General features: G+C 37.7%; 10 protein-coding genes across 22 annotated transcripts; 5 read left to right on the forward strand and 5 right to left on the reverse strand.

Moving 5' to 3' along the window:
* Positions 1–5,072: 5,072 nt before the first annotated feature.
* Positions 5,073–18,045, reverse strand: LOC127797481 (uncharacterized). 2 transcript variants are annotated; one of them, XM_052330417.1, is made up of 7 exons: positions 17,767–18,045; positions 15,616–15,725; positions 7,485–7,690; positions 7,308–7,399; positions 6,328–6,430; positions 5,687–5,829; positions 5,073–5,378 (listed from the first exon to the last, which is right to left on the reverse strand). In XM_052330417.1, exons 1-7 carry the CDS (start codon positions 18,028–18,030, stop codon positions 5,280–5,282), a joined length of 1,017 nt encoding a protein of 338 aa, XP_052186377.1. In that variant the 5' UTR covers positions 18,031–18,045; the 3' UTR covers positions 5,073–5,279. The 2 variants fall into 2 exon arrangements, with proteins under 2 accessions (XP_052186377.1, XP_052186376.1); XM_052330416.1 differs by having other exon boundaries at positions 7,485–7,696.
* A 781-nt stretch (positions 18,046–18,826) lies between these two features.
* LOC127797479 (protein EIN4-like) lies at positions 18,827–23,426 on the forward strand. 2 transcript variants are annotated; one of them, XM_052330413.1, is made up of 3 exons: positions 18,827–20,943; positions 21,058–21,407; positions 22,684–23,426. In XM_052330413.1, exons 1-3 carry the CDS (start codon positions 19,656–19,658, stop codon positions 23,227–23,229), a joined length of 2,184 nt encoding a protein of 727 aa, XP_052186373.1. In that variant the 5' UTR covers positions 18,827–19,655; the 3' UTR covers positions 23,230–23,426. The 2 variants fall into 2 exon arrangements, with proteins under 2 accessions (XP_052186373.1, XP_052186372.1); XM_052330412.1 differs by having other exon boundaries at positions 18,828–21,407.
* Positions 23,427–25,128: 1,702 nt separating this feature from the next.
* On the reverse strand, positions 25,129–52,947 carry LOC127797478 (myosin-9-like). 2 transcript variants are annotated; one of them, XM_052330411.1, is made up of 38 exons: positions 52,514–52,947; positions 52,213–52,341; positions 51,833–51,976; positions 51,585–51,730; positions 51,339–51,495; positions 51,121–51,179; positions 50,747–50,906; positions 50,511–50,660; positions 50,274–50,410; positions 50,032–50,178; positions 49,794–49,895; positions 49,624–49,681; positions 49,437–49,538; positions 43,694–43,731; positions 42,111–42,237; positions 41,857–42,027; positions 41,598–41,729; positions 41,409–41,518; positions 41,191–41,251; positions 40,763–40,940; positions 40,305–40,510; positions 40,104–40,223; positions 39,737–39,835; positions 39,229–39,450; positions 37,512–37,639; positions 28,557–28,668; positions 28,429–28,476; positions 28,085–28,339; positions 27,836–27,988; positions 27,536–27,742; positions 27,260–27,403; positions 26,929–26,999; positions 26,747–26,846; positions 26,547–26,603; positions 26,391–26,447; positions 26,015–26,095; positions 25,811–25,893; positions 25,129–25,611 (listed from the first exon to the last, which is right to left on the reverse strand). In XM_052330411.1, exons 1-38 carry the CDS (start codon positions 52,514–52,516, stop codon positions 25,488–25,490), a joined length of 4,578 nt encoding a protein of 1,525 aa, XP_052186371.1. In that variant the 5' UTR covers positions 52,517–52,947; the 3' UTR covers positions 25,129–25,487. The 2 variants fall into 2 exon arrangements, with proteins under 2 accessions (XP_052186371.1, XP_052186370.1); XM_052330410.1 differs by having other exon boundaries at positions 41,191–41,254.
* Positions 52,948–53,660: 713 nt separating this feature from the next.
* Positions 53,661–57,808, reverse strand: LOC127797480 (zinc finger protein VAR3, chloroplastic-like). Of its 3 annotated transcripts, none has more exons than XR_008022234.1 (6): positions 57,252–57,808; positions 55,771–55,888; positions 55,287–55,645; positions 55,119–55,217; positions 54,087–54,731; positions 53,661–53,999 (listed from the first exon to the last, which is right to left on the reverse strand). XR_008022234.1 is itself a non-coding variant. In XM_052330415.1 (5 exons), the coding sequence occupies exons 1-5, from the start codon at positions 57,731–57,733 to the stop codon at positions 54,620–54,622; spliced, it is 1,170 nt and encodes a 389-aa protein (XP_052186375.1). In that variant the 5' UTR covers positions 57,734–57,808; the 3' UTR covers positions 53,661–54,619. The 3 variants fall into 3 exon arrangements, 1 of the variants encoding a protein (XP_052186375.1); XR_008022233.1 differs by having other exon boundaries at positions 53,661–54,012; XM_052330415.1 differs by having other exon boundaries at positions 53,661–54,731.
* Positions 57,809–59,876: 2,068 nt separating this feature from the next.
* Positions 59,877–67,736, forward strand: LOC127797949 (cyclin-SDS-like). 3 transcript variants are annotated; one of them, XM_052331189.1, is made up of 7 exons: positions 59,877–61,227; positions 61,307–61,474; positions 65,272–65,438; positions 66,324–66,452; positions 66,708–66,888; positions 67,276–67,320; positions 67,443–67,736. In XM_052331189.1, exons 1-7 carry the CDS (start codon positions 60,247–60,249, stop codon positions 67,470–67,472), a joined length of 1,701 nt encoding a protein of 566 aa, XP_052187149.1. In that variant the 5' UTR covers positions 59,877–60,246; the 3' UTR covers positions 67,473–67,736. The 3 variants fall into 3 exon arrangements, with proteins under 3 accessions (XP_052187149.1, XP_052187147.1, XP_052187148.1); XM_052331187.1 differs by lacking the exons at positions 67,276–67,320; positions 67,443–67,736 and having other exon boundaries at positions 66,708–67,214; XM_052331188.1 differs by lacking the exons at positions 67,276–67,320; positions 67,443–67,736 and having other exon boundaries at positions 61,316–61,474; positions 66,708–67,214.
* A 1,677-nt stretch (positions 67,737–69,413) lies between these two features.
* On the forward strand, positions 69,414–71,529 carry LOC127798191 (protein IQ-DOMAIN 19-like). Of its 3 annotated transcripts, none has more exons than XM_052331568.1 (4): positions 69,414–69,969; positions 70,217–70,483; positions 70,587–71,189; positions 71,298–71,529. In XM_052331568.1, exons 1-4 carry the CDS (start codon positions 69,544–69,546, stop codon positions 71,322–71,324), a joined length of 1,323 nt encoding a protein of 440 aa, XP_052187528.1. In that variant the 5' UTR covers positions 69,414–69,543; the 3' UTR covers positions 71,325–71,529. The 3 variants fall into 3 exon arrangements, with proteins under 3 accessions (XP_052187528.1, XP_052187529.1, XP_052187527.1); XM_052331569.1 differs by having other exon boundaries at positions 71,304–71,529; XM_052331567.1 differs by having other exon boundaries at positions 70,587–71,529.
* Positions 71,530–71,721: 192 nt separating this feature from the next.
* LOC127798192 (uncharacterized) lies at positions 71,722–76,815 on the reverse strand. 2 transcript variants are annotated; one of them, XM_052331572.1, is made up of 7 exons: positions 76,587–76,815; positions 75,374–75,420; positions 74,135–74,282; positions 73,815–74,013; positions 73,160–73,289; positions 72,339–72,515; positions 71,722–72,250 (listed from the first exon to the last, which is right to left on the reverse strand). In XM_052331572.1, exons 1-7 carry the CDS (start codon positions 76,762–76,764, stop codon positions 72,080–72,082), a joined length of 1,050 nt encoding a protein of 349 aa, XP_052187532.1. In that variant the 5' UTR covers positions 76,765–76,815; the 3' UTR covers positions 71,722–72,079. The 2 variants fall into 2 exon arrangements, with proteins under 2 accessions (XP_052187532.1, XP_052187531.1); XM_052331571.1 differs by having other exon boundaries at positions 74,126–74,282; positions 76,587–76,814.
* A 1,554-nt stretch (positions 76,816–78,369) lies between these two features.
* LOC127797992 (probable calcium-binding protein CML25) lies at positions 78,370–79,411 on the reverse strand. Its single transcript, XM_052331253.1, has one exon. The coding sequence runs from the start codon at positions 79,271–79,273 to the stop codon at positions 78,719–78,721; it is 555 nt and encodes a 184-aa protein (XP_052187213.1). The 5' UTR covers positions 79,274–79,411; the 3' UTR covers positions 78,370–78,718.
* Positions 79,412–89,205: 9,794 nt separating this feature from the next.
* On the forward strand, positions 89,206–106,356 carry LOC127796448 (microtubule-associated protein 70-2). Of its 3 annotated transcripts, none has more exons than XM_052328600.1 (12): positions 89,206–89,810; positions 89,935–90,020; positions 101,328–101,393; positions 101,479–101,649; positions 101,770–101,940; positions 102,063–102,218; positions 102,321–102,467; positions 102,756–102,827; positions 102,920–103,459; positions 103,541–103,728; positions 105,829–105,888; positions 106,305–106,356. In XM_052328600.1, exons 1-11 carry the CDS (start codon positions 89,534–89,536, stop codon positions 105,866–105,868), a joined length of 1,914 nt encoding a protein of 637 aa, XP_052184560.1. In that variant the 5' UTR covers positions 89,206–89,533; the 3' UTR covers positions 105,869–105,888; positions 106,305–106,356. The 3 variants fall into 3 exon arrangements, with proteins under 3 accessions (XP_052184560.1, XP_052184561.1, XP_052184558.1); XM_052328601.1 differs by having other exon boundaries at positions 106,308–106,356; XM_052328598.1 differs by having other exon boundaries at positions 89,207–89,810; positions 105,829–106,356.
* Positions 106,357–107,197: 841 nt separating this feature from the next.
* LOC127796449 (phragmoplastin DRP1C-like) lies at positions 107,198–120,170 on the forward strand. Its single transcript, XM_052328602.1, has 16 exons — positions 107,198–107,555; positions 107,640–107,703; positions 108,055–108,159; positions 109,121–109,222; positions 110,307–110,357; positions 110,450–110,511; positions 110,616–110,706; positions 110,847–110,911; positions 111,142–111,336; positions 111,450–111,569; positions 111,683–111,753; positions 113,325–113,550; positions 115,232–115,282; positions 117,914–118,154; positions 118,447–118,586; positions 119,653–120,170. The coding sequence occupies exons 1-16, from the start codon at positions 107,424–107,426 to the stop codon at positions 119,776–119,778; spliced, it is 1,842 nt and encodes a 613-aa protein (XP_052184562.1). The 5' UTR covers positions 107,198–107,423; the 3' UTR covers positions 119,779–120,170.
* Positions 120,171–122,091: the final 1,921 nt, after the last annotated feature.

The following is a 122,091-nucleotide window of genomic DNA, read 5'->3' on the forward strand; positions in this document are numbered from 1 at the left end:
AATTATATTCTGATATAATCTTATCTTATTTATTTTAACAAACGCTACATACCCAAATCAATTTTGCCTTCTAAGTCCGTCTCAAACACAAATATACCAAATATAACACAATAGTCTTGACAACCATCAAAAAGCATGACCCATCTACTAGCATTCAAGTCTTAACTATTAAGGCATAAAAAATTGGATCGTGCTTGTACATAGTGGCTTACACACACGTGTAAAATGACAAAAAACCCCATTCATTTGTCGCCTCCTATCTGTTTTCTCTTCCTTGTTCGCAATAGATGAACCCCGATTGGCACGAGGCGACAGTGATGAGGTGACAGTGACGAGGATGAGTGAGGATTCAACGGTGACGAAGATGCATTGACAAGGTGGCATGGGACGACGATGGGATGAGGCGAGGCAGCGATTGCTGGAGGTAGTCATAGAAATGGAGAGAAATGAGAGAGGAGGCCGTCAAGGGTAGGAGTGATGAATTTGTAATTGGGTGAGGAGTATTTTTGTCATTTCAATATGTGTTTGTCAACTTGTTCGTTAAGCAATTTGTACAAGTAGCATTTCTTAGAAAATTACACCATTGCAAAGGGTTGACAAGACGCATTAATTAGCCACACTATAATATAAGATAACTTTACAAAAAATTAAGAACAAAAAATTAGGAAATATTTTAGCCACTCCTAGCAAAGAAAAAGAAACCTCTCTCCCTTAAAAAAAAAAATTTCATTTGATATATTAACTTAAGTGTGGAAGGACATTTTTGAAAGGCCCAAGGGCAATTGAACTTTGTTTTAGAGGTTTTGCCCTCCTATCAAATGTAATAAAAGTGGTTTTAACTTCTCACAGAGTATAAATTAAGTGGTTAGATCACGATAAGCTAGAATTCGCACTGATAGATCGCGAGTTCGATTCTTATCTTGTACAGTGAAACAAAACATCCACTTCCAATTTATCTCATCTACCGAAATTGAAAATACGAGAGGCGGGAGACCTCGCAAGAACAGTAATCCCAAGAGTGGTTTTAACGGGTACCAAGTGGACTCCTTGATCAAAATATTTATTAGTGTGAAAAGTTACACAATTAACAATCACTGCTTCTTTTGCCCTTTCACATACGTTAATTCTAATTTTTAATTAAGGGAGTGGTGGTTGATGTTAGGTGATCAGAAATGGTTAATCTTCAAATTTGTCATATTGGTTAATTATTTAGAAAAAAAAGAATTAATTAATGACTTCTAATCCCTATTTAATTAATTAATTATATATGGATGGCATTTGTTTGGTCAAATAGTTGCCGCCTTGTTTAGTTTGATTGGTTCTCTCTCACCATTAATTGTTGAATTCATTTAATTAGCAGTTCGAACCTCCCCATAATTATATATATATATATATATTAAATATTTATCTTGACTACATGCATACCAAATGAAGTTACAACCAAAGTTTCCATGGACGTCTCCAATCATCAATTCTTAGATAGTTTCTTCATTAATTCTCCAAGTTTTCCTCATAGAATAATTCTTTAAAAATAAAAAATCTGTAAAACTTGTGCAATATATATATTTATGTTGATAATAATGATGAAACATTTTAATTTCATCAAAAAATATGAAAATTTTTATCATTCGATCAAAAATTTTCATGAAAAACATCTAGTCAAAATACATCAGACACGTTAACTAATGAATAATTTAGATCTATCAAATCCAAACCCGAACTTAGATTTAGACCCACACTAGTTCTCATCAAGGCCAACACATGGGTTTAGAACCACCCTCCACTCCATGGGACATGATTGTAGTCATCTACTAGGTCTACATCCAATTGTTTGTATGGCACAATCGTGGTTTTCTATCGACTTCACAATATGCCTATATAAGAATGAAAATTTTCAAGAGTCGCGGACCTCATTAATTTTATCATTATTGCGCCATTCTATCTTGAATTTTATAATTAATTTGATTGTTGAAAGATTTACATGAGATAAAACCTCCCCTTCCTTTTGCAAGTTGAGCTAATAATAGATAAATTTGAGATTAGGTACGACTAATAATAACTCATGCCAAAGAAAATATAATCGAGTGTACAAATTTTGTCAAATTTGACGAATCAACTCCAAAACATGATAAAAGTTTCTCTACCTTCTTAAACGAGGCAGTAAATGATTTGCTTAATTAATTAAGTTAAAAAAAGCATTATATATTATATTAAGAAAAGCACTTAGCACAAGCTTGATTAGCCACACTCAAAGAATCCGAGAGTGTTTTGCAACATGGAGGACCCTCTTCACATGGATTCACATGTCATAGCTTATAGCAAGATTAAGATTATAATTAATTAATAAACCCTATTCCATAATCAATCACATACGACATTCCTATAGCAAAGCAACGTTGTCAATGGAGCCCATCTTGGCTTTAATCGATAAAATCTCCTCGATTATAATAATAATATATCTTGGCCCAAAGACTTTGAACAACCATCGACAAATCCCATAATTTTACAGTTTTCTTTAGGCACCAGCTGTCTTTAATTAATAACATTGAAAGGGAAGCCTCAAAACCTGCATTAAGGAAACATGGACCACACAGAAATTAATTAATTAATGAATAGTTTATGATAATGGTGAGGGGTTTGATTTGATGAACATTATCAGTAGTGGGAATCATGCATCAGCAATGCAAGTTTAGAAGCATATATATATATAATCAGCTTTCCGACGTTAACAATATTAACATCGATGCTTAAGGGGCTGTTTGACCCGATCTTAATTCATATAAGTTTTCCATCGAGTCCTTAATCATATATATTCATCCCCCGGCCAGCTAATTCTTAATTAACTAAAAACTTAATTTCTAGCTCAGTAGAGATTAATTAAGCACAAGGTGGCATTAATCTTAATTGCCTTCAAGTTTGTTTGTTAATCCTTGATTAATATTCCAACATGGGGGGAATCAATGAATTTACTAAGCTCCTTTTGACTACAAGTACAAATAATAATCCCCTGAAGAACCATCAACTTCTGTCAAAATTTGTACATCGATCATCTGCTTAATTAATTACTTGCTGTACCACAAGAACTAGTTATTTGGGCTTCTTTTGATTTGATGCATCTCTGGGAATGGAATGAACCCTTGTCTGCAAAATTTGCAATCCAATGGGAAAGGAATTTTGGTGAAAGGGGAACCACCTGATGGAGCATCTTGTAAGAACCCTAAACATAAGCATCAATTGCACAAAGTTCCTCTGGTACTAGGCCACCCCTGGGTCATTGAAAGGCCAAAAGTAAAGGTTCTTACAGGTTTCTTCTAGATTGTAATTCATTTTTGGATCTTATTGACAATGGTCGGAGCTCATCACCTTCAAGTTTGTTTAAATTTGAATGTGTTCACTAATTGTTTTTGATTTTAAGGTTGTTCAAAACTTCCTTGACCTATAAAGATGATACTTGATCTATTGGTATAATCTCCAACAATCAAGTTAATTTGAGTATCAAGGGTAAAGTAAGAGTAACGATATGCAATATATGCACTCACGCACGGACATATATGTTGATAATATGAGCATATTAATTTATTAATGTTCATACATAAACCAACATATATATGATATGTTACATCATATTATCCAAATTATGAATTTATTCTCTTGGCTATCAAAATTCAATATAAATAATTTACTTTTGGAATTAAGATTTGTGGGAAAATAGTAAATTTTGATCTTATATACTTAAATATTAATGATTTTATATAATCTTTGGGTGGGGGGGGGGGGGGGGGGTCCTTTAATTTGCAGTTAGTTTTTATATATCATCTAATTAATTCCATAATTTGTATGAGCTATCATAAAGAGAAACTTGTAAATTCGATTTCTAATTTATTAACTAAGATTCAACACTAGAAATAGCTAAGGCTTACAAAGAAATATGAGATTTAGGTTATGGATGAACTCAAAATCTCTATAAAAATCAAAATTATTAACAAAATATAAAATGAGATGACATAGTTGATGATATTTGAGAATTGATTTATGGGTAAATCTCGCTTAATCTTTGCTCATAAGCCACATCTTGTTTGGCCTCGACTTGCACAATAAACCATATTCAACTTCAATATTTCATCCCAACTCAAATAGAGAAGCTTTCATAAATTTGTAGATAATTATGTCATACTTAAAATCATATTTTAAAATTTAGTCATCAGTTCAAATTCAGATGACCTTAAATAGACGACTTCTCCTAAATCTCAAGAGATCGTTCTGCAAAAGTAATCTTAATCCTCCTAATTTATCTAAAATAACGACTCCTAGAGGCTATTGAACAAAGACACATAATTAATTATCTCTAAAAATAAATTTAGGAGAATCTTTCATCTAGAATAAGCATATTGAATTCATTTTCAATCTTTAGTTATCTCACTCCTCCTCTTACTTAAGTGTTGGCATGAATTTTTTGAACAAGTCAAAACAATCTCATTGTTTTTTTTTTTTTTTTTTTTTACAGTTACTAGTTCTCTAATAATTTAATTAAAATTTCTGTCATCTAGTATATTCTCTTTTTATTAAATATATTAATAATTAATTTTAAGTATCATCAACCACGTATCCAAGTAATAAGATTTCTAAAAAAAAACAATAATAATAATGAGTAAAAATAAATAAATGAAACAAATAGAGAGACAAAAGGGTGGGGTGGTCACTGGTCAGCTCTCCAAGCAAACATATGAATTCTAGGAAAGTGGGTCCCACCCACCTTTGTCTGTTTGTCATTTCCAATCGAACACATCTGAAATGAAAATGGATGTCTGCTTTGACTGGCCTCTGGCAGCCGGGGTTGATCTACACGTGGCAAAGTTGACCAGTTCACCACCCGTCTTTTGAATAGGCCGGGTTCTGGTCATCCAAACCCATTTGACCAATTTCTTTTATTTTTTATTCTTTGCAACAACCAATTTGAACTCTATTACAACAAAAAGTATCATTTGTAGCTATGTCATCAGGAACACCAAATTTCACAAACACAAAACAAAACAAAACACATTATTTGAGCTTATAAGACAACACATTGAAGAGACACTGAACAAACAATTCTTGCCATTTTCTTAAATTCTAATTCATTTCTCAACATTTCAAGTCATGAAACAGATACAGTTAACTTTTTCTTCCACAAATTTATCCGAAACCCAACGAGCTAAAATTTATATAAACCGACCCATATAGGGAGAGATAAAGAGACATGGAGCCCAATACTGGGAGAAACTTGCAGCTGCAGGGCAGCTTCATGTGGGCTTCTGGAACTTTCCATGTACCCATATCCTCCGCATGATTTTTCCGTTCCGACGATTCACTGACTTGATGCAGCAATATTCAAGCTCAAGCTGCAAATTGCATTTGCACAGGTTAATGTATCACCATATATTGTTAATACCAGGCCTGTCATTGAACCAGCTGGGGTACTGGCTCACTAGACTACTTTTGACCAGTTTGTACACATCTCCTGTCTCAAGACTGGTTTTGGCGGTCGAACCAGCCACCACGGTCCCATTTTAATAACCATGTGTAAGACAATAGAAGGAACATAACATGTATAACAACATGGTCCCTATGAACAGGTAAGAGTTATACTGGCTGATAAAAATCTAGCTGCTACATGAGAATATCCAACTCGCATAAACAAGATTAGTACCTCGATGAAACCTGCATGCACAAAGAGATCCCTCACAGAATCCAAACAGAAGAAGTAAGATCGAGTTCCATCAGATCTCATGTACTCCCTGAATCCCACCTTCCTTTCGGGCCCAAACCGAAGCATAGTCATGTCATAGAGACCTGCGATTCACCACAGTGGCAACAGTTTCAGCAGGCTCTAAATATAGAGCAGAAATGAAGCGGTAACTGCAAAGGGATTTGGGGAGTGCAAACCCACGAAACCAAAGTTGGAACTTTCTTTCAAAAGGTTTTAAATATTTGAGCAGAAATAAATTGATAATTGCTAAGGAATCCCTGGTGTGTGGAATAATCCTATCAAAGTACCAAAAAGTAAAATTTAAGTGGTTGATCGAGATCTTTGACATAAATAATATGCTCAAGAAGGGCAGAATTTTCGTCTAACATATAATTAATAACAATTAGCCAAGTGGAAGTATAGCAAAAAGAAGATAATCTTCCCTGTTACATTTTCATTTTAAATGCAAAATTTTCGCAAGTTACCAAGTGGAAGTACATAAAATTCTTTTGAAACAATGATTCGCTCAAAAGAGTGTCATTATGGCATGTTTGCATTTAAAAGTTACTAACTAATAATGTCATTTGTTGTTCGGCAATTACCATAATCCCTGAATAGAAGTAGGCCGCCAGGTTTTAATATGGAGAAACATGCAGAAATTGCTGTTGGCATCCTATGGCGTGGTACTGCTGATAGTGTGAAAATCTAACAGTTAAGAAAACGCAAGAACAAACCAAAATCAGATGACTGAAGTCATTATATTCTTCACACTGTAACATATTTGGAGAGGCAAAAGATTAACATAGTTTACCTTTATCTAGCCAAAAAAAAAAAGGGGAAGATTCACATAGTTCCAGGTTTCAAGCTGGCAACTATAACTAAATTTTAAATAAATGATTAGAAAATGTACAAAGCTTTCATAAGTTCTTCATTGAACAGTCCAACTTGGTTTCTACTTTCCTGATTAAATGCAAAATCTCACTATCAAATAGAACAAACTGATGTTTTCTCAAATATCAATTTAAACCCACAGATCTTTTTGTCGGCATTAAACTAAAAATTGAAAAATTACATACGGCCATTAAAAAAATAGAAGCCTTCAATGATATACTGAAGAAAGGGGATGGAAAAATTAGGATGCGAATTTTTGGGTATAAGTAAAAGTTGTACAACACAACCACATGACAGACTCTAAATGAAGTTTCAAAAATAAAAATGAACATAACCCAAATGAAAGCATTACTTGGATCTGAACAACTTTTACACTCTGAAGTATCATGTCAATTGAAAGTAGGAAAGTACTTCATGCAACATGAAACAATAAAGGAAAGGAGTATTGATGATGAAAATCGTAACTATAATGAAGGGGTCTATTCAAATCCTAAATATTCACTTAGGCCTCTCTCTCTCTCTCTCTCTCTCTACACACACACACACACACACATAATACGTGCTAAAGTTCATCACAAAACAAGAGAGCTCTATGTAACGTACAAAATAATGCATCCATTTTAAAAAATACAAGGTAAGTCAAATGCCAAACAATGCATTAAGAATTGTGTTGGGAAAAATAGCCACATACCAAAGTAACAAAATCTACCCCACCATGGCAGCATTTCTTTTCTGACAAATAGGAAAAATCATTTAAGCCTTCCCTTCCCTTGTTGTTAGTGTCTGAAAAGTAAAGAGAAGTTGCTGAGTACCAGGTGACGGTTCACACAATATGAAGGAGCAGAAAACAATGTACAAAATGACTAACCTGAAAGGTAAGTTTCCTGCTTTTTCAGGAAAACTCCCCTGCAGGAGTCACAAGCCAACCATTTGGGAAACCCGCAAATAGAAAAATCACAAGTGAATGGATGGAAACGGTGTTTCAAGGAGGCTAAACCAGCCTCATCTATCACCTCTTCAACCCTTTTAAGAGCCTCAATGCTACAATCGCAAGCATATACGTTGATACTCCCTTTGCCACTAGAAGCAAATATGTCAAGAGCAAAAATTACCAGGCATAAGGCCAGAGGTATTTAGAATACTGAATTATCACTAAAAATTAACATGGCAGCCAAGATTGTCAATGATCCACTCTAATACAAAACTGTTTAGGAAGCCAAAGAATGATTCAGATAATCAAACTCCAAAGAACACAAAAGGAACATCTGATATGACACCTCAAGAAGAATATTAAACTCTTACCAATTGTTTTTCTTCTTAACTCTGCCTATGAATTGAGTAATCCACTGAAGGTGTTCCTTCTATTTACAGTTGGTCCTACGTCTGGATAAAGGAGGAGGGTTATTTTAGGTGGCTGATAGGCAGCATAAAACTCGTCGGATCAAGCATCATGAATTGTGGACAAATCCAAACCTATTGTTTTTCTTTGCAATTGCCACCCTATCTGCCACCAAAAAAGAAAACAAAATCTTGTTCCAGTCCATGGTGTAGGATGAACCATCACCAACCTCAGGAAATTTGAGAACACGACCCCAAGATCTGAAAATTTTGATTATCTTTTATTCTTTCCCCAGTGAACAGCTGCAGCTGTAGCTTTCCATTAAAGACCCCAAAAGAGGAACACCAGCCTAGCTCCATAAACAATCTCACTAGATACTGCCTTCATAGCATTCCAAAGCCTATTTACATAGGGTTGCAGGAATTCATGATAGCCCTGGAAGAGAAGAGCAGAGAAGTGGATGATACAGGTGTTTAACCAGATTGGGTATGTGTATTCTAGAATCACCACCTGGTCCTGATATTGGGAAAACTGATATCTAATTTTTAATACCTTTCCATCTGATACTGCAATATGAATTACATTTCAAGGAAAAGCCAAGTTCCCCCCCCCCCCCCCCCCCCCCTCCTTTTTTTTTGTAGCTGTTGTTTTGGGGGTTGGGGGAGAAGAATTGAACTCATATATATCTCTTTATTAAGGAAGTGGAGCACGAGCCACCAGGGTGTTTCCCAAGAAAAATCTGAAATTGTGCTTCACCATAAGGATGACTTTCAAGCAAGAAAAAATTACATGAATTGGAAGGAACAAACCAGTTCGCACAAAATGTGACTTGATAATACCCTTTAAATACTGGTCCCCAAATCTCTAATATCTTGATATGTAAATCTGTTTTCATACAATTTCCTAGCTGCACTAAAATACATGAAAGTTGTTCATGCTTCTTGTTACCATCACTGTGCTACCAAACCAAGAGAAAATGGCAATGTCTATGATGAATATAAGCTCATTATTATAATATGCCACCCTTTTGGATCATGAGGTAAAATGAAACTTGTCAGCAGACAGGAATTAGAGGTCAAAGTTTATTGAGAAATTGTGCGAACTAATATCATGTTACATGTATTCCTTATTTTTATTTTGAATGATAGCTAAGAATATATATCCATACATATATACATAAGGATATAGGCATCTTTGTTTTATGCAGAAATGAGGTGGCACTGTAAGGTGCTTAGTAATGATTATAATAATAGATAACAAATGGTAGAATTTTCTCATTCACCTCAAGTATTAAGGCTGTGCATAAACAACAACAAATCAAGCCTTTATCCCACTGTGTGGGAAGGCTGTGCATAATATGTATAAATTAACACCTAAAGGAGATGGTAGCTTTTAGTATGAATTTTGGAGGGAAAGGATTTTATGGTATTGTGGAAGAATTCATCCAAGTGGTGACTGCAGAATAATGTTACACACAAGAGAGTACTATGTGCAATAGACCACTGAGAATATGATCATCAATAAATTAATTGGGGGAAACTTATGCTATAGTGAAATATTTAATAGTACATGAAATAGACAACCCTGGAAATGAAAACAACTGTGTGGCCATCCGTTAATTTATTCTGTTTACTTTCGTATTTGCAGCCATCCATTAAAGCAATATATATATATATATATAAAACCTAAATCATAAAGCACGCATGGGGGGCAATGGGGATGGCTACCACAACACAGTGCAGCACCAAATTGAACAAATTAAACAAATCAAGTTAAAGGATGCACAAATCAAGGAATCTTGGAATCATTATGTATGTAGTTAAAAAATGAGAGCTCCCAAACCACTTTATTTTGAAGGCAGAAAGCTGCATCATTAAATCTAACAACCAAAGTTCACCCTGAAATAAGAGAAATCTGAATCTAAACATTGAAATCCCTTTTCTGATTTCCAAAACCCTACTTCCAGTGTATATCTTTTTTCAATTTAAAAAATATTATAATTTTATAAAACATAGTTCAATTGAAGGGTTGCATAAATCAGGGAATCTTGGAATCATTATGTATGTAGTTCAAAGATCAGAATCCCCAAACCATTTTAGTTTTAAGCTAAACAGTATCTCAAGCAGTACAATAATTAAAAACAACAAAGCAGGATTGAAATTCATAACAGCAGTGCCCACAGAAAATTCAAAGTTGGAAAAACTGTGAAAGAACAAGAATTAATCTTTCATATATCAAAACTAATTAATACAATCTAACTTATAACACACAAAGTCCTAATCCTTGAAGAATTCTAAGACTATTCAACCTCCTAAAATTTTCCTAATGTATAGGAGTTGATTACTCTCCTATAAATTAGGACCCCAACTAGATTACAACGACTCAAAACATTAATGAAATAAATCAACTGATAAATCCAATTGCCAACACTCCCCCTCAAACTGGAGAATGGATGCCCCACATTCCTAACTTGCTTACTAGATCTTCAATCTTTTTACTGGTAACACTTTTGTCAATATATCAGTAACTTGTTCCTCTAATGGAACATATGGTAGGTGAATGAGTCTAGCTTCCAACTTCTCTTTTATGAAGTGTCTGTCTATCTCAACATGCTTAATCTGGTCATGTTGGATTGGATTATGTGCTATACTGATTGCTGACTGCTTATTACACCAAAACTTAACTGTGTCTTGGACTGAAATTCTTAGATCATCAAGAACAATTCGTAACCATAGAATTTCACATAGAGCAAGGGCCATAGCCCTAAATTTTGTCTCTGCACTTGATCTTGCCACAACACTTTACTTCTTGCTTCTCTAGGACACCAAATTCCCTCATAGGAATACACAGTAGCCACTTGTAGATCTTCTATCAGTCATGGACCCTACATAATCTGCATCTAAAAAACCTTAAATGTTCAATTTATTTCCTGCTCTAAATAGGATCCCTTTACCTGGAGTAGTCTTGAGATAACACAAGATTTTTCTAACCGCTAGCATATGCTCCCCAGTTGGACTATGCATGAATTGACTTACCAAGCTAATAGGAAAGGCAATATGTGGTCTTGTGTGAGAGAGATATATCAATCTTCCAACTAGTCGTTGATACTTTCCTTTGTCTATAGACTTGCTAGTAGGGTCGTTCCATCGCTTGCAGTTAGATTCAATAGGAATTTTTGCCCCTTGTCCTCCAATTAATCCTATTTCAGTTAATAAATCAAGCATATATTTCCTTTGAGAGAGAAAAATACCTATCTTAGAATAAGCTACTTCAATTCTCAAAAAATACTTGAGCACACCCAGGTCTTTGATTTCAAATTCCTTAGCTAGACTTTCTTTAAGCTTTGCCTGTTCTCCTTCATCATTGCCAGTTACTATCATGTCATCCACATATACCAGTATCACAATAACCTTTCTTTCTGTCGAGTGTTTGATGAATAAGGTATGGTCCTCCCTGCTTTGATTGTAACCGATAGTATGCGTGGCTTTAGATAATCGCTCAAACCAAGCCCTAGGAGATTGTTTGAGCCCATATAAGGCCTTATTTAGCTGACATACCTTCCCACTGAGTCCCTCATGAAATCCTGGTGGTAAATCCATAAACACTTCCTCTTCTAAATCTCCATGGAGAAACGCATTTTTAACATCTAGTTATTGTAGATTCCACCCAAATGCGGCTGCCAATGACAGGAGAATACGAACTGTGGTCATCTTTGCCACTGGTGCAAATGTCTCTAGGTAGTCAATCCCATATGATTGAGTGTAGCTGTTAGCCACCAGCCCTGCCTTATACCTCTCAAGTGTCCCATTGGCCTTATACTTGACATTAAAAACCCATCTACACCCCACTGGATTAACTCCCTTAGGTCTGTCCACAATATCCCATGTATGGTTCCTTTTTAAAGCCCTCATTTCCTCAAGCATAACAAGCTTCCAATTCTGATTTTTTAGAGCCTCAATTACTGATTTTGAAATGATAATTGAATCAGAAGATGTTAGGAAGCTTTTATGGTTTTGGGAGAGGCAATGATAGGATAGGTAATTGGCAATTGGGTGTTGGGTGGTGCAACTTCTAACTCCCTTCCTAAGAGCTATGGGAAGGTTGATATCATCAAGGATTTGGCCGATAGAGGCTGGAGGTATTGTCTGCATGTGATCCCGACTTTGAATGGGAGAGGAGTTTGGAGCTTGTTGGTCTTCTAGGCTTGGTTGTTTTCGTTTATATACATAGGGAGACCCCTTGTATCTTCCTTACAGCTGTTGGCAGGCTTCTTGCTCATCAAATTTGGCCTGATCATCACCATGGTTAAGGTTGTTTTGAGTGCTAAGGAGTTGTAGAGTCAGGATTAGAGGCATGACTAGGTTGATTGGAGACCGAATGAGGATCAGCATTAAGCTAAAAAGTGGACTGGGAATATGGTAAAGGAAAGAAGATGTCACTTGGGTCACCATAGGAAGTTTCCCCCTGGTGACCAGCTTGGGTAGAGCCAAAGAATGGAGTAGTCTCGACAAATGTGACATCCTTAGAGACATAGAGCCTGTGAGTAGGAGGATGATAGCATTTATATCCTTTTTGTGTGGGGGAATACCCAAGAAAGACACACTTCACAGCTCTTGGATCAAGCTTATCCCGAGAGGATTTGGAAATATGAACGAAGGAAACACACCCAAATACTCTAAGAGGAAGAGTGGTGTGGAAATTAAAGTTAAGAAAGTGAATAGTGAGGCAAGAAAGAGGACTTTGTTGGTTTAGAACTTTGGTAGGCATGCGGTTAATAAGAAATGTGGCCGTAAGGACAGTGTCCCCCCAAAAGATTTTAGGAACGTTATGATGGTGAAGCAATGCTCGAGCTACATTAAGGAGATGTCTCATCTTCCTTTCAGCTACTCCATTTTGTTGTGGAGTATCCACACAGGAAGATTCATGGACAATCCCTTCTTGTAGGAAAAAGTGGTTCATATAAGAGTTAAAATAATCTCGAGCATTGTTGGTTCGAAATTTCTTTATGGGAGTTCCAAATTGAGTCATTATCATTTTACAGAAGCTTGGTAAGACTGTTTGGATGGCTGCTTTGTCTTTTAGCCAAAAAACTCATGTCATCCGAGTACAATCATCGATAAATGAGATAAACCAACGTGCCCCAGAATAAGTAGGAATTTTGCAAGGACCCCATACATCAGAATGAATTAATGCAAATGGAATAGAATGGAGTTTATTGCTAATTGGGTAAGACACACGATGTTGTTTGGATATAACACATACATCACAATGAAGAGTACTAGGATCTAAAGAAAGAAATAAAGTAGGAAACATAGATTTCAATAAAGAAAATGGTGGGTGTCCCAATCGGTAGTGATGCAGCCAGATTTGGTGATAGTTGGCTGTAATTTGAGAGGAGCAAGCCACTGGTTGCTGGTTCTTTGCTGCTTTCCTTGTTAAGCAATACAATCCATTTGTTTCCCTAGCAACCCCAATCCTCCTCTTGGTTTTCATTGCCTAAAACTCACACACATTAGTAGAAAAAACGGCATGGCAGTGTAGGTTTCTTGTGAGTTGAGAGATAGAGAGGAGGTTAACTGATAATTGGGGCACATGAAGAACATGGTTAAGGGTTATGTTTGGGCTTAGATAAACACTGCCATGTCTGATTATAGGGACTGCTTTGCCATTAGCAATGCAGATTTGTTTCGTGGTCTTAAGGGGTTGATAGGTAGTAAACACATGGGAGTTAGGTGTCATATGGTCTGTACCTCTGAAATCCAAGATTCAAGTATCATTCCTATCAGTGTTTGATGCTGGAAAAATTACAGAATAAGCAAACTTACCTGAGGGCTTACCGGAAGGGTCTTGATGAGCCAAGGAGCAGTTGCCATCATCTTGTATGGTCTTCAAAAAAGATTTTAGTTTGTCGATTTCCTCACTATTGAAAAGAGTGAGATTTGAACTAAAATTTTCCTCCAGCTTTGCTATAGCTCCATCCTCTTCTTGTCCCTTGTGTGATAGATAGGATTGAGTGCTAGGTCGAGTAGCTGTGCTAGGGAATCCTCCCATTTTGCTTAGGACTACTTCCTTTTCGTGGAGCTTGAAGCAATCATCTTGGGTATGCCGAGGTTTCTTGCAATATATACACCAAAGTCCTTCTCTGTTATTAGGCCGCCCTTGTGCCCCTGATTTTCCACCTCTTTGCCTTGATCCTTCTCCTTTGTTTGACACTAAAGCTGATCCATCAGTGAATGCCCCTTGCAGCATCACTGCCTGCCTGTTTTCCTCACTTCCTACCATTGCAAATACCTCATTGAGTGAGGGCAATTTCTCTCGGCCAAGAATGTGCACCCTTACTTGATCAAAAACCGAGTTAAGGCCAGCCAAAAATTCAACAATTCTATCCCTTTCCATGATCTTATTAAGGGTAGCAACATCAGCACTGCACACCATCTTAATTTTTTTGTATTGATTCCATTCTAACCACAAGCCATTCATGCTATTGTAGTACTCCGTAACAGTCATTCCCCCTTGTTTAGTACTACTTATCTTGGTTTTAACTTCATATATAACCAATGCATCTTGCACTTTAGAGTAGGTTTGCTTTGCTACTTCCCAAATTTCCCTAGCAGTACTTAGAAACATATAATTGCTACTTACATTAGGTTGCATGGCATTCCATAGTCACGACATAATAAGAGAATCCTCTATATCCCATACCTGGAAATTGGGATCAGTTGTTGCCGGAGAAAGAGAAGTAAGATGGCTGAGTTTTCCTCGACCTTTGAGGAAAGTTTGAACGAGCAGCGCCCATTGGAGGTAGTTTTTACCATCCAATCGATAGGGTAGTAGCATTCCGGGAAGCTCACTTACTCCTGCCCCAAAATCGGTACCAACACTCGAACTAACACCTGCTACATAATTTTCAATGGTTGCTTCTCCACTGTTCTTGTTGGAATCTGAGTTTTCTGCCATTCCTTTGCTAGAGACAACTTGCAGCGATCAAGGCTGAAGATAGGGGCAGCGATTAAGGCCGAATGGATGAACAAGGAAGCAGTGATCAAGGTTGAAGATAGGGGTGGCTGGAGGCAGCAGTTGCTACTTTAGATCTAGTGGCAACGGAAGAGAACGACGCGATTGCGGTTGAAACAGAGAGAGGAGAAGAAGGCAGTAAGAAATGCAACGGCATTGGGTGGCACGCGGCGGTCGATCTGCTCACAAGAGGTAAATCTGGCGACGATGATAATGGAGGAGGTGCAGCAAATGCGGGAGAAGGGAAGACAGGGAAGAGGCGGCTATGGTTGGGCGGCTGAAAATCCAATTGGAGAGTGCAAACGGCGATGGAGGCCAAACAGGGTAAAAACAAAACCCTAGAGGTACTACTGAAGATAGCAGCGATGAAGGCTATATAACCCTAGACAATCGGCTCTAATACCATGTGAAAGAACAAGAATTAATCTTTCATATATCAAAACTAATTAATACAATCTTACTTATAACACGCATACTCATAATTCTTGAAGAATTCTAAGACTATTCAACCTCCTAACAATTCTCCTAATGTATAGGAGTTGATTACTCTCCTATAAATTAGGACCCCAACTAGATTACAATGACTCAAAACATTAATGAAATAAATCAACTGATAAATCCAATTGCCAACAAAAACCTTTCTTACCGTAATATTGGTAAAATGGTACTTCCATTACCACATCCCACTTCCAAAAGCTTTGAGTGTTCATCACAAGATAGTAGTTCAGGAAATTCCTTTAACAAATATCGTCTTTCCTGCAAGCAACAATCAAGATTCGGTATTTGGCATATTTGCATCTACTTCAAAATACCAACAACAACTGTTTGTATCTTGAAAATTAATAGAAGTTCAGTAAGTTTAGAGATATACACCCAAATTAAAACAAAACCCAAACAAAAATAAAAAGAAAAGAATCACATTCTTCTAAATATATTCACATTCATCAAACTAAAAACAAAAGAAGTTGATAAATGTAGTGCTGTATGACTAACCACCAATAAAAAATGAAGGATCATTCTTAGAGCCAAGTTTCAAGAAAATGTGCCAAACGTAGGAAAATAATACAATTTAGGATTTTCAAACTCAAATTTTCCAATCTACTTTTTTTAGTTATTTATTGATGTTAGTCATTAATTAGATTATTCATTTTACCCCACAAAACAGGGATATCAAGATCTACTTAATGGGTCTTGCAACACCACTTGCCTTCATCCAAAATGCTAGTTGAAATTAATTCTTGATCTCATAGGACAAAGTATAATACCCAACCTCCCAACAATATCATCGTTGTTTGTACTTTCACAAACTCCTCTTTTTTCACATGTAACACCATGAGCAAGCTAAGATCAACTCGTATGCTCATAAAACCAAGTTATATCCCCATGGCCTTTATAGTAAACTATCTGTATGGGGGATTGAGTCATCACAAACTCTCATCCTTTTAGGCCCTAGCATCCTTTCCAAGCCAAAAATATCACTTTATCATAAATCTAACTTCAAGTTGGTCTCAAACACACCTAGCCTAGCACGCACACATTAGTTGTCCGAAGTTTGCTCTGGTAATACTTGTAATACTAAAGGCCATCACACAAAAATGCTACATAAAATTAACTCTTTAGCTAGAACCCAGTTTTATATCCAATACCTCCCGCAATAGACTATTGGTATGGGATTGGGTCAGTGCAAATTCACTTCATTTTCACTTGTAACACCATGAACCCTCACCAAAAAATGCTACCCACAGTCAAGTCTTGGGTTTATGACCAAGTTATATACCAACACTTCCCTAGTAGACTATCATTATGGGATTGGATCATCAAAAACTCCCTTTCTTTGAAACCCTATTATCCTCACTAGGTCACACATCTCATTGTTCCATAAGTATAACCTGAGGGCAATCTCAAGCAAACTACTTCGGCCTCACCCCAGAATAGTGGGCATGGATCAACCCTAATATTATTTGTTGCACCACAGACCCTTAATCAAGAGTGCTAATTGAAGTTAACATTTGGTCCCATAAAACCAAGTTAAATTCAAAACCTTCACAGTTAACTATTTAAAGTTCATGTTCCTTGACTCTGTTAGAGTAAAAAAACAATTTAAAAGAAAATGCTCCCCGATCAATCTTTGATTGGGGTTGAAACCTAAGCATATGGAACTCAAATTTCAATGCCATATGAATACCCTTACATAAAGAAATGGAGAACATGCGTTCCCTTTTGAAGCTGTGTCAATATTTTAGGATCACGAATATGCCCACAGCAGTTTTAGTTATCAACTGTTGTAATCAATTTCACGATGATTTAACTTGACACAAGTATGGAAGTAGACATATGTGAGAAAGAAGGGTCTTCGTGATTACTTCATAATGCTACTTTATTTCGAAATAAAAACTAGGCACATCCTTGGTGTGCGAACTCCAAACATACATGATGCAAATTCAAGGAAAAAATAGAAACGGATGCAGATAAGGACCAAATACATACATGTTATATCCACGCGCGCGCGCGCGCACACACACATACATATATTCATCTTGGTTTGTTGCAACAATATGAATTTGCAACAGTTGTGGGCGTATCTTGAATATTCATACGATTGAGTCTGTAAAGTATTAAATAAATTGGCATTCTCCCTTTCATATGTATTAACATGTATTCTCACATTTCACAAACAAAAAAAGGTGAAATTTTAGAGAAGAAGATAAAATCAACGCAGAATAAAACCCCTCCACTGACAAAAATTAAAGAAGAACTAGAAGAAACCCATGAAGTTACAACAGGAAAGACGGCGAACCTTGAAGAATTTTCCCGTGGAGTGACGGGCGTGAAAGTCGTTCCACGCATCCGAATCTCGGGAAGCCGACGACTCGGACCCAGAAAAATACTCAGTGGCAGAGGGATTGGTACGGCCATCGTCGACTTCAGGAGGTAGACAGTGGTGGCGAAGAGACGGATCGCTTTCGATCTCGAGCCTCAGTTGGTCCCATTCGAAGTCCTTGGAATAGTACTCGGCTTCTCCGCTCATCTCATGCCCGTCGGCGTCCACTCTTTTGGGCATGTTCGTAGTTTTCCCTCTTCACATAATAATAAATATAAAAAATTTATATTCTAAATTCATTTAACTATTTATTAAAATAAAGAATAATAAATAAATAAATATGAAATTGTCTGTTCGAACCTTTCATTCTATACCTCTTAATATGGACAGACAGACAGACAATTTATCTCATCTCAAGTCAAAGCTCAGAATCTGTCTGTCCTTTTAAGATAGATGCAGGTAATTGCATAATTTTATATAAAAAAAATAAAATTTATAATATTTTAAAATTTTAAACACATATATAACAAATTGTCTGTACTATTCTTAAGGATTGAAAAAAATATTTATGTATATATAATATATAAACACATTTATTTATCAAATAATTAAGATTGCCACCAACATAATTGACAATTTCAAATTTAATCAGACATAAAATTAAAATTAATTAAATTTAAAATTATTAGTTAACACACATAACATTTTTTGTCAAATATATTAGTAATTCTATGTATCCGGCTGCTTAACTAAATATTTTTTAATAAAAATATTATTTCAACATTCAATTATAAATTTATATATTAATTAATATATTATATATTTATATTAATATAATATAAAATATAATAAATAATGTATTAATATTACAAAAATATTATAACGACTGGTTAACTAATATTACCGTTTCCTCAACAGAGAGAGATAAAAGGCAACGGAACATGCATTTGTGGTCAAGGGGTGGGGTGCGTGCCAACTGACCATTTACGAGATTGAATTGCAGAGACACAGGGAGAGAGAGAGAGAGAGGGGGGGGGGGGGGGGGCTGTCTAAGTTCGCTTCACCTACAAAAGCGCGGGCCCCACCCATAAACCCAGTTCTCTCCATCGCAATCCGCCCAAGCGCGCACCCACACGCACATATATATATACAGACTTAGAGTCCATCATGACCTTTTTCTTCCTTTCAAAGTCTCGGTGATTTTGGGAGCTGATATGGATTCTTTTACCAGATATTTTTAGAGGAATTTGTTTGTCCCTGTTCATGTACCTTGGGAGTGGAGATAGAAAAAGGGGGCTGATCTGAGCACCCAACTTAGATCATCGCTCGGAATCTGCAGGCCTTTTTTTATTACTAATGGTGCCGTACTTGCTGTTTGTTAATGGTTTTTAGGTTGGTTTGCTTTACTCACTGGGCCTGACTTGGGAGAGTAAGGCCGGTTCTGGTTGTGGGTATTTTAGTTTCCAGTCGGTGGCGGTGGAATTGAAAGGTGTTTTTGCTTCAACTATATACCAGGTCTCTCTCTGTCTCTCTCTCATTGAATCTTATTTCTTCTAGGGTAAAGTTTACTTGTCTGTTTTCATCTTTTCTTGGGTGTTAGTTTCTTTTCTTTCCCTAAAGATCTAAGGGTGGAAGAGTCCGGAGTATGGAGCAAGGATTGGAGACTTGGAGGTTTTGGGTCGAAGGGTGAGTTGGATCTTGAGTAAAATAGGCGTGGCAGATGTAGAAATCAAGAATATCGATTTTAGGACTTCTTGATGATCCCGTGTTGCAGTCCTGAAGATTCTAGGTGTAGATGACGAGGACTTGAAATTTGGGTGCTTTTATACTTCTTTTTTTTTTTTCTCTCCAAGTCAGTTGGTGCAATGGTAAAACCATTTGCTTTTTTGTGGTTGGTTCCTTTTCTACTTGTCTGTGTTTCTGCAATTGACAATGGGTTCACGCACTGTCACTGTGATGATGAGGGGCTTTGGAGCGTGAACAATATTCTGGAGTGCCAAAAAGTGAGTGATTTCTTGATTGCAGTGGCCTATTTCTCGATCCCCCTCGAGTTACTCTATTTTGTGAGCTGCTCCAATGTGCCGTTCAAATTGGTACTTGTACAATTCATTGCATTCATAGTCCTCTGTGGGTTGACCCATTTGCTCAATGGCTGGACATATTATGGTCCTCACTCTTTCCAGTTGATGCTGGCATTAACCGTTGCGAAAATCCTCACGGCTCTCGTGTCGTGTGCAACGGCAATAACGCTTCTGACTTTGATCCCTCTTCTTCTTAAAGTGAAAGTGAGAGAGCTTTTCTTGAGGCAGAATGTGTTAGAGCTAGACCAAGAGGTGGGGATGATGAAGAAACAGAAAGAAGCAAGTTGGCATGTTCGAATGTTGACGCAGGAAATCAGGAAGTCACTGAATAAGCTCACTATACTCCACACCACCCTGGTAGAGCTTTCCAATACATTGGATCTACAAAATTGTGCAGTCTGGATGCCGAATGAAAAGAGAACAGAAATGCACTTGACTCATCAGTTGAAAAGGAGTTCTTCAACCAGTTATGGCCAATTTCTTCCAATTAATGACCCGGATGTGTTAGATATAACAAACAACAAGGGAGTGAGGATTTTGAGGCCAGATTCGTCACTTGGGTCTGCGAGTAGTGGTGGGTCTTCTGAGTTTGGTGCTGTGGCAGCAATTAGGATGCCAATGCTTTGTGTTTTGAATTTTAAGGGAGGAACTCCAGAGTTTGTTGAGACTCCTTATGCCATATTGGTTTTGGTTCTTCCAAATGGAAATGGTGGAGACTGGAGCTATAATGAGATGGAGATAGTGGAAGTAGTTGCTGACCAAGTGGCTGTGGCTCTTTCCCATGCTGCCGTTCTTGAAGAATCCCAACTAATGAGGGAAAAACTGGAAGAGCAGAATCGCATGCTACAGCAGGCTAAGCAGAATGCTATGATGGCAAGCCAGGCAAGGAACACCTTCCAAAAAGTGATGAGCCATGGAATGAGAAGACCCATGCACTCAATCTTGGGCCTACTTTCAATGTTTCAAGATGACAGTTTGAACTCTGAACAAAGGATTGTTGTGGACACGATGGTGAAAACCGGCAGTGTCCTCTCTACTCTAATAAATGATGTAATGGATATTTCACCCAAAGGTACTGGTCAATTTCCTCTTTCAATGAGGCCTTTTCGTCTGCATTCTATGATCAAGGAAGCTTCCTGTCTTATAAAGTGCTTGTGTGCTTACACCGGATTTGGTTTTGCTCTAGATGTTCAGAGCTCCTTGCCCAACCAGGTGATAAGTGATGAGAAGAGGGTCTTTCAGATCTTATTGCATATGGTTGGTCACCTACTGAACATCAGTGGCCAAGGAGGCTCTCTCACCTTTCGGGTAGTTTCTGATGGAGGGAATAATGGCAGGAAAGATAAAACTTGGGGAATATGGAGACCAACTGCAAATGAAGAGTATGTGACCATAAAATTCGAAATTGAAGTTGGTGATGGAAGTTCCCAATCAAGTGATAGTTCCATAACTACCATACATTTTGCTGGTAGGAGGCACAATACCAACAATTTCAAGGAGGGCCTGAGCTTCAGCATGTGCAGAAAGCTTGTGCAGGTCAGTGCCCCCATTACTTTGCTTATTATTCCTCATATTTCACGGTTTGATTTTATTACTGTGCAACTAGGACGAGTTTGGATTTCACTTGGAATGGGAACTGCAAATATATTTTGCATTGCATTTCATTCACATCATATTCAAGTCTCATAGCATTTCAATCACTGGGCGCATGAAATTTATACTTAGGTTCTTTGTTACATATTTTATTTGGTCATTTAACTTCATTTGCTGATGGCTAAAGTTCACTACAACAAAGGATGAAGATGGGTTTGTCCTTGAGTACAATACAATCTGCAAGTTGAATTAGTTGTCTACATTCATGGCAGATCCAAATATGCAGTGAGGGTAATGATTCCTTGTGCGAAGTGATGAAGCATGTGTATATCATGATACATGTGCCGGGGGACCTAGTTGTGAATCTTTTGATGCTCCCATGAGGCATGTGCATTGTGAAGTCGGACTTGCTTTATATCCGGATATATTCTCCTACAGTGATACATTGTAGAAGTCTTTTCACTACTTTTACTTTTCCCTTTGACTACAACAGCACCATAGGGACATTTTATTTCTCATTGTAGAAGTCTTTTCACTACTTTTACTTTTCCCTTTGACTACAACAGCACCATAGGGACATTTTATTTCTCATAAGAACTTGCAAGTTGCAATACTTGAGAGTGATTCTACCATTTTGCTGTATCTTTCATTTTTCCTGTTTTATGAATTTTTTGGCAAGCTTCAGAGTGAGGATTCAGCTTATAGTTACTGCTTTGTGCACCTGATGCAATGGCTGTATCTATATCCTGTCTTATCCTCTCTCCATTCATACTTGACAGGGTCTTCTTGCCAACAAAAAAGATTCAACTCTCCCTTATGTTTTGGAATTTCCTTTGGGTGTGTTTATTCCAATATAAATGCATCCAATGGTGCTTATTTAGTTATTTACCTTTCATTTTTATATCCGTAAATTTTATTTGATGTATAATTGAATATGGAAAATCCAAATGCAGGATGAAACATCTTGCTTTTTTACCCTTAGAGTAGATAACCTGTTTGGGTTGACGCCAACTTCATTACAATATGAACTTGGTTTTTGATGTGTTTAAACGTTTTTTCTTTTTCTCTTATCTCACTGGACTTTCTCCACATTAATACACTGACCAATCAATTCATTCAGTTGTTATATTCAAAGGGAACATTGAAACAATAATGATGATGTTTGTTCATTGATAATGGTTTTCCTTACAAACCATCTTTTGGTTAAATAAATTTGCAGATGATGCAAGGCAATATTTGGGTATCCTCAAATTTTCAGGGTCATACACAAAGCATGACTCTTGTTCTCAGGCTTCCAATCCAACCATCTCAGAGAGCTATTTTCGAACAAGGAAATTTGTTAGAGCAACCAAAATCCAACTCTATGTTCAGAGGCCTTAAAGTTATTTTAGCAGATGATGATGATGTAAACAGGACAGTGACAAAAAAGCTGCTTGAGAAACTTGGTTGCCGTGTATCTGCTGTTTCATCTGGATTTGAATGTTTGAGCGCTCTTGGCCCTACTGGCAATTCATTTCAAGTTGTAGTTCTAGATCTTCAAATGCCTGAAATGGATGGGTTTGAAGTTGCTATTAGAATCCGAAAGTTCCGGAGCCACAATTGGCCATTGATCATAGCCCTAACTGCGAGTGCCGAGGAAAATGTGTGGGAGAGATGCCTACAAACTGGAATGAATGGAGTCATCCGGAAACCTGTACTCTTACAAGGAATGGCTGACGAGCTTCGAAGAGTCCTTCAACAGGCAAATGATGGAGTTGTCAAATAGTAAATTCAGATGATTTTCTGCAAAATATTTTGGGGGTTATTGGATGGAGTCACCTCCAAGATACCAGCATGGAGTTGCTAGCAGTATTTTACTGGAAAAGAACAAAATGTTACTGCTAGCTTCCTCTGACATGTTAATTATTAGTTCCTCCTGCTTCAACTTTATTGGATGAATAAAAATTATCAGTTTTAAATGAAGATAGATGTTTACTTGTCCTTCTCATAGTAACACAAATTTCGAAGTGACTGGCACAATCCTAACTTCATAGTAAGTGACCCTTCAGTTCTGTTATATATTCAGAAGCTCTCTTCTTTTGATGGTGTTTTCTCAGCAGAATTATATATGTATGTTGCATTGTGGAGGCGTCAAATTTTAGGGTCTTCCTCAGTTCTTTACCAAGATTTATTATACCCAAACTTGTCACTAAATCTACTTTTAACAAGGAAATTGAAACTGATGCAAGTTTTTCTGAGATCAAGATGCAAATCCTACATGGAAAAGTATAAGGTGACCTGCAACAGATGGTGCAGTTCTATAATCATGCCTGCCATTTTTGTCTTCCTGAAATTTGATTTGGTTAATCTCACCATCCTTTGCCCTTGGTCTCTCTCTCTCTCTCTCTCTCTCAAGCTGACTATTATGCCAATCCTATTGCAATTGGCCTTGGATTCTTCCCTGTTGCAGGCAGATGATTTGAATCCTCTGCTCCTCCTCTCATCGCTTCACTCTCAGCTGGTATGTATATAGCACCTGGACTTTTAGTTGAAAAGCCAATTGTTAAACCTGGTAAGTAGGGAGAGCAATCAAGGTTGAGAAGCTCATTTATGGCCTTTGCAATTTCAATTGTATGAATTTCTTTTATTTTCTGGTATGTGTTTAGCACCAAACACTGTATGCTCTCATTCCTTCAATCCCCAGTTGATTAGTTTTGCAAAGGGCATTGGTTGTCTTCATCAACATCCTTGTTTATTGAGCGTGCTTCCATTTTTTGGTTCAGAGCTCTGGTTTGCTTATGTCCTTTCTCTGTTTTGGTTTTAGGCATTTCATTAGCTCTGGTTCTATCCAAGGTTTCTGATTACCTTAGGCGGTAAAGTAATATAGATCGACTTAAACACTAGTTCTCTTGAAAGAGCCCTATTTGTGTTACTCTTCAGCACCTCATATCTCTAAGTTGGTTGGTTGCTAGTTTTTAGGGAATAAGTGGTTAACCCTTATGTTTCTCATCCTCCAGCATTGTTGTGGGGCTAAAGCAGTAGGCAGCCTTTGACTGGCCTGTAGCAGATACCGGATGTATTGAAATATGGCTTATGAAATCTAATCAAAAGGTTCTTATTATACATTTCATTGTCTTAGATGTTCCATCACAATGTTAATGTAAATGAGCCGTTTTCTAGATGTACAGTTTTGCAGTGAAAATCCACCACCAGTTGAAAATTTGATGTTGTCCCGATCTCTTTGCTAGTGCTGTCGTTTCATTGGGAAATTTTATGAAACCAACCATCTGCTTTTAATGAATTCATCCTCTTTTATGATGCTTGGTTCATAGTAATAGGCACATTAATGCTTTTTTCTAAAGGGTGTATGATGGTGCTTTATACTCTAGTTTTTGTAGCCTAACTAGCTTGTTGGTGATTCTGCAGATAGTCAATAGGAGTCAGGGACACTGGACATGCTAAATAATTGATATAACCGTATCTAAACTCATTTTTTCAAATAGAACACTAGGTAGCTTGAAGGTACGAGGAATTATATGCATCATTTTGAGTGAGATTATTTATTTCTTTTGTAAATTAGTTAATTTCTACTACTTATTTGCCCGCTGATATAATTGCATTTCTACTACTTATTTCTTTGCTTTACAGAGAGTCTCAAATGGCTTTTACACTCAGCCCACAAGAACAAAGCAAGAAAAATTGATCTTAAAACAGTCGTAGATTTTACAAAGTTAAAGTACAGATACTGTTATCTTTTGTACAGACTCAAATCAAAATAAGTAATGCAAGAATAACTTTGAAAGGACTAAAAGAAGAAAACATCTGGCAGCTGGCAGGGGGAAAAGGAAAGCTTTAAAACAGCTAGTTGTACAAGAAAATAGACCGTTTTTTTTTTTTAAAACAATTATGCTTACATGGTTTCTTGTTGGTTTCCCTTTTCCAACTAATGTATAATGACAAGAAACTGTGTTGTAGCTTGTATGTGTAGTATCTGACAGAGGAGGACTTGAACTCGAGCCATCCAGTGTAAGACAATGAGAAGGATTACTCAGCAAGCGGCAACAAAAAGCTAAAACCTGTGTTCTCACGAATTAAAGGTGGTGGTTCGATGTCGGCGACATCTATTTGTACCATTGACTTAGACATGTCATCCACTGAAAATGGAATGCTGCAGCATGAACCATTGTCAGGCATCAGTCATCACTAGAGGTTGGGAAAAGGGTTTGAGCAATTTACTGCTGAAAGCCTACCAAACTGCAAGTAAGATCCCCATTCCTGAAGCTCTATATGCCCATTTAAGTTGCTCTTTTCTCATAGTTGTTTATTGAATACCTTGTGATTAGAGGCAAGAGAAAAGAGTTGCTGACCTTGAATCATCATCCAGCAGAAAAGAATTGCTAACTGCATTATTTGTATCTTCAGTCATCAACACTCTCATACTGGAAATAACCTACATGAAGAGATAGATTTCCTTGGACCTTGTAACAGCCAACCTTTTACTTAAATTTTACATGCCAATCAAGAACTGGGTGCATCAGTGGCAACATGAATCTATTATGATGAGAACTTACATCCGAGGAAACACTGTGTGTGCCATACTTGTCATCCCAGTACATTGTACTGATTCGGTATAGCTGTTGTATGCTAAGCACCTGTAGGGGGAGAAAGATAAGGCCAATTAAAATGGAGGGAGCAAATTACAGTACCTATTGTTCTAAAATGTGCAGCACTCACACCACCAAGTTGATATTGTTATAGTAGTCTAAAGCATGTCAATACTAGCACTCCCGCTAAATGTTCAAATCCTGTCCCTTGCACCGAGGGGTGATTTGAGCTATGGATTACCCCATACTTCTTCCGATTCCCCAGCAGGGTAGAGGCTGTTAGCCAGCACCGGTTTCCCCACTCCTGCCCTTTTAAATTAGCCTAAGCAAGAGTACCACTCACCGGGCAGAGATCGTGGCTTATTTCATCCAGTGACTTCTTTGATTTTTGATGTAAAACCTGGATCAGAAAACAGCAATTTCAAGGGAGCACCATAACATTTCTACTTTCTGTTACAAGATGGAATAATGCAAGAAAGTCTGAGAATGGACGGGCTACCAAAAATCCAATAGCCTGTCTGATATGCCTGAGCTCATCCCAAGCTAAACCTGCATACTGATATTTTTTTATTTTTTATTTTTTTTGGGGGGGGGGGGGGGGGGAAATTATTAAATGGGAATTTATAACATTAGTGAAAAATAATAATAATAAAGGAACTGTACAGGACAGAAGGTGAAGTTACATCAAACTGAGGCTACCTCATCTGTGGCGGTGCAACACCATTGTTCCAGTTCAGCTAATCCTGCTTTAACATATTCACCATTACTGAATGAACAGCATTCTCGCCTCAATAGAAGGCTGCAGCCATAACAAACACGCGTGAAACACTTTTGTCTACCGTATAACTCAAAATCATCGAAAGGGACCATAAGTAGATTACCTGTTGAATAGTTGAACATTGATGAATGAAAATATCTGCGTGAACACTTTGCGAACTAAAAATGAGGGGACCTGAAAAAGATAACAAGTAAGCAAAGGTGTTTCAATGGTGAAACCCTACAAAGAAAAAAGTGAAAAAGAGCCCAAACTATTCCAACAAGGTCTGGGCTATCAACTACATAAGCAGGACTTTTTATGGGCCATGTTTAGAACTGGACCTGGTTGGAGGTGCAGTGGCCAATGATGATATCTAGAAGACATGGGATAACTATTTTCATCACTAAATTAAGGGGGAAGGAGAAGGGCAGAAGTGAAAGCAACATTCAACTTACATGGTTAGATTTCAGTGTGATCAAGAAATTTCCAAGACTCTTCACAATCCCCTGCCAGTGAGCAATCAGTGCTTGCTGCGCTGCTGTGTTGGTAACTGAACGTGATGGTCCCTTAACCAAGCTTGCCCTAGAAGTTCTTGGTGCCTATTTTTGATATTCAACGAATAAATTACAACATCGCAAGCCTAAATTCCACGGGTTAGAAAGTTATCCTTAAACCAATAAATTGGAATTCTTTTTTCTAACATCAACTTAGTAATAGCTAGGTACAAGTACCTGAATACACAACCCAAGCAACGGAGAAATATCTTTCTTTAGATTGTCTCGAATCATTCCATATATTTTTTCTACATAAGCTGTGAGCTGCTGCTTGAAAAGCAAAGCTGGGTATTTGGCTTCAACTTGGCGCAGATTTTCTACTCCACCAGGAATACTACCATTTACAAGGGAAAGATGAACTCCTGGTGGAGCTCCGCGGAAACTCTATAAAGAAATAACAGTAAATAATTGAAGCCGACCAAAGGAGGAACACTTGAATTGAAGAACCTTTACATCCAAACAGGAACTTCATAATACCTGTGTCATTCTTCCAAACAGACCTGAGGATGATCGACGGCGTAGAGGAGCCATTCCAGCTGCACCACTTGCTTTTAGTGTACGCTGGAGTAGGAACAGAAGTGTTGAGGCATTGGACAACCAATAGGCCAAGACGTCATTGTTATCCTGGGTCTTCAATCCAAATAGCAATCCTGGAGTTATAAGATGCTTATTCTATACAAACGCAAGAAGAAGTACTAGTAGCCTATCAGATTGGGAGGTTCGAACCTCAACAGCGTGGCCTATGGTCTGAATGATTCTGTCAAACACACTAGTCCGTTCAACTTCAAAAGATCTCCACTGGAGAAGGCATTTGTAGATTATACAGGCAGCAATTGGTCTTCTCCCAGCAAAGCCTAGGTGTTGCGTGATACATCGAATAAGAAGCTCCTGATTCTCTTGCTGCTTCTCGTTAAGTGATTTTTGGGGTTTCTCCTCTACCTCAGAAGAATCCCTTTGGCTTAATGAAGGACTATGCGGCTCCTAAAGCATTTTATAGAGCAATCAACATAACACAGTTATAAAAGAATGCATTCATAAGACATGCAACAAGATCAATGTCGTCAAGTTACCAAAGTAGTCTTCGTTTCAGCAAGCAAGTGACCGCTTTCAGATCCCCTCTGCCAAATAGAAAAAAACTTTTCATAAAATATCCTCAACATTGTTTTATAACGAGAAGAAAATTATTATCTTGAAGCACCTGAAGAATAGATCTAGAGCGTCCTGAAAGAAACTTATTAGGTGCCATGGAGACAGCCTGTTGACGAAGGACCTTATTCTCTGATTCTATATTGGCGAGTTTCTCTTCTAGCCTGATGGGAATTCCCGAAGTAAATTAATCACACCCAAAGTACATGAAAACAGCAGAGTGACTATCTCAATGCTGCAAGCTGGATTTTGCAGTATGCAAGCCATAAATGTTGCATGTTATAGACGAACAGCGATGGTAGCTCATAAAGAAATCATGTGAACTGTGTTCCCTTGGCACGGGCAATGTTGTAATAGTTTAACACATAGCTCTAACATAAAAATGTGTAAAGTTAGATTAGGTAACAGATACTACTCTCAGTTTTTTAATGTAAAAGGAACTCCTCAAGGCAATGCCATGAAGGATCCGCCTTAAGAATACTTAATGAAAAACCAAGGGAAGCACTTCATGCCATTTCTGTAACCATACAAGATAGGTCAATAAGGCAAGCACCTCATTTATCCAAAAGGCTACAGCAGCAATGTATAGTTTAAAGAAGATCTTCAAACAATTTTTTGTAGACTTGAAGAAAGATTATAGGACCACAGTAGATTCAATGCTGCCTTTGGAAAAGAAAGACATAAAAAATAGTTATATTTAACTGATAGATGGCATGCATGGTGGAGATATAACTATTGGCGATAGCAAATTCCTGAGAGTCCTATCAAAGGGAGACTTTTATCTCTATCTTCTCTTAGTATTTATCCATATGTATTATCAGTTTTCAGTTTCTTATTTTCTATTTTATTGTATTTTGTAAACTGATCTCTTCCTACAAATTAGGAGAGATATTAGGGAGTAGTATTGAAGTAGGAGTCTTTAGGGTCCAAGAGTGTATGGCTATAAGAAAGTCCTTGTATCAGTTTTCCAATATACGAAGAATTAGATTGATTTCTTCTACATGGTATCAGAGCCTCGTTATAGGTTGATACAATAAACCCTAGTGCCTTCATTGCACAACTTCAAGTGCCTTCATTGCACCATCACTGTTCACAGTCACCGTCACTGTTCACATAGAAACACCTATGTCCGGCCATCGCTTTCTAGCACCGCCACCACTATTGGGTTTGCCGTCATCAGATCGGCCGACCACCGGAGAACCACCGCTATCAGAGTCCACACGCGCGCGCTGTCAGTTTACTTCCTACTCCACACGCTGGCGCGTGAAGGAGCGTCTGCAGCCCTTTCGCTTCCGGCTGCTCCAAATCTGATCTCCAGCGTCTCTCTAGCCCATCCTTGGTGTCAAAATCTTCCGTTGCTGAGTGCTTCTTCCTTCCATTGCACTTGCCTTCATTGCAGATTTTTTCCTTCTTCCATCAGTGAGTGATCTTGGAAGCCTTTGACAGTATGACAGAGACATCCGAGGTAAACCCTGCATCCTCCATTCCTTCTCCTAGCATAATCGAAGATCTAAATCCGGTAGACTCTACTCCTATGGCTGTCGAATTGCCAACTCTTCATCAATCCTACCAATTAGATAGTAGAAATTATCTTCAATGGGCTCAACTGGTCAGAACTCTCCTCAAGGGCCAAAGCAAAGGAAGTCACTTGACAGCAAATCCACCAAAAGAAGAAGACCCATCATTCATAGCATGGGATGTGGAAGACTCAAGAATTCTGTCATGGCTGTGGAGTACAATGCAGCCAGACATAAGTAAGAACTATATGTTCCTAAACACAGCCAAGGAAGTGTGGGAAACTGTCCAGCAAACCTTCTCCAAGGTTAGAGATGCATCAGTGATCTTTGAGGTAAAAACAAAGATCAACTCCACTAAACAAGGGCCGCTAACAGTGACCGAATACTACAACCAAATGAGGGGCTTATGGCTGGAACTCGATCAATATCAAGCAATTAAAATGGTGTGCAAAACAGATGCTGCTGCCCTTCATCAGATTGTGGAGAGAGATCGAATTATAGAGTTCCTAACAGGCTTGAATCAAGAGTTTGATCAAGTTCGGGTACAAGTCGTAGGTAAGGACAAACTTCCTAGCCTAAATGAGGTTTTTGCCATCGTTCGAAGTGAGGAGAATAGAAGAAGTGCGATGCTTACTGATTATAGTCCTGAAGGATCAGCCCTCTTTATCAAAAACAAAGAGGGAGATGGGATGAGGTTTGGGAGATTAGTCACCCAAACAAGGAATACAAGTCGAGAAGGACAATGGTGTACTCATTGCAAGAAGCCCTGGCATACTAGGGAAACTTGTTTTAAATTACATGGAAAGGAGGCTGTGTTGAAGAAGATTGGAGGATTCAAGAATATGAGATCTCAAAGTTATCTCTCAAGCAAGGATCCGGAAGAAAAGGGTGGAAAAGAAGAGCCAAAAGAGCCAACAGAGGCTGATCTAAAGCTGTTAAATGCTGAAGAACTCAGCAAACTAAAAGCCTTCCTAAGAACCTTCCAAGATGGAGCTTCATGCTCCACTGATCAGCAAGGTATATCTCTAACCAATTGTTCTTTTTCAGCTTCAAAAATTGATAGGGATAACATGTGGATCCTTGATTCAGGAGCCACGGATCACATGACACCTAATGCCAATTTTTTTGAGACCTATGAGCCCCTTACCACTGCCAAACAAATCACCATTGCAAATGGTGTATCAGTCCCTATTACCAGAACAGATACCATTCACATCAGCCCTTCTTTAACCCTCAGTTATGCTCTTTATGTCCCAAATTTGACTACCAATCTGATTTCTATTCATCAATTAACCAAAGATCTAAACTGCTATGCTGTTTTTTCTTCTCATTTGTGCAAGTTTCAGGCCAAGGACATGGGGAAGATGATTAGTGTGGCTAAAGAGTATAATGGGTTGTACATTTTGCAAGGGGAGAATCCTAACACAAAAAAAAGAAGGCTTGGGATGGCATATTCCACTGAAACCTCTACTGATTTCTCCTCAATTTGGCTCCACCATCTTAGATTAGGCCATCCTCCTTTCATTTTATTAAAGAACATGTTCCCTAGTTTGTTTAGAAACCTAGAGCCTAGTGATTTTCAATGTAATGTGTGTGTCATGGAAAAGCACCATCGAGTGCTTTAAGCTATCAGCAATAAATTATCTTCTAAACCATTCTTCTTAGTCCATTCGGATGTTTGGGGGCCATCTAAAATTTCAAACTATTCGGGAGCTAGGTGGTTCATCACCTTCATTGATGATTGCACTAGAATGTGTTGGGTGTACCTTTTAAAAGACAAATCTGCCATTGGGTCTGCTTTACAACACTTCTACAAAATGATTCTCACTCAATTTGGCACATCTATTCAACAATTCCGGACTGACAATGCAAAAGATTATTTTAACAATCCCTTGCATCTATTTTTCAAAAAGGAAGGCATTATTCATATATCATCTTGTGTGGACACCCCCCCCAACAAAATAGAGTGGCCGAGAGAAGGATAAGACACCTTCTCAATGTCACCCCGCACGCTTCTTCACCATCATCAAGTTCCAAAATAGTTTTGGGGGGAGGCTGTGCTAACAGCAACTTATGTTATAAATAGAGTGCCATCTAGGGTCCTAAAACATCAAAGTCCTCTCCAAAAATTAGCCTCCTTCTATCCTGATTTTTCTTTGCATTCTCAACTACCACTTAGAGTCTTCGGGTGTGTGTGTTTTGTTCACATTCCTAAAAACCACCGGGACAAGTTTGACCCAAGGGCTCATAGGTGTCTTCCTAGGCTATTCTCCTACTCAAAAGGGCTACAAATGCTACTATCCTACCCTAAGGAAGTTCTATGTGTCTAAGGATGTTACATTCCATGAAAATGAGTCATACTTTGCCCCTCTTCAAACCAGTAGTCAGGGGGAGCCTAATTTCAGCAAAAATCCAGCCTCTGAAACTTCTGTTCCCTTGGTAGAAACCAGCCTTTTGGAACTTCACTACCCATCCATCATGAACCAGACTCTATTCCCAATGTCTAGCAGTGACCATCAACCAGCCCATGTCATTTCCCAGCCATCTCCAATTCGGTACAAGGGTTCTCCATTTGTTTACAAAAGACGACAGCACATCTCTACTCAGCAGCCTATCCAATCATCAGTCCCTTGTCCAGCCCTGGAACCTACATCAAGTGAAGATGATGCTCTAGCAGAGTGCAGTCCATGCCCCGAACCTACTGACCTTGATCTCCCTATTGCTCTCCGGAAGGGAATTAGATCATGTACTCAACATCCCATGTCCAACTATTTATCCTATCATCTAGCCACCGAGGATTTCTCTCTTCATTGGATGCTATTGTTATCCCAAAATCAGTAGAAGAAGCTCTAAAGAACCCTAAGTGGAAAGAAGCTATGCTAGAGGAGATGTGGGCACTTAACAAAAATCATACTTGGGATCTCGTGGCCAAACCCAAAGGTGTTAAGCTGGTTGGCTGCCGGTGGATATTTAATGTGAAATTCAAAGCTGATGGTACTCTTGACCGGTACAAGGCAAGGTTGGTTGCCAAGGGCTACACCCAATCCTATGGCATTGATTATCTTGAAACTTTTGCCCCGGTCGCAAAGATGACTTCTGTTAGGGTTCTTATTTCATTGGCAGCAATACATGGGTGGCAACTCCAACAATTTGACGTGAAAAATGCATTCTTGCATGGGGATTTAGAGGAGGAGATATATATGGAACTACCTTCTGGTTTTCACCAGAAAGGGGGAGGAAGAGTATGTAGACTTAAAAAGGCCCTCTATGGGCTAAAGCAATCTCCACGTGCTTGGTTCGGCTGGTTTTCTAAAGCTATGCTATCTATGGGATATCATCAAAGCAGGGAGGATCATACTCTCTTTATCAAGCATCATGGTGATTTGATGATAGCTTTACTTGTATATGTGGATGATATTGTGGTTACTGGTAATGATACTGCTGAACAGATAATCTTAAAGCAGAACTTGGCTAAAGAATTTGAAATTAAAGAACTTGGGGTGCTGAAATATTTCTTGGGCATTGAGGTTGCATACTCAAAAGATGGCATATTCTTGTCACAAAGAAAGTATATTATGGACTTACTTATAGAAACGGGGCTTCTAGGAGGAAAAGGATCTAGCATACCAGTGGATCCGAACCTAAAGTTGCAAGCAAATACCAAAGATGAGGTGATAGATAAAGGGAGGTTTCAACGTCTGGTGGGTAGGCTGATTTATCTCTCACATACTAAACTTGATATAGCATTTGCAGTGAGCCTTGTAAGTCAATTTATGCATAATCCCTCCTCGGAACATATGCAAGCAATAAGGAGGATTTTGAATTATCTTAAAGCTACACCAGGTAAGGGAATCTTATTTACCCCAGGAGATGTTTTAAAGATTCAAGGATATGTGGATGCTGACTATGGGGGGTCTCTAGTTGATAGGAGATCCACAACTGGGTATTGTGTGTTCCTATGGGGTAATTTGGTATCTTGGAAAAGCAAGAAGCAAGGAGTTGTAGCAAGATCAAGTGCAGAGGTTGAGTTTCGAGCTATGGCTCTAGGAGTATGCGAACTTCTATGGTTGCAAATAGTACTAGAAGATCTAAAAATTCCAGTACAGAGACCCATTGAGTTGCTATGTGATAACCAGTTAGCGATCAGTATAGCTCATAATCCAATCCAACATGACCGGACAAAACATATTGAGATTGATCGTCATTTCCTCAAAGAAAAGCTTGATTCAGGTCTCCTCAATATCTCATATGTGCCATCAAGATGTCAAGTGGCTGATATTCTAACAAAAGGATTGCCTACCGCACAGTTTGAAGACCTAGTATCCAAGCTAGGGATGAGTGATATACATTCCCTAGCTTGAGGGGGAGTGTTGGCGATAGCAGATTCCTGAGAGTCCTATCAAAGGAAGACTTTTATCTCTATCTTCTCTTAGTATTTATCCATATGTATTATCAGTTTTCAGTTTCTTATTTTTTATTTTATTGTATTTTGTAAACTGATCTCTTCCTACAAATTAGGAGAGATATTAGGGAGTAGTATTGAAGTATGAGTCGTTAGGGTCAAAGAGTGTATGTCTATAAAAAGCCCTTGTATCAGTTTTCCAATATACGAAGAATTAGATTGATTTCTTCTACAATAACCATAGGGAGAAGACCCATAGAATAAACTAACATTACTTATCCAGCTTGCAGGCTAATGTTAGGTATCTATATAAAGTTAGTATCTTTTTGGATTATGTATGGAAGAATTGCCTATACATGCACAAGATGGGAATCATGGTACACATTACAATCTAATGGTATTGTTTCAGTAGACTAAACAAAGGAGGGACAGGAAGAGAGAATTGCTCGAAGGTCCTTTTTTCAGCGCCGGATGCTCCTCGCCCTGCCCTTGTGGTGCCACCTAAGGGGTGTGTTAGTGGGCAGGCTCGGGGAAGCAAGCAAACAGGTAATTTGTCAAGGAAGGTAGCTCCCTAGGGGTCTGTCAAAGCAATTGTTGAGCATGCCTCCCAGGCTATTTCTTCTCATTCTCAAGATAGGGGGTCTCGATTTGAGAATCGTTTTTGCACTCTTATGGAAGAAGATAGGGATATTCCTTCCCTTGGGGACATGGAGGGGGGTGATGGGTGTGAATGGTGAGTTGGATATGGAGGACCGAGGCCAGGGTGTTCGAATAGAGGATGATGCTTCAACATCATTTAGGGTTGACAGTTCAGATTCAGAGTTTGTCTAGGTGAAGTCAAAGTCGCAGCACAAGAAAGAAAGAAAGAAAAGGAATGCCCTTGCTCGGGCCACACATGGTTCTGAGAGTGCTCGTCTTGTGCTTGTGGATCTGGCATGAAGCCTTCATTTCTTTTTTTCCTTTTTTTGTGTTTCTAGTTTATTTTGCCTTGATGTAGGGTGTTTGGTGTGTTTGTGCCTGGGGTATGCTCTAGTGTAAGCTATAGACGCTTTGCGGTTTTTTCTGTTAATTTAATTCTCACTTACAGAAAAAATAATAATAATAATAATGTTGTTTTCATAAAGCATATAACAAGAGTAAACATGTAGGTATTCATAGGAAAGAGAAAAGGTAAAAAGAATATACAGATACGAAGTTAGAAGACTAAAAGTACTAAAAGATGCAGAATTTTTATTAGATTGCATCATTCACAAAGAAGGGGAATTATTGTTGATGTCTTTTTTTTTTTATTAGATTATTGTTATTATTTGTAAAATTAAGACATGATAATTAAGTGAAGCGATGCTCTGGTTTCTTATCCTATTGATGCATGGCCATTTAAAAGGAAAAATTACAATATGGCCACATGACCAGCTATATATCATTGGTACGGAATGTTAGCCAATCAAAAAATGGCTTGTTAGGAAAAGGATTTCAGTGGAGATGAGGATGTTAACATAGAATTATGATAAAACTACAAGAAACAGGAATAAGAAAGTTCATTAAACTGTATGATTGGCAACCATAGACAATTAAATGAGGAAAAATCAGATGACACGGTTTGGTCATGTTTGGAAAATACATTTGTTGAATTGGGTTAGAGGTAAACTGTAAATTGAAAATCTCATGGGGTAAAATTGAATTCAAATTTTGTTCTCTCCATTACAGTGCCACAGAGAGAGAGAGAGAGAGAGAGAAAGGGTTGATAATGATATGTTTATCATGCAATCTCTATTATATTCTAGGTTTGAAAAATCATTTGTCTCTTCGCTTATTTTGTTTGCTTCTGATTTATTTCAGTGCATCTATGTGCTTCTGATAGACTGAGTGGTTCCTCTAATCCTTTTTTATCTTACACAAACTCAATCTTGATGCTATGAGATTATCTAGTTTATGTAGCATATATCTCTTCTGTGTTCCAATATGTGATAGACATTCTACATTTTAATTGATCACTTTGATATTAACAAAAAGAATAAAAAAAATGAGAGCAGAGAGATTCACCGATGACAAAGAAAGTGACAGAACTGATGGCAGAGAACAGCTGAATTCAATAAGACAAACATTATTTTATCTAGTTTATATGGTATACTTGTTAATGTTTTTCAAGGGAACAGAAGAGCCTCTTAGTAGGAAAATGAGAAAGGTCTTGGAGAACCCAATAAAATAATAACAGATAAATATAAAGAGTGGGATATTTATTTTCCCATAGATATTCAAATAAAAGCCTGACGAACTCTGGCTTACATCACATTTTTTTAAGTATTAACAGTGGACGGGTATGGCTCTTGCTCATCCAGCAATGAAAAGATTCAGCTTCTAGAATATTAGATTTCACTATGCATGACAGTGATGCTGCATATCATGAAAGCCACAGCATTATCCTTCATGTTGATTAACTAGCATGACTTGTGTCATATTTCTGAGACGAGGGTAGAAAATAATTCTTTAACCCAATTCATTTTCTAAAAATAAGACGTCAGAAAAATAGTTCTTCTACTGGTGGTTTTGGGGCATTTGGAACAACTTTTATCAAGTAAATTACCATAGTTGCATTGAAGTGGGATTCCTACTATTTTAAAATTAGAAGGAAATACACTATCACAGCTGTGATCAGATGAACAGAAGGAAAATATGTGACTTGGGATCCCAATCTCAGAGCCGCTCTCCATCTATATATCACCTGCATTATGGATAACCACTTCTCATTTACTTTGTTGCCATAATACCATTGCTATTTCTTAGACCCTTTTAACTGTCATTCCCAGAAAACTTAGATGATGCAATCTGCTGCTTCTTTTTGATCCGTATAAAACTAATATATTGGCTAATACCTTGTATGAGAAAAGGATGATGTGTTGCCTGCTCAAGTTATTCGACTGCAATTTGATTTCATGTTTCACATTTTGAAAGGAAATTCCTCTCGAAATTGAGAAGCACAACAACAGCTAGAGAAACACAATGAAAGAAACGCATACAAATCGCATCAAATAAGAGATTCACTGAAAAAATGAAAGTTTCAAGGCAATATATTCTTAAATCATACTACCTGCTTAAAGATTCCTGCAGTTGATGAGCTCTTTTTTCTGTTTCTTCCAAATTTTTAAGCCTTTCTTCAGATTCAGAATATTTCTTTTCCAAATCTTCAAATTTTTGCTTTTCTGACTGCAGCAAGACCTGAAGACCAAGAAGGATGTTGAAGATACCAGTTTCATGGAATTCTGCCTCCAGAGACAACAAAACTATTGAGGCAAAATTCAGATGCCAGGATTCAGAGAGTCCAATATAAATTACTAAATAATCAAGCAAGTCTAGCCAAGTTAGTGCCACATAGAGTATTTATATCCATTATCTACAGTCATCACAGTTGCGATTCATGAATGTTGTGCCATCTTATTAACACTCTGAAGAAATGAAGTAATCTGAAATACCTTTAGTTTACATTCCTCCAACTAACAAAAAGGCTACCCCCTGCTAACCAAAAAACATGGACACTTTTAAGAAAGTGCCATGTCCATATCGGTGAATCAACATTTGCCAACACATATTGGACAGAAGCCCAAACATCTTGTTTTTTATATTTCAAGACTAAAACATCCTTTCAACATTTCCATGATACATGTGTTGGGAAAAAATTGTGACTTTAGACTTTTAGAAATTTTTAATTAGATTATTGTTTTTGCTCATATTTTTTTCCCAACATGTTTAATGTTCAGATATTTTCTAAAACAAGTATGATGAAAACATGAACATATTTTGATTTATACTTAAAAACATTTCATTTGTTTTTGTGTATGATGGTTTGCATCTTGAAATTTCTCTCTTTTTGTACAGGAATTGGTGATGAGCTGGGAGTCATGACAGGCGTCAAGCACACATGGAAGGTCAGAGCAGAGAAGGGATGCAGCTAGGCCATTGCTAGAGAAAGAGGGTGAGTCAGTACAGAAATATTGTGATCAATGTGTTTTTGATAGCTTGAGCCCCCTATTTTTAGTTAGAGATACTAGACCTTAATGTCGAATTCCAAGGTATGTGGGCAATTCCATTGTGGCATGGCACTCCATCAATTGGACTCAGATAGGAGGCTTACCCCCAAGCAAGATGACAGTGGGAGATGCAAGGATGGTAGCAGGTTCCAATGGAACCATGGTTTAGGTTGATGAGGAATTCATAAGAAGGTACATGGGGTTTGAATGTTTAAGGGTTAAAGCTAGCATGATACTCAACAATCCACTAGTTGGATCCATGATGATCAAGGAGCCAGTTGGCAGAGTTTAAATGTCCAGTTTTCATATGAGGGACTTGGAGATGTATGTTATAAATGTGGAAGAATGAATCATGTGTTAAATGAGTGGCAACAAGTAATGGATGCTGTGCCAATATCATCAGCTATTCGAGCTCAGTATATCAGGAACTTCAATGCAAGATGGTTCAATAAGGAAGAAGAAAGGAATAGGGGCCTTCTGATGAATCAAATGGAAGGAAATCAAAAGAAAATGACGAAGGATAATTTAAAGAAAGGAATGATCTTTTGGTTTGATGTCTGTTTGGTCTTTTTCTTGTAGGTTTTTGTTCTGTGTTTTGCCTGGAGTTTGGGTGTCTCTGTGTATTGGCCTGAGGTTCCCTTAGCTCATCCATTCCTTTGCAGGCTCTTATGATCTAATGGAAGCACACAAAAAATAGTACTTCTAGAATGCTTTAGCACTTGTGTTGAAAATAGAATACTCTTTATGACAAAAAATTAGTACATACATAATGAACGTTACCTGTAAACCATTGACTTCTGCTGATAGAGATTCAACTTTTTCAGTGTCCTCAACAAAAACTTGGGTTTCCTGGATGACAGGGGGTGCTTCTTCAATAGCCTTTCTTGCAGCTTCTTGTTCCTTGATGAGTAATGCATTTGTTTCATCAATTTTGGTTTGCATAACTTGCAAAGAATTCTGCAATTTTGCTATCTCTTGTGCTTTTGCTTCTTCCATATCAGTCTGCATGCAAAATTCCAAACCTTTGGCATGAGGATGCTACAATATACAAGAGAAATTAAAATTTCAACTTCTTTCATGGGCAACATCAAAGTAATTCAAGAATGTAGAAGTCAGACAATTTTTTGGACTGACTTAAACCAATTTTCATTCTATTAACTGTGTAACAAGCATAAGATTTCTTTTTCGATATTTTAGACCCTTATCGATGAACTTCCCAAAGAAGATTGGACGTCAAACCAAGCAACTTCTTCAATATAAATGATTGTAGATGCAGGGAATATATTACCCTTAAACGTTTTTCCAGCTGGAAACGCCACGTGAGTTCTTCCACCTGTTTTTCAAGCTTATCCTTTGCTTCTCTTAGTGCTCCTGTTTCCCTTGCAGCCTGCATTGGTTTCGATAGTGAGTTAAGTAATTTGCAAAAAATATCTACATATGGAAGTCGTAGACAATATCTAGACACAGGCAAAGGAAGATACAATTACATAGTTTACATAATAAATTATTGCTCCCTTTTACTTTCTAAATTAAATTCTATGAATATTTTATAAAAAGTTGGATTTATATTTCATGAAGAAAAAATTATTTTAACTCTTGTAACAAAATATGATCGGGGTTCAAAAATAAAAAACAACTTCAACTTAAAGACAGACCATCTTTAGCTTCCGCAGTTCTTTCCTGGCAATTCTACCCCTCCACCTACATTGTGAAACTATTGCTCCTCTTCTGAGATTCTTGTAGTACGAGGAAGCTCTGTGACGACGCCACTGGGCCTAAAGACAGAAAATTTATCTGAGAGATTTAGACACTTGAAATGAGTAATCCATGATGTTGATATTTTGAAATATATCAACCTGAATAACAATTGAAGCTTTGGTCTGCTTCCTAAATCTGAAACTTTTACGAGCATCCATTGCACGCAATCCTGTTTGTATGACAAACATTGCATTATAGAGTCTTCTATAGGCCTTTCTGGCCTCATACCTACGTATGTGCTTCTCAATTTTCAAAGCAGCCGCTTCCCTTCTTAAACCTTCATAAAGTTTTTCAGCAAGTTTACCTAAAAAGCAAACACAAAACAAATGAAAATGAGATTCGATTGTTTACCATAAAATAGCATGCTTAAGTTATGCTGAGCTACCAAACAATAGAAGGGGAAAAAGCAAGGAAACAACCTAATAGTGCGTAACCATTTTCTTTGTGGTATGGGAAGTATTTTCACATAAGAACTAAAACTTTTATACTGTTTGAAAATGGCAGTATGCATGTCACAAAGTAGAATCAGACTTCTGTTTTTCTATAGATAGCTGACCTCTCCACACTGACTGAATAAAAACAGAAGCATTTCGTAGTGCTATGAGCTGTTTGCGAGCTTGATGAGTTCGTATACGCCGTTGAATAGATTTTGCTGCACTACTAAGAATTTCTGCTCTGCGTGCGTCTAGTTCAGCCATCTGGCCAGCTCTAAGAAAAACCTTTGTTTTGCCTATCTGCAAAATCATTTAGCAGTCTATGAAATTGATGGTCAAAAATTAAGTGAGGACTTCTTTTGGCCAAGAGAGAAATTTCTTCCTAACAATACAGATTATTGCTTGTTTAGCATACTCAGTCTCAAGTGATGTATTTAAATATTTAAAAGGAAATTAATATATGACTGAACAATATTATGAAGCACTTGAGATAGATGATGGGAGACCAGCATAAGTTACCAAAAACAGCAAAGAAGCTCCTGGTAGTTACCTGGAACCCTTTAAGCCCCTTCATTTCAAGTATCTTTTGGCACACAGATTTTTCCTCGTAATTGCTGACAAATAGATTAGGTTCAGAAAGACCATTAACATTTCACCAGGTAAAATGATAACATCCAATAGTGAACCTAAATCGGCCTAGCAGCTGAAATATAAACTGATGCTCACATCTCTGCTAAGCTGCAGTTAATGCTAAAAGAGCATACTTACCTCCCTTCCAAAAGTTGTGGTGCAAGAAGTCCAAATCTGTTGATGAATTCAAAAAAAGGTCGACGAGTAGGGTATCCAGCACAGCTAATTCTGATTGCCTCTAACACACCCTGGAAAGAGAACACTAATCATGCCAACTGCACAAAATTACAAAAACCAACATTAACACTAAAATATCATCTCACTTACACCACACCGCAACTGTTGCATGATGTTGGAATTCTCAAATATGGCAGGTTTGAGAAGATTATTTGGCTTTACGCATCTAATGTAGTGAGGTTCTGTAGCATTTAAGGTATCCATCAATTGTTGTAGTTGTAGCTGCATCATGGAAAATCGCAGACATTTGTTGTCAATTTTAGTTTTTATATCAGTTGTCAACTTACTGGCTACAGATATTTCATGCCTACGGTCACCAATATTTTTTGCTAAATAGCACTAAAGATACCTTGAAACGAGACCCAATTGAAGAAAATTTTGAAGACTTGGCAATGTCATCAGAGAGGTGAGGGAAAAGGCCTGCCACGAAAGAGCATTTGGAAGCACTCAACAAGTCTTGATGTTCAGGAACAACATAGTCTTTGTTTTTGTCCAAAAATTGGTCAGATTGGTATTGGACCTGGAATTAATGGGATAATAGAGAGCATCTAAGTGTTACAAAAACCTACACCACATAGTAACTCTATTGGTGGATGAACATACCTCCCCAGCATAATGTGAAATTGTGAAATCTGTACGAGACAGTTTTGGCTTTATAAAGCGTTTGTGAACTTTAAACGTCTGATAAAGCTTGTTTGAAAATGTTTCATGTGTTGACTTTGGAAACATACTGAAATGGGAACAAAAAAAATCAACAATAATAAGAAATAATAGCTCTAGGAAATTAAAGGAATCACTTAAATTCAAGTTTCGCTATAGGAAATATTATTTTTTGGTTGGCTCAAAAACAGAAACATCTAAGAAAATTTTGTGGAACAGTAAAAAAATTAAAAATCTAGAAATCATTTGGAGACTAAAACTGAATTCTATATAATCATTTATATAAGCACAATAATTAAATAAGTGAAATTTGTTTTGAGACTTATACATTTTTTTATGCATAGGTTACAAGGAAAAATTTCGAAGTAAATTTCACGTGCATTAAATAATGTCAAATAAAATCAATCATATGAAACACAAGTCATACATATTTAAATATGTGTACAGTTCCAACCACATAAGAGCTACAAAATTACAATAACAACAATCACAAGCCTTTTTATTCACCAAGTGGGTTGGCTACATGAAATTTAGCTCTCCACCTGCCTCTATCTATGTTTATATCTTCTGTAAGGCTCTTATATACTATGTCATGTTAGAGGCTTTCCCAACCACCAAGTATTGTTTTGCAACAAACTTCTTCGATTTCATCTACTGATCACATAAGCATGCCTAATGATTTTCTTCTCACATGTCTAAACCATCTTAATCATGTTTCATACATCTTAATAAGATATACAAAATACAAATAAAATTAGTTGTAAATAAATTATTAAGACATGTTTAAGTGTCCCATTGTATGGGAGGTCCTTAATGCATACATTGTTAATTTTTAGTGTTCTGTTTTTTAATTTAACCACATTAAGAATAAAGTTGTTTTAAAGTAAAATGAATCTTAAAAACTTCAGACCATCAGGTTTGCATGAGTAGTTGTAGTAGTAAAATCACACAATGATGAATAATTAAATTAGTAGGATGAGAAAACTCCAATTATATATATTTTTTTAAACAATGTAACTATTGTAATGATCAAGAAAATGCTCAATGTCTTTCACAAAAGTCTAAATATGCACATTAAGAATTATTTTCTTTCTAATATATATATTCTTATGATAGATTTAAAAAAAAAAGGGGTGAACCCAGTGCACAAGAACATAAATAAAATGACTTATTATGCATTCCTTATATTGTTAAAACAACCCATTGTTTTCGAATATTCAAAGTGTCTCCCCAAAATTCCATTGTGTTTCAGTAAAATAAAATAAAATTTCAATTTTCTAGTATTGTTGCATGTTAGTTTCTTAGATACTGGTATGTTTGTCATTTCAATGGAACAAAACAAGCTCCTTGCTTGAAATATGAGATTTCTACTCAAATTAATAAATTTAATAGATTTCTAACATACAATGAACCAAGAAGGGAAAAAAGTTCAAAATTGAGGGGAAAAAATTTCAAATTTGAGCATCCTAAGCATCTTTAGAGAATTATGAACTTGTTTTGAGAAGAGTGAAGGAAAACTATTATACCAGGCTTCATCAAGAAGAGTTATTATTCCACCAGGTTTCTGCAAAACAAAGGTGAAAGCTGTGAATCACAAAGGTAAACAACTTACAACATCCATCAAATCAGTGAACGCACTATAAATAGTGGACATGCTACAAAAGGAAGTTAGGGAACACATGCTCCTCTATGTGACAATAGTACAACAGATTATGCAAACCTATTGATATGAAGCCAGAAGGAGCAACTGATGGTCTGGGTAGAAACTGTTGAGTTATATGGTTATAGTCTAGGGCTTATCCTACGTTAGAGCCCATGGCCCATTGTATTTGTATATATATATAGGTGTATAGTCTATGAATTTAATTAAGTGAAATATACATATTAAAAGCTAGGTTTTCTTTCTAAGTTTCACATGGTATTAGAGCCAAAATACAAACCCTAGCTTTTAATACAAACCCTAGAAGCCACCATACAAACCCTAGCCGCTGCAGCCGACACCACCCACATCATCGACGACCACTGTCGGTCGTGTCGCCATCGACCGCCGCAGCCTACCGTGCCACCGTCGTCGCCGCCAACTGCGTTTCCGTCGCGCACGCTACTGGTCAGCAACGGGTCTTCACCGTTAGGCCACCGATCACGCACACCACCACTGCCGTTGCATTCGGCCGCCTCCAATCTGTTGACCCCCAGAGGAACATTGTCGTTGCCGCTGCCACACGCCGCCTCTCTCGCACTGTTCACGGAGACGTTTTTGCTCCGATTTCTCTCACCAGTGCTCCAATCGCAACGCCGTCTTCACCATTGGACTCGCCTCCTTCAGTCCATCCCAAATCCGATGGTTTCGTCGCCATCCGCCTCTGCCGGTCACCGACATCCGCCATCTGCCGGCACTCTAGCGCGCCTGTTCTCTGTGCTGGATCATCCAGCCTTTATTTTTTGGCTTATTTCACCCTTTTGTTTCAAATTTGTTGATCTTGTAGGGCTCCATTTGATCCAACATGGCTGGTACTAGTAAATCTGGCTCCTTCTCTGGTATTTTGTCTCCTCCAGCAATTGCTACTGAGAAGTTGATGGGCAGTTCCAATTATATCTCTTGGTCCAAGGCGGTTGAACTATGGTGTATGGGTCAAGGTTTACAGGATCATCTAACTACTAAGGCCGAGAATGTGACCACAAATAAATCTGAGTGGCAGAGAGCTGATGCTTTGTTGTGCAGTCTTCTGTGGCAGTCAATTGATCCCTCTCTTCATCCGATCTATACTAACTATACCACATGCTATGAATTGTAGGCTCAAGCCAAGACGTTATACACTAATGACATTCAACGCCTGTATTCAGTGGTGTCTAATCTGCTCAGTTTACGACAACAAAGTTTGACTCTTCCTGATTTTATTGGTCGGATGGCCTCTATTAAAGCTGAATTTAACTCCTTGTTACCTGCTAGTAAGACTGCTACAGAGGATCTAACTCAACGGGATAAGTTCTTCATGGTGTGTACTCTTGCTACCATTGGTCCTGAGCTTGCTCCTGTACATGATCAGATTCTTGCTAGTCCCACTGTACCTACTATGGATGAAGTGTATTCTTGTCTTATTCGAGTTTCATTTGTTCCTATAGTGCCTTTATCTTCTGCAGGTGATCATTCAGTCATGGCTTCACAGATTCAGAGTAGTGGTGAACAGGGAGGAGATCGTGGTAATCAGGGGCAAACGCCCCAAGTGTAACTACTGTCACAAGTGGGGGGGGGCATACTAAGGAACAATGTTATAAGTTGCATGGCCGCCCTCCTCGTGTTAATGTTGCTCATGCTGATGGTTCTCAATCTGAGTCCTTTGATGGTCATCCACCGCAATCTGTCCTTTTCACTGGGGCTGACTATGATGAGTATCTTAAGTATAAGACGTCCCAGCAAATCTCATCCACAGTTGCTTTTGTTGCCCACACTGGTGATTCCACTGCCTGTCTAGCTCAGTCATCTTCTTTGGGACCATGGGTCCTGGACTCAGGTGCTTCTAACCACATCTCTGGTAATCCCCTATTTGTTCTCTCATTTTACTAATTCTATTTCTTTACCTTCTGTAACATTAGCCAATGGGTCCAAAGCGGTTACTAAAGCTATTGGCACTACCAAACCCTTACCTTCTTTGCCTTTAGATTCTGTCCTTTATCTTCCTCATTGTCCCTTTAATCTTGTCTCTGTTAGTAAACTTACGCGTGCCTTAAATTGTTCTATCACCTTTGATGATCATTCTGTTACTATCCAAGATCGCGGTACGGGACAGATGATTGGCGTCGGATGTGAGTCGCAGGGTCTCTATCATCTCAACCTTCCTGCATTGCCTGTTGCTTGCTTGGTGACTGAGTCTCCTGCTCTTCTCCACAATCGTTTGGGACATCCTAGTTTGGCTAAGTTTCAGAAGATGGTCCCCAGTTTATCTAGTTTGTCGTCTTTTCATTGTGAGTCTTATCAACTTGGAAAACAGTCTCGCACTTCTTTTCCAAAGCGTGTCAATAGTTGGGTTGTGTCCCCGTTTGCTTTTGTTCATTCCGATGTCTAGGGTCCTAGTCGTGTCGTGTCTGTTTTGGGTTTTCAATATTTTGTAACGTTTATCAACGATTATTCTCATTGCACATGGTTACATTTAATGAAAAATCGTTCTGAGTTATTCTCAATTTTTGAATCCTTTTGTGCTGAAATCAAAACGCAATTTCATACCTCTGTCCAAGTATTGCACAGTGACAATGCCCCTGAGTATTTTTCTCTTCCTTTTACTACCTTTATGTCTTCTCAAGGGATCTTGCATCAGTCGTCTTGTGCATATACACTACAGCAGAATGGGGTTGCTGAGCGTAAAAACAAACATTTGATTGAAACTGCTCGCACTCTTCTTCTACATCATCATGTCCCCTTTCGCTTTTGGGCTGAAGCTATCCTTGCTGCTTGCTATCTCATTAACAAGATGCCCTCCTCAGTTCTTCAACACCAAATTCCTCACTCTCTCTTGTTTCCTGATCAACCATTATATATTCTTCCTCCCCGTGTCTTTGGTTACACCTGCTTTGTCCATAACCTGTCTCCCAATCAAGATAAATTGTCTGCTCGATCCATCAAGTGCATTTTTCTTGGTTACTCTCGCCTTCAGAAGGGTTATCGGTGTTATTCTCCTGACATCCGCCGCTATTTTCTTTCGACAGATGTTACCTTCTTTGAGTCGTCTCCTTTCTACCCTTCGCCTCCTTTCGAGTGTCAACCCATTTCTGAGGCCATCCCTCTTCCCGCGAGTCCTCCTGCTCCTATTCTCCATGTTCCTTCTTCTACCCCCTTGCAGGTTTATCATCGACGTCATCAGCCTCGATCTCCTCCCGGTGGAGATGTTGTTCCTGCGCCTTCTCCCGTATCTCCTAGTACTTCAGCGACTCCTGCTGCCTCACATCCTGCTCCAGTCTCTCCACCTGCCGCGGTCCTGCCCTCTGAGGATCTACTTCCTATTGCCCTTCGAAAATGTACCTGTTCTTCTCGCAATCCTCACCCCATTTATAATTTTCTTAGCTATCACCATCTCTCGTCTCCTTTTTGTGCTTTTGTGTCTTCCTTATCCTCTGTTTCATTACCTAAGACTGTTAGTGAGGCATTTTCTGATCCGAGGTGGCGACAAGCAATGGTGGATGAGATGACTGTTTTGCATTCCAATGATACTTGGGATTTGGTTCCTTTACCCCTAGGGAAATCTCTTGTCGGCTGTCGGTGGATCTATACTGTCAAGGTGGGTCCTGATGATCAGGTTGATCGCCTCAAGGCTTGTTTGGTTGCCAAAGGGTATACTCAGGTTTATGGCCTTGACTATGGTGACACTTTTTCCCCCTGTTGCTAAGATGTCCTCTGTGCGTTTGTTTCTCTCTATAACAGCTATGTGCCACTGACCGTTGTATCAACTAGATATTAAGAATGCCTTCTTACATGATGAGCTTCAGGAGGAGATTTATATGGAGCAATCTCCTGGGTTTGTTGCTCAGGGGGAGTTTGGGCAGATTTGTAAACTCCATCGCTCACTATATAGGTTGAAGCAGTCTCTTCGAGCCTGGTTTGGTTGTTTCAGTGCTGTCATTCAAGACTTTGGTATGACTCGTAGTGAGTCTGATCATTCAGTTTTTTATAAACACACATCACAGGGGAGGTGTATATACTTGGTTGTCTATGTGGATGATATTGTTATTATAGGTGATGATTAGGATGGTATTATTCAGTTGAAGAAACATTTTTTCCATCATTTTCAGACTAAGGACTTGGGGTTACTTAAATACTTTCGTGGCATAGAAGTTGCTCAATCCAGTTCTAGTATTGTTATCTCTCAATGAAAGTATGTGTTAGACATTCTAGAAGAAACTGGGATGCTTGATTGTAAACCTATAGATTCTCCTATGGACCCTAATGTAAAGCTTTTACCAAGACAGGGGGAGCCTCTTGCTGATCCTGGAAGATACCACAGGCTAATCGGAAAACTTAATTATCTCACTATCACTCACCCAGATATTTCTTTCTCAGTCAATGTTATCAGTCAATTTTTACAGTCTCCTTGTGATAGCCACTGGGATGCGGTAGTCCGGATTCTCAGGTATATTAAGGGAGCTCTAGGTAGAGGACTATTGTATGAGGACAGAGGTCATACTCAAGTAGTTGGATATTCTGATGCTGATTGGGCAGGTTCTACTTTTGATAGACGGTCTACGTCAGGATATTGTGTTCTGGTTGGAGGAAACCTAGTATCTTGGAAAAGTAAGAAGCAGGAGGTTGTTGCTAGGTCGAGTGCAGAAGCAGAATAGCATGCTATGGCCTTGGCAACGTGTGAATTTATCTGGTTAAAACAATTGCTTCAGGAACTCAAGTTTGGGGAGATATCACAGATGAAATTAATTTGCGACAATCAAGCTGCATTACATATTGCTTCCAATCCAGTCTTTCGTGAGAGGACCAAACATATCGAGATAGATTGTCACTTCATCCGAGAGAAAATTTTATCTGGCTGTATTACCATAGATTTTGTCAATTCCAATGACTAGTTAGGAGATGTCTTCACTAAGTCTCTCAGGGGTCCTCGAATTGAGCATATTTGTAGCAAGCTTGGTGCATATGATATATATGCTCCAGCTTGACAAGGAGTGTTGAGTTATATGGTTATAGTCTAGGGCTTATCCTATGTTAGAGCCCATGGCCCATGGCCCATTGTATTTGTATATATATATAGGTGTATAGTTTATGAATTTAATTAAGTGAAATATAACTATTAAAAGCTAGGTTTTCTTCCTAAGTTTCACAGAAACAATTACAATGCACACTATCCTCTTTGCTTTGACTGAGTTCTAGTAATGCTAGAGAAACTCAAATCACAAAACACAACATACCAAACCTTTATCCCATTATGGGGGGAATGACAAAAGACAAAAAATAAAAGAACCCAGAAGACCTAAAATCTTGGATGAGAACTCAAGCCATATGACATAAATCAGTAGGTTGGACCTGTGATCTAGCAGTAGCTAGTTATCGGATTCATCAAAGAATCTAAAGAGAATCAGTAGCTTCAAAAATATCCAACAGAAAGAATTAGAAGGTTTAAATGCATCTACGAGCAATCAGCCAGTTGGATTTGACATGGACTGATGGACACATATAGCCAATTACATCAAAGCTCTTGCACAGCCAATAATAACTGACCACTAAGATTCACCAAAGAAGAACCACTAATTTAAATTAAGGACAAGGTTAACCTTTTCAATGAGATCCAACACATCTTGATTGTCAACAAATTCTATGTAGCTCCAATTAATAGCCTCTTTTGTGTATTCATCTTGTTCCATCTTGAAAACATGCTGAAATTCATCAACTGAATACGTGAGTTACAAATCAGTGACAACTCTTAACTTGTGAGTGTTCAATATATAATCCAAAAGGTACCTGATTAAAATGTTGCTGCAGCTTTTCATTTGTGAAATTTATGCAGAACTGTTCAAAACTGCATGGGATGATAAGCTGAAATCAATACTCGAGAATTGCCCAGTGCTTTAAGAACCCATATACAGTCTCTTCAAAATTATACTCTGTTTTTTATGCCATTTTAGGGTTACCTGTTATGCTTAAAGCTTTCAAAACCATAGATATCAAGGACTCCAATGATAGATTTCGAATTTGGATCTTGGCCAATTGATACATTGATTTTATCGACTAACCTGCATTGATTAAAAAAGAAAATAGCATCAATAGGATACATCAGTTTCCCAATATAACTTTTCTGGGAGCCATGGATTGTTCACCTTGTTTAAGTGGCAAAATTTAAAAATTTATCACCATGAGACAGCTTCTTACCAATCAAATAATCGAGAATAAATTGTCTTAGCCAAACCATCCCTGCTAACTGATGCACTATGGGGATCGAGACATCGTTTTATAACTTCTTCAGGTGTGATCATCACACGTTTACACAATGCATCTTCCAACGCCTTAGGATCACACCTAAATTATAGATTAAAACAGAATTTACTACCATTTAAAGGAAACTAAGTAACCTGAGAAAAAAATCAGCAAATTATATCAGGAAGTGTTTGTACATAAGAAGTTCTGCTGTTGTTTTAAGATGGAATTTAGACTTATCATCTTTTGGGACTGATGAATCAATTTCCTTTCCCTTAGCAAAATCAATATTCCCAAGGTGAAGAATTGCAGCAACAACCCTGAATATTGCTTCCTGATATATAATATATACACAGAGAGAAAGAGAGAGAGAGAATTAACTTTTAATACAAAAAAGAAACTAAAACAAAGTTATGATTCTGCAATTGACATACCTGCTCCTTGGGACTTATTCCAACAATATCCATAGCTCTCCTAGTGGCAAGGTAGTCATGAGCGTCACTTACACCAACCAGCTCATGGCAATTTGACTGCTTGAGATAGTGAAATGTTTTGGGGTTTCCCAACTTATACTTGTCAACTTCCTGCAGCAAGTATAGTTAAAACACGTGAGGATAACTCAAATTGTGCACTGAAACGTTATTGACAACTCAGATATAGGTGCCGTTGCCTCCTGTGGTGCTGCACAAAGAAGGTAGAAGCAGTGGTAGTTGCGTTCAGGATCGGAAATCTGGCAAACACGAGATCGCTCAAGAAGGTAAGTCCTGATGGCTGCTCCTGATATTCTTCCTTGCTTATCAAACTGGATCTCAACAAATTTACCAAAACGGCTGCACCGTTATCAAAATTTAACAGAGCATCACACACAAGATTCTGACAATTCTTAAGCCTCATAATTGCTTAATAATTATTGGAAAGTCATAATTCCCTCTGAAAATTAATTTTTTCTCTCCACTTCAAAAGATTTCATAATATATAACCAGATTTTGTTGTGTTCCACCAAGCAACTTAAACTAAATGTTTCACTGCACAAAAATGCCTCACCTTGAATTGTTATTTCTAACAGTTTTAGCATTGCCAAAAGCTTCCAGAACTGGATTGGACTGCATCAAATCAGTATGTGCAAATAACTTATGAGATCTTATTTAACAATATAGAAGATGTAGAAGCTAACAGAGGATTTTTTTTCCCGAGAAAAGAAATATGACAAGAGTACTTAAAAATATTTAAATATAGAAATAAAATAACATCACCAATCATACTTCAAGAACTTGTTGTTCAACTGTGCGTCCTTCAGTAGCTTTCCGGCCACCCAAATAGGCCAGATACCGCATAAGCATTTTTGTGGTCTCAGTTTTACCTGCTCCACTTTCACCACTTACTAGAATTGAATTACTTTTTCCTTCATTAACCATTGCCCTATGTTCAGAAAGTGCATCATGATTATGTATATGTATTGCCCATTAAAAGACAAACAGTGACATATGCCAGAAAGGAAAGAAGATAACCTGTAAGCAACATCTGCAACAGCAAAAACATGAGGGCTTAGTTCCCCAAAGGTTGCTCCCTTGTATTGTTGCATCATGTGAGCATCATAAAGATGAGGTAGTCTTTGGAAAGGATTGATCGCAATAAGAATATTTCCAGTGTAAGTCTGTTACAACTTACAATATCCATCATCAAATTATGCATACAGTTGCATAGGCTGTACATGATGTAACTAGAGTATTATTTCATAGTGACAAGGAAAGCTTACATAAATTTCATTGAGTTCATATCTAGTCCTCAAGTTCTCCAAGACTCCAGGCTCATGCAAATAAGATAGCTTTGTCATGTCATCAACTCCACCGGCAGGAGCTTCCATATCCTTTGGATAAATTTTTGATAATTTTGCAACAACCTGACAAGTAACCTTAATATTGAGTTCCACATCTCTAGGTAAAGGTAAAGTGAACATGATTGTGATGTGGATCAGAAACTGTCAAGTGGCAGCATTATCCTGTAGTAAAGTTCACAATGATCTTCATGTAATTTGCGAACTCCCTGGCATAATCACCTGGTGTTCTTTTTTCTTTTTTCACAAATGTCCCAAAAATTAGACAAAAACTGACTTGCCACAGTAAGTGATCCACCAACCTGTTTCCCATTGCTAGTCTCGATCTCAGCTTGTGTCCCAGTAATTTTCAGCACATGTCCATCAACCCAAGCTAATGCTGGGTCCTCAACCCAGACATGAGAACCAGCAATAATGTTTACTGCAGTTCCCTACAACATTTATGGAATGATGCAGATGTCAAAGCATGAAATTTGTGCATAAATTAATACACTCGGAACATAATGCAAATGCCGTAGTTTCTGACTACAGAAATTTAATTTCACTAAAACCCTTCTAATCTGGCGATATCAAGAAAATAAGAGGAAATATTAGGTCACATACCATTTTCAGCTCCAAATTAAAATCCGATCAACAATTACAGGAAACTAGGTTCTAGATTCCCCATGCTCAGCTCCTTCGGTCCATCCAAAACCAAAACCGTCCCAAAAATCGATACTTCTGAGCGTAACTGCAACTGAGTGACCACCGAGTGACGAGAAAATCCACAGATCAGAGGCCAATTTTCCAGGAATTTCTCAGGGAAAATTGTGGGAATAGAGGGGAAGAAAGCAAAGGAGATCCGACGGGGAAAGTGGATTTTTGCTTTGCCTGAATTTTCTCTGGCCTCGCTTCGTGTCGTTTGGTTTGTGGGACTGACATCGTTTAAGTTGCCCGGAAATTCGGTTCCTTCGATCTCTCTGTCTGTTTAAAGAGTCTTCAGTCTTTGCAAGTGTCCCGCCAAATTGTGTGGCCGTTAATCTCTGTATTCGACTATCAACCGGGCGCCCCATGTGTTATGGCCACGCGTGGCAAATTGGGTGCCCATGGTAACAGCATAAATAAAGTACTCCATCATTATTGTAATTATTATATTATTTGTGAACATTTCTTTTTTATATTATTTTAATAACATTATTTATTGATTGAGTGGCAAATGTATGCAATAAACAATATTGTGCATCTTTTCTTTAATAATCTGTCTAGAGAATTATTCTTTAGTCATACTAAATAAATTAAATTTTTATTTAAAAATATATTAATAGTCTTTAGGGTATTTAAAAAAAAAAAATTTACTAAGAGTTGTGTGAGATAATTATTATCTCTACTGCGTTTAAACTTATAAATTGTTGTATAAGTGACTACCCAAATAATTATTAGGCACAAAATTCAAATCTAAAACCTCAAATCTCTACGTAAAAAGTATCACCAATAAAGCAATTGCATGGGACATAGTTGTCTCTGTCTCAGTTTCATTTGCATTCTTCAGCATGTCTAGCTGGCCTGTCTCTGCCGTGATGTCTTGCCAAACAAAACATGCATTCTCTCTTATGGTACCATACCACTTAGGTTGCAACAACTTCAGACTCACTGCACAATCAGTAAGTACTACAAAAGCACATACATTAACCTGAAACAGGTCTATTGACTGATGGGTTATATTGCAACCCTCAAAAACGAAATGTATATGTACTGTCTTGGCAAAGAAGAATCACTTAAAAAGATAAGATAGTGGTAATTGAAGAGCTTGCAGAGTCTTGCCCATCGATAACATCACAATATACATATCTCAAACGTCAAAATCTTTCAATCAAAGCAGTTCAAGATTAGCTACACGAGTACTATGCTAGCCTAGAGGAGAGTGTGTGGTTGTGTGATCAATGGGACCTTTGCGTATTCGTGAGGAATATTAGACGAAGGCAATGATGACACAGTGCTTGAAGGAAGTCGATGCAAAAAGGATCCAGCACGCTGTCCTTCACGTTAGGATGAGAGATGCATGCATGAAAACACACCCTATTAAGCATAATTGTCGGTCGTGGAGGCACTTCTGCATCATTTTCCTATAACAAGAGGATAATATCACCGAAAGGGATGGGAAAAATATATGAAAAGGAAAAGGAGGAATGAACTGAACCTGATAGAGATCCTTGCATTTGTCAGAAAACTTTTCCATGAGCTAATGTATTTAATTTTCATAATTTAGCGGCTCCAAGTTTCATAATTTCTCAATAATCCAGTTAATCTCCACACTGACCCCACCTAGTGGGATTAAGGGGCTTTCAATAGCGATGAATCCATTTAATCTCCATAATTTACCACCTCCAAGTTGCATAAATTTCTAACTGTCAGGTACAGAAACGATGCTTTCTGTTTGCTCCTCTCACTTGTCCAAATCATTCAGTTACCTGTCAATGGCATTCCAATGGCAGACAAGAAATTCATTTGCATTTGCTTTTCCCCTCCCAATGGCTTAATCTTCCATCCTTTCTCGCCTTTGTGCATTCCAAGTAAAATTTCTCTGATGTCTAATTATAAAAATCATGAACCGGAATAAGGTAAATTTAACTCATCATTTTGTTTCTTTTCATCATCCAAAGTCTATATATGGCGCCCTCTGTATCTTATTGGTTGCTGTTGCCCCTCAAAAGGTTTTGGATGATTGTAGCTTCAATTATCATGCTGGGGTTGCAAGCAGGAGTCATTACGATACGACACTTTCAACCTTCTATGATCACATTTTTTGCATCTGGCATTTCTTCTGAAATTTATGTAGTTGCACCTGAACAATGGTATGCAATTGTATAAAACCTGATAAAACTACTACATAGAAGACACTAATTTGCCATGTTGCAAAAAAAAAAACAGTACAAAAGATAAAATTATTCCTCCCTCGACAGTTTAAACTTTTAGTTGATTTGGTGATAAAAAATTTAATATAATATCAAAGCAAACACGGATCCTAGATTCAAATCACACGGTCAACCAAATATTTAAATAGTTGCATGTGTTTGGACCACTTACACGGTGAAACTTGGATGTGTTGAAAGTAAAAATGATAGAAACCTTTCCTCAAACAGTATAAACTTCTAGATAAGTTGATGGTCAATAATTTAAAATGATAAAATTGATCATAATGTACCAAGAAATTTGAAATTACAATACTTACGAATTGCATTCCCACTCCCCAGGATTGAGTTGCCGCTTGGATGGTTTTTCATTGCACTGCAAGCATCTTGTTTTGTTTGCAAAGTTCAAGAAATTGCATCTGTAAAAGTTCCAGGTGGTGATAAGTAAAAGAAAACACAAGGAATACAAATGATATGAATCTGATTACTTGTTACAAATCCAATCGCCCTTCTTTAACACACGATGATCCTGATCCTCCTGAAGTGTTCTTAGTCTTCTTTGGTGAATTGAATCATGCATGGAAGAATGCCATTTTGTAAACTTGACAACTGGGGGATCAGAACTAAGTTCCTTCATGCTATGCTCTATGATTTCCTTCAGCAACTTTCTCACTGATTCCATCACTGATTTGTTAAGGCATGGCTTGTTCTCCACTACACCAGTAACAGGATCAAGTCCATATGTTAACAAGTAGCGCATGACATCCACAGTCTCTGCAGCTTCCCCACCACGTGCCTTAGCATATGCCCTCTCACAGTTTCCCCTCAAATAGCAGGAGCTACAAACCTAACTCAAAAAATAAAAATAAAAAAAAATCATATATCGAATGCTTACTCCTCCTGGCAAGGTGATCTTTAATGTGTAAAGACAGGTTAAACCAGTATAAAAAATAACTGAACTTCAGGACATACATTTTCTTCATCAACACCCACATGTGCTCTTAAACGCTTCCCTGAGTTGACAACTTTCCTGTCTGTGACTGGACATCCAGATCCTGCAATCACCTGGATATGTTTCCTCGAAAAGTACCTGGAAGCAAGGGATACAGTGGCAATATACATATGAGGATAAACACGGTTGTTCATGTTCAAATTACAAATGTAAGATTGACTTTGTGAGAACCAAGGGTGTCAACGAATCTGACATGTGCTTCTTGGCTATACCATTCTTTCTCTCAATCATGTATAACTTTGGGACAACATAATCTACATACGGTGTTTGGATGCCAATATTCTGACTGCATAGCCAAAGTTGGCTTCCAGGCATAAGATTTTGCCTAAATCTACTCATACTTTGAGCGGCAGCAAGATGAAGGTCTTCAGAGGTTGCTTGAGTGAACTGACACAGAGGCAACCCTTATGATTTGGAGAAACAAGCAAATTAAGCTTTACCTTCAGCCCAAGAGCATACCAGATTTATAATCTTTCAAAAATCAACTTGATTGTGTAATAGATGTAGCAAAAAATCATAGCTCAGAATATTTTGTATTTCTCAGTTATCTCAAAAATGGCTGGGAGGACTAGATATGTTTATATCCGGGAAGTTTGGTTAATCAATGATAGGGATCAAGATGTGCGGAGACCTCTCAAAGGGTAAAAAGGAGAAAATCTATGCACTCAAACAGGGAGAATGTAAATACTCCCAACTAATGTTTGTTTCCAACTAATGTTTATTTCTAGTCTAGCTTTATCTTCCAAATAATGTTTGTCTCTCATTTTATTTTATTCTATTTTATTTATCATTAATTTTTTATGGGGTGTGCTTCCAATGTTTTTAAGTAAGGCAATGTACTTCAGCTCAAGAACAAATTAAAGTGAAAATTAATCGTCAGCTGCTAGTTTTTACTCTTTGCATTGCCAAAACAAAGACAAAAAGGTCATGTACACTTTTCTGTGCAAGGTTCAAGAAAATTTCATATGAAATAGTATATCGCATAAGAGATGGTTCCTTATACTTTAAAGTAAAATAGTACATGGTTTATGATTCTATTAATATTAATCCAATATGCCGTGACATAAAAGGCACTGATTACTGCCTCAAACCATGCAAGGGGAACCTCTAATAGCATTCACTGGAATGAATGGTTGCTAGAAATCACATGTGAGAACTGTAACATGTAACAAGAAATGGTATACTTGAATTACAACTATTCTACCTCTGAGATGAGATGTATCAGTTAATTACATAATAGTCAAATCTCTCACTTAGTTCCAACATCAAGCAGATCGTGTGCACACTAAAAGCCCACATTACAAACCACAACAAACCGAAAGGAGCCGAAATTAATACTCACTTAGCTAGTTTAACCCGACAACTAGAATTTAGTATAGGCTCATACTGCAAGCACACATAAATCAAAGAAATTCTCCACAAACAAAAATTCAGTCATTACCTCATAAGATCAAACCTATCACGAGCAAAATTAAGGCAAGCAGTGCGAATCCGGTTAGCATGCTTAGCATCCAATTCACGTTTCTGGAACGGATTCCCAACTCCTTCGAAAAACCCATTTTTCAGCAATTGCTCCATCAACTCCACCCACTCCGGCCAAGGATGCGAAATCCGAACCTCACATGTCTTCGTCGAACTGCTCTGACCAAACCGTTTGGCGTTCTCTCTTGCAAATGGGTCTTCCTGTTCTGAAGATTTTGTTGACGGAACCTCCTCAGCCTCGTTCAATTCGAACTCTTGGCCCAAATCAGGAACTAGGGTTTCGTTGGAGTTGTCAAGATATGAAACAGTTATGCGGGTATAATTGCTGCTCCCGAATTGGGACTTGTGTGTTTGAGACAGATGCCCGTGGATCGCTCGCAATACCTTTAGCATTTGACAAGAATTATTCTCAGTCATCGATGGTGCTTCTACGTAAAGCATCGAAGCTCAACGGTCGAAGAGCCCTAAAATATAAAGCGCGCTTGGATACACACAGCAGTGCATTGTTGGGGCGAATGCAGAGGGGCTTGGGACTGGGTTATGTTTGGGAGTTTATATATTTATATATATGTATTATTATTTATTATATATTTTTTTTACTGTTTAATTGGGGCCGGCACGTGCCACCCCCCCGCCCCTATATCCGCCCCTCCGGCGTGAGTAATTTGTACCGTTTGTTGCAGGCCCTCCATGGCTAACGCCCTCTGCTTGCCCCTCAAGTCACCAGGCCTAGCCAGGGTAAGCTCGGTAGAAACGGGAAGCACGTGTCTAGAGTAAGAAATGTAAAAAACTTGGGAAATTAAAGTTTTTTACATTTCTAATACCTAAAAAACTAAATACAATTACATGTAATTAATAAAAATTAGTTGGATACCGAATATAAAGGATAAATTTCAACTAAGAAGACATCAATTTTTACCATATGACAAGAGTGAATCATGGAGGGTTACGACGGACGGTAGAAGGGGATAGACTTATACATATGACAATATATATAATTATAAGAATAAATTGAGACTAAAATTATAGTTATAACACATGTTTTATATAGAATGAAAAGATTGTCAGCTAAATACATATTTTAACACTTGTATTTGTACGTCTTTTTTATTTAAATACTTAAATTTTTTGTTATTTGAATTATATCCCTAAATTATACAATTTCGAGTCGATTGCACTCTTTAACTTTTTGTTATTTCATTTACATTCATGAATTATATAATTTCGAGTCAATTGCATATCTTGATAAATTTATTGAGAACAATAAATTAAGTATAATTCAAAAGTACAATTGAAATAATCAAAAGTTTAGAGGTACAATTAATTTAAAATTAATTAGTGGTGTGATTGAAATAATAAAAAATTTGAACCTTTAAATGAAAAACAAGGGATGAAATATGTACTTTGTTAAGATTCTATCAGTTTTGTGATGAAATACTTTTATATCAATTTGGGAGAATAAATTAATTCATTCTGATATTTGAAAATAAGACCAAAATTGATATATCTATATATGTAATATTGCAACGTAAATGTTGTATTCGTTCAGTCTTTAGTCCAAAATTAGGATTGGATCAAATACCGAGTTTTTAAAATTTTTAAATTGAAAATCAGACCAAACTTATTCAATTTTGGATCAAATTGGATTTTTCGATCCAAACAAAAATTTAAACAACTCCTAATATCAATAAGTGGTTGCTTTTTGGTTGCAACATGCTCATCCATCCGTTTCTGATAATGCAGTAGTCAATTACCTTCTTCTGCCTTCACTCAAACACCTGTAAAGGAGACGGGGACTTACTCCCCAGTCAATCTCCGACGATCAAGTCAAAATGTATTCAATCAAAAAGCTAGTATAATTATTTATGCTCAATCCATCAAAAGGTGATCTGATCCCTTACCTTTACCTCATTCTCTTTCTTTTATCCTTGCGTTGAGATCAAGATACCAAATAGAGATCTTCGGGATCTCCATCCCACTTTTCTGGGAATCTTATCGATATGGATTCCCTCATCGCAGCCCTCTCTGAAGAGTTCGAGATAGCTTTCTTCCTCCGTAATCTTTGGCGAAAGGATTAGTCCTTAAGACCTCAGAGACTTCCTTATCGAGCATCATGCCAACTGATGTGGTAATACATATCTACTACGTGTCCTTCTAGACCCAAACACGATAGCATTGGTGAAGTACCCCCTAAGCGAACACGTGGCACGACTACTATTGGACGCCTTCTCAGGATATGAGAGTAATTACAGACCCGAGGCTACTCTCCTCATCAGTCTCCTTCCCCTTTTTTTTTTTGTTTGATGAGTAAATTTCGTTTAGTTTTTAATAAATTCAATTTGATTTAATTTAGTAAATTTTGAATTGAAGACCAAAGTGTATAAGAGCGAACCAAACTAAATTAGTTCAGTCCGGTCGATCTAGTCCACTCCTATTCTATTAAATTTGTATGTGCATACAGATAGCATTATATATTGTTCTATTTACATACATAATATATATTGCTTGCTATATTTACAATAGTATTTACATGTATATTTATATAACATGTAGTAATTTATTCGGCCTTCAGTCTAAAATGGAGATCGGTTTCAGTCTCAAAGTGGATCCCTTAGTTTCGTTGGGCAAACTTGTCAACATCATGACAAAGATGTGTATACGTCGGATTGATACCATGGTGAAAGAAGATCGACGAGGAGATAAAAGGCCACTAATTAAGCTTTGTGGATTTATTTGACGTATTGTGGTGGGAAAAGTCTTCTAGAGGAAGAAAGGCTTGCGCAGCTGACGTGAGGGAGGGCCACGTGAACGAAGGATATAAATCCTAACCACGATTTCCAGGGCGCTGCTTGCAAACGTTCTCAACTGCGGCAAGGTCAGTTCATCTGGTCGGTCCACAAGGCACACTTATCAAATTCAGTATTCCTTGTTCAGCGAAAAGGTGTGGGGTCCAAATGAAGCGTGAAATTACTGAGCAGGTGAAGAAGCTCCGGTCGGGACTTCGTCGGCGCCGACGATTGATAATCTCACCGGTTCTATATGCCGATGGCAGACAATGTTCTATCGCTCCTCCGATGGATTTTTGTGATTCGTCGCACTTGACGAGAGAGGTTTCGTGCGACTCTAGCAGAGCTTCGGTGAATAAGCCTAGATCTAAGAGAGGTTTTGAGCAGATCTGTGGCTTCGGACAACGCGAAGAGTTTCGGAGAGTTACTAGGTCTTATTACAGGCAGAGAATGAAGGAGAGGAAGGAGAAGGAGGAGGAGGAGGAGGAGAAGAAGAAGAAGAGACTCGTTGAAGGTTGCGACGTGGAAATATCAGAGTCCTCCTGCGTTGAGTCGTGTTCCAACCAGAGAAGTTCGCTTTCGAAGAGAAATACTGACGGAAACGCCCCGAAATTTGGAGGAGAAGTCGAAGGTTCGGAAGCGATTTCGAATTCTAACGTCTCTTGCGTTCAGACGCTTCCTGGTAAATTTTCCAGGAAAATTTTCAAGTCCGGAAGAGAAAAAGCAAGAGATGAGGAAAATTTACTCGAGATTAACTTGAAAAATGTTGTTCATAGAGTCGAACAGCCTCGAAATTCCACCGAGGAACCTAGTTTCGCAATACTGAATTCAGAATCGACGTTAGAACAGAAGCCGGAGTTGTTTGCAGACGGATCTAATCTTGCTTGTTCTGAGCATCTCTGTCTCGAAGATTTATCAGATTACTCCTCTACATTTTCTGATCTCCAGTCGGAGATATTTTACGGAAGTTCAGAATCGATAATGTCCGATTCTGGAAGCGAGTTTTCAGAACGATCAGCGGATAACACGACTCCAACACCTACATTTGCATCGTTCCTTCATTTTCGTACACAATTCTACGACTCAGCCGTCACTTTGGATCCCAAGTTCTCTTCACATTTTGAAGATGAGCACTCTGTTGGATTGACAGTAAGTTCTCTCGACAGATTAAATTTATTTAATTAGGTGTGTACATATGCAGGTTGCAATGATAATAATATTGTGTCAGCCGTTGAAGTTTGAAGATGAGGAGCATGAAAGGAGCTACCAGATGCTCCGGGAGAGAGAGAGAAGACGGGTGTATCTACACGACTACGCCGAGGAATACTGTTCCACGACGGAGTACGGAGAACTTGTCATCCAGCAAAGACTGCAAATGGTCCACTGGATAGTTGAGGTCAGTTATTCTTGGACTATTTGTTTTTTTTTTTTTTTTTGCATGGTTATTTTAAAATAGTAAATATATTACTATACAAAATTTTAATTAATTTTTCTTTATCGATAAATTATTTCCTAGCCTTTTTTTTCTCAGTGGGAAATGTCAAATAGTCCTGCTCATTGAAAACAGATGAACATTCGGTTGGGAAATAATATCTCCTGTAGTAACTGAAAAGTTCTGTGACATCTACGTTTTCGCGACTACACATTTCACCATAAGAACTCTCCCGCACTTGTCTGGGCATCACTTTTCCTTTATTGGCTGACGAGACACTTCAAACTGAACCAATTTGTCGTCATTGTAAACAAGTCTGATGTACTTATCTCGTGTCATAGAGTTGTGGGTCCAAATCCAATTTGTACTTCGTGGCCGTGATGATTGTTACTGTTATCAAAGCAAGTTTTGGTTTACATAAAAAGTTAGATTGGCTTTCTGCATGGATGCTTTTCTGGGAAAGTGTCTCATTTAAATCAATGTTAACTTTTGCAATTTTTAAATTTTACAAAGAATTCATAAATTATAAAAATATATTTAGTAGGTTATTTTGGTATTTTTTTTAGTTCGTTAACAAGATTTTTTTTGAAATGAACTCTCTAAAAAATAATTTGTCAAGACTAATTTCTAAAAATAGTTCTTAAAAGAGCTTGTTGTTGTACGACTACAATAATAAATTTATGTATAAAAGATCGTTTTAAGATAACAGAAGAATGACTCATCTGGATAATGGATGACTCAACTGGGGGAGGGGTGATAGTGATGGATGTCTCATCCAAGCGATGAATGACTCATTCTTGAGAGAGTTACAGGGATGGATAACCCCTCCAAGCGATAGGTGACTCACACGGGGGAGAGCATAGCGATAAATGACCTCTCCAAGTGATGGATGACCTGTTTGAAAAGAAAATTGGTTAGGGGTGTGGGTTTGGATTCCCATGCAAACCATCCGATGTCTAAGTTAGCCTCTCAAAAATATGGGATGATTGAATGCAAGAAAAAAGTGCGAGTGTCAGAGATTGCATATCAAATGGGGGGACATGACTCTCCTCTTTATAGCGATTGAAGAGGCAACCCAGTGTCAGGTGACCTAATTTCTTCAGCGAGTAACTCGGAGGTGGTTTTGACTGGGTCTCACGGGAGTGATAGCATGCAGATCATGGGCTTACCCATGGCACCTCGGAGTGGGGGTTACTGGGTGAGGGTCACTCAAAAGTGTGGGCACGAGCATGCACAGGGCTATGTAGGCCAGGGGCTAGCAGTGCGCAGGGCAGTGCAAGCTCGAGGCACCTTTGAGGGGCCTTGACGTCACTCAAGGGTGCAGGTTGCGCAGGCAAGCGAGCACCCACCAGGCCAGGCCAAGCTAGGCTGAGTTGAGTCCCTCGAGCGCATGCGTGTCGGGCTGTGCCTGGGCTTGTTGCAGAGCTTGCGTGGTGGGTCGCGACCATGAGCGCAAGCTCGAGGCACCTTTGAGGGGCCTTGACGTCACTCAAGGGTGCAGGTTGCGTAGGCAAGCGAGCACCCACCAGGCCAGGCCAAGCTAGGCCGAGTTGAGTCCCTCGAGCGCATGCGTGTCGGGCTGTGCCTGGGCTTGTTGCAGAGCTTGCGTGGCGGGTCGCGACCATGCACACGGGGGCTCCCCGCTTGGCCACATTTCACTATCTCTTTTCTCTGATTTTTTCTTTTATTTTCACTAATTTACTTTGTCCACTTATTTTGCATAGTAATCAGAACTTATAAGCCATTTAATTTATTTTTCATGTTTTCCAAACACGGTGAAAATTTTTAAAATTAGTAGAAAACTTAGAGCTTGTTTTCTTTGTTATTTTCGGCCTGTTTTCTGTTTTTAGTTTTTCAAAACACATTTATTTACCCATTTTAAAAAATACATTTTTCAAAACACAAAAATGTTTTACACAGAAAACGCAATATAGAAAAAATGCGTTTTGGCCGTTTTCAGCCAAAACACAATATTAAACTCAAAATACGAAAAACGCACACTTCTCATCTTCTATGCTCGCTCTCTCTCTCTCTTTCTCTCATGTATTCTTTCTCTCTCTCTTTCCTGTATTCTTTTCTCTTTTAGAGAGAACACCAACCACCATCGCCTCCTCCAGCCATTGAGATTGCTACCCTTCCAATCGCCGTCTTTCGTCTTCCTACAACCACCATCACTTGAAATCGACCCTCTCCGCTGCATCCTTCAACAACTGAGATCGACCTCCTTCGACAGCCGTCGTTCATCCTTAGCCACCACAGTCATTCGTCCTTGAGCCACCATCGTCGTTCATCCTCAACCACCGCCTCCTTTGGCCAGATCCGTCGTCCTGGCCTCGCCATTCTGCTCTTCCAAATTCGCCTCAATGGATGGGTTTTGGCTTTATTTGTTCCTCTCAAAGTTCCTTATCTGATCTCTCAAGCCTGTATCTTGGGTTGCTTACTATTATCCTTCTATTATTTTAAGTTTCTCTCTCTATTGTGTTTTCCTTCTACCTCGTTTGTTTGAAGATGTTATAATTTTTTTCCTCATTTTTATTTCTCTATTTACTATTTTTTATCAAAGTTGTTTTATTTCTTGTTTGTATTTTTTTTGTAATGGCAAAAAAAATATTGTAACATTTATTAACTTCAAAATGTATATATTATTTAATAGTTTACTAGCATTAAATTATTTTAATTTAACTAATAATTAATTTTTTTAATAAAATATCATAAAATAATTTTTCTCAAAATTTCAAAATAAATACATTTTTAGTTTTTAATTTTAAAAAACAGTTTCTCAGACAAAAAGAATATATTTTTAAAAATCTCAAAACACAAAATTTAAAATGAATTCAAAACTCAAAATTAAAATACGAAAGAAAACACTATCTTATAAACTGTATCTAATCGAAAAATAAGCTAAATCAAACACTTTATGGAGGTGAATGTGGAGGTGGTCGCATGACCTAAAAAGTAAATACCAAATTGTTAAAAGAAAAAAAAAATATATATATGTAGTAATTGAAGAGTGAAATGAGCTTGTTTCTTAACAAGTGATAGAAAAAAGACATAGAGAAAATTACAATAATCACCTCAATCATTTGTCCTAATTATAAAAAGTACTCCTTACATTTTGGAAATTGAAGAAACATTCTGTCATTAAAAAACAAGGTAAAATAGTACATTCTTCTCTCATTTCTCTTTTCTATGTAATTAGTAATTACATAAAAATATATTGTTGGGTTGGTTGACCTGGCATGTTCAATCGGGAGAGAGAAAGGATAGAGAGAAAGATATAGGAGGGAAAGAGAGAGAGGGAGGAGAAAACGACAGGGAACTCATCGTCGCTATTACTGTTAGCAAAGAAATGGAGAAGATGAGAGCAAAATGATAAGGCAAAATGAGGGAAACAGTAAACGGGTATTTTGGGTTTTCTAAAAAATAACTAGGCTTAACTAACAGTGGGATAAAGTGTTATACAGTAATTAAATTGAAATGCCATAGGTCTTGTAACTTCAAAAGAAGAGAGTTTAATTTTCAAGTCGTGGGGATACTTTCTGCAATTATATATATATATTTATCAAGAATCACCGGTCTATTTTATCCAAATATATATATAGACAAAATAATTACAGTCATGTAATTTGTTTTTATATCTGACTTCAGAATACCGAAGTATTACAAATTGTGATATTGATAAGGTCATAGGAAAGAGCTGGTAGCTGCAGCAGCTTCATGTTTAATTGATCTGACTTCTACATGGTTCTGTATATTTGCAGCAATCCACTACAAAAGAGCTTCAGAAGGAGACAATGTTCCTAGGCGTTAATCTCCTTGACAGATTCTTGAGTAGAGGATTCTTCAAAAACAAGAGGAACCTTCAAATTCTGGGAGTTGCGTGTCTTGTATTGGCAACCAGGATCGAAGAAAACCAGCACTTTAATAGGTATAGTTCCTATATTTTTTCATACTGTTTACTTTATAGATCAGATTTATCAGTCCTTCATAAAATTGGACACTCAATTTAGGATAATGTACGGTTTAATATGGAATGGAGGTTTTAGCAATGATAAATATTTATGTAACTTTCCCTAAAGTTATATATGCAAATATATAAATATGTACAAGATTTTTCTATGTACTGTATATAAAATCTTATTCGTGTGTATTTTCTATGTACTGTATATAAAAATATTATGCAAATTGTACAAGATTTTTTGCATAGCTCTCTGCAAAAAAATTTTATATAGGGAAATAGTTCTATATAATTTTTTTGTATACCCCTGTTAGTAGGAACTTCAATGTTCATTCATGTACAATTTTCTTATAGAGTTATACCTCTCGACATATTTATATAAAACATACAGTTTTTTATATAGCTCTTTTTCTCCACAACTTTTGTTTGTATTAAATTTTTTGTATACATTTTATTAAAGGCTAATGGGATTTTCTATTTTGATTTTCTCACATGCTTTGTCACATAGATGGGCATTTTTGTCTTTCTGTAATGTTATTCAAAATATTTGCGTATACTTATTTGTGTATATAGTACAAGGTAAACACAAATTTGTATCTAATATTACTTTCGTGAAAGGATAAGGACGATGAGTGTAATTGGAGCAAGATCAGGAATAAATTGTGTTGTTTCAGCGTATCTCGTTGTCAGTGAAATTGCACTGAAGAGCTTGTGGAAATGTGACTACATGGATTTGATTGGTGTAAAGGTTTTGCAGCACGACCACTTTACCGGCAAATCCAAAATAAAATATAGAGTTTCCTTTAATATATAATTAATTCATGTGGATTTTATTTGTTTAATTTCTTTTTCTAGTGTTCGACAAAAGACATTCACGGTAGAGAGCAATGTATACAAACGAAGTGAAGTGGTTGCCATGGAATGGCTGGTCCAGGAAGTCCTCAGCTACCAATGCTTTCTGCCCACCATCTACAACTTCTTATGGTATGCGTTTCTTCCACAAAACAATCTGAATGTTGCATTCGGCAAATGCACTTGTCCAGTGCAACAAAATCTCTATGAAAACTGATATATTTCGCGACGAGTGCCGATTTAATCAAGGGTGAATTTGTCATTTCACTCTCTTGAAAGCCCAAATCGGCACAGCCCATCGTAAAAAAATAAAATCATTCTCCAATCTCTACTCATACTCTTTCCCGCTTATTTATTGTTATCTTTGTTTCAAACACAATGAGGCAGGTTCTACCTGAAAGCTGCAGATGCAAATGAAGAGGTGGAAAGAAGGGCCAAATACCTGGCAGTGTTGGTCCTTCTGGGACACGAACAGTTGTGCTACTGGCCTTCTACCGTTGCAGCTGGGCTTGTCATTCTTGCTTCTCTTGCAGCACATCAAGACGCATCCTGTAACCGTGTCATCAAGGTATGGGTACAACTCAGAATCTTAGGTTTAAGGTCAGTGAAAAAGAAAAAAAAAATTAAAAAAAGTGGATCTGCTTCAGCATCCATGAGGCTTCTGGAGTCACATCCCGTGAAATGAAATTACTGAAACATGTCTGCAAGGCATTTCAAGTGGCTCCATTCTCGTTCTTTATAAATTTGAAAAAGGATATCCCCGTATCAATCTTCATTTCACTCTGTTTTGCCCAAGTTTGATAAACTGGTTCCTGTTCTTTTGCATTGAAAGTCTCAAAGTGCTCCAACACTCATGTACTTGTAAGTTTTTCGTTTTTGTTCAAATCAAAGTGTGACACGAATATGTACTTTGTATGTATTTTCATTAGTCAATTTTGTAACTATGCATTGACAGACCCATCTCAGGACAAAAGTGGACGATCTTTCTGGATGCATAAAGGTGTGAGAAAAAATTGGTCCTGCACTCCATCAACTATAATCTTTGTTGTTCAGATCTGCAACTTAGTTTGTGTTCATTAAGCTCACTTTCAGACTAATAGTATTATGATTTTATTGTGGCAGAGACTAAAGTGGTTGGTGAATTACGCCTGATAGCAAGAAAGGAGTGGAAAATACCTCGGTGCTTGTCTCACTAATGTAAGTCTATAGACAGAAGATATACATTGTTTTCAATTGAATCATAAAGCACGGCACTAGCTTTGCTCTATTCTGATAAGCTAGTTACTCGAAACGATCCAAACTCGAGTTCTGTGCACATGATGTGTCACTGATGGGTAAAACCTTTGAAATAGAAATATATCCATGGACTTTCACATTGTACGGTAGCCTTGTTACTGTCATTCAGAGCACTGAAGAAGCAAGTGTCCACGCCCTCTCCTGGAAGAACGTTGGGTATTAGATTACTATCAGTATCTCTGCCCAAAACTGCTGCCTATTTGGTAACCTTTCTGTTTTTTCATCTTTAATTAAATCTAAAATAAAAATTATGGGAATTTTGATAATATCTTATTTTCATATAATTTTTATTTCTTAAATCCTCTTTGTACGACTGTCGATGCGTTGAACGTAGCAACCATTTTTTTATCAAATAATGTGAAGGGAGAGTATGGTCTTAAGTGTAAATCTAACCTCTATATAGATTTTTGACCAAATTTCTAAAATGATATTGATATCTCTTTTATTTTTCTTGTCGTTCTAAAATTTCTCCTCGGTTATAATACGTAAAAGATTATTATTGCATCCATATTTTTTTTATTGATCACTTTACCTTTTATATAATATGTGAATATATAAATAATCTTAATCAACAGATTAAAAACACAACACTCTTAGTCTTTTATCATAGAAGAGCACATCTAGCACATGTAGCCTTCAGATTGAGTTCCAACCTCTCTTTGTGTAATTTATGGGAAACGTTAATTTATTAGATACGATATCCAGTGGTGAGAGTGGCTAAATCTCCAATTCTTTCAAAAGAAACAGAAACGGCAAAAAATTGATGAGATAGTTAAGAATGACAGTTTAATTCAAAATAGCATTGGTTATTAGTCTTAACCCTAATAAGGATAGGTATATAATTGCATTATTATTATTATGCATGTATGAACGGCGTACTCTTTCGGTATAACATATTTTCTTTTTGGGATGAATTTTTTTTTAAATATTCTAATAATTAAGCGCAGATATTCTTCCGATAAAATTATTCCAAATTCAATAGCTTCTATTAATGTTAACTACCTCCACACTACCTGGATGTAATTAATTTAAATGAGCAGATAATGGATTCTCGTAATTAAATCAAAATAAATGGGTATACAATTTGAAAAAAAAAAAAAGAAAAAGAAAAAAATATATATCTGATGCAAATATGAGTCTGGCCGTCTGGGTGTTAAAAAAATGTTCTTATTGGTATTTGGCTAAGTTAAAATAAGCCCGCCTAGTCGACCCACATGAACCACACCCATATCCATGCCGGAGTGAGGTTTCCTTCTATAACAAACTAAAATTATTTTATCACGGTTCCCATCAAAAGGAACTAATGTGGATATAGGATTTATCGAGTACTTGGATCGAGTCTGGCCTTCAAATCGGATTCGGGTTGTTGAGAATCCTAAGAGTCACTAATTTAAACTGTTGTTTTACGGTAGACTTGAGAGGGCTAGAAAGCATCCAGCTGGTGAGCCCTGGTGGCTGCGGATCGAGAGACTTGAGAAAGCAATAAAAACAAGCAAAAAGAAATTGGTACTATCCGCCAAGACTTGGGGAAACCTTAACGAATATATGTTCTATCAATCCTCATAAAAGTGGCAAATGGCACAAGCAAATGAGTATTGCAGGCCTTGTCCTATAAACAATGACACGTGACCCAAATATTAAAACCCACTTGGAAAGATGAGTTTCCTCCTGGGGTGGGGGTCCATTTGAACATTGCACCAAGTCAAATGAAGTGTCAAAATAACAAGCACATATATAGAGGTAAATATTCAAAAAAGGTGACAAGAGATTATAGTAAGATAGAGAGAGAGAGAGAGAGAGAGAGATGACGTACTACGTGCCTCGTTCTAGGCTTCTAGCTAGCTAGTATAAACTGCATGCTTCTCTCTCTTTGATTTTTAAGAGACTTGGGAGGAGAGCAATAAAGCATTCGGAGGCGCAAAAGAAGATGGGGAAAGCAAGCAAATGGATTATCAGGCACCTGTTGATGGGCAGATCGAAAGAGGAGAAAGACGAGAAGCAAGAAACTACTTCCTCATTTCCTGCCGCAACCCTAGCACCAGCACCCCCCCAAACTACTTCCAAACAGAAGAGAAGATGGAGCTTCGCAAGATCGTCAAGCGCAGATTCCGGCGGCCGGAGAAGTAGCAGAGGCTTCGATTCATACCTCGTCGACCAGATAGTCGCAAACGCCTTGCCCGAATTTGGGAAGGAGCAGGAAAGGGAAGCCGCCGTGGAATATTATCATCATATTCCAGTAGCGGCGGCTCAAGAAGCCATCAAAACTGTCATAGCCTGCAAACCTGCAAGAGCAAGAGGACCAACTGAAAATGCTGCTGCCACCAAAATTCAAGCCGCCTTCCGCTGCTATTTGGTACTTTGTTCTTCTCCTTGCAAAATTTAGTGACCTCTCTCATCCTCTCCTTCTAGATTATATATATATAGTTCTTCAATTACAAGTTTCACAAGGGATATGAAACTAGATATATATAGATAGATAGATTGACTCTTGTTGTTGTTGTGCAATTGTGGATCGATGTAACCTTACGTTGCGGCCAAAACAAGTTTCTTTTGATTTTATTTTAGGCGAAGAGAGATGATCATGTGATTAGAATTTGCAGGCGAGAAGAGCATTGTTGGCTTTGAGAGGACTGGTGAAATTGCAAGCAGTGGTAAGGGGTTACCTGGTGAGAAAGACAACAACTGCTACTCTACGGGGCATGCATGCTTTGTTATCGATTCAAGTTAGGGCTCGGGTCCAAAGAATCCAAATGGCCGATCATCACTATCATCATCTGGATGCCCAGCTTGATTGTAAACGGCGTATAACTACTCATCATGACAGATCAGGTCTAGTTCATCAACATCACAAAAAAGAATACGCTACGGTAAGCCAGTTTAATTGGTTTCGGATCATCGATTCTTTTAAGAAACTATTAAGTTCCTCATCAAATTCTATAATGTTTTGTTCATTTCAATGGGAATGAACAGGAGAGGGGAGATGCCAATAGCAGCAAAACGCAGGCAGATTTCAAGAGCAGAAGTAGGTTTATAGATCGGCCGCCGCACCCGCAGATTGAGATTGGAAGAAGGGAGCATGATCTCGGCCATTTTGCTGGGAGGCTTTCGATCTCAAAGCGCGCACATCGGCTTCTGACGTTTCCCGATCATCCATCATCGGCTTCCAGCGGGACAAGCTCTAGGGCCAGCAACAGTCAATTTGGCGAGCACGTAGACGCTCAGAACCTGTGGCTGCCTAATTTCATGGCCAACACAGAATCTTCCAATGCCAAATCGAGGTCGAAGAGCGAGCCGAAGCAACGGCCCAAGCACACGAGCAGCCCGAAGCTAAGATGCAGGCGATCAACGTCGAGTGAACAGATGGAGATCGCCAGCGATTTTGAATATCGCGTGAAGAAGCAGCAGCAGCAGCAGGCTTCGTCTTCAAATGGACACAAGAACCGGTACCCTTGGCTGGTCAAGTTATATCGATCATCGAGGAGAAAAGCCGTCCAGAACTATAATAATGAACATGAGTATGACTCCAACTCCATCGCCACTCCGAAGAACAAAACTCTGATTGGATACTACGAGGTACGCCATTATAATACAATACAATACAATTGCATGTCGACGACTTCATCTGGAACGTGCATGCATGCTAGCTTTTGCAAAATCTAACTTTTGAAGTCTCTATGCTAGCTGCAGCCGCCTGTCAATCTGTTCTAACATAGAAGATGGTCAGTTTGTTCCAACCAAATGAATACAGCCAGCACGGCACCATGCCACTGAGTCAAAGGACAAGATGATGATCTAGAAGATGAATTATTAATATCTGAGAGCAATGGGGGACCACAAAGCTAGCTAGCTAGCATGGTCAGTAAGTGTTAAAACTGAACTCAAACCACTTCGGATTCAAGAGTTTCTCCTCCCAGGCATTAATTTTTGACATTCCATTCCATCTACGAAAGATATATCTATTCGCCTTAGGGTGGTAGTCTAGTCAATGATGCTCGCGTTCATTTGCTTATGCTCGACACGAGTCGACAAGTCGACTCGACACAACTCTTGTGAGCCACTTCACTCCACCATCGGTATTTATGATAATACCACACTAAAACTAAGCTAGCATGAAGTTTCGTTCATATTTCTCATAGACAAAATGCGATAGCATCAAATCAATTGAAGCATACAGGTAACATTAACAATGGATTGCAAACCCAAATGAATAATACCATCAGGCCCTACAGATAACAGTTGACTTCATCTTCTCCTTAACCACAAAATTCAGCACAATCAGAGCATCCAATAAGGGCCCCGCTACTGCCAACAATGAAAGAAAAGATGGAATAAAAAGATGAAAGAAAGTACAAGATCGGTGCAGTCTGTTAAGCATGCAGAACCCATGACCGCGGAAGCAGCAGCCCTTCCACCTCCCTCGAATCAAGACCTGCCAGAAACCAGTGCTGTGAAACATCGAAACTTCATTGGTTTTTCCCACCCTTTGCTGCTGCCTTTGTGTCAGAAACCAGTGCTTTAATACATAGTCGTGGCTTCGTAGTAACCAAGTCGTGCGGTAAAACTGAGATGGCTGCTACTAACGATGACCCATTGGGCAAGCCCGAGAGGGGAAGCAGTTCCACAAGAACTGCTAGCTGTAAATTCAATATTTCATCAAGAGAAGAGAAGGAAACCATAAATGAAAGAAATCAGTTCAGGATTTAGTTGGTTTGGGCTTTGTACCTCGGGAGATTTCAGATCCACAACCGAATCTGATACAGCATTTTTGACTGCAGCAGCCACGACACTAAAGCATTTGTTGCGATCTAATAATGCCATTCTTTCATGTTCTTTTGAGGTACTTCTTGAATTCTTAATCTCTGCCTCCTCAACCCCTCTTCTATTGAACCCAACTGCAAACTACAATGCCACATTCATTTGCAAAACAAATAAAATTCCAATCATTTGCAAAGACAAAAACTACATAAAACAAATTTAAAAAAGTACAAAAACGACTGCAATAAATAAGCTGTACCTTAAGTTTAAACAAACATAAAAGCAAATAACAGGACAGTTGACAATGATCTCATAGCAAGCATCTGGAACTACAAATGAATGTTATAACAGGCCACTTGCATGGTATTCCAAAAATAAAAGAGCATATTGAATACCACGTGAGCATTATTTAGAAGAGAGCAAAGTTTTAGGGACAGACATTACTTTTATGCACGTATGTATGTATATATCTTTTTGAGTTCATCCATTAAAATTAAATGCGAGAAGCTTACAAATAAAGAAACTTAAAAGAAATATAGTGCAAGTCATTAAGTTGGCATCCCAACCAGTTTCTTAGCTTCAGGTTAAGTTACTTGCATCTTTGACATTTTTGTGTTATGTTTATGTTACAATTTTATTTATTAGTTTTTCAACCTAACTAACCATTCAAATTTCACACAATCAAGAATTAATTTCCATTGCTATAAATTCTATCGGAAATTCTCTCTTCAACCGTGGATGCATAAGATAAACCTGAAGAAAATAGTAACAACATAATCAATTCATACCTTTATAGGTTGTTGAAGTTCATTCCTTCTATCATTTACAAACTGAAGAACAAGTTTCGTCACAACTGCAGAAAGTTCCTCCTCAATCAAACAACAAGTAGCTTGAATGGGAAAAATGCGATGACACCAACTACACCAAAAATACAATAGCTGGTAGTTATTAGGTAAGCAGATCAAAAGGCCGCTAGGGTCACCAAGGAATATTTTAACATACAACTCCACTACGTCAAGCGATTTCAGATTTAGTCACAGGAATAGTATCTAAGCAAAGGAAAAGACGCAGGAAAGAGGGGGCAAAACTTTTCTAGAAAGGAACAAAAAAACAACCAAATCATTACTCACAAATCAATATCAACCAAAAAAAGCAAACAGGAATATAAGGAAAAAGGAGCATCCTCCCAACCATAGAAAAAGAGAAACCAGAATGGCTCCCTTAAAACAATTATTATAGAAAAAAGAGTGGTCAAGCATGCCGCAAGACTCCATTAAGGGCAGGCCCTACCTCGACTCTAAGAAACTTCAACACTATAGCGCATAACCCGGTTATAGCTTTGTAAACTTGTATCAAAAGATTATAGAAGATAAAACAATACAAGGAAAAGAAGAAAGGAAGAATTAACAACATTAAAGCAATTAAGGCAAGTAAGCAACTTACAGTGGTGTTCTAAGAGTCCCAGACTCCAAAGACTGAATAACATTGGAAAGAACATTAACTACATTGGGAGAATCATTTCCAGGGAGAGTGAAGAGAAGCAAGCCACTTCCTGTCAGCTTAACTAGGGAAAGAATAGGGCACTTTTCAACAATTTTGCCTGCAGTTGGGGAGGACAAACAAGAATTTTCTACAACCTTACCTGCTATCAGGAAATATATGTTAGTTAATTCTAAGAAATTTAGATTCCATAGGCTACCAAATATCAGTGGAAGTAACATTATAAATTCAATTCCAAGTGTTCACAAAATTACTATTAGTGCCTTCTGTTCTATCAGCAACACTGCTCTCAATGTTGCTGGGACATCCCCCATCTACTGCCCCCAAACATAACTTCCTTCTCTTAGCAACAATATTGGCGTCACAGCTGTCAAAATTCTCAGAACTGCAACTACTAGAGAACCCAACATACTGCAACAGAAAAATGACCATGATCACTAACATTTTACATTAAAGAGATTCACCATATTATAGGATGTCACTTGAGAAAATATATGAAGAATTCCTCTTCAAGAAAATTTTGACTCCACTACTACTAATTGCAGGCATTTCACCACTGTCATAGTGAGCTCATCAGAGTTGTTAGGGCTCCCATTAAACAAACGTATCAGAGGAGAAAGAAGGAGGGGAAAGGGGTGGGGGACCACAGGGGGCAACCAAGTAAAATGACCCAAGGCTAAAAAAGTCACAAGTTAGTTAGAAGAGAATAATCTAGCATGTGGCTGGAACGAGTGGGAGGAGTAGGTATATAAGGGAGGAGAGAAAGAGAGAGAGGGGTGGAAAATTCTGTTGGAGAAGTCGTGGGAGAGAGAGGCCCTCTCGAATAGGCCTATTTTGTTTTCTTTCCTTGTTTTGCTACATCCATTGTTGAAGCTACTGTAATTGAGGAATTCCTACTGATTTTGAGTTAAAGTTCAATCAATTGAGTAATAGTTCTATCACAGAGGTGGTTACCTATCCAAGTATTTGCATGAACAAGCAGTGACTTAGCCTCATGTCCAATCACCTCGTAACTCCAACACTTGATTATTTCCATTCTCTTTCTGTACTTATACTTCACCCAATCCACCTCTTCCTACACCACCTCAATGCCTCATAATTCCCAAAAGGTTATCAACCATCCAACTCACCTCCAACCAGCCACATTCGGAATCCAATATTAAGTTCCCAGAATGAATCTACTCTCTCAGAAATCATCAATATAAAAGGAGTAAAAGATGATAAATGAAATCTTCCAATCTATTCAAAAAATTATGAAAATCTTCCAATCAAGTTGCTATGACTTGGACTCTTGTGAAACAATATGATAACATTATATTTTAGGCCTTTATTCACTAAATCATCAAGTTAGGCCTTTATTCAATTCAATATTGAAGTATATTTCTCAAAAATTATATTTTATTAATATTTTTGTTGTCTAAAAACTTCCCAATTGTTTCATCCATTGCTAAGACAACCAAAAATCAACTTTGAGAAATGTAAAATGAATAAAGATCCCAAACCTTCTCAAGAATAGATATGGCTTCTTTTGTGGCACTTTTTTCCCTCTCTGAGAAAAACAAAGAAGTTTTCAGACCTCAGTGCATGGTAGAACAAGTAGTAGCATCATGCAAGCAAGAATTAACATAGAGTAAAACACTATTAGTATGCCACATTATCCATCAAAAGGATTTTGCATGCTTAAACATACAAACAATGAGCATAACAGCTAACATGTAATTGAATATGATTGAAGAAGTATATAATCACTAAAACTCATGCATAGTATAAACAAACTAATGGAAAAGGCATTGCAGCTTAGAGAAAAAGATTTTTGGAGGTCATAGTTGCTAGTGTTTTAGGCTAAAGAGCAGACGTCGTGTACATAACCTAGAAGTCTGTATGTCCTCTATATTTCAACTAATGCACCTTATCAACACTCAACTACATAACACAAACATTAAGGTTTATGCATACTTTATGACATTTTCGTGTTTCTTTAATTTCTAAAATTGGACTGTTCTACTTACAGGGGATGGCAGAGCAGTTGAGATAATCTTGGTTATGTTCACAACTTTATGAGAGATAATAGAATATGAGGCATTCCCAAAAACAAGTGGGTTATACAATTCAACAAATGAAGAAAGATACACATGAGAAGTTAGATAGAGTAGCAACAGCTGCAAGCTTAAATTTTAGGGGGCATCTGACAAAGCTTCCAGTTTTTTTGGTTTCTGTTTTTCAGTTTTGAATTTCTTTTTAGTTCAGTTTTCATTTTCAGTTTAAATGATGGAAATTTGTAACCACCTTTTGAAGTTCTTTATTTTAAAAAAAAAATCATTTTTTTTAAAAAACAAAAACAAGCAACCTAAAAGCATTTCCAATTTCAATTTCCAAAGTAATCAAAAAGAAAACAAAGAATAAGCTAAAAATAGGAGCACCGACAAAAGGGCCGTTAGCTAAAATTCAAGGAAAAAAGAGGGCCCGTCGTACTGAAGAAAGGGTGTTGTGTTGATACAAATTGATTCATCCATAATTCGTGGAAATTGAAAAACATACAGAGTCGATTTCTACTTTTCCTACAAGCAGTTTTGTAAGATTGTGATATGTATTGCATATGAAAAAACAAAAGGCAAGAACCAAAAACTGCAAACGAGAACATAAAATCATACAGACTGAATATGGAAAGATTCAAGAGGGGAGAGAGAGAGAGAGAGAGGGGGGGGGGGGGCTTACTGATGGGGCAGGTGATGAGAAAGCCGGAATGAGAGTGATGGAGAAGGGAAGAGGGGGCGTTGTAATCGAAGCGAGGGATGGTGATGACGCCGCCGTGCTGCTCCCACGGCTTCATAGTTGTTCTCTCTCCTCCATCTTCTTCTTCCTCCTGCTTCTTCACTTCTTTCTCTTCCCCCATTTATGTGAGAGAGGGAGAGGGAGAGCCTGATTAACAGTGTAAGCCCTAACGGCAGATCGTGGATTTTGAGGCGCAAAATAGCAAAGTAAAACATTATTAAAAATATTATTATTATTTATTTGTACAATTTAATTATAAATATTTTAATTTAAATTCATGCATTGATATCACTTCAATCGATGTGTTAGCATTATACACAATTATTATTATTATTATTATTAATAATTTGGGAAATAACGTGTCATCATCTGCACCCATTATCCCACTCACTAATTTGTTAATCCAACTGTTTGGATTTGGCATAATAAAGTGTTACATTTAAATCATGAGCCAACTCCAACCTCCTTCCTTCATACTCTTTGTAGATGGCTTAAATTTGAGAGCTTCAATCAATAATACATTCCTTTTGATGCCATTTTCTCAAGACTAATTTTGTTATTCAGTTTTCAAAAATCCTAATAATTATACATTTAGTTTTCAAAAATTTATTTGCTTACACCGTGAGAAAAACGTTTATCTGAAAATTAATATTTTTTATTTTCTTCTGTCAAGAAAATAAGAAAACTAAAGGTAAGTTATTTGGATCAATGAAAAATCAAGTGTTAAAATGATGCATCTTTTAAGAAAATAATTTTATATATTAAAAATAAAAATCACATTTTTATAAAAAAATAATATTTTCTCATTCTCTCTCAATTTTTATCACGCTTTATCAATCTCCATTTACGTTGTCATACTCATTTTCGTCGAGTTCTGCCTCTCTTAATATTCACTTCCGTCATTATTTCGCTTTACTTCTCATGAGCCACCATCTGTTATTTGGCCCTATGTCTGATAGAATGATAACAACACTAGAAATGGTTTATTGTTATTATTATTCCATATTTATTATATTTTATCATCTTTATATTATAGATTTGATGATAAAGAAAAAAAATATTGTAATTTTTTAAGTATCAAATAAAAAAATAGTTTTATGTCTGATAGAATGATAACAACACTAGAAATGGTTTATTGTTATTATTATTCCATGTTTATTATATTTTATCATCTTTATATTATAGATTTGATGATAAAGAAAAAAAATATTGTAATTTTTTAAGTATCAAATAAAAAAAATAGTTTTTCAACAACATTTTTAAATTACAGCCAAACAACAAAAAAATACAGAAAAAATTTCAGAAAATAAAAATTCAACATATTTGATAAGGTTCTTGATATTTTCAAAATTTTAAAAGAAGTAAAGATAATATTGATTAAAATATTGCGCACTTATCATATATTTAAATGTTTATAAAAAGTATATGGAGCTGCCAGAAACCCACGCAGGAATGTTTCCTTGAACCTAAAGATATTTATGGCGGAAAAACGACCAAACTCCAAAAAGGCAAGACCGGGTACATACTCAACTTATAAGGAGTTTGTTATCCTCCGGCCCGTCATGTTTTCAACTCCTTTATATCTTTATTTATGTTAAGCAGCACGTTACTTTTAAAAAACTGTTGCCAGAACTGACGGAGAATTTTTCAAGGGCTACCAACCGCGCCTATGACTCAGACCTACTGGGAAATTTTCTACTAAAGGGAGCTCCTCTGCACACAGAATAATGTTGCAAACTCAAAATCATAATTAAACCAAAAGAAAAGCAACGAAAAACGAAACTTCTAGTCTCATTGGTTGAAGTCGATTCTCATAAATAAACTAAAATTGCATTAAAAGAAAAAAATACTATCCCTTCTCTTCAACTCTTCACAAAAAAAAACATGGACAAATAATTATTTATTGGCAATTCTTCCTTCGGATGCATGCACCGGCACTCTGTATCCCTCTACTGGAAACCTATCAATGGAGAAAAACGAAGAATGGAACTAAAGGGACAAAAATAGAAAGAAAACCGACCTCTCAGAGTCAAAACAAAAGCGATTAAATGTGAATTTGCAATGTGCGTGATCCATCAACTTTCTGTCGTTGAGAAGCGCGAGCCTCTGATCATCATCGTCTTAAACTCCTCAAAACTAATCAAACCATCGCCATTGGAATCGGCGCCGTCGATCATTTTCCGGCACTCGGAGATGGAGCAGTCCTCGCCGAGACTCCTGAACACGTTCTGCAACTCGTCAGCCGAGATGGAGCCGTTCTTGTCGATGTCGAAGACGGAGAAGGCCTCCTTCAGATTCTCCAAAACCTCGTCGGAATCAACGTCGTTCGTGTTGAGCGCAACGAACTCGTCGAAGTCGATGAAACCGTCGCCATCGGCGTCCACCGCTCTGATCATCGCCTCGAGCTCGGCGTCGGTGGCCGTGTGGCCGATGCTGCCGAGGATGGAGCCGAGCTCCGATGAGGAGATCTTGCCGTCGCCATTGACGTCGAATTTGTTGAAGACGTGCTTCAGTTCTTCCTCGATCTCGGCACGGCCGTCTCGCGAAGACGACAGGGACGCCGCCGGGGATGCGGCCGGCAAAGAGCCGCCGCGCTTCTTCTTCCTTCGGAAGAGAGATCGAAGTCCCATTGTTGATTTTTGGCTGCGGCTGGTTCTGGTTCCTGATGGATTGCTGCGGAGAGATCAGAAAAACATAACAACAACAACAACCACCTCCAGAGAGAAAGAGGGGAAGATAACTGAGAAAATCGCGTACTTATCTCCTTAATAGTTAATTAAGTTTTAACCATAGCCAAATGCAAATATGACTCTGTTTGGATCCGAGTGGATCGTGGTTTTAGAAAACATATTTGCTACTTTAATCATTTGATTTATCTGGATAGTTATCAACTTTTATTTAATAAGTAAAAACATATAAAATATCATTTAATTTTTGTATTAGTGTTATTTTTATAAATTAATAATTTTATTATTTAATATAATAACTTGTTGAGATACAGGCAATAAATTTATTTATTATCAAATGAGACCTAATATTTTTTTCTTTTTTTACATATAACCACATCTCTAGTCCTCAATAATAGAGATCATTCAAATGCAAGTATGTGTTATTCTTTCTGGTCTAAAGGATTGTTGAACATGAAAATTCTAATAACGTCGGAGCTAGTTCCGGTGAACGGAGTAGGAGAGTGGCTGCACCTGCAAATACTCTAATGATAAAGTGAGTAAGAGATTTAACTGGCAGAGTGTCAATGGACTCCAAAGAACATACTTTGTCATGTGAGCAGACTGACTTATATAGAGGAAAAAAAAATGGTTTCCTGACATGCAACTTGGCCTTGAGTGTTGCAACGAGATGGGAAGGAAATATCTGGCGCCGACGAGACTTTTTGACGAATGTGTGGTGCCAATGGGACCTTCATTAAATGTTGCATTGAATGCCGATGGAACTTATAAGTCGACACGCTCAAGGTGGCGGGTTTTTTAGGCGTTTATTAATTTTTTTGAAAAGCTTGTGTAAAGCCTAATCGCATTTAATATTCTGATATAGCATGCATGTTCTCGAGATTCAAGGCGTTGGGCTTAAGGGACAAGGCGGCATGTTGCAAGTGGAGAAACGCCCTTCTGCCTTCAGTGAGCTACAGGTGGCACGATCCCAGTGTTTGTTATGTAACGAATGGACTCCAACCGTCGAATGTGTCATACAATACCTATAAAGGTTTCCTTCTTGTTTCACGTCCCACCTTTTGTGTTTGTTTTCATCTTCGAACTCCTGCTTCTTCATGAGTCTTTTGTGTTTTCCTTGTGCTTCGATTCCAATTGAGGTCAAGCTTTTTCGGTGGTGGTTGAGTTTTGTTCATGTTTGATTCCTTCAACTTTCTTCTTCTTTAAGGTAATTTCTCTAACATTTTTGGCTTTTTATTTTTGTAAAAAATGGGGGGTTTCGATGAGTCTAAGGGAGAGTGATTCGTTGGCGATGGGCTCGTCGCTTGGTCTAATGTCGAGTCCCGCCGACTAAATTCATTAGGGCAAGTCAATGTGTGAATCCAAAACTTATGTCGGGTGCCGAGTTCTGATTGCTCTATTTTCCTTGATTCTTCTAAGGACAATGTAGGTGTTCTGCCCATGGCTGAGAAAGCCCTTGCAATGAATTCTTCTGGTGCCAACAACAAATATGACTAGGTGAGTAAGGGCGTAGCCAAAGTCGTTTCGATGTACAACTCTCAGACAATGTTGTTGTGTTGAGGACGCAAATTTTCTTATCAATTGAAAAGGATGAAAGTTTGTTCAAATGCGAGCCGTGTGGAGAAGAAGAATGGGTCTTCATGGAGCTAGACTTGGAAGCGATTTTAAGATATTTTTCAAATTAAGTTATGAAGAGAAATATTTTAAGATTTTTATTAAAATTTTTAAAAATAAAATTGTATGAGTTATTTTTCTTTATATCTAAGGTAACAAATAAATAATTTTAAATAAAAAATTACGTTACTTCTTCTTTTTAGTGGGTTGTTAAATAAATTTAATAAAAAATATTTTTATTTAAAATATTTTTTTTAAATTCATATTGTAATTAGATAATATTTGTTAAAATAAGATTATATCAAGATAAAATTGAAATGTTTAATGAACTAAGATATTTTTTATCTATAAGATTTAAGATATGCTTATATAAAGAAACGATGGATAAACATATTTAGAAAATATCAGATAAAAAATCACATAATTTTTTTTTAAAAGATCGTGAGATAAATTTAGTAAACATATTAAAAATAATAAAAATTTAAAATATTTTTTATATTTTATATTTATATTTTAATAAATAAATAATATTTTATTAAAAAATAATAGGTAAATGATATAGATGTGATGGGATGTTTTGACTTTTTAAGACGACACGCACTGCTTTCACTATTGTCTTTGGAAAAGCAATATGCTTTTGTGCCCCCACAGACACAGTCCCCTCCCATGTCATATCTTAATTCATAAAATATTTTAATTTTATTTTAATATAATTTTATTTTAATAAATATTATTTAATTATAATATAAATTTTAAAAAAATAAAAATAAAAATATTTTTTTATTATATTTATTAAATTTATTTAACAACCCACTAAAAAGAAGAAGTAACGTAATTTTTTAATTAAAATTATTTATTTGTTACCTTATATATAAAGAAAAATAACTTATACAATTTTATTTTTAAAAATTTTAATAAAAATCTTAAAATATTTCTCTCATCGATCGCATCTTGCCATCAACAAAAACTCCTCGTGCAAACTCTCCCTCTCTCTGATCTCGACCATGCTTGGCCACTGCAACAACAACTTGAAGTTGCTATACCATGGCCGAATTCGACCATCTCTCTCTCTCCTCCCTTTGCTTCCATTTCTTCTTTATTTTGCATTCTATTTATAGAGAAATCATCCTTCACTTGCCTTGGCCAACCACCCCCAACCAATCTTTCTATCTCTATGAAGTCTTTCAATGCTAATTGCTCTCAAAGGAAAAGCCAATTCCAACATGCTACTCCCCACGCATATGTGCATGAATATACATATATATATATATATTTTACACATTTGATCCCCATAATTCATCTTATTTACACTTAGAAATTTCTCAAATTACAAATACACCCTCTAACGTCCAATTAATTTGCATTAGACATTGAGAATGCAAAATTAATAACTCAAGACTTACTCTATACGAATAATTTCGCCCCAGTGTCCTTATCGGGTTATAGTTTCATCTTGAAACCACTTCAAGGTTAATCCTTATGAAAAATCAAAGTCCCCTTAGTGTTCCGTTGACTTCCCGGAAGTCTCCTATAATAATTCGATTTTTCAGCCTGAATCGAAGCTATGTTTTAACTGTACCAAAAATTGTCTCGATTCCAATTTATTTTAATACTATAAATTCTATCTCAAAACACTCATCGAGACCATACCAATTTCCTTAGATATTTACACTCTGAGATATTCCCTGCAGTCAATTTAGTATTGATAACTGTAAGAAATTATACTTAAGTCCTTATTCTTTTAATAATTTCACCTATAACGCACGTTAAAATTACTCTTGAACCATTTTAAAAAAATTGGGATATTACATTCTCATTTTCTTACAAAAATTGTCCTCAAAATTTGTCATACATTCTAAATCTCAGAATTTCATCCTCGATATTAGCACTTGACTGATCAAATAACTGGGGAAGATCCTACCTCATTACTTTATTTCAAATAATCATGTTGCAGCTCTTTACAAGCGATTTCATCTCTAGGACAACTATACCGTCTATAATCATCTCTTATTCACAAGACCTCTAGCACATATATCCTATTCAAAACTTGAGAATGCCATCGCGCATCTCAAAATCAGAACCCTTGGGCTGACTATGCTCATCAACCCGTAGACAAGTACGCATGCCTTTTTAATTTCTCTTTCAAAGCCACTAACCACATAACTCAGTCCATGGGCCACGAGTCTCAACTCGAGCTCTCATCTAAGTTGGTACACACATCATGGCAATGAGCCTGCGACTTTCATATCCACGTCATCAATTTTCAATTTGCTTTTTACTAGGTCATCCAATCGTTATCCTTATACATGTCACTTCTCTATTGTTGATTTCCTACAACGTCATTTATCATGATTTTTTTTCACCATTTTTTTTATATCTTATTCCTTCTTTCATTTTTCTTAATTATTCTTCTCTTTTTTCTCCTCCTTCTTCTTCTTCTTTCTTCCTTCATGAGTGCACGCTGCTGCCAGTCACCCCTGCACACTAGCTCACCGACTGCCACTTGTAGTTTTGCCACTACCCTCTAGCAGCCGTGCGATCACTGGCCATTGCCACCTCTTGTGGCCGTTGCTCGCCATCGGGAGACCACCGATCAAGGCCACCAGTTGTCGCTGCTCGCCTCTGCTTGCAACCATATCCAACTGCTGATCGGACCCATAGTCCTCCTACTACTGTCGTCACGTATCGGATCTCCCTCGCCACCGGCTGCCATCATTAGATCGGTCGCTGCTGACCCTCTTTTCAGCTGCTGCCTTCCACCGGCCAGATCCGGCCATGCCGCTGCCTGCGCCTGTTCCTTCACGCAACCATTGACCATCGACTGGCCTTCCCGGCCGCCATCGCGACCAACGCCGCCTCTACCTGTTGTTACCGGGTTTGAAATTAGATCTGGGTTGATTTGACTCGATTAGGTCCAACCCGACCGAACCTGATTTAGGTTCGACCCATACCTGATCTGACCCATCCAATTAGATCTGACCCATACATGATTCGATTAGATCCAACTAGAACCTAGATCCATCATGCCAAGACCTTGACCTCGATGTGGTGCCTGCATAGTCTTGCCCTAATGTACCTTACGGTACTTTTTTGCCCTTTACTTCAACCATGAGGAATGAGCTATTGATTTTTCTGCCATCCATAGAGTTTTTGGTGCCAGCAATCTCTCTATCCTTCTTGCCCGACTTCCGACAAGGGACCGGTCTAAGGCAGCCGTTACTGTAATACCTGAGAAATTCTAAAGGACTCAAGAGTAATTTATCTTGGGGCAAAAAATGAAATTTAAGGATAAATGAAGGGTATAACGGTAATTTATTACTGTATAGATGACTGAATCGATTGTTGGGAATGCTCTGGAGCCGAGATGCCAAAGAAAAATGATATGGCATTAATGAGCACCCTGAGATAGGATTTATGGTGCCGAAAAAAATCGGATTGGGAACAATTTTTGGTACACCTAAAATACAGCTGCCAATTAGGCTGCAATACCAAATTGTTATAGACAACTTCCGGGAAGTCAACGGAAGCTTGAGGGGGCTTTGGTTTTTCATAAGGAACAACCCTTCAATGGTTTCAAGAATAAACGAAGAGGTTTAGGGGCAAAACAAATATTTGGGCCTAAGTGTAGTTTTCTAAAATTGCTAGAGGGAGGTCGAAACGAGAATTTTTCGGAATCTTCAAAGGTCAAATGAATGTTTTAGGACAAGAGGGACTTATAGGAAATTATCAAAAGTCGAGGGGCTTGGTGAAATGGGCCAAAGGGAGAAAGCTAAAATTTGAGAAGCCAAAGTGTAATTTTAAGAAAACCTCCAAACAACCATAGCCGACCAACCCATCAAATCACTGAAATCGGCCATAGGGATGGCACGAGGGTTGCTCAGGGAGCATCTTTTGTAAAGGGCTTGGTCGACAATAGCCAATGGGATGGCTAGAAAAGCGACCGAAAGTTGGCCGAATTTTCACACACCTGCAACTCGAGATTTTGGTCGGGTGAGGCTCGTTCCAGGCAGATCTAAGGGAGGTAGATGTTCTAAGGCTCATGTGTTGGCCGATCTCGAGCATTTGAAGCTTCGAATATACCTATAAATAGGGGTTGCATGAAGGCCGAAAAGATAGAGAAAGAGAGCTTCAAATCGAGGGCTTTAATGAACGAATTGAGCCTCCAAATTAAGGGACTTTTGTTGCCCATGAGGAGAGGAATCTTTCTGGAGAAAATGAGCCATTTTGGTCGAGGTTTGATGGCCGTTCGAGAGCTCGCCGGAAAATGATGCGGACGACCAAGCTGAGGCTTTGGCCGCCTGGTTGAGGCACCTCCGGTGCTTGTTTCAGGCATCAAGACATGCCATTTGGATCAACTGGACAAGAGGAATTAGAAGGTGGAGTCAGCCCAGAACGTCGACACGGCCATCGCCGGAGAAGACAACCAGCGCGTGCCGATCACGCGCTGCACCTTACGTGCGACCAGTCGCCCTAGCACGTGCAGGAGCGTGGGGCTCGGGAAAAGTCAGGAAAATTATTTTGTGGAGGTTTGTGCAAAAAGATTGGGATTTGGGATTCCCGATGTATCGATTTTCGCACCAAAGAACCTCGTTTTACTTGAAAACGTAACATCTGGGTAAGTCCAATATTTTTCCCTTGAATTTCATAGCCTATAATGAATTGTTGTGAAATTAGATCTGAGAAAATAGTCCCGAGGTATTTATTGGGATTTTTGGAAAGGAAAAATAAGAGAAAATGAAGGGAAAATGAAATAAATAGAATATTGAGTATATTTAGTAATTAAATATCATTTTGATGATTGAGGTGATCGAGACGATGTGATTGATGCAACTTTTGAGAGTTGGCATGAGATTCGAGGTCGGGCACGCATATCGAGGCGATACACGCTTTTAGAGGTGTCATGATCTTTTGGGCAAATGTGAGTTTCCGTATCCTAACTATGGTTTTCTCACAAGAACTCATATTCATGATATGTTTTTTTATATATCCATGTTGTTATGAATGCAATATTTATTTTGTCATATTGCATGAAAAGTCGTGATAATTGCATGTCATGATGTTATTGTCATATTGATGTTTGTGCATGGGAATGAGATGTCGCCCCCAAAGTGTAACCGTAATTCTCCTAGGGCAATGATGGAATAACGTTAAGTTTATCTTGTAGAGGTTCGGGATTTGCCTAGAATTCCGTGCCAGGCTGATGGGCTTGAGAAGTTACATTAAGGGCAAATGTTGTTCATGTTATCGCATTTGTATATATGTTTTTAGACACTCACTAGAAGTTTCATCTCCTAATGGGTTATGCCCCTGGAACATTCAACGTTCCAGTTTAGACTTGCAGCTTAGGCAAGGAGCAGGTTGAGACATGACGACACATGATAACAGGCCGATGGATTCAGCGAGCTGACTCGGATATGTTTTAGTTGATACTTTATTGATGATTAGTCTTGTTAGAATATTATAGAATCTTCATGTATTTATGTATTTCAATATTAAGGATATAATGTTAACTATGGTACAGATTCTTATGTTATAAATAAAGTGAATTGATTATGTACCATATTATGTTTCGATTTCGCATTTTTAATGATTTGCTGGGGGTTTTGTTTAGAATTCGGTACTTAAGGTTAAGTTATGTACTGAGAAAGAAAGAAAAAATAATTTATGTATATTTTGGATCCCAGCATAGTGACAATTACATTTACTATTGAAGCTTTAGCTCGGCTTCAAGATCCTATTTACAGTTGTATGTCTCATATTTTTGTTCTCCAACAACAGGTTAGTGGCCTACAAGTTTATCTAACTTTATTGAAGGAAATTTCAAACTATTATGCACATCCTCAACCTGATCCACAACTCAATCCAAATCAATTTTCAAAAAATACCCCACTTCCTAGTTTCCCCGCTAATACTAGTAGTAGCCAGTACCCACTTCGAGACGACGTTGATGAACTTAGGCCTGTCATGTTCGGCAACCATCGTCGACATTGAGCATTGGCAACATTATTAGTTCTATGGTTTGACTTTTTTTTTTATACTACCTCATGGTTTGATCTCTTGTAAATGTATTGAATATATGGAATGAATGTTATATTTTGGGTACTCTAATGTCTCATTCCCTTGTATTTACCATCAACTGCATATCAATCATAAAATATCTCAGCCTCTTGCAACTGTTTAATAATTCATGATCGGGTTAGTACCTCCACTTAATAATATTAAGGAGTTGAACATCATCAAGTACTCTTGGGGGTCAGTGGTGCCATCATAAAGTTCCAAGGTGCCAGGGAGGCAGAATCTTTCAAGGAGGGGTATAGACATTATGAACTCAAAAAATAGGTGGCTAGGGGTGTATAGAGTTGTCGAGGGCAGAAAGACGGGCATATGGATAGCTTGATGGTGTTGGTGATGGCTAGCCTCTGCGTCATCATCAATGGGGTCATTGTGCAGGTTACGGTATTGATCACGGGTTAACTCGAGAACTTGATTTTGGAGCTGTTGGACAGCTTGCATGAGACCCTCCATGGTGGTTGGAGCTCCTGGTTGGTGATTATCTTGGTTAGGGGCTAGGTTGTTTTGACTTCGGGTTTTGGCCATGGTAGATTCTGGGTGTGGCTTTGGGATGTTTTGGTAAGTTTATGGGATAGGTAAGGTTTATTGGGCCCCACGATGGGCGCCAAATGTTCTTTCCAACCCAAATGATTGTTGAACAGGGAAATTTTGATAATGTTGAAGCTGGTTCTAGTGAACGGAGTGGGGGGATGGAGGCACCTGCAAATACTCCGATGGTTAAGTGAGTAAAAGATTTAGTTGACAGAGTGTCAATGGGCTCCAAATAACATATCTTGGCTTGTAAGTAGAGATGTCAAAAGGCCCGGCCAAGCCCGGCCTGAGTCGGCCCACAGGCTTTTTAAAAGGACCGGGCCGGGCTCGGGCCCTTTTGCCATGGATAGGGCCCAGCCAGGCCCACCTATAAGGGGGCGGGGTTGGGCTGGGCCGGGCCCTTAGCCCACAGGGCCTAGCGGGCCGGGCCCGACCTTTTTTTTTTTAAATAATTTTTTAAAAATAATACATATAATATATACATATATAAATATCAAAATAATACAAATATAAAAATCAATTTTTTCTTTTTAAAATATTTTTTCTTAATTCTTAAGTTTTAAATATTATTTCATCATTTTATATTTCAAAATTCTATATGCCTTTTCTTGTGAATTGATATGAAAAATAATGTACATATAAAAAGGAGAATGTTTATTTATAATCTAAATATATAAAAAATTTAACTTAAAAATTTTAAATAAATTGATGGTTATTATTTATATATATTGCGAAATTAAATTTTTTAGTATCCAATATCAATAATTATTAAAGAATAACAAAATTAAAAAAAAATGAGTAAGGGCCTAATTGACTGGCCCGGCCCAAAAGGGCCACGGGCCGGGCCGGGGGCCCAATTTCTTTGGCTTGGCCTAGCCCCCTTATGGGGCCGGGCTTGACCCTGCCCCTTTTGAATAGTAACGGGCCGAGCCAAAACTCGACATTTTTGACACCTCTACTTGTAAGCAGACTGGTTTATATAGAGGGAAAAAGGGATTCCCTCACATGTAAGTTGGCCTTGGGTGTTATAGCAGGATGTAATGAAGATATCTGGCACCAATGAGATTTTCTGACGAAGGTGTGGTGTCGACGGGACATTCATTAAATGTTGTATTGAATGCCGATAGAATTTATAGTGGACGAGAGAGTATTGCAAGTACAAGGGTGATGATGATCGTTGCTGGCAAGTATGAGGTTGAGATTGGGTTAAAAGGCCAATAGAGGTCTTGGGCCTTTATCGGGTTGGGCTTGATTGGGCCAATACAGTCCATGTGTAATTAATATATAATATGCATAAAGTTTGGTCACATATTTAAGGAATTAATTTGTCCCCAACTCAAGAAATCTCTCCGTCGCTTGCGGCTTTTAATTTGGCGATATGGACTGGCTCGATTGTGCATCATGTAACTTGTTGATACCAACATCTATGTGTAATGTGTAGTGCCATTTTCTTTTCTTGGGCGTTCATCTTTGTTTGTGTTGCCACATAATAATAATAATAATAATAATAATAATAATCCAAATTAATTTAAGTGGCAAAAATTATTAATGGAGATATGATAGAACGAGACGAGCGTATTGGTATTGTTTGCCATCTGTCACTGGCTCGCTGCTCCTCGTCGGCTCATAAGCGAAGGGCCGAAGACAATAGTCAAACAGCTAAGACAAACACGCGTACGGTCTCTCTCTAGAACGCAAAAAGTATAGTTGAGAGGAGAGTGTGAATCTCGTAATCTTGGAAGTTAGCTGATTCAAAATAACTCAAGAGAGAAAGCGCAAGTAGCATTTGCCCCTTGAACTGAACGCAGAGAGAGAGAGAGAGAGAGAGAGTTCTATTCTGCCGTTTCTCTCTCTAAACCTCTCTGATTGCCTTACTGCACTGGATTCACGTACGTACACGCACTATTGGTGGTTTGGTAGCCCGGAGATTGTGTTCTAAGATGTGCTATTAGGTGTTTGGTGATAGATAAGAGTGGTAGATCCTTGATGATGGAGGAGGTTTCCGGCGACGGAGGGGGCATGTCACTGGTGGAGGCGACTTATGGGGAGAACAGCGGCAATGTGCGACCGGCAGCGACTGATGCGGTTACCGTTACTACCACTCCGATGGCACTGACGGTGTCGGGATCATTCAAGGAGGGGAAGAGTTCGCGGAGGCGGGCACCGCTACGGCCGAGTTTAGATGCAGATGAGTTCATAAATTTGCTGCACGGTTCGGATCCGGTGAAGCTGGAGCTCAATCGGTTGGAGAACGAAGTCAGAGGTCAGAATGCGAGTTGATCTGGTCGTTTAAGATGCGATTTTGGATGTCGATTGTTTCGTTGATTTGTACTGTTCCCTTTTTTTTTTTTTTTTTTTTCCCTCTGTTTGGTTTTAATTTTTTGCAGATAAGGATCGGGAATTGGGGGAAGCGCATGCTGAGATCAAGGCGCTGAAGTTGTCCGAACGCCTTAGAGAGAAGGCAGTTGAAGAGGTTCTCTCCTTTATGTTTTCAGTTTCCTTTTCGGAATTGCCATACGGATCAGCGAGCTTATCATTGAATTTATCAGTATCGCTCAATTTGCTGCATTTTTTAATGTCATTGTTTGAATCATGGACTCTTACAGCCTTTCCTCAGTTTCCAAACTTGTATTTTGTGCTGATTCATGTTTTTGGCCTTTTCTGAATTAGTTGACGCTATATTCTAATTTAGCTCTCAATGATTCTGAAAGTTTGTGAAATATGTAACTGTCGATGTCTATTTCATTTACTCTTAAACTTCAATGAGTATTGTCTTCTTCTCCTCAGGTACTAGTTTTAGGTTTAGATCACACAAATCACACAAAGACATAGAGAATGAGGACACAAAAAAATTTAATGTGATTAATCTGTCAACAGACTTGCGTCCACAACCTAAAAAAATGCCATTAATTTATGAAACAATCAATGATACAACTTTTGAATGGATAAAAACTATAAACCCTTACAATTTACACAACTCAAAGTAACTTGGTTATTAACTCTCAGATACCACTGGTTATTGAATTGTGGCATATTTATAGGCAACTACTTGATAAGGATTAGGGTTAGTTTTCATATGCTTATTCTTTTCCAGTGAGATTGGGTTTTATGGAAGATTTTATCCCTATTGATTTTGAATTTGAGGGATAGTCTGATACTAGACTGTGTTTAGTTGTTTCTTTCTGTTTTTGTAGAATTCATAATTGCAGCTCAGTTGAGTGTCAGATATTAAGTTGCTCACTTTATATGGGATTGACTCCTATTCATCGTCTGGGATGATTGCACTCCAGTATTACTTGAACTTTTAAGATGATTGTTAGTTCTGTTTGCCAGATGCAGTGTTCAAAGCTGTAACACATTTGAAGTTATCTCCATCTTGGAGGAAATTCAAACTTCTCTTTGGCTGTTAATATATTCCAATAACTAGTTGGGTTGGTAAGGGGAAGTGGGGGCCTTAACTATCCAATGCAATTGCGATGAGGATTGTATTATGTTGCATAACTTGACCAACTTGAGACCCTGCAAGTAGTAAATTTAAATTTATAAATTTAGGAAGGATAACCTTTTAATTGCAAGGTAAAATATTGTGGTGGAAATGTGGATACTGAGGGAGTGTCAACCCAGCACATCAATATGTTATACACTTTCCAGATTAAGCGCCCTCATGAAGTTTTAAAAGAAGGAAGATATGCTGAAACCATCGTTTAACCCAAAAAGAAAAAGAAAAAAAAAATGTAAAGCATGAATCAAAGCTAACTTAAGTTTATGAGTACTTGTCTCAATTCCTCTGTCACACTGATTTATTTCTTTCCAAATATCTCAATAGGAGCAACTGCCCAGATTTGTAACACTTTTTTCTGAACGTCCATACACCCAGTTGGAAAACTATAAAACAAAAGGCAATATAAAATCCAACACACCACAATAAAGTGAGATTGTTATTATATGGAGTAGGTTAAATGCCTTTATATTACTTTTTATTGTAATTTTCTGATTATAAATAAAAAATGTAAATTGGTTTATGCAACTTAAATGCGTAATATTCTTTTCTTAGTACATAATAATGAGACTTTAACATCCTATTATGATGTTTACCTTAAATTTAGGAACCATAGGATAAACATTGAAGCAAAAGCAAAAGTACGCTTCAGACCATTTCCTCATTTCAATACTTTTTCTCTTGCTTTTCTTTTGTTTTTATTCATTATTCACCTTTTCTATTTTTACAATATGCGTAGCTTTTTTTTTTCTTTTTAAGTGTGTTGGTTTATAGAAAATATTTTACGTATTTTCTTAATAATTTCAGTTATTGTGATAAAATTGTTGCAAAGATAGAATAACAATTGTATAAAGCAACTTCATGGATCTTAACAAAAGGGGAGGTCTTTCCTTTTTATCGGGGAAAGGGATGCTGGTGCCTATTTTTGAAATAGAAGGAGGGTTTAATGCAATTTGCCTAAGTTGTTGGGACTTGTGAGAGTGATTGGGAGAGAAAATTTGAGATATTAGTCTCTCAATTTTATTAATTATAGGCTAATTACAATTAATGATGGAGCTAAGCACAAATCATGGGGAAAATTACAGCCTAGCTAATTATCCTAATTATTAGCTAATCATCAGTTGACGTGCTACACTGCCCCCGTGTAGTGACAAGTGAGTTAGGGCCGCTGCATCGGCGCCCGGATGTAGTGATAAATGAGCAAGAGTTCCCGCATTTGCTTGGACGGATGTGGGTAAAGAAGCTAGTCCAAAATCAAAATCAAAACCAAAATCAAAATAAAAAACAAAGTCAAATTCAAAGTCAAGGCCAAAAACAAAATCAAATCCAAAGTCAAGGCCAAAAACAAAATCATAGATTAAGGACTGGGTCATGGAACATAGGAACATTAACAGGCAAAGCTATGGAAGTGGTGGATATGATGATTAGGAGAAAAATTAATATTATGTGCCTTCAAGAGACGAGATGGGTAGGGAAAAAAGCAAAAACTTTATCAGAAGCTGGATATAAAATATGGTACACAGGAACTGATCGAACGAAAAATGGAGTGGGGATTATTATGGATAAAAGCTTAATAGATGAGGTAGTGGATGTAAAGAGAATAGGGGATATGATTATTATGGTGAAGATTAGTCTAGGAAGAATGACTATGAATATCTTTAGTACATATGCACCACAAGCGGGGTTAGGTGATGAGATAAAAGCAAAATTCTGGGAGGACCTAGAGGGACTCATACAAATGATACTAAGAGGAGAGAAAGTGATTATAGGAGGTGACTTAAATGGGCACGTGGGTAGGGACGGAAATGGATATAGAGAGGTACATGGAGGGTATGGATTCGGGGAAATTAATAATGAGGGTAAATCTATCATAGATTTTGCTATGGCATATGGGCTCATTATAACCAATACTAGGTTCAAAAAACGGGACGAACACTTAATCACATATAAAAATATCACCTCAAGCACCCAAATAGATTACTTCCTCATGAGACAAGAGGTTCGGTTATGTTGTAGGGATTGTAAGGTGATACCGGGAGAGTGTTTGACTACTCAACATAGACTTCTAGTACTTGACGTCCAAGTAAGAAATTGGAAGAGAAAAAATCACATAAAACAAAATCCAAGAATCAGATGGTGGAATTTAAAAGGGGAGAAACAACTAATCTTCAAAGAAAAATTAAGGGGTAGAAGGGAATGGAATGGAGAAAGACAGACAAACCAAATGTGGAAAGAAATGGCTAATGCTCTGAGAAGCACGGCAAAGGTAGTCCTTGGAGAGACAAATGGTAGAGCCCCTAACCTTAAGGAGTCTTGGTGGTGGAATGAAGAGGTACAATTGAAAATTAAAAATAAGAAAACTTGCTATAAGGCGGTATATCAATGCAACAATGAAGAAAATCAAAAAAATTATAAAGAAGCAAAAAAGGCAGCAAAAAGAGCTGTTAGTGAAGCAAGGTCAAAAGCATATGAGAATCTATACAAACGACTTGATACAAAAGATGGAGAAAGGGATATATATAAATTAGCTAAAGCAAGAGAAAGAAAAATACGGGATTTAAATCAAGTGAAATGCATAAAAGATGACAATCAAAATGTTTTAGTAAATGAGGGAGCGATTAAGGAGTGATGGAAGGAGTATTTCACAAAATTATTCAATGATGGTGGTGACACAAGAGTTAGGTTGGGACATTTTAGTAACTCCGAAGGGAATGTGAGCTACACATTCTATCGACGCATCAGTTCAAATGAAATAAGGCAAGCATTAAAAAAGATGAAAAATCATAAGGCAGTGGGACTAGATAATATACCAATAGAAGCATGGAAATGCATGGGAGAAGAGGGCATCTCCTGGCTAACGCAATTATTTAACGCCATCCTTAAATCAAAAAAGATGCCAGATGAGTAGAGGAAGAGTACTTTGGTTCCTATATATAAGAACAAAAGAGATGTTCAAAACTGTGAAAATTATAGAGGAATTAAGTTAATGAGTCATACCATGAAACTCTGGGAGAGAGTAATAGAGCAGAGGCTCAGAAAGGAAACAAAGGTGTCAAAAAATCAGTTTGGTTTCATGCCTGGTAGGTCAACAATGGAAGCTATATATTTACTGAGGCGTCTAATGGAAAGGTATCGAGATCATCAGAAGGACCTACATATGGTGTTTATAGATCTAGAAAAGGCCTATGATAGGGTCCCTAGAGAAGTATTATGGAGGGTTTTAGAGAAGAAAGGAGTCAAAATAGCCTATATACAAGCCCTTAAGGACATGTATCATGGTGTAGAGACAAAGGTCAGAACATGCGGAGGGGATACTGAACCATTTACAACTACAATAGGACTGCATCAAGGTTCTGCACTAAGCCCATACTTATTTGCCCTAGTAATGGATGAACTCACTAAAGATATTCAGACAGATGTGCCATGGTGTATGCTATTTGCAGATGACATAGTGTTGGTGGATGAAACAAAAGAAGGAGTGAACACTAAGCTTGAGTTGTGGAGAAACAATTTAGAATCTAAGGGATTTAAATTAAGTATAAAGAAAACAGAATATATGGAATGCAAATTTAGTAAAAATGCAAGAGTGGATGATGTTATAATAAAATTAGAAGACCAAATCTTACAAAGAAAAGACCATTTTCGATATTTGGGATCAGTGATTCAAAAAGATGGAGAAATCCACGAGGATGTCGCACATAGAATTAAGACAGGTTGGCTAAAATGGAGAAATGCATCGGGGGTGTTATGTGATGGTAAAATCCCATTAAAATTGAAAGGAAAATTTTATAAGACAGCTATAAGACCAGTCTTGCTGTATGGCTCAGAATGTTGGGCAGTCAAATACCAGCATGAGCAAAAGACGAGTGTAGCGGAGATGAGGATGTTAAGATGGATGTGCGGACATACAAGAAAGGATAAAATTAGAAATGAAGTTATTCGTAATAAGGTCGGAGTAGTGCCAATCGAGGAGAAGATGAGAGAGACTAGACTAAGATGGTTTGGTCATGTGAGAAGGAGACTAAGAGACGCTCCTGTGAGGAGAGTTGATGAAATGGAACAATTAGTCACAAAAAGAGGTAGAGGTAGACCCAAGAAGACTTTAGGAGAGACATTAAAATTTGATATGAAATATATGGATCTAAATGAGGATATGACAAAAGACAGAAATACATGGAAGTCTAGAATTCATGTAGCCGACCCCACATAGTGGGATAAAAGCTGGATATGTTGTTGTTGTTGTAAAGTGACAGTCAATCTCAATATATTTGGTCCTTTCATGAAACACTAGATTTGAGGCGAGAAGGAGTGTTGTAGCTTGATTGTCACAGACAAGGTTCATGGGAGACTCTCCAGATAACTTTAGTTCTTGAAGAAGTTGCCTGAGCCATATAAGCTCACATTTCGCATTAGCCATGGCTCGGTAGTCTGTTTCGGCACTTGATCTTGCTACCACATTCTGCTTTTTGCTTTTCCAAAAAATCAAATTATCTCCAATCAGAACATAATACCTTGAAGTAGATCTCCGACCAGAGGGAGATCCTCCACAGTCAGCATCTGAATAGCACCGAATCTCTGAATGTCCCCTATCCTTATAGAGCAATCCTTTCCCTGATGCACTCTTGATATACTTTAGAATATGGAGAACAACATCTCAGTGAGAATCGCATGGGGAGTTGTGAAACTGAATGAACACACTCATAGCGAAAGAGATGTTTGGTCTTGTTATTGGGAGATAATTCAGCTTTTCCACCAGTCTCTAATATCTCCCAAGGTCTGACAATGGCTCCCCCTGACTTAGTAGGAGTTTGATGTTAGGATTCATTAGAGTGTCGACTGGTTTGGAATCTAATAGACTAATTTCATCCACGATATCCAATGCGTACTTTCTCTATGACATAGAAATACCATCTCTTGATTGAGCCACCTCAATACCCAAGAAGTATCTAAGCTACCCCATTTCTTTTGTTTGAAAATGTTTGAACATGTGTTCCTTCAACTGCTGTATGCCTATCTAATCACTCCCAGTGATGACAATGTCATTTGCATAAACCATGAGGTAGATGCATTGTTGCGATGGTGAGTGTCGATAAAAAACAGAGTAATTGGCTTCACTCCGGGTCATTCCAAAGGCCTAAACCACAATACTAAACTGGTCAAACCATGCTCGTGGAGATTGTTTCAATCCATAGAGTGACTTACTGAGTTTGCAAACTAACCCAGACTTCCCCAGAGCAACAAACTTAGGTGGTTGCTCCATGTATACTTCTTCCTACAAGTCACCATGAAGGAACACATTTTTAATATCAAATTGGTGGAGTGACCAATGATGCATAACAGCCAGAGAAAGGAATAGACGAACAGAGGCTATCTTGGCCATTGGAGAGAAGGTATCACAGTAATTCAACCCGTAAATCTAAGTATACCCTTTAGCAACCAAATGTGCTTTGAGGCAATCAATGGTTCCATCAAGGCTAATCTTGGGAGTAAAAATACATCAACACCCAACGATAGTCTTTCTTGACGGGAGAGAGACCAAGTCCCATGTCGCATTAGAATGCAAGGCTTCCATCTCATCCAGTATAGCCTGGATCCAACCAAGAGGGGATAAAGCTTCACCTATATCTTTAGGAATAGGGACAAAAGGAAGACTCGAAACAAAGGCACAATAGGTAGGTGATAGGCGGTCATAGTTCAAAAACTGATAAATAGGGTAAGGATTGAGAGTAGACCGTTTACCTTTGCGTTGGGCAATAGGGAGACTATTTGTGTCCAAATCCATGGGAGGAGGGACGCCTGACGAAGAGAGTGAGTCCGCATGGGTCGGTGCAGTTTGTGGGTTGGAATCGATAGCAAGATGAGGACGACAATGGTAAGTGAGAAGAGGAGGATCAATGGAAGAAGCGGTGTTCGAAAATTCAGCCTAGGCACTGCCTAGGCGTTAGGCGGCCACTGGCCGTGGCGATTAAGGGCTACTCGGCACCCCTAGTCGCTAGGCCCGATTAATTGGGCCACGGCGGCGCCTAGGCCGCGCAGGCGGCGCTAAACCGCCTAGGTCGTCCGTGGCCAGGGTCGCCTAGGTCGTGCGCGTCTTGGGCAAACCTATTATCCCCTTCCCTTTTTGTCTCTAGTCGTTCATCGCAGGTCGTCTCTCTCTCTCTCTCTCGCTGCTGATCTCGTCTCTTGGTCGTTCGCCGCCACCGTCGATCTCGTTGTTGGCCGTTCTCTCTCGTCGCCACCAATCTCATATGTTGGCTGTCATCTCTCGTCACCAATCTCATCTTCCTCCGGTATGTATCCATCTTCCTCCAATCTCATCAATCTCGTCTATTGCGTTACTGCTTGCTGCTCCTTGCTGCATGCTGTAGCTGCTTGCTACTCACTGCAGCAACTTGCTGGTTGCTCCTTGCTGCAGCAGCAAGCTTGTTGTTGATCTAGTCGTCGCCTAGGCCCCGCCTAGGTGCCCTAGGCGCCAGCCTGCCGTCCGACTAGCGTCTAGCGCGTTTTTGAACACTGGGAAGAAGAGATAGGCGAATCCTCTAAAGACAAGGAAGGAGAATAAAAGGGAATGGGCAAAACCTGATTAATGCGTTGTGAATCTGGTTGAGCAACTAGAAATGACTGTTGTTCAAAGAAAGTGATATCAACAGATATGATGTATCTATTTAACTTAGGAAAATAACATTTGTAGCCCTTTTGTAACCAAGAATAGCCCAAGAAAATGCATTTAAGAGCTTTAGCAGCAAGCTTGTCTTGTCTAGGAGAGAGACAATGCACAAAACAAACAACCTTGCACAAAGGGGAAGGAAAGAAAGTAGCTGAGTAGGAAACAAAATATGATGAGGGATTTGATCATGCAAAACAGAAGAGGGCATGCGATTAATAAGATAACAGGCAGTGAGAACTACGTTACCCTAGAATTAAGGAGGAAGATTAGCATGCAATAATAGAGTTCGAGCAGCCTCAATCGAATGCCGAATTTTCTTTTTAGCTACACCATTCTATTGTGGAGTATATGGATAAGAAGATTGGTGTAAAATGCTTTGAGTAGCCATAAATATTGTAAATTGAGAGGAGAAATGTTCTGAAGCATTATCACTACGCAAGGCACAAATGGTTATGCCAAACTGAGTCTTTATTTCAACACAAAATGTTTGAAATATGGAAAATAATTCTGAATGACTTTTCAACAAGAAGAGCCAAGCACAATGAGAATAGTCGTCAATGAAGGTAACAAAGTAGGAAAATCCAAAGTAGATTGAACACGACTAGGACCCCATACATCCATGTGAATAAGAGAGAAAGGGGGCTCAGCTCTATTGGAGACGCAATGGGGAAAATGACTACGAGTGTGCTTTCTAGTTTCCACATTGATAGGACTCACAATTGAAAACTGATAAAGAGGATAAACTTGGAACCAATTTCTTGAGTTTAGAGAGACTCAGGTGACCAATGCGATGATGGAGGACCTCGGGAGAGGTGATATTGGTGCAAGCTACAAGTGAACTAGGCGCAACCAGATGGTAGTGATCCCGCAACTTATGCCCAACGCCAATCATCTGTTTCATTCCCCAGTCCTGTACACAAACAGAGTTAGGAGTGAAGGTGACTGAGCAGTTAAGGGTTTTAGTGAGTTGACTAGTTGAAATTAAATTAGAAGAACTACTAGGGACATATAAAACAAAATTTAAGGATAAAGACGATGTGGGTGTGGTTTGGCCTATCCCTTTAACTGCAGTTTTGGTGCAATCAACCAGGGTAACAATGAGCAAGGTATCGTAATAGGTAGGTGAGGAGAAAATAAGTTCATTACCACACATATGGTCAATGACGCCGGAATCTATAATCCAAGGACCAAGAGATGGGCCTTTAGCAACGCAAGCAATGGGATTATCAGAGTGAGACTGCTGTGTGCCTTGGAACTTTAAGAAAGCATCATACTCAGCTGTAGATATAGGTATCAACTGCGAACCCAGTGGAGATAGGGTAGGACTAGGATCATCGTGAAACACATTAGTTGCACTGGTAAATGATGCAGGTGGAGCAGTTGGCCAACCATGTTTTTTCCAGCATTTTTCCTCAAGATGACCCATTTTCTTGCAAAAGGTACACTATGGACATAGGCGACTATTATTACGTCATCTGTTCCCTCCTAAGTTGGAGGCTTGAGATACAAGAGTCGAAAATTCGATTGGAGGAACAATAGTAGAGGTAGAGGACACATCATGCGCACTTGTCATATTCAACAACCTTTTGAAAGAGTCCTTCATGGTAGGATTAGTGGAGCTGGCTAGGATTTGATGCTTGATGGCGTCAAATTCCGATTTCAATCTAGAGAGAGCAATAACTATGAAAAACTTCTCTCTTTGGGAAATCTATTTGGTACGGGTTGTAGTAAGAGCAAGAAGAACATCAAATTCTTGCATAAGTGTGCTAACTTGTCCCAGATAAGATTCCATGGATGTCTCTTACTTGAGATTCTTGATATTGGAGACCACAGTATGCAGGCGTTGGATATCATTTGTATAGCACTCTTCGACCTCCTTCCATACGTTAACACAAGTTTCAAAGGGGCGAAAGAGCTGATAGATTAATGGATCAATGGACTGCCATAGGATACTGCATAACTAGGCATCAACTTGTTCCCATCTAGCCGGATTGACTGCCGACACACTTTCAGCTTTTGTTGTAAGATGATCAGTTTGGCCTTGTCCTTTGAACCAAATTTTAACAAAGGTTGTCCATGAAAGATAATTGGCAGACCCTATCAACTTGACAGTGGTGATGTTGAGTGTCTCGAGATTGGAGACAACAAATGTTTAAGAGGCAGCGGAGGCATCAGATGTTGAAACGGAAGCACCAGAGACATAGATAGTGTCACTGAGGTCAAACATGGCAAGGGTTTTGACAATGGAGATGGGCTTAGATGGTGTTGGAGGTCCAATTTGGAGTGGTTGGAGGCAAGACAACAACAAACACGTCTACATGTGCTGATGAGTGGAGGCAGAAGCAGTTTGTGTGTGGTGGCGCGTGGCTTTGCCGATGGCTGCGCAACACCAAGGGTCGGCTGATTTGTAGATTCCGAGGATGATGGTATGGTTGGTTTTTTAGAAATAACCAACCAAGGGTCTCCTAATAGGTTCGGTGTGGGTAGAAGAAAAACTAGGGTTTGATTTCCACTAGAAATAGAGACGCAACAGGGGATTTTTAGGGTTTTCTCAACGCAGGCTTTGATATCATGTGAGAGTGATCGAGAGAGAAAACTGGAGAGATTAGCCTCTCAATTCTATTATTTATAGGCTAATTACAATCAATGATGGAGCTAATCATGGAGATAATTATAGATCATGAGGATAATTACAGCCTAGCTAATTACCCTAATTATCAGCTAATCATCAGTTGACTATATAGGAAGAGAATAAATCTTATAAATCTCACAGGACTAATTGTTGGTGTCTTCATGAGTGCTCTATTTTTTCTGTATTATCAGATTGGGATATTAAGCTGTTTATAAGATCTTTTCAGCTGTAGGGTTCTAAAATTACTTATGCTAACAATGCTGTGTGGCAATGTGTTTTTTTCAGTAACTCTATTACTTTCAGTATTTTGAGTACTACAATGTCACAGGCCTTGCTACAAACTTTTCCCATAGGTGCTACTTCAATCTTAATACAGATAATCTTGTTCTAATTTTGTCTTCTTTTTTTTTTTTTGGTATGACTGCACATCCACCGTAACATCCTCATTTCAGTTATTCTCATATTTTGCACATGTTAGTACTTAACCGCTTAATATTCTGAGACATATATCGAAGATGGTCTGATAACTGACTGTCCAATAAATTTTTCCTTTTAGTTTTTGAAGAGATTTTACGATTGTATAAAATGTTATACACACTTCTCTACTTTAACCATTTTGCTTGGATTTTGTGATTAACTTCCTTAATAATCTCCTGTTCTTTTGTCTTTGAATAAGGAGGTTTAATAATTCACAGGCACCTTTGACTTTATACCCAAGGCAGTTAAAAGTCTTCTTGTGTCTCCCTTGTATGTGATTTTGTGTGTGTGCTGGGCTAGAAAATATAATTAATAATTGCCTAAATGTGTATATATTCTATTTATGATAATTGCCTAATTGTTGTGTGTGTTAGGAACAGGCTCAACAATGCATATCCAATTATCCAGTTTTTTAAGATGAATAATCAAATAATATTTTGGAGTTTTACATTATATAATTTGGCCTAAACCTGACGTTGTTCCCCCTTTTCTATTTGCATCTTAGCTGACTGAAGAATTGGCGAAAGTGGAGGAGAAGCTCAAGTTAACAGAATCTCTTCTAGAAAGCAAAGTATTTCTCAGAAGTCTTTTCAGTTTTAATATGTTTTTCTGCATAAACTGACTCCCAATATTAAAGAAAAGTTTTGTTGTTGCAGAATCTTGAGATAAAGAAAATCAATGATGAGAAGAAGGCCTCCATGGCTGCTCAATTTGCAGCAGAAGCCACTCTTAGAAGGGTTCATGCTGCTCAAAAAGATGATGATATGCCTCCAATTGAAGCCATTCTGGCACCACTGGAGGCTGAACTCAAGCTTGCTCGGCAAGAGGTGCGTGTGTGTGTATATATATATATATATCACTTTTGGTATTGAGGTGTTTTTTCCAGAGAAAACTGATATTATTCAGAAAGAGATTCTTCATTAATTCAATGCAATTGTTTCTTTCAGATTGCAAACCTACAGGATGACAACAAGGCCTTGGATCGCCTCACCAAATCAAAAGAAGCTGCTTTACTTGAAGCTGAACGAACTGTTCAGGTTGCCTTGGCAAAGGCTTCAATGGTGGATGATCTCCAAAATAAGAACCAAGAGTTAATGAAGCAGATAGAAATTTGCCAGGTGTAGTGGCTGTCTGCATTAATTTTCCTTTTCAGATCATCAAAGCTTTGCATCCGTTGTGTATTGATAAGCATGTTGTATCAGCAACTAACTCATGTCTGTCTGATGTGCTTGTATATCAGGAAGAAAATAAAATTTTGGATAAAATGCATCGGCAAAAGGTTGCCGAGGTTGAGAAGCTTACCCAAACTGTACATGAGCTTGAAGAGGCTGTCCTTGCTGGGGGTGCTGCTGCAAATGCTGTGAGGGATTACCAACGAAAAGTTCAAGAGATGAATGTAATGTGAAACATGTCACGACCTTGGGATTTGATTCAATACCTTGCAGTGGAGATGCTGTGAAATGATGCTGAAAATTCAAGGATTTTATATGTTTTCCAGGAGGAGAAAAAAATTCTTGACAGGGAGCTGGCCCGTGCAAAAGTTACTGCAAACAGGGTGGCTACAGTGGTAGCTAATGAATGGAAAGATGCTAATGACAAAGTGATGCCTGTAAAGCAATGGCTTGAGGAACGAAGGTTTTTGCAGGTATTCAGTGTTTTCTTTCTTTCTTGTCCCATCCCTCTCCCTGTCCCCCTGATAAAAAGGGGTAAGGAAGGGGCAACCATAGTCCTCCATGATGATGTCACTAGTCACCTAAGTGACTTCTATCCCTGCTAATCCCAAAAGAGATTTGGACGTCCATAACTATAAACCTAATTTCAACCAAGGATATAAATGGAATACGCGTTCCTCATGTGATATCTGGATAGGGACCACCAGCATAAGTGGGTTTTGTTAATAGCTAGTAACTGTAACCAAAATGTGCTGTTACAGGGGGAGATGCAGCAATTCCGGGACAAGCTTGCCATAGCTGAAAGAACTGCAAAATATGAAGCTCAGTTGAAAGTAATAATCTAGTCTACCGTTCTGTGACTTCCACCTGTTCAACTTATTCAATAGCTGGTCATTAAAGTTAACACCAATCATGCTCTTTATAGGAAAAATATCAACTGCGACTCAAAGTCCTTGAAGAGAGCTTGAGATGGTCAAATAATAGCAATCGCAGCACCTCCGATGGAAGAACCATAAGCAATGGCCCCTCTCGTCGCCAATCTTTGGCTGGAGCTGATAACTTTTCCAAATTGACCCCTAATGGCTTTCTACCCAAGAGATCTCCGTCCTTTCAGTTGAGATCTACTTTGTCTTCTGGTACCAGTTCAATATTGAAGCATGCAAAAGGGACGTCAAAATCTTTTGATGGTGGAACACGCTCACTAGATAGGGGTAAAAACCTCTTGAATGGAACAGGTCCAAATTTTAATCTTAGCCAGTCTTTTGGGGGCAGGAAGGAAGCTGAAACCAATAGCAATACCTGCAAAGGAGAACTAGAAGAAAAAACGAGTGCCTTGCCTGCAGCAGATTCAGAGGATACTGTTCCAGTTATGTTGTATGATTTCTTACAAAAAGAAGTGATTGCTTTGAGGAAAGCTGGTCACGAGAAAGATCAGAGCCTTAAAGATAAGGATGACGCAATAGAGGTTAATTTCCTGCAGTATTGAATATGTGATTCCACTTTGTATAGTTTTGGCTAGAGTTTGGTTAATGTTATTGTTCTTCAGATGTTGGCAAAGAAAGTTGATACTTTAACCAAGGCAATGGAGGTTGAGGCTAAGAAGATGAGGAGGGAGGTAGCTGCTATGGAGAAAGAGGTGGCTTCCATGCGTGTGGAAAAGGAACATGAAAATAGGGCCAAACGATTTGGAAATTCCAAGGGTCCTGTGAACAGTTCTCAGCTGCTCCCTGGAAGGTATATTTTATCTTCTTCTGGCATGTGCATATGCAGCCACCAAGAATACAGTGCAGCATGTTTGAATTTCAACTAACTAGTTTCATATGGATCTTTGAGAATTCTAGCATCTTGGTAATCAATATTATTATTTCTTATAGCATGTTAATTAATTTGTCTAAAGAAAATCTTTTAACATCTTGACTGATGTAGGAACGGTATTGTCCTTGTATGTCATTGCTTTTTCTACACTGCGTGAGCCATTTTCAATTCCTGGTCAAGCATGATCTGTTTCTTTGTCTACAAATAAGGTTCATGAAGGACGTTATATTATTTACAAGAGAAAAGAAAAAGAGAATTTCTGACCTATATGGACAAAAATTTTAAGTTTTTACCTTTAATCATGAGAATTACGTTGGAGATACTAGGATTAAGATAATCTGGACGTGAGAAAAAACACCAATAGAAGCAACTATGAGGTGAGTGGATGAAGTGGAGGAAGTTTGTATGAAAAGATGGAAAGAAAGACCAAAGAAACTTGGTAAGAAATCTTTCGACATGACAGTATATAATGGCCTTATAGAGAGTATGATGACCATGGATAGACATTTAGAATTCACGTTGCTAACTCCATTGAGTGGGATTTAGGCTTGTAATTGTCGCTTTTATTGAAAAAAAATTGTGTTGTAGGGATTGAGAGAAAAGATGGAGTTAGTACCACAACTCAATAGCTGGTGTTTTCTAAGTGAGATGATGACTAGGTTATTTCGAGTTGTGAGGGTTGCAAGGGTTTATAGTTTTGTCCATTCAAAACTATATATTGAGCAAGGTTGTTAAAATCGTAAAATCGTAAGAGGGTTTTCGACATGTAAAATCGTAAAATCGAGTGCGATTCAATTTCAAAATCGTAAAATACTAAGAATTTTCGGTGCAAAAAATCGTAAAATCGTACCCGTAAAATCGGGAGTTTAACAACCATGATATTGAGAGCGTTTCTAGTTTCTTTTTTTAGTCAAAAAACTGTATCTCGAGAGGCTTTTTGGTTTTTGTTTGTCCAAAAACTATATCTTCCAAGGGATTGTAGTCTGGTTCATTCCGAAGCAACCGAAGCTGCATCTTTGTTGATTAAGTGGATATATCCCAATTTATTGGGATCGTGGATGTAGGTCCATTTAGACCAAAACCATGCTAAGTTTTCAATGTCTCCTTTCTCTTGATTTATGTGTGCTATTGTGTGATATGATCCTAACACTAGATACTGCTTCAAAGGTGATATATGGAAACAATAGTAAATCAAGATCAATATATGGGTCTAACGGTGATGATGGCCAAGGTTTTATCCCTGAAGTCAATTTATGGTCAGAGTTCATTCTGGCTTTTGGTTGGAGGAGGGAGCCAAAAAAGATGCCAAGAATGAATACATTCTGTGGGATGTCTTATTCTTGCTGTACTTGTCAAGTTGTCATGGAACTCTTTGACATAAAGAATTTTGTCATGTATCAAGGTAAATTATGAATGAGGTAAAGAAGATTTTATGTAATAGTCGATAAAGTTTTAAAAGCTCAAAGTGTTTTAGAAACTTTTCTCTAGCGGAAGTCTCTGTTAACTATCCAAATAAGATAAAAAAAAAGAGTTTATTAGACGTTCTTTATATATTCTAGACTAGATGATGGGGAAATTGTTTTAAATTGTGTTTAAGCTTTTATAAACCAAGAAAAAAGTTTGCAAATCCTGATGGATATATTAAAATAAGATGAACCTTTGAAGAGTATCTACAGTGCTCAAAATGTCTTCATGAAGAATTCCATGTTATGATTGTTCTATAAGTGATAACAAATGAACCATGTCAAATCCCACGCACAAATGTAGTGAAACAACCATTTATTTTCTCATCAAGGTACTCCATTACTCTCTCTGGAACTTGTATTAATTCTGTTTTCTTGCCTTATTTCGCATTTTTCATTAATAAACCCTAGAACAACAGATGCTTGTATAACTGTGCTGTTCTTGAGAATATATTACTTCATTTAGTTTATTGGTTTCAAAGCTTCAAGATAAAATTTAACAAGCTTTTTTTTGGCTAACCAACAAGGCAATTTTTTTTTTTTTTTTTATGTGCAGAAATGTAGCACGAGGTGGGTTAACACGTAGCACCCAATAACAAGTAGCCTGATTGCAGCAGTAAGTTGTAATTCTGCACAGGCCTTTTAAGGAATCTTTTCCTCTTCTCCCCCCTCTCGCTCTCTATGGTTGATTATAATACTAAAACTAGCATGCCAGTGGTATTGTATTCTACTGAGTTGTTTGGTTAAGTGTTGGACAATCAAAAAATGGGAAGAGAGAACCACTAGAAGATGTTGGCATGTTTCTGACTTACTCTCCTTTGTGCTTAGAAATCCGCGAGAAAGAAAATGGAGGATATTAAAGTTGAGCTAACCTTTTTGGCAGATTTGTTGCGAGTGCTAGTGATTGCGTGGTTGTATGGTATGGGTAGCTTGTTCATGTAAACAGTAAACCTGCCGGTCCTTTTGAGTTCTTACTTGCACCCTGTATTTGTAATGGCAGCTAATTTGAGTGTTAATGTGTTATTGATTCAGCAGGTTTGTCAATATTCATGTAATCAGATAAAGCTCAGAGTTTCCTTGGTAATGCTCTTTGTTCGTTGATTGTTTTTATCGGTTACCATATTCCCACTCATGAATGGTAATGGATAGTAGAAATCTGCATCCTAAGAGGTGTTTCGTTAGTCCATTTGGTGGGCGAAGTTTCGAACTATTTGTATTTGTTGCTTTAAAGTCTATGTTTTCACTGGTTTGCCCCCCTTGCAATGGAAAGCGAGGCGGGAGGGGGTTTATTGTACAACATGTCCGAGTATTTTGTGTCCTTGCTACGTGCTTCAGATAAAGCAAACGTTCGCAAAAATCTCGTGGGAAGATTGTATTCTTGCCATACAACATCATATTATTTATATTAATATATTAATACTCGTTTCCCATACGGTCTCTGTTTTCTTTTTGTCGATTAAATTTCAAGTGCATACTGAATAAATTCATTAAATATGTACGATAATTTTAAATCACGTGAAGTAGTTTATAAATCACATACGCTAAGTAAATATGTAATAACTATTGAGTGGGGTCACCATTGGTTTTGAAATTCTATATATATACGTGTGTGTGTTTCTTTGACCTAACTATTGGTAAGTTTTTGAGTTTTGTATTTTGCTTTTGAATTTTGGTTGGTTGTAAGGTGAGAGAACCAATCCTAGAAAAAGACCTATTGAATAAACACTCAAAAGGTGGGGAACGCCGTCCAAGTGGGGGTGACTTGTATTGCAATTTCATGAACGGTAACTAAGCTTGTGTTTAATTAAAAGACAAAACCCAGAACATAAATCTGATGCTTTCTCGGCGATGTGATGTGACAACTGTCAAATATCAATTAATTGGAGGAAATTGCTATTCAAGCTGTTTAAGTTTAACATTTCCATCTCATATATGTATGTATGCGAACATAAAAAGCACATAAAGTCTTATTTGTTACGGATCCATAGCCCATTTCTTCTGAGAGTAGTGCTCTCGGCTTCAGTTATTCCGTTCTCGTTATAAATTCGCACACATTACAGAAGCAGACCCACTACATTTCCCAGCATTTAAGATAAAAAAAACCCAGATCAGATCTGATCGGATCGGATCAGATCAGATCTTGATCGAACAATGGCGACAATGGAGAGTTTGATCGGACTGGTTAACAAAATCCAAAGAGCCTGCACCGTTTTGGGGGATTATGGCGGTGAAGGAATGTCCCTCTGGGAAGCTCTGCCTTCCGTTGCTGTAGTTGGAGGCCAGGTCACCAATCACTTCTTCTTCGCTCTCATCAATTTATTCATTTTCTTTATCATTCTGATTTCTCGCTTTTCTGTGGGAAATTAGAGTTCCGGGAAATCATCGGTGCTGGAAAGTGTTGTTGGGAGAGATTTTCTGCCTCGTGGATCTGGTATTTTCAGCTTTCTGTGTTTGAATCTATTTTCCTTCTTTTTGATCCATGGGAAAAATGTAACAAGAGACAGTAGAGAAGTCACAAATTTGAATTCTATACTTTTCGTCAACTTTTGGCTGAGTTGAATATAATTAACTGTTTCATTTTTTTTTTAATTTTTTTTGTCTATTTGGTTGACGGGAAAATGCTCGACAGAGAATGGCTTCACTATTTTAATCCTTAACTGTTCCTTCTCAAGACTATTCTGCTCACTGGAATTTTTCTCTCTCTTCTTTTTTTAGTACGTTTCAAGCACTGCAAGTTGAGATCCGTTATACAACTGGCTGTTATGTTTCTTGAATTTGTAAGGTATTGTAACTAGGAGGCCATTAGTGTTGCAACTACATAAGACAGAGGGAGGAATTGAATATGCTGAGTTTCTGCATGTACCAAAGAAGAGATTTACTGATTTTGGTAAGTTGGATTTAAATAGGAAGCAGTCATTTTATTTTCTGTTCTGATATATATACTGTCACGGGCTTCGCCCATCTTTAAACTTCCTAATATATTTAGGTGTTGTTTCATTCTGTTTCTTGACAAGAATTTCTATTTGTTCAGATTGGGTTTTTGTATATTTCTCTTGCTTGTCATGTTTTTCTTATGCTCCTTGAAAATGTTTGAATTATCTTTTAACATTACTTATTGTCCAATAAGGTACAAAGAATTGAATTTCATACCATTTTGCAAATATTGGCCGCCTATTTACAGAGAGATGATTCTCTGGCACTACGAAACTGTCTGCTAAATCAACATTAAGTTTTACTACAGGGGTATCCACTGGCTGACCTAATTATGCTGTTATTAGCTCCAAATCTTGTATTTGCCTAACATATTATTTGATATCATGAATTTTTCTCTTTAGTCATTACTGTATAGGCAGGCATCCTTGAAAGTAAAGCTAATAAGAAAATTGTAATTTAGACAATGGAAATGTAAGATTCTTCTGGTTAGGGCTAAAGGTAGCCTTGTAAGGCTCAATCTCTTGTGTCACTTCCTGGCATTTTTGTAGGCTGAGTTAATGAGAAGAGCTAGTTTGTGTTTCAATTTTTAATTCAATGCCTTTTAGGATTAAGGACATATACTTCTTGCAGTTAATTTGTTGATGTTATCAAAAAGAAAAGGAAATTATTGTTACAACTAATAAGGGGACAAGAACCAAAATAATTTAGTGGATAGGAATTATTTTCCTTTTTCCCTTTTTGGGAGGAATGTATTCAGCAGTCGCTATTTTCTTGTAGGTATCTGCTGTGTGCGTGCTCAAAATTACCTCCCTAGATTCCATATTCTGTACTGTCTGAATGTATGAAAAATGAGTTGAAATTTAAATATTAAAGCTTGCTTTAATACACGAGCAATTTTTGTGGCTGTTTTGCAGCTGCTGTGCGGAGGGAGATTGCAGATGAAACAGATCGTATCACAGGGAATACAAAGAAAATCTCTAATATTCCAATTCACCTGAGTATTTATTCTCCAAATGGTTTGTATTTGCTTTGCTTCTAAGGTCTTATCTTGACCCTAGGTCTAGGTTTTTTCATTCAGTAGTAGAAACATATTAGCAATAATAGAATCCTATTTCTTTTTCCTTATGTTGCCCATGGCTAAAATGTGTATGTTTTTGGTTTCTAATGGCATTTTACAATAAGTTGTGGAGATTGTGTTACATTTATTCTAAAATTAACCATATGACTTTGCAAGTAGACAATGTGTATGCTGTGTTAGTGGGTCAAAATTTTCATGTTTGTAACTTATCTATATATATATATATATATTTTTTTTCAAATTGCTATATCCAGTGACTGTATCCATGTATATTTTCCTATCCAAATCTGTATTGGTGCTTCTTAGTGTAAGATGAGCCCCTATCAAGCGTGGATATTATAAAAGGAGCGCATTATTTAAATCCAATATGTGTTGCAGGCACGTACTTGTCATGACCCAATCCTAAATTGATAGTTTACTAGTGAGGTGTTGGGCATATTACTTTGTTTCATGGGCCGAATAGTTAATTTTATCTAGTGCTTTTAGGTAAGGGTCTGTGCTGTTATAAATGATATTAGAGTTGGTCTAGGGCCACTACTTTGTGGGGGCAGGCTAAGAGAGTATTTGAGATTGAGTTACCGGTTTGGTGAGAATGTTAGAGACTAAAAGAGGGGAGTTTTTCATGTCTCAATTCCATGGTAGTCTATTAGAGAGTTCTTCCTTACGTTACTTGATCTTTATGAATTTAGGGGTTAATTTTAGCTAGTGATTTTTGGTGAGTGCACATGGATTTTATATTCATTGGGCATGTGAAAATAAGTGTTCGACACGTGATGTGGTGTACATACCTTGGAGAGATCAAGAGATGTATCTGATACATGACATGGCATGTTGAATGATGATGACTTGAAGTTGAGCCTGCTTGAAAGTTATAAGTTCTAATGATCACTTAAATTTTATTCATTTGTAAAATTCTGGTTCTAGCTTCCTGCATGACTTCCATTATCTCTTTATCATTTTTGCACTTTAATGATCTCTCTCTCTCATCTGGATTTATGCTTAATTGTATTTTTGTTTTACAGTTGTAAACTTAACCCTCATAGATCTTCCTGGACTAACGAAAGTTGCGGTGGGTGAGTATCTCAACAAAATCCAATTCACTTGCTTCTTATATCTTTTCAAATGATAACTCATCTTTACCTTTGATGGCATTTTCTCTTTATAGAGGGGCAACCAGAGACTATTGTTCAAGACATTGAAAATATGGTCCGTTCTTATGTTGAAAAGGTTAGGATGGTCTTGTTAATTGCTATAAATATGGCCTGCATAATCAATTTTGTTCTTTCATATTTTATAGTGGGGTCAACTGATGAATTATACTGATTGTGTAGCCCAATTGCATTATACTGGCCATTACTCCTGCTAATCAAGATATTGCCACTTCTGATGCTATAAAGCTTGCAAGAGATGTTGATCCAACAGGTACTTTGTGGTTGTTAATATATCTCCTCATAGAGTGATGATGCAGGATTACCTTTTCTTTAATGTCGTTTATCTGATACATTTGCTTAAAAGTGGAAAGATGAGCTCAATTATCTACTTGCGATAATTGATTATTTCAGGTGAAAGAACATTTGGAGTTCTAACAAAACTTGATCTAATGGACAAGGGAACAAATGCTGTGGACGTATGTAATCTATCCTGGCTATATAAATTTCTCAAACCATGGAACAGTTTTTTGTATTATAGTACTGCATTAACTGAATTCTTATCATATCATGGTTGTTTCCTCTTTTCATCTGAATTCCTTGGCAATGAAGTATTTTTTTATATTTTGCAAAAAAAGAAAAGAAAAGATCGTTAGTTTTTAGTAGGCAAGTGAAAGACATAAAATGTTGCTCCTATTCAATATTTAAGGTTCTTGAAGGAAGAGCATATAGGCTTCAGCATCCCTGGGTTGGAATTGTGAACCGTTCCCAAGCAGATATCAACAGGAACGTTGATATGATTGCTGCTCGTCGAAGAGAGAAGGAGTATTTTGAATCTAGTCCTGAGTATGGACATTTGGCACATAAAATGGGTGCAGAATATCTGGCAAAACTTCTATCTAAGGTCACCCTCTCTGTATTCTGCAACTTTTTGGTTGTTTGCCTGGACTATTTGGAGTGTCTCCTTGCTGAGCTTCACTTTATTTTGTGTTTTTCCCCTTTTTGCATGTGAATCAGCACTTGGAGACTGTTATCAGGCAGCGCATACCAAGTATTATTGCCTTAATAAATAAGACAATTGACGAGATTAATGCAGAGTTGGACCGCATTGGAAGGCCCATTGCTGCAGATGGAGGGGTAATTACTGAGACCCATATGAAAAATATTATTCCTCGTTATCGAATAGATTGTCTAATTTTGATTCAATGACTTGTAACATTTTCACCTGTGTAGCTTACCTTCATTTGCAGGCCCAGCTGTATACAATTTTGGAAATGTGTCGTGCATTTGACCGTGTGTTTAAGCAACACCTGGACGGAGGGTAATGACCTTACTCTTTATTCTCTATGTTGGAAATTTTAAGCATCCAAAAATTTCTGAATCTACAGAATGATATTACTTACTGATTCTTTCACAATGCACTAGTTATTTCTAATTGTTCAAGCTTGTGTCCTAGCTCCTGATGTGGTGTGTCAGTAATTGCATGTCCTCAAGGACTAAGTTGATATGATACTTCATAAATATGCATTTAAAATTCATAAGCCAAAATTCCAAAGGAATAACTCTAATCTAATTAGTAACCAACTGTCGTGTACCTAGGGTTTAGCCTAGGGTTGAATTGGAAATTGAGAGAAATCGGAGGGGTTTGGAGTCAAGAACAGAATGATTGGAGAGGGAAATTGGACAGAAATGGAGGAAGAATATTAGATAGAAATGAGGGAGAGTTGTAGATCTGAACAGAGAAGGGAGAGATTAGAGAGAGCAGAGGGAAATGAGAGGGAGATTGAGAGAATTCTTGAGAGGAAATCAGAGCATTCATTTATCAATTCAAACATGATTACCCTCCTATAGCAGTGGCATATTTATAGCCTCACTGCCCCTACTCCCATGTGCACTACAACCATAATCTAACAAATTGCAAAATACCTCCTAACAACTATTATATCCCTATTACAATATTGCCCCTCTATTACTCCTAGGGACATGACATCAACTAACATATCCAATCGTCTTTGCCCCTCATAATCTAGTTGATGTTTAAAGAGTTAGTGAATAGAAGTTTGAAGGGTATGAAAACTAAACAGTCATTCAATCAAAACATGGAAAAACAATAGAATCATGTAATTGCCAAGTTGGAAAACTGAAGAGTCAAAAAGAAAACCCTTATTTTTTAGCCTTCAAAGTCTTTGCATAAGGGGTACTCATGTCCTATGCACGTCCCCTCCTATATCCTTTTAAAAAAATTTAAGAAGGTGTCGGACACGCCTTGTGGGCATTTCCGACATGTATTGGAGGCATGTCAGCGTGTCAGTATCCGACACACTGACACTACCGGTACGTAAGCCCCATGGAAGTGTTCATGCTTTATAGGAGTTTTTTGATATGGTGAGAGAGGCAGATGAAAAGTTTATCCTTTGCGCATGTAATGACGAACATTATTGCTCGTGGGCGTAGGCCTACTGGTTAGTGAATCTTTGTATTTTGTGTTTTTGTTTCCATACTTTTTTTCTGTACTTTGTGGATAGGTGATCACAACAACGTGGATGAACCTGTTTGTATGTGAATCAAGCTTGTTTAAAAGGAAATTTCCTATCAAACACATTATTTGGAATAATGAATTGACTGAAAATTCAGTTCTATTCCAGAATTGCTTCTTCCTCTTTTTCTAATTTTTTATATTTTTTAATGGAAGTAACATTAAACTTAAGTGATGGCATTTATCTTCTGTGTTATTTTGGTGAAATCTTTTACAAGAAAGCATGTTGTGCCTGTGAAATCATGTGGTCTAAAATGTTGTAGAACAATGACGTGTTTTTACTTCCATTTGATTGCTGTTTATGAAAATGGAATATCTTTCTGGAGTATGTTGTGAGGTCCTGAGTTGCTTCTTAGGCGACCAGGTGGAGATCGGATATATGGTGTTTTTGATAATCAACTGCCAGCTGCTTTCAAAAAGCTTCCATTGGATCGCCATCTTTCTCTAAATAATGTCAGAAAAGTAATTTCAGAGGCAGATGGTTATCAGCCACATTTGGTTGCTCCTGAACAGGGGTACAGAAGACTAATCGATGGATCTCTCAGCTATTTCAAAGGCCCAGCTGAAGCCTGTGTTGATGCTGTAATGCTCCTACTCCCTAGTTATTCTATTTCCTGCACGATTCATCTCATTTCATGATTGTTCTCCAGCTGCTTTCAAATAGCAACAGATGGATTTCTCTGGCAAATTATTTTCTTAAAAAATTGCATCTTGATCATGTGGATCTATTGACACATAATTTAGTACATATATTATCTGATGTTGAGTCGATGCATACATAATATGATAACCCTGACCATTGCCACAGCAAATTTATATTCCATTATAAACTGCCTTGTAGTCACTTATGAATATACTGTGTTATCATTTCATATTCTCTGAATTGATTCAAAGCATGTTTTACTACATCATGAATACATCTATTTCTATTTTTTTAAAATTAATTTTAGTATTTTTTTAATTAATTTTAGGAGCACATATTATGTTATGCTAAAACTTTACGATCAAGTCATCCCAAGAAAAGATCAGTTCTGATATATGGATCAATCATCCAAAAAGATGGGGAGATTAATGAGGATGTTTCCCATAAAATTAAGGGAAGATGGCTAAAATGCAGAAATGTATCCTATGTTTTATGTGATAGCAAGATTTAGTTAAAGCTAAAAGAACAGTTTTATAAGCCAGCTATAAGCTTTGCTATATGGCACAAAATGTTGGGTAATAAAATACCACCATGTTCAAAATATAAGAAAAGATATAAATTAGAAGTGTTATTGTTCTTAATAAGGTTGGAGTGACTCTTATTGAAGATAAGATGTGTAAGACACAAATAGATGGTTTGCCTATATGAGAAAAAGCCCAATGGTCACACCCATTCTTGTGGGTACTATCACCAGCTGTGGCCCAAAGCCGAAACTTGAGGAACACAAAGGCTTATCCATCAAACTCCTCAATCATTAAAACCAAGAATGATTTGGATAAACTTCGAAGTCTTAACATTTCATGTATAGCAAAATAAAGAAAACAAGACAGTCCTAGAGAGTCCAACTATAATTCCCCAATCTGAGTCCATTCCTAAACATCTTCTTGATCAGGTATTACAAGTGGTATATCAGCATGGGTGCAAGCCAGGAAATTGTTTTGAGACTGACTTTAGTCAGATTGAGATATTTGATTTTTGGCTTGGTGGGGACGTCATGTATTAGAGGAAGGGAATTTGTCCTGATCCAATCTAATACCGATAGTCTACTAGGGAGGTCTGGTATATTACTTGGTCTTGTGAACCCATACTTACCTTCAGCTAGCACTTTCAGGTTAGGACCTGTGGTGTTTCACCAATAGAATGCTTTTCTGAGAAGAGTTGATGGAATAGAACAAGTCTTTAGTAAAGAGGTAGAGGAAGACTGAGGAGAACTTGGTGGGAGACTCTTAGTAGTAAGATATGAGTTATAGTCTTATAGAAAATATGGCTATAAATAGAAATGATTAGCTCACTAGATTCCATGTACTCAACTCCACATGGTAGGATTAAGGTTTGATATGTTGTGTAAATTTGGTCCTGAATATTAATTTTGTTTACATTTTGGTTCTTTTCAGAGAATCCTCTTCAATTTTATGTTGTGGGATTAAGGCTTGATATGTTGTGTAAATCTGGTCCAGAATTTTAATTTTGTTTTACATTTAGGTTCTTTTCAGAGAATCCTCTTCAATTTTATGTTGTGGGATTAAGGCTTGATAAGTTTCTACATGGTTCCTTCTTCAGGTACACTTTGTTCTTAAAGAACTTGTGAGGAAGTCAATAGCAGAAACAGAGGTAAACATCTTCAGTTGGTATGAAGTAAAAATGTTTGAGAAAGAATTAATATACTAACATGACTTTTGAAAGTATTATAAATGCACACAGTGCATCTGGCATGCATAATTCACTCATAGAAAAATGTTCGTGTAACATTGGAATGGGTTGGAAAAGTATCTTGGACTTGCATAAACAAATGACCATCTTTCCTTCAACCCAATAAATTTACAAGCAGATGAACTTATCCAAGTGACATTGGCATCTGTATCTAGGTGTAACATACACATTGATATTTGTATTTTCCGGACGACTTTCACTACCCTAACGCTTAGTAAACCATACAATCTGATAGAAGTATCTTCATATTTGGATGTAATAGCAGTATTTTCATGAGCAGTCTACAATTATAGCCTCACACACTTATGTGCCACCAAGTAAGATTCACCTCCAATTTTTTTTATCCATTTATTTACATATGAATCATGCTACATGTACATCATTTTTGTACATCTTGGGCAACACAAGAGGTATTATGACCAAAATACCCTGCGCCTCTCCATGTGCCTCACGCGCCTCTATGCACCTCATGAGGGATATTTTTGTCATTAATACACCTTTGTGTAGCCCAAGGTGTATACAAAGGTGTACCAATAGTATTATTCTTTACATATACAGGTTTCATTGGTACACCTGGAAAAAGAAAAAACGTGCAGAAACTAGAGAGTTAGCCAAGAAGTGGGTTTGAGATTTGTTTTCATATGTTCACTAAATGATGTAGGATAATAAGAAGTTCACCCCTTTCTTTTCTCTTTTCGGTTAGTATATTTATGTTAGAAGGCACCCATAAGAGTTGGTGCAAGCCATGTAAAGTAAATCCATACAAGAACCTCATGACTACATATCAATAGGAAATATTCTAGTCACTCATAAATCAACCACAAAAAAAAAAAAAAAAGGAACAGTTGAAAAGGAAAAGGTTTTATCATCCAAAATCTTTGAAATTTATTATAGAGGGTGAGCCTTGGTTACAATTGTAAGTTGTTCTTTTGTGACAATACAAATTCAAGTTGTGGAAATCATGTTTTTTTTTTTTTTCCAGTGTAAAAGTAAAGCTGCATGACAAATGACCTTAACTTGACTCTCAAAAGTAGGGAGCCTTATGCACTCAGGGCATATTTTCGTTTTTGGTTATACACAAGGTTTTCTTATGAAGTTTCAGTTTGATTGTGCCATCTGAAGTTGTTTTCCATGCTTATTCTATTGTTGTCGACTTGCCTTTTGTGAACAATTACTTGTACCTTTCGAAGTTGTATTGCTTAATTGGTTTGTTACACCTGAAATGAGAGGATTCCCCCTGAAATGAGGAGAAGAATTCCCTTTGACCTGGAGTCAAAAGCTTGACAGCCTCAAATACCGTGTGGTTCATCTTGCTCCAAGTATTCCATGAAATATATTCATTCCACACTTTCTTGTCATTCCTACTCAACCTCCCTCATAGCAACAGGGAAAAAGAACCAGGATTGAAGATACCATCACTCAGTAACCTCAAAGATTGGAGGAAAAAAAAAGCTTCAAACAGGATCCATAAATGAACAATAAGCTGGTTCACAATCTTCCCAATGCTTTACTATACAATGCCAATTCACAACAGCCTTATGTTGTCTCCTCCATTATCAGTACCTGCAGTTTTCTTTAGAGCTATCATCAAAACAAAGATGTTCACATTGGAGGTGCCTAATTTTACAATACCTGACAGAATTTTTTTTTTTTTTACAATACCTCTCCATGGAAATGCCTGCTCCCCTCACGTAGTGACTCACAAAAAGAATATACTAGTCATGAACAATTCACAATGTTCCTAATTTGATGATTCTCTGAACTAACAGGATACTCCTAAAGCATCCATAAAATACAGCATAGGGTCCATCTCCCAGTCTTGCAGTGCCCTCATGACTATTGTATCATGTAGGGTTACTGGAGAAATTGCTCCCAAAGTTGGCTATTCCATCCATAGTTTTTAAAGTTTGGGAATGCATCTCTTGAAGGCTAGTGCTTGCACAATTTATTGTGGTGGAAACTATATTATATCATTGCACTCTAGAGATGATGAAGGTAGAGAACTTCTCCCAAACTCTCAATGTCTATTAATTCCTACCTTATCAATAATGAGCTCAGAAAAACTCCTGCAAAAACCTCAAAAACTCCCATCACCAGCAGGCTTGTAGTAGTATCAGTAGACCTGCCTTCCTTCTCATCCTCAGCTTCTCACTGCCACCCTCTTAACATGCACTTCCTGGAAAACAAACATCTGCCTCCTTAACATGCTCTTCCTGAAAAACAAACATCTCCACAAACACTTTTGATACCCTCTCAAGCGGACCAAATTGTACACAGTCTGCAAGGCCCCTAGAGAGCAAGTCACTTCAGCATTCCTTGTAGACATTGTAAATGCCTCCATTGATGCTTTTCCTTATTACTAAGTCAAGTTTAGGCCTTTAATCAGAGATGTTTTTCCCGCAACCTTTTGTGTATGCATTTTATCTTCTGTGCAGTCTCAGTGAAAAATATATTGTCAATAAAATGAATTTTGGAGTCCTAGAGTAAAAAGAATATCCTGATTCCTCTAACAATACATCATGGTAATTCTAGGAGTTGAAGCGATTCCCATCGCTTCAATCTGATTTAGCAGCTGCTGCAAATGATTCCTTGGAAAAATTTCGTGATGAGAGTCGGAAAACAGTTCTACGGCTAGTTGAGATGGAGTCTACCTATTTGACGGTAGAATTTTTCCGCAAGCTTCATCTTGAACCAGATAAGAATTCAAATTCTCCTGCAAATCCTTCAGTTCCAAATCTGGATCGCTACTCAGAAAACTATTTCAGAAGAATTGGTAAGCAGTTTGCTGGTTGCTTTCACATCAATTGCATTGTTAATGACACATAATTTTAGCAATTGGCTTTCCATATGGTTAAACCATTTCATTGCTTTTATGTTGCATGCATCTGTTAGTGATTTGTTTATACTTTTTAAAGGTGCTTGCGTCATCGGTTCTATAAACTATTTGTGTAATTACACAATATATTATATATCAAACCACTATTAATTTTTTGGATGCAATGCATATACAATGCTTCATTGAGGGGAAAAAGATATACTGAAATATCTTGCTTTATTCCTGTCAGGATCAAATGTCACAGCTTATGTTAATATGGTCTGTGATACACTGAAGCTCTCTATCCCCAAGGCTATCGTTTGTTGTCAAGTTCTACAGGCCAAAAGAGCTCTGCTCAACCAATTTTATGTTCAAGTTGGGAGGAGGGAGGTAAGGTTACTTTGGGCGCACTCTTTACATCATAAATTTCTTATGTGTTTGGTCCACAAACAAGATAGTTGTTATTGCAATTCAAGGTTTCATTAAATCTCTAAGGAATTTTAGATATAAGGAAATGACCTGATAGATTTCTTTTTCATGTTTCATAAATGAGGAGATAGGCCCTGCTCTCTCCTCTATATATGCCTTCTGTCTTTTCAAATCTATTTCTTTGATGTCTGAGCCCCTTGATGGTGCACTAGATTTTGAACACCTTTCAAATCAAGTGGCGAGCAGGAGAAAACCGAACTGCTCAAACCGACCGCACTAAACTGCCAAACTATGATTTCACAAAAAAAGTGGTCGTTTATGGTTTGGTAAATTGCGATGCTGACCAACTGTCCCAATAAAACTAAGTTTTTATGTTTACATTTTCTATTTTGTTATAAAGCTATGACTTTTAATTGATTGTCAAGCAACAAATTCATAATATAGGATTATAGATGTACATGATTCTTTACAAATGCTAATTATTATTAATAACCTAGTGAATTTTAGTCAATAGATTCTCTTTGGCTGCAAACCTCCTCCATTCCATCTACTCTCCTCACAGGTGTGCCCATTGATTTTCCACTTTCCTAAGAGTAAACTGTAAAGTTGATTTTCCAAAACTGTGTTCACTGTAGACGTGCTTAAGTAGTTCACTGAAGTAGAAGCACGTCTTTTTGACTACTGAGGTGCTAGTGCAGTTCAGTTAGTGTTTTCATGGTTCAATGCAAATGTCTTAATTGGATTCAACTTTGTGTCTTTCGGGCAGTAACAAGGTGCTCAGATTATATATTATAACTGTTGAGATTTTTTTTAGTTTCACATAAAGTATGCAGCCGAAGGAAGAGATTTAAAAATCTACATGTCTTGTGGTTTTACATTTTTGTGTCTTTAGAACACATTTGTGGAGCCATTTAGAGGCTTTATGTAGATGGGGAGAATTCAATTGTCTTTGTGAACCTGTTGCACCCATGAAAATTAAGAACAAAAATAAATAAGAAAACTGATGATTTGACATTTTATGTTGCAGAAAGAGCAGCTTGGTAAAATGCTGGATGAGGACCCATCGCTAATGGCAAGAAGGGAGCAACTCGCCAAGAGACTTGAGCTGTACAAATCAGCAAGAGATGAGATTGATTCGGTTGCATGGAAGTGATCGATGGATGCCCACCCAAGCCAGGCAGGCATTATCTGCTGTTATACACACAACATATTACCGGTTTAAGATGCAAATTCTACATTCATTTTTCACTCCAAATAATGAAAGCCCAAATGTAGTGGAGGAGAGTTGAGCGGCCATATGTTCAGTCTGTTTGTTTCCAAAAAACAGTAGCATCTTTGCTTTTGGTAGCAGCATGAAAAGGGTGTGATCAGTTGAATTCGTGTATCAGTAAGTTTGTAATTGTTTAGAAGCAACTATTTCAGGAGTCCCATAATATACTTTGTAGGACACTTACTTTGTTTGTACTAATTTTGTGTGTGCATTCTCTGTTGTTGTCATTGACATTGTTATTGCTATTGTCTGATAGAATTGGACTTTATATTTTATGAACTTTTCCACTGTTTCTGCTTGGCTTTTCCAATTGATTTTTGCAGTTTAGATCTACTACACAAGCAAATACCACCACCTCCACAAACTTATCAATTAAGGTGGGGGAAATTTTATTCGCAATCATACTTTTTGCTCTTCGTAGTCAATAAAAATTTATTTTTTCCTTTTTACTCTTTATATCCACGTTAATAATTCTTTGTAACCAATATTTTTCAAAAAATACTCTCTTTCATTACAATTGCACACAACTGTAGTCATCCCTACACAATTATCTTTGAAACACATCCTCAAACCCTAACAACTCTAATCCACAATGACAAGTTTCATAAGAGAAGATTGCAAAATTAAGAACACATATATATACATACACAGACACACATACATATACATATACAACGCATACGCAGATCTACACAGTCATATTTGAAACACATTTTTAAACCCCAACAACTCGAATCCACAAAGATGAATTTCATAAGAGAAGATTGCAAAATCAAAGACACACATATATACATACACATATACAACTCATACGCAGACACTCACACACACATATTTATAGCCATGAAGGCCACCCAAACCCTAAGATTTGGGGAGCCATGAAAGGCGGTTGTCGTCGGCGAGTATGGTCGCTACCAATTGTGTGTGTATGTGTATATATACGTGTGTGTGTGTCTGTATGCATATATATATAATGAGAATTTATCATCATAATCTTAATAGAATTTGGAACTTAGAAGTGATGGTGATAGCGGAGACAATGAATAGTATGTGGGATGATATACATATATATATATATATACATACGCATGCATAGACATACAGTGTGCAAAACGCACATACCCAAAAGAGAATTGATTTTTGAAGATGAAATCACTAACTTCTTAGTTTGGCATAGAGAAGGGCAACCATCCTTGGAAACATCCCATCTCTCTACCATAAGCAATATTTATTTTTTGGGTCACAAGTCTTCATTGAGGGCCCATTCTACTACATAATATGCAAAGGAAAAGAAAAGAAATTGATTCATGCAGATTTTTTGTAAGGGTTGTTGAGTTTGGCTTAAAATATCATTGGCTCTCAAGCAATTATTGTGAAGACAGAGATCACTTTTCTAAGGAGAAGGGCAACGGTCCTTGCAAATTCCCTGCTTCCCATATTGAGTCTCAAGTGTAGAGTCCTCCGAACCTTAGAGTTCGAGAAACTCCAAGTTTTTGGAGTTTTTCAAACTCCAGGATTAAGTTCCCCGAACCCTGGGGTTCAGGAACTCTAACTTTCCTGACTTACAAGTCTTTTACGATGATAGATGATATTACAACTCGTGTAATTACTTGTCTATCAAATGATTTATAATATTGTTCTTCTAAGTAGTAGTGATCTCTTTGCTACGATAAAGAGAAAATGACTTTATAATAGTGAGTATAAAATAACACGAATTGAATTATAGAGTTTGACTAGTGAGAAGAAAGTGTAATGATAAGTAGTTGCATAATGGTTGGTAGTTGAGCATTGAAGAGTTGAATGGAGGGTAAAATTAAATTTTCATTTGAAGCTATTTTAAGTATATTAAGGTGCAAAGAGTAAAAAATATGGGTATGAATAGAATTTCTCTTAAAGTAGGGCTGTGAATTATATTGAATAGTTGATGGTTCAACAACAATGGTTGTTTGCTTCAGCAATTCTGAGAGCATCCATAGGAACCTCCTCCCAACTCCCCAAATGCAAGATTCTGTTCTGTTTTTAGCATATGACACAACGCAGGGAGGATTCACAATATATTGCATTGACATGTTTGTTGTGAAGGTTGGTAGGTTGATTATATTTTGTTTTTTTAATTAAATAAATAATATTTAAGATAAATTACACCTAATATTCTGAAGATTTTAGGGAAATAATAAAGACTTTTCTTGCCATTAA

Source organism: Diospyros lotus, chromosome 3 (assembly GCF_014633365.1).
Source record: "Diospyros lotus cultivar Yz01 chromosome 3, ASM1463336v1, whole genome shotgun sequence".
Classification (NCBI taxonomy): domain Eukaryota; kingdom Viridiplantae; phylum Streptophyta; class Magnoliopsida; order Ericales; family Ebenaceae; genus Diospyros; species Diospyros lotus.

Coding starts and splice junctions, on each gene's coding strand:
- LOC127797481 (XM_052330416.1), bottom strand. CDS start 18,030: ATGCCCAAAAGAGTGGACGCCGACGGGCATGAGATGAGCGGAGAAGCC. Junction 15,726..17,766: donor CCACGGGAAAATTCTTCAAG/GTTCGCCGTCTT, acceptor TGTTGCTTGCAG/GAAAGACGATATTTGTTAAA. Junction 5,379..5,686: donor TGCATGCAGGTTTCATCGAG/GTACTAATCTTG, acceptor TGCAATTTGCAG/CTTGAGCTTGAATATTGCTG.
- LOC127797479 (XM_052330412.1), top strand. CDS start 19,656: ATGGTAAAACCATTTGCTTTTTTGTGGTTGGTTCCTTTTCTACTTGTC. Junction 21,408..22,683: donor TGTGCAGAAAGCTTGTGCAG/GTCAGTGCCCCC, acceptor ATAAATTTGCAG/ATGATGCAAGGCAATATTTG.
- LOC127797478 (XM_052330410.1), bottom strand. Junction 26,847..26,928: donor AATGTTCAACTATTCAACAG/GTAATCTACTTA, acceptor TTATGGCTGCAG/CCTTCTATTGAGGCGAGAAT. Junction 26,604..26,746: donor GTTGCACCGCCACAGATGAG/GTAGCCTCAGTT, acceptor AAAAAATATCAG/TATGCAGGTTTAGCTTGGGA.
- LOC127797480 (XM_052330415.1), bottom strand. CDS start 57,733: ATGCTTTACGTAGAAGCACCATCGATGACTGAGAATAATTCTTGTCAA. Junction 55,218..55,286: donor GGCGATTGGATTTGTAACAA/GTAATCAGATTC, acceptor GAACTTTTACAG/ATGCAATTTCTTGAACTTTG. Junction 54,732..55,118: donor GGGGAGTGGGAATGCAATTC/GTAAGTATTGTA, acceptor ACCATTGTTCAG/GTGCAACTACATAAATTTCA.
- LOC127797949 (XM_052331187.1), top strand. CDS start 60,247: ATGAAGCGTGAAATTACTGAGCAGGTGAAGAAGCTCCGGTCGGGACTT. Junction 61,228..61,306: donor AGCACTCTGTTGGATTGACA/GTAAGTTCTCTC, acceptor ATATTGTGTCAG/CCGTTGAAGTTTGAAGATGA. Junction 61,475..65,271: donor TGGTCCACTGGATAGTTGAG/GTCAGTTATTCT, acceptor GTATATTTGCAG/CAATCCACTACAAAAGAGCT.
- LOC127798191 (XM_052331567.1), top strand. CDS start 69,544: ATGGGGAAAGCAAGCAAATGGATTATCAGGCACCTGTTGATGGGCAGA. Junction 69,970..70,216: donor CCGCCTTCCGCTGCTATTTG/GTACTTTGTTCT, acceptor TAGAATTTGCAG/GCGAGAAGAGCATTGTTGGC. Junction 70,484..70,586: donor ACAAAAAAGAATACGCTACG/GTAAGCCAGTTT, acceptor GGGAATGAACAG/GAGAGGGGAGATGCCAATAG.
- LOC127798192 (XM_052331571.1), bottom strand. CDS start 76,764: ATGGGGGAAGAGAAAGAAGTGAAGAAGCAGGAGGAAGAAGAAGATGGA. Junction 75,421..76,586: donor TCTCATCACCTGCCCCATCA/GTAAGCCCCCCC, acceptor TGTTTTTCTCAG/AGAGGGAAAAAAGTGCCACA. Junction 73,290..73,814: donor GGGACTCTTAGAACACCACT/GTAAGTTGCTTA, acceptor TTTTTGGTGTAG/TTGGTGTCATCGCATTTTTC.
- LOC127797992 (XM_052331253.1), bottom strand. CDS start 79,273: ATGGGACTTCGATCTCTCTTCCGAAGGAAGAAGAAGCGCGGCGGCTCT.
- LOC127796448 (XM_052328600.1), top strand. CDS start 89,534: ATGATGGAGGAGGTTTCCGGCGACGGAGGGGGCATGTCACTGGTGGAG. Junction 101,394..101,478: donor AATCTCTTCTAGAAAGCAAA/GTATTTCTCAGA, acceptor TTGTTGTTGCAG/AATCTTGAGATAAAGAAAAT. Junction 101,650..101,769: donor TCAAGCTTGCTCGGCAAGAG/GTGCGTGTGTGT, acceptor TGTTTCTTTCAG/ATTGCAAACCTACAGGATGA.
- LOC127796449 (XM_052328602.1), top strand. CDS start 107,424: ATGGCGACAATGGAGAGTTTGATCGGACTGGTTAACAAAATCCAAAGA. Junction 107,704..108,054: donor TTTTCTGCCTCGTGGATCTG/GTATTTTCAGCT, acceptor TGAATTTGTAAG/GTATTGTAACTAGGAGGCCA. Junction 115,283..117,913: donor AGTCAATAGCAGAAACAGAG/GTAAACATCTTC, acceptor TGGTAATTCTAG/GAGTTGAAGCGATTCCCATC.